This window comes from Nothobranchius furzeri, chromosome 2 (assembly GCF_043380555.1).
Source record: "Nothobranchius furzeri strain GRZ-AD chromosome 2, NfurGRZ-RIMD1, whole genome shotgun sequence".
Classification (NCBI taxonomy): Eukaryota; Metazoa; Chordata; class Actinopteri; order Cyprinodontiformes; family Nothobranchiidae; genus Nothobranchius; species Nothobranchius furzeri.
In genome coordinates, this window is record NC_091742.1 from 16,937,401 (window position 1) to 17,047,400 (window position 110,000).

Sequence of the window (110,000 nt, forward strand, 5' to 3'; positions counted from 1 at the left end):
TTCTCTCTCTCTCTCTCTCTCTGGGCTCAGCAGCAGTTGATGCCTTTTGTGGCTTGTGATAAGCTGGGGTTTTGTTTTGACAGCGCTCCTACGGTGTTCCAAAAGCTCTTTCTCCGCAGCTAGTCCATTTAAATGTCTTCATGATTCTGTCTCTCACTCACTTTCGCTGGCTTTGTTTCTGTTTATTTCTCTGGATGTCCCCCCACAGACACCATTCCTGTGTCATCTCACCTGTTGGCTCTTCAATTCAATTCAAAGATACTTTATTAATCCCAGAGGGAAATTAGAGAGGCTCAAAGAGGCGTCCTGTGTGCTTGGCTTCAGTTTCAAACTGTTTGCTCTTTGGTCTTGTTGCCCCGGTCACTTCTGAGCCGCAGAAATCGATGCTGCCTCCCACCAGTCTCCTTGCTGCCATTTATTCAGACGCCTCCCAGTGACTTTGGTTGCTCCTTGAGTCAAAGGCCAGACGACCACTGCATTCGTCTTACCGGCTTCCTGTGAAAGGCAGAGCTAAGTGTCAAACCAGTGGGGGCTCTTCCAAATGGAAATGTGTAAAACACAAAAAGGTACAGGTGATATTTTACCCCCCCCCCCCAACCCCCCTGCCCCCCATGCTGAGCCTCTCTCCCTCTGAAGGTCAGTCGTGTGAAACTTTTCCAGGACACTCCAAGTTGTAAAATGAGAGTAAATGAGTTATTGTGTGGAGTGTGTCTGCAGTAGAAGGAAACTTCTCTTTGCTCCATCAGACTGAAGGTCTTTACAGCTTCTGTTTCCAGGGTTTCATTCTGTGGATTTTTTATCGGGTCCTCCCTTAAACAAAGTCTCCATCTTGCTTTGGATGCTGCTGTTATTTCTTTCAGTGGTGTTAAGATGTGGGAGCAGAGAATAATGCTTTTAGCACACAACGACCTTTGTATAATATTCATACTTTTATTGTGACAATAATCTGTTGAGATAATTAAAAAGAAGCATCAGTTAGATTTTCTGCAAAAATCTGAAAATGAGGATTAGACGGTCCCTGAGGTTAGAGATTTTATCATGAATTATTATGAAACAGCAGAAACATCAGAATACTTATGAAAGTATTTCTAAATGCTGTGTTGGTTCATTAGGTTATTGTGAGTGATGTAGCCCGATGTTACTGATCCTTCAGAGGCGCGGTGCTGACACCTGAAGCTGGAGATGCGGGTTTATCTGGTCAACTTCTCTAATAAACCGCTGTTAGGGACTAAATGTCGTCTTAGTTCAGCACAAATAACACAATAAGAAGAAATGACCTTGTGTTTGTAATACAGCTGCTTAAAGCTCCTGATGCACCGCGCACACATCGATGTAAACGCTCGATGAAGCGCTCCTCAGGCAGCTGCTGCAGAGACCATCTCTGATGGATCAGTGGAAATCAGCACATATCAACAAACTGTCTCCATTTGTGGTTTTCAGGAAGGTTCTTTTCTTTTGGCGAGAAGAGGCACCGTGGTCATGTCTGATGATGCATTTTTCTCAACCACTGTAGTCAGAGAGCTCTGACAGGACTGATGTCAACTCAAACGGCACGTTCTTTTAAAAGACAAGAGTTTCATATTGAACAGAAATCTAAATGTATTTTCAATCCCACTCCCGTTGATCTTCCCGTTTTGTCCCTGTATAAATAACCTGACTCCCATTTCACGGGAATCCCGCAGTAATCACATGACCCACCTGTCTGCCCACCCACCCATCTATCCTTCTCCAACATGGCTGATGGGGTCCTTCTGATTATGTTGTTTTCTACCAATCATTAGTCATGAATGTGGACACTGTGATGTAGATGGCTCACGTGGGAGTCAGAGTGGTGAGAATCCTTGGTGGGAAGCTGTGAGAGATGAGCAGCATCCTCTCTGAACTTTAGGAGCCTCTTGAACTTAGAAAAGAGGCATCAAATGCTTTTATTGAATATTTTTGCTCTGGCTTCCTGGAACCAAAACTGCAATAAGGTTTAGTCGTTGGATCTGTTTTCAGACAGCCTAGTCTAGGAAAACAGGAAGTGTTAAGTCACCTGACCGTGACACATAATGACACAGGAATTCACCTGGAATAAATTGGGTTTAAAGGAGACATTTAGTCTTTTCTGAGGTGACGTTTGTCATGGATTCATTGATTGATGTTTAAACTGAACCGTAAACTAAGATTTGAGCCTGGACCATTAGAGCCTGAACCACTGACAGGTTGTGTAGCTTTGTGTTTTTCTCCAATTCACAAATCCTCTGCAGATTTCTCACATGAAGAAGCCCACAGAAAGTCAGAGGACTGAAGTGAAACGAGTGTGAATGGAGACAGTCACAGAACGCTGAGCTGGATGTGATCAGACCCCAACAACCTGTGGGTTTTTCCCTGTTTCATAATGATTCAAGGGTGTGTGTGTGTGTGTGTGTGTGTGTGTGTGTGTGTGTGTGTGTGTGTGTGTGTGTGTGTGGTGTGTGGTGTGTGGTGTGTGTGGTGTGTGGTGTGATTGTGTGTGAGCTGAGGTAAAGAAGTGTGTCGTAGCCTTCCAGTAACTTTTCACCTCCTAGCTAGTTTATTCAGAGTGAGAAAAACCCGGACCTCTACAGAACCAGTTTAGACCCGAAGCATCAGTAAGTCTCATCAGAAGGATGTGATGCTGAGGCCCTACCAGTCTGAAATAGAGAGAAAATAAAACATTCACACAACAAAGACAAGCTTGGGTGTCAGACTAAAGCAGAATGTGTTTAAATCACAAACAGCAACAACAAGTTTGGAAGTAGATTCATGGGTTCCTGTCCTGCCGAGGTGTCATGCTCAGCTCCAACTGTGCTGCCAGACAGACTCTGGGCTCTGCTGCAGGTTGGTTCGATTCTAAACGACGCTTCATTTAACTCGTTCGCTGCCAGTGTTTCTCACCGTTTTTACTGTTTTTTTTTTAAAGAGTGACAGAACGTTGCATGCTAGGATGATGTTGACACCAAAACAAAGAGGAGACTCACCTCTTACATCAGGAAGAATCCGCGCGTTTCGAGCGTTATCCGTTCTTTCATAATCCGTTGTTGAATTGTGATCGGCAGAAGCTTTTCCGGTTCGCGCCTCACTTTTTTTCCAGCAGCGGCCCAAAACGATCTCCTAACACATGGATTTTCTGCTTCCTGATCACGTGACGTGTGACATATGCGGATGAAGATCGGCTTTAGAGCTGAGATGTTTGTTCTCTCAGCGCTGGGGTTCGTTCCGACGCCCATAGAGTAAAAAAATGCAAATGACAACTTTAGTCGTCATTGGCAGTAAATGAGTTAAAGGTTTAGTGGAACAACAGCTCATATTTATGTACATTTCTGCATCCAGTTCTCTGAGATCAGAAGGGTTTGGTCAGCAGCTGTTTGAGTAGTGACTGTGGAGTGGGTGCTATATGTAAGTCAAGGGAAACAACTGGCTCTCTTGGTTTCGCAAAAACAATTCAGGAATATCAGAGAAGCATAATTCATCTGTTCCAGTCTGAGCTCTGCAGCATCTACAAAGAATGAGTCCAGAAAGTGAGTAAACCCTTTATAGTCAGAGTTAGTAGCTTGTTTAGTGATGGGGGACACTGGAGCAGATGGGAGCTTCACACCCAGAGGTTAATGAGCGTGACTCTTGAGTAATTAACTCAGTAAATATAACCTGTTCTCCTCACGTGGATTCAGCTACGGATGTTGGGAATGATCATGACATATGGTAGCAATATATATATATATATATATATATATATATATATATATATATATATATATAAAATAAGTTTCATTGCCAATTCATTTGATCTTTCTCAGAATTTAACAAAGCTGAATAGCAACAGCGTTAAATTCTAGTTACCGGTATGTAGATTAACAACGCTACTATATATATATATATAATGTGTGTATAGATATATGTGTGTGTGTGTGTATATATATATATATATATATATATAATGTGTGTATAGATATATATATGTGTGTGTGTATAGATATATATGTGTGTGTGTGTATATATATATATATATATATAATTTTGGGCCGATTTTGTATAGAATGAAATTTATTAAAGCTGAATTTACATTATTATGGACACACATCACACATTTAAGGTTCTGAGATGATTTCATTCACTGTTCACATGACTAAACAATTACACATCACCCCCTCACCTTCTGAAACAGGCTAACAAATGGAGAGGAGATGGAAAAAGTATTGGTTGTTAATACTTGCCCAGTTTTGTTTATCGAACTGATACCGATATGTTAACAATTAACTAACATTGGCCAATACTGATATTGATGTCGATATATTGTCCATCCCTAATATGTTTGTGTGTGTGTGTTTACTGTATAACAACAATAAAACCAGGTAGAAGACAGTGCCCCAACGGTAAAGAAGAACAATAATAAATAAAAGCAGAAACCTTTAAAGGTCAGAAGTGATAGAAGCAGAGATGAGTCTGCTGTTTAACCAGCTGGTTGTCCACAAACTATCAGATTTGTGTGTTCTCAGCGAGCTGTGAGCTCTCTGGATTGTTGCAGGTCAGTAGTACCGCCCTCAGCCAGCAGCTGGTCTGAAAACTATTTGATCGGCTCTCAGCGTTTGTTTCAGCTGGAGGTTTGGAGAGCAGATTTTCCCGTGTGTCCCGGGTTTGTCTGCTGACTCAGCTGTGGATGTTCCCATATCATCAGTCTTACTTCATCGGGTTGTGAAGGTGAACGCTTGGGGAAGGAGTAGTTCAACTCAACAGGATATTCAACTGCAAGTTAATAAAAGAAATGCTTAAAGCAGCTTCAGTTACTAAAACCTGAAAGAAATGAGTAAACATCTCAGTGAAATGTTATCATGAAGCAGAGAAAGTTACTTATTCATGGTCCTGAGCTGCGATATCAGGAAGTGATGCTAGTCAGGGGGTGGGGCTTACACTGGTCTAGGGTTAACGTTCCTTCCTGGAGGATCTTTTATTAAAAAGTTTAGATTAATGTTTGGGTTAAAAACTAAAATACTTAACCTGATAAACCAATCAGACGTTTGCACCTGTTCACGTTAACTTCCTGCTGCACAGAAATGGTTAAAATTATTCTTTCTGTTCTGGAAACGTGTTTCTATCTGTTGAAACACATTTAATAATGCTCTCATTTACTCAATAGCTGCACATAAAAATTATTATTAATCCTAATGTGAGTTAGATTAGATTAGATTGTTAAATGTTGAATTATGTTATATTATTACGTTATACGATATAATATGATATATCATGTCATATAATTTTATATTATAATATATAATGCTACATAATGTTATAATTTAATATTTTGGATTTTTAATATTGTATTATGCTCGTTTGTACATAAAACATAGCATATATCATATATTATATATGATTTATTATATTACATTATATTACTTTTATTTGAAGAAAAAATTAATATAATATAATATTGGATTGTATTATGTTATAGAATATAATATACTTTGTTGATCCCACAGTGGGGAAATCCTCATGTTACAGCAACAACAAGAATAATAATAACAAAGGTACATGTATATACACATAGGTAGTAAGCTATTATTGTTCGACCACACAAAAAAACACGAATAAAATAGAAATGTTGGTATCAAAACTATGCAGTATACTGTAAGGGACACAGACATGTTAAGTATTGAACACGTGCTGAGTGTTGCATTGGTGTTATTGTGTACCAGGATAATGCCAGTACCAGTTAAAGTGAGGAGTTCTACACTTACTGCAGAGGGGAAAAAATAATAATAATAATAATATATATATATATATATATATATATATATATATATATATATATATATATATATATATATATATATTATGAATATTATGTCATAATATAGTGTTAGACATGCTATTTCATAGAGGCTGCTAATGGAATGATGTTTTCTTTAATATTGATGCATTTAATCTTAACATATTATTCATTTTAATCCTAATCTGCTTGTTTTGTTGGTTTTAGTGGGAATTTACCTGTAAATTGGCCGACTTTTAGATTTTTGCTGGTTCATAAACGTTCCTGTGTGTCTGCGGCGCAGGTTAATGAACTATTTGCGTTGACAACGGGTGTTTAGGATGCTTGGTGTGAAGGACGGTGGCGGAGGGCGCTGAGGTCAGCGTTCCAGTGTGACATACACTTTCAGACCCGCCGCCGCTGTTCCCGGATCAGCGCCGCATACAGATGAGCCGAGCCGTTTGCGTTGATCTGTAGAGGGCAGGAGACTGGTGTGAAACCGCCACGGTGGGAAATCCTGCAGCAGCAGACGTTCGTTCCGTGGGTGGGTGGTCCATTGTCTAACTTTGATTTAGTGAAGAGACGCGTAGGTGGGTGGAGAACTAGCGACAGCTCTTTAATGGATCTTGTTGTTCAGCAATAATAAGTAAATAAGAACATAAAAATATGAAACAGTTGGAAGCAGCATCTTTCATCTCTGACCAAACGAAACATTTAGGTTTTACTCACGTGGCGTTACGAGGGTTCAGATTTCTTATACTAATAAAATGAAGAATGTGTATTTATACATGTCTGTAGTGTTCTCTAGGGCTGGGTTCGGATACTTTTGTCAGTACTTGTACTTACTTCTTACTTGATATTTACTTACCAGTACTTAAAACTAAAGAGAAAAATATATATTATTTTTGAGCAAAAATAGCAAAATTTCCATGCAGACGGTAAACCATACATAACCATACCAAGTAGAGCTTCAACACGAAACTAGACCACATGAGACAAAAGCCACAAAGAACACGTGCTTTTAACGGCCAGATTTGTGCACAGATCATTGTGGATCATTGGCGTTCTCTGTTGTTCAGCTGGCAAAAGTAAAGGAACGTGGTCGGGTTGTTGAACTGCATAAGCAGGGTTTCTGGTAGTACGCCATCGCTGCTGAGGTGGGACGCAGTAAGACAGTCCCATAAATCTGAGTGTAGGACTCAAGGGGCCAACCTGTCCCAGGTAGGACTTGTGTCTGGACTCTGATCTTGCTATAGAGTCAGGGGGGTCTGTTAGAAGATCTATCTAAGGGTTAGGGTTAGGGTCTCAAGGACCTTCACACAGTAAACATCCCAATACTACAGGTCAGGTCATTAAGCCAATCAGTAACAAGTTTCCTATAGAAGGAACCCCGCAGGTTGCATTGAGTCACTGACTAGTGTCAGAGCCTTTACAGCAATCCTCATACTAAGCAAGCATGCAGCGACAGTGGAGAGGAAAACTCCCTTTTAACAGGAAGAAACCTCCAGAGGATCTTGGCTCATTATGAGCAGCCATCCACCATGACTCACTGGGGATGGAGAAGACTGCCTGTAAAGGCCAGAGCTCGCTCTACAGCCTCCTGGTCTCACCGCTTATCTTTAAACATCAGCAGAACCCAGAAAACCTCTGGTCCAACATCCTTCTGCAGCTCCACTGAGCCAGATCTGATTGTTTGGTTTTCCTGGGAGGGGCTGTTTAGATGTGAAATGCAGCTTTGCAGATGGATCTCTAGGAATCTGGCTCCATCTGTATATTTCTTACAGCCTGAACTGTAATAAAAGTTTGTTCCAACACGACCCAGCTGGATGTATCAGCATCAGGCTTCAGTCATGTGCAGCTCATCTTGGGTCACAAAGGTCAAGTGTCGTCAGCTTTCATCACCTTCATAGCTGGCTGCTGATTTACAGCAGAGATGCTGAGGAGGTGAGTCCACCTGTGGGGAAACATCTCCTCAGCCTTTGGATGCATTCTGCTCAAATCTCTGGATAAATAACTACATTTTCAAGATGGCAGCCAGCACCATCACATGTGGAAAGCAGCCTGTTTGACAGATGACTAACACGTGTGCATTAACACGAGTGGTTATTGGCTGATGTGGAACCCGGAATTCCGTTTTACATCAATTTTTCTGGGTCCGTGAACGCACCGTCACTCAGCATTAATCTGTGATGGTTGGTGCAGCTTCTCCTTCATCCAGCCATCGGTCCTGATACTGGATCAGAGAACCACAGTGACCAGCAGCTCCGTCACGGCTGTAGCTGCCCCACGTTTAGAGCCTTTCACACTGGAGGACATGTGTTATCAGGTGTTTAGCTGAAATGGGTACCACTGATTGAAAAACGTCATGGTGGTTGGTAAACTAAGACCTAGCAGTGGTGTCATCAGGGTGCCAGTACCAGGTGTGAAGGGGATAAAACTTGCTGCCATAACAACTATTTCAGTAGTTTGTTTGAACACAACAAAGCTTCTCTTATCTCTGTGGTCTGTGTTCTTCCTTTAAACAGATGTTTCAGATTTCTCTGAGTCTTATTATGTTGAACCGACAAGCTGCTGGTGTTCCTGAGTTCCTCTGCAGGTTATGGGTCATCTCTGGAACAAACGACACATGTTTGTGTTTATTATTGTTATTTTAAATCTGCAGGAGCAGAGTCTGGATTCTTCTGGGCTACTGAACAAATAAGGAGACCGTGTTTAAAACTGTGTGTTACAACACTGCTGTTGAATTATGCATCTCAGTAAAGAGAGATGAATATTTTCTGCTCACACACGCAGTGCAGCAGCATGATTTATCAGGAGTTTCAGCTGTAGCCACCACCACGCCGTGGGAATACCAACGACCGCCGCTCTCAGCCCAGGCGGCTGCTTACTCGGTGCTTCTCTGTCTCTGGGTGTCCTTATGCTAGCCTTGTCCTCAGGGGACAAAAACCCAATAACACTTTCACAGAAATACTAATGATGACGTTAACCTCAGAAATGGGGGAGGAGGGGGATTTGAGTCAGAGTTGAAGCAGGAAGTGCAGATCCAGTGTAGACGGGAGGAGGAAGTTGTTCCTGACAGGGATTTAGCTTTTTCAACTAAAATCGTAATGATGGAGTTTCCGCTGTTGGGGTCAAACCTCTAATGATTCCCTCTCTCACACTCGCCAGGCTTTAGCTCCACTTTTTTGTTTGCTAGTGTTGATTAGCTGTAGCAGCCATCTTGAATCAGCTGTATGATCCAGTCAGTAATTATAAATTTATCCTGTTCTGTTCAGGTGAAACTGTTGTTTATTTTCCGGACAAAACTGAATGCTGTTGGTAGAAGAAGAAGAAGAAAATATCATTTCTATAGCGCCTCTCAAGATAAAAATCACGAGGCGCTTCACAAAAACAAAAGATGTAAAAATATAAAAAAGAATTTGGAAAATGGTTAAAAATAAATTTAAAATGAGCAAAAAATAGACAATCGTAATTAAATAATGTTAAGAAAGAGAGAGAGTGAATAAGAAAGAGGGAAATCAGTGGATCCCGAGGAAGGTGGAATAGGTGGAGAGAGCAGAATAAAGAGAGAGAGGTGAAGAAGGTCATACAAAAGCCAGCTTGAACAGGTGAGTCTTCAGCTGCTTTTTAAAGGAGACCACTGAGTCCACTGTTCTCAGGCTCAGGAGGAGAGAGGTCCAGAGTCCGCTCAGGAGATTGGTTTGTCACGATCGATCTCGCGGATGCCTATTTTCACATCTCTATTTATCCTCCACACAGGAAATTTCTCAGGTTTGCCTATCGGGGCACAGCCTACGAGTTTCAAACCATCCCGTTCGGGCTGTCTTTAGCACCGAGGGTGTTCACCAAGTGTGTGGAGGCAGCGTTGTCCTCACTGAGGACTCGTGAGAATTTTCTCTTACATAGACGATTATCTGATTTGCCCTCCCTCCCGAGAGCAAGCAGCCAGCGGCGCACTGGTGGTGTTGAACCATCTAACCGACCTGGGGTTCAAAATAAACTGGACAAAGAGCAGTTTATTCCACGTTTATTATCGCGTTTGGCTGTCAGAAGAGAGGATTGCGTCCTTCACACAGTGTGTCGCACGTTTTCAGTTAGGAATCCGTGCGTCGTACAGACTTTGCCTGCGCCTTCTCGGCCTCATGGCGTCGATTATTTCTGTGGTGCGACTGGGGCTTCTAATGATGAGAGATGTTCAGCGGTGGGTGAGGTCGTTAAGACTGTGCTCCCGCCGTAATCTCCACCGCAGAGTGAAGATAACTCCGACGTGCATGTCGGCTCTCCAGCCTTGGAGAGACCGAAAAGTTCTCACAGCTGGGGTTCCGCTGGGGGCGGTGGTGTCTAGAGTTACCATGACGACGGACGCGTCCCTTACAGGTTGGGGGGCCACCTTGATGGGGAGAGCAGTGAACGGCGTTTGGTCACGCAGTTTGAAACGGGCTCACATAAATGTGCTGGAACTCCTAGCGGTGTTTCTTGCTTTAAAGCACTTCCTGCCCCACTTAAGGGACCGTCATGTCTTGGTGAAGATGGACAACACCACAGTGGTAGCTTTTATCAACCGTCAGGGCGGGACACGCTCCCTACAGCTGCACTCACTAGCCAAGGAAATAATTGTGTGGTGCAGCTCCAGACTCCTCTCAGTCCGCGCAACACATGTGGCGGGCAGCTTGAACAGAGGGGCAGACCTCCTGTCCAGAGGAAATCCTCTGTACGGAGAATGGACACTCCACCCCCAGGTGGTGCACCAAATATGGCAGAGATTCGGTCAGGCTACCGTAGATCTCTTCGCCTCATGGGAAAGCGCCCACTGCCCACTCTTCTTCTCCCTGACAGACGCGGACGCGCCTCTGGGAGTCGACGCATTGGCTCACCAGTGGCCGAGAGTGCTGCTGTATGCGTTTCCTCCTCTCAGTCTGATTTCCCCCATTCTAATAAGAGTCAGAGAACAGGGTCTGTCTTTGATCTTGGTGGCTCCATTGTGGCCATCCAAGCCGTGGGTGGCAGAAATAATCCAGATGCTTTGGGACCAACCGTGGCCCCTGCCTGTCCGCAGGGATCTCCTGTCCCAAGCCAGGGGAGAGATTTATCACCCTCACCCAGACCGCTTGTCTCTGTGGGCCTGGCCCGTGAGAGGTGGAATCTGAGCGTGGCAGGCCTGCCCCCAAGTGTCATTGACACCATTCAAAACGCTAGAGCCCCCTCAACTCGCTCTCTTTACAGCTGTAAATGGAGGGTTTTTGAGGGGTGGTGTGGAAAAAAAAACATGTTATCCCATTTCAGTGTTCGGTGGGGGATGTACTCTGTTTTTTACAGAGTCTGGTGGACAAGGATAAAGCTTTCTCCACTATTAAAGTGTATCTGGCTGCAATTTCTGCATGCCGTGTGGGGTTTGGTGACAAACCAGTGGGGCAACACCCGTTAGTGAGTCACTTCATGAAGGGTGCTCGCCGTAAGCTACCAGTCTTTAGGCCACTGGTACCACTGTGGGACCTCTTTCTTGTTCTGGAGGCCCTCTGTCATCATCCTTTTGAGCTGGTAGATGGGGCTGGACTGAAATTTCTCTCTTTAAAAACTGCACTGCTCTTAGCTTTAACTACTGCAAAGAGAGTGAGTGACCTTCAGGCATGGTCAGTCAGTCCCTCTTGTTTACGGTGGGCCCCTGGTTACACTAAGGTGTGTCTGCGGCCCAATCCAGCTTTTGTGCCTAAAGTAATGGAGTCGTCTTATAGCTGCTCCCCTGTGGAGCTGCTGGCTTTTCACCCACCTCCTTTTTCCTCAGCAGAAGAGCAGAAGCTTAATTGTCTCTGTCCTGTTCGAGCATTAAGGGCTAATATGGGCAGGACTGCTGGTCTCAGAAAATCAGGCCAGTTGTTTGTTTCCTTGGCCATGGCCCATAAAGGCAAACCTGTGTCTCGCCAGAGACTGGCACACTGGATTGTAGAAGCAATCAGCCTTTCATGTAGGTGTAACCCCCAAATTCCACTACCTCCGCTCCGCTCCGACACGAACGCCGGAGCAAAATCGGTCCCGTTCTAGTCAATCAGAGCAATTCCACTACTGCGGCCGTGCTCCGGCAGTGCGGCGCTGTGCGCCGCCCTCTGTTCCGGCGTCCGGTAAAAATAGAATCAATCCTATTTTTGCCGGACGCCGGAGCACCTCCGCAGTAAATGGACAGAAATCACAAACGCCCAACAGGAAAAGGAGCGAGCACAACTTCTGTTTTTCACAATATATCGAGGCGTTTTTTTGTTTCATATGCACAGGTTTAAAAACTTTTAACAACTATCAGTGGCGGCTGAAGTTTAAATGCACAAAAGTAAGCCATACATACAGTTTCCACTATCAAAGTAGTCACACTTTGTTGATCCAAACACTGCTGATCTGTCAACACAAATGATGGGCAGATTAAACGGTTCATTTCGATGCTTCTCCCACACAATGGGTGTTTGGATCCAACTTCCGCGTTTATTGCTCGGACAGTATCGCAAGATCTCGAAAATCCTGCGCATGCTTGTTTGCCCACCTCAGGTCTCCGCACCGGAGCGGAGCCGTTGTAGAGCGGGTACCAGTAAAAATTGAGTTCGGAAGCGAGCGGCTGCGGAAAGCGGGGGCGGACCGGAGCGGAGGTAGTGGAATTTGGGGGTAAGGGTGCTGAACCCCCTCTGGGGGTGAGGGCTCATTCTACAAGGAGCATGGCCACATCTTGGGCCCTGTTTCGTGGGGTGTCAGTCCAGGATATCTGTGCAGCAGCTAGCTGGGCCATGCCGCTAACTTTGTGCGGTTTTACAGGCTGGATGTGTCTCAACCTTCGCTGGCGCATTCAGTGCTGGAGGCAGGATGCACAGCATCTGCTTAGTGGTTAAGCAGAATTTTTGCTGCAGCTCGCTTCGGGAGGGACATGCAATCCGGGAGTGGGCCATATCTCCCATAGTGAAACACCGAACGAAGTTAGAAAAAGAACGTAGGGTTACGTTATGTAAATCCCGGTTCTTTGATAACAGAGTGAGGTGTTTCACCAACAGTTCCCTTCTTGCGGTGACGGTAAGAAATCGTCCGAATGAGTAGGAGGGGTTGGTTGGCCGTGTATATACTGGGTGGGCGGAGCCTGGGCACGGCGCAACCAGTCTGTCAGGGACATACGTGATGTCATTGGAGCTTCCGTAGTTGGTCACGCCAGGGCGATTCCCATAGTGAAACACCTCACTCTGTTATCAAAGAACCGGGGTTTACATAACGTAACCCTACGGTCCGTGCGTATTCCCTGATATAAAATTCTGGATTATCTCAGATTTATTCTTCCCGTCAGGATTAATTTATGTTGAAGTTAGTTTTCCTTCTTCTGATCCAATGAAACATCTGTAGCCAGAAATATTGGGTTTGTGTTTCATCTCCACCTGCTCAGGATGCTCTCACATGTAGGAGCACACACCCAGGAAGAATTCTGGGAATGTGTGAATGTTTATTATTTAGGGGGTTATGTCCCAGCTGTACAGTCGTCCTCCACAAGGAGCACATTTAGAGGAGATCAGCATTACTTTTGATTGTCTAAGGACACACACACACACACGCACACACATTCTCACACACACACACACACACACACACACTCAAACACACACTCGCACAAACACACGCACACACACACACCGTAAAAATGTCAGCACATGGAGTGGGAGAGCGCAGATTGGGATGAGACAGGATTGATTTTCTGTCAGCTGAGCTGGTGGACTGGATGCTCACACCCGTCTGGAGAAGAACAGCACGCTGTTAGAGGACGTTAGCGTCGCACTGAAACCAAAAAAATAAAGAAAAATCAATTCCTGAGAGTTGTGAAGCGACTCAGAGCATCGGCCACGTGTTTGCTCTGAAGAAATCCAACCTGCCAGCACAGTGGGTGAGGCAGTTCTACACCACAGTCATCGAGTCAACCTGACCTGTGCGGTACGCTGGAGTCACCACCAGGGACCTGAAGAGGCTGCAGTGTGTTGTACGCTCTGCTGAGAATGTCACTGGCTGCAAACTCCCCCCATACAGGACCTGTACACCTCCAGGTCAATGAGACGTGCAGGTGGGATCACAGCTGACCCGTCTCACCCTGGACACGGTCTCTCTGACTCGCTCCCCTCTGGCAGGAGGCTCACATCCGTTCGGACCAGAACCTCTCGCTCCTCTGCGGTCGGACTCACCTTGGACTGCCCACTCCAGTGGCTTGGTTCCAGTCACCTGACCCGGTGTTGTTTGTACCCGAACTGACCCGCTCTGAGCAGTACCTACACTGTCTTCAATACAGCAGCTGCTTCTGTAATTATCTCCACGTATATTATTATTTTATCACCATTCTATTCTTCCTATATTTGCTTGTCTCTTATTTTAATCTTTCTTTTTGCACCACGTACCGTAGCAACTTCCTAATGTTGTGATTTCTCACACATAAGACAACCAGAATCCAACCGGATTATGACCAAGATCCCAGGGTGTGTGTTTGTGCATGCGTGCAAGGCTTGTTACGTTTCCTTCCATGATCAGACGTTCTGATGATGGCAACTGGGCCAACACACCCACTGCTGGTTCTGCTGCTGGAGGCTTGATCCGCTTGTTATTCTAGCATGTTTTGTTTGTTCAAGGTCAAAGGTTCTTCTGTTTATTTGTGTCTGACACACACACGCACACACACACCAGGGTTTCCCTTACATAGGCGTAGCCGTGGCGGCCCACCACGGCTGAAATCCCACCGCCACGCCTACAAGATCCCAAGTTCTGATTTTTTTTTTTGCGCTGTTTTCCAAAGAAGCAGCGGGAACTACTATGTTGTCGCTTGTGATCACAGCCGGCGGGCAGCAAGGAGGAGCAGGCAGGGCAGGGTGAAGTTACAGCATAAGTTACTGAGTTTAAAATTAGAAAGGTAGCAGTGGATATAATGCATTTTGGTTTACATGTTTCAATAGCATTAAGATAAACGAGTGTTGACGATCATGACAGGGTTTCCTCTAGTGCTTATTAGGCCAGGTTTCCTCCCCCCACCAGGCTAAGCATCACTTATTCATGTAAAATTTATTTATTTTTTTGTGTCTGACTTTAACCGCATCTAATACTGTATTACGGCGTGAGCGCAACAGCGACAACTTAAGATCGATGTGTGAGCAGCCTGAGAGGTCGGGTGTTTCATCTGAACCCTTAAAACCTCCAGCAGGCTACGTTGCACTGTTGACGTGTTAGCGCGCGGCGCTAACAACTTAGCGACGTGACATGTCTCGGAGAAAGCGTAAAAACACGTTGGACGCTTCTTCTGAAGCGGGAAAATAACGCCTCTTCTTAAGCAGAGCACGACGTCGCCTCGGCTCATTCACGGCCGAGCCGGACTGAGCTCGATAACATTGACCAAGCACAGCCACTGGGTCGTTGGAGCTGCCTCGTGACTGCCTGATGGAAAACCAGCGGGTTTCATCAGACTCATAGTTTCTTGTTTTTGCTGTGGACCCCCTGTATTTTACCGCTCCCTCCTGCAGTCTTCCCCTCTTAAAATTTAAAATGATTCTGTAAATTCGTGTATCAATAGAAAAAATCTCTGCCTCTGCCAGCTGCAGTAAATGTAGTCTCCAAATAATAAATAAGAGGTGCATTCATCTGTGTATCTCCTTCGAACCACATTAGTGATATTCTCAGCACCAGAACAGTGAAGCAACAGATTCCTGAGTTTGTTACTAATTTTATTTATTAGGTGCATCTAACCTGTTCTATTTTTCTCTGAAATGAGATCAAATCAGTGCTTCTATGGGTTGGCTCCTCTCTGCACTGGAAAATTTTACTTTATTTAGAGACGTGTCATAATCCACCCCCCCACCCCGGCCGGCCACACCGCCACAGCTGGAAAAATTCCTAGGGGAAACACTGCACACACACACACACACACACACAGATCATCTCATTTACCAGAGATAAAATAAAAATAATAAAAACTGGTATAATTTATAAGCTGTAATGTTGTGATGTAAACATATACGCGGAATCAACACACTAAATAGTGACATGAATATTTAGGCTGTGTGTGTGTGTGTGTGTGCGTGCGTGCGTGCGTGTGTGGTCTGTAAGAATGTATAGTTATTCATGTTTTCATGTTCTAGGCGCAACAAGGCTTTGGGCTGGACTTGTTCCCCCTGGACTGGTACCAGAACTCCTCTCACCTGTTCTGGATCCTGGAGGAGCTGCTGCAGGATTCAGAGGTAGTGGGACTCGGGTTGGAGGAGGAGCTGAGGGGTTTCCTGGGTTTCTTAGAGCAGAAACTCTTCGTTTTATCGGAGGAGTTTCCTCTGTTCTCCATCTGGATGTGGAGGGTCGGATCCCTCCTCACAGTTGAGCCTGGGCAGAGACGGCTCAGTGACGGCACTCCAGGTTCCCTCTGAAGGATTTTTGACTGACGGATGTAAATCGTTGTAAAAGCAGCAGACATCAGAACGTTATCCAGCATGAACCTGAACAAATGTGTTTTTCACTCATGAGACAGGACAGGAATAGAGATGCATTGAATTATTCCTACACTTCCTGTTTAGGATCAGCACCTGAAGAGGTGCTTTTACAGCTGGAGAAACATCTGTCCAACAGCTGGGAAGTGAGTAGGAAAGATTTTTAATCTGCTAATGATCAGCAAGTCTTCTCTTTTATTCATTTATGATCTCGCTTACCTGTCCAGAGATGCTGGAGTTGTATTTAGTTTTCATTTTTTGGACGATGTCACAGCTGTCCTTTAAAGGTGCTGCTGTTGCCGAGCAACTCCATCCCACCATTGTTTGCAGCGGGAATCAGCTGGTCGGCATGGCAACCAGAACAACAGCTCACATCCCTGCTCAAGTCAGAGGAATATTTATTTATTTAACAAAACACAGCAGCAGGTCAGAGGAGAGACTAAATCTGTAGAAGTTTGTTTTTATTGTGACACAAATCATTAAAACCTTTTAAGACTAAAGTCCGAGTGGTGTCTAGAGGAGAAAATAACTTATTATTGTTTCATTAAACCCAGTTAGCCTGTCGCAGTAGCAGCAGGAACGTCATTCCATCTGTTTTTAAATCCTGAGCAGGCATGGATCTACTGTAGCCCAGGAGGGACAAACGTAGAGTTTACCGCTGATGAGCTTCACCTGTTAATCTTAATGCTCGTCAGCAGTGATTGGTTCTTCAGCTTTCCCAGCATCACAGCGTTCAGGGAGGAAGTGCTGATGAGACAGGAAACAGGAAGTTCTCTCTGATCAGACCAGTCTGAACTTTGGTAACTGGGCTGATTTATTTCTGGTAGTTCCTCCAGGATCTGAGTGGTCCCAGCAGCAGCAACCGGTGTTGGTTTGGGTCTGAGCAGCTCAGCTGATTACCATCTCTGCTATTGTGTCTGCACTGGGCTGCTGCCCTCCCCGTCTGTCATCTATTCATCTTTCATATCCTGTTGAGGGCAAAGCGGGGACGGCGGGTTTTGGAGAATAAAAATGGGCAGCTGATACGTGCACGGACAGTTAATGTGGCTCGTGGAGAAGTGAAACGCTCTCATCATGCGTGGGATTGACAGCCGCGGGCGTGATGGGCTGCATCAGCTGAGGGTCTCATAAGCTCTGTCATCAGTGCAGGAGATTAACACGTTCAAAATAAAAATCTATCTGCAGGTTATTAAAGGCTCCTTCTCCACTGGGTCTGAGGGAAAGGTTAGAACCATCTTACTGTCGGGTCCGATTGCATCCTCACAGACAGAACTGAGGAATTAATGTCAAACATCTGAAATCTACACAGGGTAGCCGCGGGGCGTTAAAGCATTCAAAAAGCATTCAATTCATGATAAAAGTATTACTTATCAGAAAAAAGGTATGAAATTTCAGAGAGGGCATTTTTTTATTTTTAAATGTTGTATTTCATTTTAGAAACAGTTAAAACTTACATTTTGTCAGAAATACGCTATTAGACTTGGTGTTTATAAATAAAACAAATGTACCTTATGACAGCACACGGGATGCCATGGTTCCCAGCCATGATTTAAGACTGTCCCAATCCAGAACGGCACCTACAGGAGCGTGCGGCTGGTAATGTTTCCTCTCTTCCAGCAATAATGTCAGACAAGAAGCAGGATGACCCAGTAACATTTATACTGATAAACCTACAACCAGCTTCTGGAGTTAGCAGGCGTTGCTACTGCTAGCTACTTGTCCCGTCTGTGAGCAACAGATTCTCACCACAGTTGCCTCCAACAGTCAAGTTGTTTGCTAGATAAATAAAAATCACTTTGTTAATGTTCTGCCCTAAACTTTGCATTTGGCTTTATGGTTTTTGATTTTCGGGGCGTGTTCATCTGCGTTTCAGGGTTTCATTGCACCGAAGTGTGTTTTTTCTGTTTATGTGCCAAACCCCTCCCTGTGTAATGAGCGCTGTTCCACTAAGTTGAGGCTTATAAAAAAACTTCACTTAACCCTCCCACTGTCCTTATGGGTGACCCCGTGAGGAAAGTTGACCTTTGAGCAGGATTGATGGTTTATCCCTTGAGGTCCACGTGGCAGGAGTGAGGTGGTGCTCACTCCTCACTCCTGCCACGTGGACCCAAGGGATAAACCATCAATCCTGCTCAAAGGTCAACTTTCCTCACGGGGTCACCCATAAGGACAGTGGGAGGGTTAAGATAGTGCACCAGTTTACTGCAGGGCCTTTTGGTTCCACGAGCAAAGCTCAGGTGGATTCAATCCTCGCTAAATCAAACAAGGAGTGCGGAACAAGGCTCACGTCCATCACGCAGCCCCTGTTAATCGATGCCAGATAGATGAGAATAGAAGGAAAGGAAAGTGTTCTTCTCCCAGACTGAGCAGAAAGTATTCCTTCATGCCTACAAGGACTACAAAGATATCAGAACTAAAAAACACTTTTTAAAACACAGAAAAGTTTTTTATTTTTATTTTTTTTACCTTCTGACAGTTTTGTTTGCTGACTGCAAAACTTCCTCAGAGCTGACGCTGATGGTGGCATCACTTCCTTCTCCATTTATCCGCGGGCAGCAGAGGATATTGTCGCCCTCTGCTGCCCGCTCTCCACTCACTGATGACACAGTCCCATGCACGATCCAATGTGTAAAGAACCAAAAATGCAGTTAGAAGTCAGACACAGCAAGAACATACCAAAGACATGTCATTGAATGATCTCACCCAGTGAGGTGCTGAATATGGCAAAGAGAAGAGGTCCTAATACTAGAGGTGTGAATCTTCACTTGTCTCCCGATTCGATTACGATTATTGGGTCAACGATTCAATTCGATTCGATATCCCGATGCATCACGATTATTTCATATTGATTTGTTTTCATCGATAAATTGAAGATGTCAGATAATTGCTTCTTTTTTTTTTTTATCAAAAACGTAAGTGACACAACCTGCCATCCCTCAAAAGCTCTCCATTCACAACAGGTTAGGACAAAACATTTTAAACATTTAAGAAGATTTAACAAAGTAAAAAAAAAACGGTTCCTCGTTCAACAGCCACACCTCAGGCTGAGAAAAACACGATTTGCAAAAACTCACAAAATCTAAAACAGTACTGAAAACCTACAGGACACATAATGTAATAAAAGAATACATAATGGGTTCATATATGAGTGTTTAATGTCTCTGAGCAGCTAGTTATGCCAAAGTTCAAGGGTGTCAGAAATAACACCAAATGAAATGTTTGACTTAGTTTGTTATTTTATTTGAACCCAGTGGTTCATTTCTGAACACTTCCAATAATATTTAAGGTGTGCGTTTTATTCTTTCTGATAACACCAGCAGAAGGCTGTGGGCTGGATTAGGATTAAATTACCCAGTTGATGGATCTCTTTCACTAACCAGCTAACTACAAACCTTTCCACTAACCTGTCCTGCATAACCCTCATGTCCATGCTGTCTCTGGAGGAGCAGATAGGAGACAAGATCTCCTGTAACTTAAAATGAACCAAAGCTTCCTCCCACTTTCTCTTTAAGTTGAATTTAACATCAGTTTATCTTCATGAAACAAAAGAATAAAGTGGAACAAGAACTTCTATCTTCTATTTTTCTCTCCTTTTAACTTCGTGTCTCTAAATAAAAGAGACAAACGATCACGCTGCAGCCGCCGTCACTGACCCCGCCCCCTCCCCAAGACCGGATCTCCTGGCATCACAACACTCGGTCTGACTGAGCGCTTCCAGGAGAAATAATTAAATTATGAAAATAATAATGTGTGTTTGGAGCATCGGTTTGGAGGAGCGTCCTCCGATCCTCTCTCTCTCTCTCTCTCTCTCTCTCTCTCAGTTGCTGAGCGAGCGGAGCGCGCCGCGTGACAACCCGCTCAATTAACATAATTTGTGGCCCAAATCCAACAGAACCGGTCGGGCTGATTCGGTTCCGGTTCGGTCTCAGGTTACAACTCTAGCGCTCAGCCCTGCAGTACCACATTAAGGCGGAACCACTTGGTAAATGTGCAGGACGCTCACTCTGACAGATTTGGATTCTGCGCTGGTGCCGCCTTTACAAAAGCAAAACTACATTCCACTATAATCGATTATGGCGTACTCTTCTACGATGCAGAATCGTTTATGTCCGCATCCCGATGCATCGATTATTTGATTATTTTCCTCAGCTCTACCTAGTACAGAGCTTTGGGGGACTCCTGATGGTGAACAACAGAAGATTGTCCGAGCCAAGATACACTGAAAGATCGTCCTGTCAGGTACGATTCAAGCCAGGATCGTGCTTTCTCCCTGATGCCCATGCTAAAGGAAGCCATGGTTGACTGTGTCAGATGCAGCAGATAAGTCAGGATAAGTATTTAGGTGTTTCCAATAATTATTTTTATGGAAACAATTATAGAGCTTTATTGATCCAAAGTCTGAAATGTGAATTTTTCATATTTCTTTACAGTTTGAAGTAGCTGTAGTTTACATTTCCTTTACCCAAGTTCAAAATTATTGCATCAGTCGACTAAAACTGAAACAAATTGGATGACTAAATTCTGACTAAAATAAAAAAGAATTTTTGTCAAAAGACTAAAACAAATTTAAAATTCTTGTCTAAATGAACACTGCACTCTGCCCTTCTTACAGACTCCGGCGGTCTTTGGGGTTTCTTTAGCGAACACAGCTAGCCGGACTCTGGCTCTGTTGTTCCTGTTCTGATGCTCCGCCCACTGACTTTAAAGAGTTAAAATGGGAGAACAAGGTACATTTATAAAGGTTTTAATTTAATTTTCTTACCAAATGAATAAAAACAAATGTTTGAACTTGTTAAAGATGGAAGTTCATCTAAACTCTGTAGGTAAAAGGATGACACCTTTAGAAGCAGAGAGGATAAAACAGCGGTCGTTATGGTGACGACCAACTGAATTTTAGCTGTTAAGGCTGAATACAACGATGAGGATGAGTGCTAGAGTCTTCTTGACCTTGATTGATGTGGAGGCTAGTCTGTGTGTGTTGCTCCTCCAGGTGCTCCGCCAGTGGTTGTATTTGACAGATGATTCAGAAATCAGGTTGAACTGCAGTTAATGATTTTATTACCAGAAAGCAATTAGCACACCAAATTAGATCCTCCAAGGAACCTTCATTAGTGTTCAGAGACACGTTGGCTGAGATGGGAAGAAACTAATCGGTCTGTCTCAGGCGTAGATCTGTGTTACATCTATCTAGGTGACTCTGAGACCCTGGACACCTCGTCCAGTGGCTGTGTGAGCCTAAATGCCTCGTCCAGTGGCTGCGTGAGCCTAAATGCCTCGTTCTGTGACTGTGTGACCTTAAACACCTCGTCCAGTGGCTGTGTGAGCTTAAACGCCTCGTCCAGTGGCTGTGTGACCTTAAACGCCTCGTCCAGTGGCTGTGTGAGCCTAAACGCCTCATCCTGTGGCTGTGTGATCGTCCAGTGGCTGTGTGACCTTAAACGCCTCGTCCAGTGGCTGTGTGACCTTAAACGCCTCATCCTGTGGCTGTGTGATCGTCCAGTGGCTGTGTGACCTTAAACGCCTCGTCCAGTGGCTGTGCGACCTTAAACGCCTCGTCCAGTGGCTGTGTGAGCCTAAACGCCTCATCCTGTGGCTGTGTGATCGTCCAGTGGCTGTGTGACCTTAAACGTCTCGTCCAGTGGCTGTGTGAGCCTAAACGCCTCATCCTGTGGCTCTGTGATCGTCCAGTGGCTGTGTGAGCCTAAACGCCTCGTCCTGTGGCTGTGTGACCTCAAACCCCTCATCCACTGGCTGTGTGAGTCTAAACGCCTCGTCCTGTGGCTGTGTGACCTCAAACGCCTCATCCACTGGCTGTGTGAGCCTAAACGCCTCGTCCAGTGGCTGTGTGACCTCAAATGCGTCGTCCACTGGCTGTGTGAGCCTAAACGCCTCGTCCAGTGGCTGTGTGAGCCTAAACACCTCGTCCTGTGGCTGTGTGACCTTAAACACCTCGTCCTGTGACTGTGTGAGCCTAAATGCCTCGTCCAGTGGCTGTGTGAGCCTAAACGCCTCATCCTGTGGCTGTGTGACCTTAAACACCTTTATGGTGTCAGATGTCAGATCGGTGCCAAAACCCAATACGCGTGCACGGGTCCACATCGCGCGTGGAAGTTAGAACCTCTCGAGTCAAAATATACATGGCGAGAGGTCATTTGTACACTGAGAGGGAGCAAGCTGTGTCTGTGAGCGCACAAGGATGTGCACAACTGACAAACTTGCATGCGCGCATTGGTCAACGAGCACAAATGCCAGTAATTCTTGATTGCACTGAGCTGAGGTGTCAATGGGCATCTTCCCCTCTCTTCCAGAGTCATGTGCTTTCCTCAAGTTCAACTGCACTTCCAGCAAACATTAGGACATTTAATGACAGTTGAACGGTCATAACTGTAAAAGATATCACTGAAATAAAAAACAATAACCATATTATCTGTTGTCCTTGGCTGGATTCGAACCCGGATCCTCCAAGTGAAAGTCATCGGCTTTACCAGCTTAGCTATGACAGTTCTTACTAAAGATTGAATCAGATTTGTTCTTGTCCTACCCCCATTGTGCTCCGAGAGGAAGCCAATGGGCCAATGAGGTAGAGGGTAAGGAGCGGAAAAAAACTTACCAATCAGAGGACAGAAAAGATCAGCCACAGGCCACGCCTCCAGAGTGCCAAAACTCCCAACAGCAGAGCGAGCAGAATCAGAAACCAAGTCCGCAGAAAGGCTGCCGCGCGCATGTTTTCCTCTGCCGTGTGCTTGTTGGCCAACGTGCGCATGCAAGTTTGTCACTTGTGCACATCCTTGTGCGCTCACAGACACAGTTTGCTCCCTCTCAGTGTACAAATGACCTCTCGCCATGTATATTTTCACTCGAGAGGTTCTAACTTCCACACGCGAGTCCCGTTCGCACGCGCGATGTGGACCCGTGCACGCGTATTGGGTTTTGGCACCCATCTGACGCCATACACCTTGTCCAGTGGCTGTGTGACCATAAACGCCTCGTCCAGTGGCTGTGTGACCTTAAACGCCTCATCCTGTGGCTGTGTGACCTTGAAAGCCTTGATTCTCTGGTTCTGTCACCCTGAGCACATCGTTCCCTGGTTCTGTGGCTGTGTGAGCCTAAACGCCTCGTCCAGTGGCTGTGTGAGCCTGCTTTCAGGTACATGCCCTCCACCTAGAACCTTCTCTCATTTTTTATCTTCATTTGTTCTAAATTTTTCATCATTGGAATATTACATCTTTGTTGTCACTCTTTCAGTTGGGGTGTATTCATCCCATTTTAGAGGAGGAAAGGAGGAGGAGGAGGTGGAGGATGAAGATGAGCAGCAGATCTGGGGATGGTCTCGATTATCTACGCTCTGCTGCGCAGCACTGAAGTGGCTTTAAATCTGCTGATGAAAGCTGATAAAGATTCATCTTTCCCCTACTTGTGTTGGTCATGCTAGTCATTTGTACCACACACACACACACACACACACACACACACACTAACTGATGAAACCTATATTTCTGAGTAAAATCTCTCTGTTGATGGTGTCGTTAGAACCGAACCAGCCTGATAGTCCACAGCTCGGTGCCTCTTGAGTCTGATTAGCATGAATGAATGCATCCTCCCTGTGAACACATGATTTAATCTCTAATTCACACTAACTGGACAGCCATCGTCCGTCTCCCAGGGTTCGTGCTGCCTCACTCTGGGCTGCTCCAGGTCCCGTTCTGACCATCAGCACCTCCACATTAATGACACTCATATCTCAGGAACTGGAACTGTAATAGATGCATGTCTGCAGCAGCACAGCCAGCTGGGACCGGTCAGAGGCGTGAGACCCGTCAGAACCGCTGAGCTCCATGTTTGTTAAATGCTTCCCTGCTCAGAACCTCATCATCGGACCAGATGCTTTAAACAAGTAGCTGATAGGAAATTCTGACTGGCTGTTTCCAGCTGTGCTGAATTATTTGTGCAGCTGAACCTGATTCAGATCCTGATCAGTCCAGTTGGACAGGTTTGTTTATCAGGAGGTTCCTGAAGAAGTGAAATGACTCGAAGAGATCAGAACCATGGCCGTTTCCACCTGGCTTTCAGCCCAATAACTAGACCATCATCAGCGTAACTCTAGTCCATAACTAGAAGCTACCAGGTTCCACTGAACAGGGTTGGTGAGAATATTCCACAAGTGTTTCAGAGGAAAGTCAGACCTGGAAGAAAAACAGACCAGACCCCTCTTCAGGCTTCAGATCTGGTCCATAAAAAACCACAAACCATGTACTGCCCTAGAGGGGTCCAACTTTCTCTGAGTGGAACCTAGTCCAGAAAATGTGGACTTTGCATCTCATGAATACTAATGAGTAATCCTGTAGTTATGTCTGTTTGAAGCTGGAAGAACCAGAACCAGCTGCCTTCTTCAGGATCAGTGGAGTTGAGTGTTAAGCACCAGGACCAGAGTTCCCCTCAGCATAATTCAACTCAGTTCATTTCTAAAGAGCCAAATCAGGACCAGAGTCGTCTCAAGGACCTTCACACAGTAAACATCCCAACACAGGCCAGGGGCCTCATTCATCAAGCTTGCTTACGCACAAAAAGGGTCGGAAAACTGTGTAAGCAACTTTCCACGCACACTTTGGGATTTTTGAAAGAAACCTTAGCGGAAAAATGTGCGCAACTTTAAGTTGACTAAGGACCTGGCTTAAGCCTGATTTATGCTTCTGCGTCAGTGCGGAGACACGCAACGCCATTATCCGTCCTTGCGTAGGGCACGCAAGTACGTACGGAGTCGAGCCCACTTTTTTAAACATCCGTCGAACGAGACGGATTACGCAAGCTTGTGATTGGTCAGGACGCCGCTGTTGTTTACAGCGCCGCCATTGCAAAGAGAGCCGAGGAAAACTAGCGGTAGACACGGAGAAGTTTGAAGAATATCTCTCAAAAAAACTCTAAAAATATGAACGTTTCATCCTCCCGTGACTGGAGGAGTGAAAAGATGCGCAGCAAGCGTTTTATTTGTGGACGGAAATGACAGGAAACGTGGGTTTAGAGGTGGGGAGCGCATGAAGCGGTGGGAGAATGAGAGACAAATATGTCCGTGTTAAAAGTCTCTTATATACACAAAAAACACAATATAAACACACTGTCTTGGACCGATACATGACAGGATACCACAGAACAGCGCTACGCCCTCTGTTGTCCTGCCGGGCAATTGCTTTGCAACGCTCCCCAGGAGACGGAGAAGTAAAAGAGCAAAACGCTTCCGTCAATCCGTGCGTGTCTGTCCCTTGCGGAGCTGACGGAGAAGCATAAACCAGGCTTTACACACATGTTGGACATGGAGAGCACCTATAGTGCTGCTGCTGAGAAGATACAATTATGAAATCCTGCAGCATTGTCACTTGTACTGCTTCATTTTCACACAGGACAAGACCCCCCACACGCACACACTCGCACTCATACACACACACACACACACACACACACACACAGCCTGAAGCGCAGAATATCAGCAGGGGGACAGATTGAGACAGAATGACATGCGTCTCTGACAGTGTGTCCTGTCACTGTGACCCTAGTGATCATGTGCCCTGGCTACATGGACAAGGGAGATCTCTGTTTGGCTGACTGGTTAGTGCACGTGACTTTCACCCGGGAGTCTGGGGATCGAATCCTGATCGGATCATTTTTTATATCCGCCACAGATCTCTCTGAAGAACTCAGCATTGACGGCTTCAGCAACGCTGTGCCACTCTGTGGATTTTCTCTTATTTGTTTTGCAAAAGCACTTCCTTTCATTTCTCCACCTCACCCACAGGTACCTCAATTTCTGCTTGTGAAATCGCGCTTCCTTGATCTGCCTTAATCTACAGTCGCCATGTCATTGGCGGAGCGCACAGCCGGCTTATGTATATGCATGAGATCCACAAGGCACTTTGCATTGACCATTTATGGCAGTAAGTGGGCGTGGTGAGGGCGGGATGTGACTAAAAAGCAGCCGAGAACCTTTCTAGATAGTCTCGGATTTATGAAGCGGAGATTGCGTGCAGCTGTGCGTACTCCATGTTTGATAGATCACAAACCTACTTGCCGTAAGTACATATTTTTTGCTGAGCTTAAGTACGGTTTTAGTACGGATTTTACGCAATGTTTGATAAATGAGATCCCTGGTCATTAAGCCAATCAGTAACAAGTTTCCTGTATAAGGAACCCAGCAGGTTGCATTGAGTCACTGACTAGTGTCAGTCTTTACAGAAAGCCTCATACTAAGCAAGCATGCAGCGACAGCGAAGAGGAAAACTCCCTTTTAACAGGAAGAAACCTCCAGAGGATCTTGGCTCAGTATAAGCAGCCATCCACCATGACTCACTGGGGATGGAGAAGACAGAGCACACACGCACACACACACACACACCCCTAGTAATGTTTCTATGGTAACATTGTGATTTCTTAGTAAATATTCTATTTGGTGAGAGATCAACTTTATTGTATTTATCCTAGTGAATCTATAATTGGTTCAACAGGTAATAGCCCATAGGCAAGGCAGCTTTATTTCTATTGCACATGTCACACAGAGGCAGTTCAATGTGCTTTCCAATAGCAAGAACTTTAAAATCAACGTGACAGAAAATGCTATTTAAAAATGAAAAAGAAACAAAGTTAAAGGGTGAGCAGTTACAGCGCAGAAGGTGCAGCTTAAGAACATTTATTCAAAAGCTGATGAATGCATGAAGGTTTTCAATCTTGATTTAAAAGTTTCTAGAGCTGGGACACATCTGAGGTCATGAGGAAGCTGAATCCATCTGTGAGCAGCAAAGTAGCAAAAAGCAGCTTCACCCTGTTAGGTTCTGACCCGGTTCTACCAGCTAACTACTTCGAGGATCTCTGAGCCCTGCTTACCATAGATACCTGAAGGAGATCTGACATGTATTCTGGCCCCATGCCACTGAGTAATTTATAAACTAGTAGAAGTACTTTGAAATGGATTCTGTAGTTTACTGGTAACCAGTGTAGAGATCTAAGAACAGGAGTGATGTGTTCGGTTCTCTTGGTTCTTGTTAAGACTGTAGCAGTGCATTCTGAATAAGCTGCTGCTGCTTCACAGCTTGTGTGGGAAGACCAGTCAAAAGACCATTGCAATAGTCCAGCCTGCTGTAGATGAACACATGAATGAGTTTCTCTAGATCTTGTCTGGACATAAGACCTCTGACCCCCAAATTCCACTACCTCCGCTCCGCTCCGGTCCGCCCCCGCCTTCTGCAGCCGCTCGCTTCCGAACACAATTTTTACTGGTACCCGCTCTTCAACGGCTCCGCTCCGGTGCGGAGACCTGAGGGGGGCAAACAAGCATGCGCGGGATTTTCGAGATCTTGCGATACAGTCCGAGCAATAAACGCGGAAGTTATATCCAAACACCCGTTGTGTGGGAGAAGCATCGCAATGAACTGTTTAATCTGCCCATCATTTGTGTTGAGAGATCAGCAGAGTTTGGATCAACAAAGGGTGACTACTTTGATAGTGGAAACTGTATTTATGGCTTAATTTTGTGCATTTAAACTTCAGCCGCCATTGATAGTTGTTAAAAGTTGTTAAATCTGTGCATATGAAACAAAAAACGCCTTTTGTTTATCGATTTATTGTGAAAAACGGAAATTGTGCTCGCTCCTTTTCCTGTTGGGCCGTTGTGATTTCTGTCCATTTACTGCGGAGGTGCTCCGGCGTCCGGCGAAAATAGGATCGATTCTATTTTTGCCGGACGCCGGAACAGAGGGCGGCGCACTGCGCCGCACGGCCGCAGTAGTGGAATTGCTCTGATTGACTACAACGGGACCGATTTTGCTCCGGCGTTCATGTCGGAGCAGAGCGCAGCGGAGCGGAGGTAGTGGAATTTGGGGGTGAGTCGTGCTGTCTGATGCGGATGATAAAACGGTGATCTAGTTCTAGTCTTAAGCCGGGCGTACACTGTGCGACTTTTTCACTTTTTTGAGCCGATTTTCCAGTCGTGCGAGAAGCCACGACATCGGGGCGAGTTTTGCGCCGAGCGGTCGTGTAGTGTACAGGGGGTTACGAGAGGCGATTAACACCACGTGACCAGCCGCCGATCAGCAGTCGTGAGGTCGCAGGGACTTCTGGTGTGTTTAATATTTCGCTCGTCCCTCGTGAGGGTATTGCACTGTTGAAGCGCCGCTGCGAGCAGCTACGATCCAAAAAGTATCAGAACCGCTCACGGCGCATGCGCGCGCAATCCTGCATCAACGCCGGCCGGTCGCTCGCCATTTCCCTAATAACACACGCTGTTCGTTTTTGTTTCTACACGTTTTTTTTACTCACAAAGAATGTCAAGAAAGCGTGTTTGTCGTGTTCATGTCAAATTAAACTGATCACAAAACACAGATTCACTTTCTTTATTTCGTTTTCCTCATCCAATCCCCATAAATCCCTGTGTGTCCTCCTGCAGCACTCCCGAAGGACAACAGGCAAGACAAGAGAAAAAAGTCTGACGTGTTGAGTAAAAACTGCTATTTTTAGCTCATTTTTAGGGCCGACGTGTTGCTACCAGACGTACAGTGTGAGCAGTCAGGTGCATGCGAGAACTGGGTCGTGCAGTGTGAGCACACGACTCGTGAGATCTGCTCTGCGAGGAAGTCGTACAGTTTGAGCTGAAGCTGAACGCTGCGAGTGAAAAAGTCGCACAGTGTACACCCGGCTTTAATGTGACCAGTGAAGCTCAGGTCTGAATCAGTTATGACACCAACATTTCTAACCTGGGTCTTTGTCTTTATTCCTCTGGAGCCAAGCTGAGCAGTAACCTCCATCCTGTCCTCCCATCTCCAAAGACAAGAACTTCACTCTTGTCTTTGTTTTACTGGAGGACATTTGACTGCTTCGTCATTAACTTGCTCCAGGCACTAATAGAGTGAGTCTGAAGGACCACAGTCACTAGGTGATGGAGCTAGGTAGATGTGGGTGTCATCTGCATAACTGATAGGTCATGTTATTGTGTATGACCTGACCCAGGGGTGATACGGACCATATCTTTTAGCTGAATTCAGACATACAGCGGCTATTATTATTCAGACCCTCGTGAATTATATAGTGTCCCCGGTTGAAATTATGGTCTCTCTAACTGATGGTTCACAATCCTTTACTTGACCTTGCCTTGTGACCTCACCGTGAGAGCTATAAAGTGTACACAAAAATAAACACTCTTAGTATCTCAAACAACAAGTTGCCTTTAAAACCTTTCCTTATTCAATACATTTAAACGAATTATTTCCTTTAAGTTGTAACATCCTTTTGTTGGCATTTTCTACATAGATTACCCTTACATGTAAATTAAATTAAACCATTTTAACAATGCTTTTAAACCTCTTTGAAACATGAAATAAAATAAAGTAAATCATGTCCACTTGTCTGTGACCTTACATGACAAATAAAATAAAGCAGCTTATAAATCATTACCCTTTTAACATGCTTAATTTATCCGTGTTCTTTAGCACCTTCTAGTGGACAAAAGCAGAGTCCTTTTTACTCAGCAGAACACCTTACAACATAAATGTCCAAATATATACACATTTACAAATCAACATTCAAAGCCCACCTTGTTCCTCATCAACCAGCGGCTCAAACCTTCGCAGGTATTTAAGAAATAAACCTTATAAACCGTAATTTTCTTTAACACGGAGCACACCTTCCTTCTACCTCCATGGAGTTTTCCCGCTGCTGTGCGGTTTGCGACACTGATTTACAGCAGCTTGTTGCTTTGTTCTTTCAACAATAAAAGCCGTTCCTTCAAAATAAGAGCATCATCCGTGTTATACAGTAAAATAAGGAATAACACTTGTAACCCATAAAATGGAAATGAATGGAACATTAATATGGTCAGTTACAACTATATTTCTACAACCTTCTCCCTACTCCTGACTGCATCTCGAGCTCAGCCACCATGATCTTTGGGCTAATCTTTACCTCTCACACCAAGGCTCTTCTCACCCGGTAGCTCAGTTTGGCCGGACGGTCTGCTCCATGAAGGTAAAAGGCCTGTGTTTGATACAGCACCTTCTAGAGTCCTGGAACCCCCCAAGGCTCTTTACAACACAATCAGTCATTCACACCCTGGTGGGGGTGAGCTACAATGTAGCCACAGCTGTCCTGGGGCGCGCTGACAGAGGCGAGGCTGCTGTACTCAGGCGCCACCGGTCCCTCCGACCACCACCAGCAGGCAGGGGGGTTAAGTGTCTTGCCCAAGGTCACAACGACAGACTGAGCGGGGCTCCAACCTGCAACCTTCCGATTACGGGGCAAGCTCTTAACTCCTGTGCCACCGGTGATCCCAAACGTCTGCCATGGAGGCCACTGTGCTTTTAGGAACCTTACGTGCAGCAGAGATGCTGTAACCCTGAACAGATCTGTGCATTGTCACAAATCTGTCTCTGAGATCTTCACGCAGTTCCTTTGACCTCCTGATTCTCATCTGCTCTGAGTCGTTCATGATCAGCACAAGTTTTACTTCCTCAGTGGGGATCTGATGGTAAATTAACCAATATTCAGTTTAACCTGAGGTTAAAGATCATCTCAGAGTCTGAAGCTTGTTTGATCAGAACTATTTAATCCTGCAGATTCAGCTTCAGGCACCAGATTAGTTTTATTTGCTTATAATGTTTTTGCCTGCTCAGCAACACAGCATTATTAAAACAGAACAGAGTCAGGTCTTCAGATGCGTGTTTAGCTGTGGAACACAGAAGGCTCTGGTTCTGATCCAGTATCAGGACCTGGGTCGGCCCGTCTAGTCACCAGGTGATCTAAGCTTGGACCAGAGTTCATCGGAGGAAAGATTTAGATTCCTAAAGCGTTTGATGAAAGAAGAACACAGAGAAACATCAGAGGAATGTTTTGTGCAGTTTGCCTCATAAATCAGGTCGTTTCAACAGAAATGTTCTGACTGATGTTTTAACGGACTGCTGTTGGTCAGGCGAAGCTCGTGGCCGTTTAACGGTTCATCTGTTCGTCGGAGCAGACTGATGCATCTCCTCTCGTCACTAAATAAATCAACCTGAAGAAGGACTTTTGCCAGGGGAATGCTGAGGAGATGTGTCCCCATCAGCAGGAACATTGACAGGTGTCGGTGCAGCTCTGGGACTGGAGCAGCCTCTGAATATTCTCTCTTGGCTGTGGGTTGGTGGTCCTCAAGCATGCAGCTCAGCTCATTAAGGAAGGCCGTTTCATTTCTGTAAAACCACTAATGAGGGATGGAAGCGCTGACCATATTTCTGCCTCCCGAGGGGACAAACCTCCCTGAGCAGCACCACGTGAAAGTGAAGCAGGGACTCGTGAGGAGGGGTGGTCATTTAGGAAGGCTGGAAACTGAGCTCTAACTTCATCAGAGACCACTGAGTCCACTGATCTCAGGCTCACTGGGAGAGAGGTCCAGAGTCTGGGGGCTACAGCAGCAGATGATCTGTCAACTTTGACCTTTAGCCTGGTGCTGCACAACCAATAGGCTTTGGTCACTGGACCTCAGGGACCTGCTAGGGGTGTAGGGACTAAGAAGATCACCAATGTATGATGGTGCTTGTCCATGTAAGGCCCTATAGACCAGAACCAGGATCTTGAAATGAACCCTGAAGTTGACTGGCAGCCAATGAAGCTGGAGGAGAAGCGGGGTGATGTGGGTGTGTTTGGAGGACTTGGTCAGAAGCCGAGCACAGGCATTCTGAACCACCTGTAGACTGTTCAGGGAGGTTCTGCTCAGACACGTGAAAAGAGAGTTACAGTAGTCTAAGCGTGAGGAGATGAAGGTGTGGATAACTGTCTCAAGTTCCGAGCGGGACAGAATGGGACTCAGCTTAGCAACGTTCCTGAGATGGAAGAAGGAAGAGCGAACAAGAGAACTGACATAAGAATCCAGGGTGAGAGCTGGGTCAAAGGTCACACCAAGATTCCTGATGAAAGGTTTGGTGTGAGAAGCAAGCTGACCAAGAGAGTCTCTGACTTTAGGAACCAGCTTGTCTTGGGGTACAGATGAGGATCTCAGTTTGATCATCATTCAGCTGTAGAAAGCTCCCAGCCATCCAGGTTTTGATAGAGTCTAAGCAGGTGTGTAACAGCTGCAGCTTAGACATCTCATGGGGCTTAAAGGAGATGTACAGTTGGATGTCATCTGCATAAAGATGGTAGGAGATTCCTTTGAAGGAGCTCAGGATGTGCTGAAGAGGAAGCAGATAGAGGAGGAAGAGTAGAGGCCCCAGCACAGAACCTTGTGAGACACCATGGGTAAGAGGTGGTGGAGGACCTAAACTTGGAGACGGCCACAGAAAAGGAGCGCTCAGAGAGATAAGAGGAGAACCATTCCAGAGCAGTTCCTGATAGGCCTATCCAGTCTCTCAGCCTCTCCAGTAGCAGGTGATGGTCAACAGTGTCAAAGGCTGCAGTCAGGTCCAGCAGGACCAGAACAGAACAGTCCCCTGCATCACTGTGAGTCAGAAGGTCATTAGAGACCCTAAGAAGAGCTGTTTCAGTAGAATGAGCTCTACGAAAACCTGACTGGAAGCTATCATAGATGTTATGTTCATCAAGAGCAGCTGTGAGTTGTTTAGCCACAACCTTCTCCAAGATCTTGGAGATGAACGGAAGTTTAGAGATGGGTCTGAAGCTGCTATGGAGAGAGGCGTCAAGACTCGGTTTTTTAAGAAGCGGGTGGATTACAGCGTTCTTAAAGTAAGCAGGGACCTGACCAGAAACCAGAGAAGCATTAATTATAGAGAGCACGCTGGGACCGATGGACTGAAAAGCACTTTTAAACAAAGATGAGGGTAAGATGTGGAGGGGTCATGCAGAGGTCTTCATAGAGTTAACTAGTTTGGTTAACTCAGGCAAAGAAGCAGGAGCAAAGCTACCTAGGATGGCGGGCCTGGTTGGAGTCTCTCGATTTACCGGTCGATCTATGTTCCTACCCTCACCTATGGTCATGAGCTTTGGGTAGTGACCGAAAGAACGAGATCACGGATACAAGCGTCCGAAGTGAGTTTTCTCCGAAGAGTGGCTGGGCTCTCCCTTAGATATAGGGTGAGAAGGTCAGTCATCCGGGAGGGGCTCGAAGTAGACCCGCTGCTCCTCCACATCAAGAGGAGCCTTTTGAGGTGGCTCGGGCATCTGGTCAGGATGCCTCCTGGACGCCTCCTTGGTGAGGTTTTCTGGGCACGTCCAACCGGGAGGAGACCTAAAGGTAGACTCAGGACACTGTGGAGGGACTATGTCTCTCACCTGGCCAGGGAACGTCTTGGGATTTCCCCGGAGGAGCTGGCCCAAGTGGCTGGGGAGAGGGAAGTCTGGGCCTCTCACCTTAGGCTACTGCCCCCGCGACCCAACACCGGATAAGCGGATGAAAATGAATGAATGTATGTATGGATGTATGGATAGATGGATGGATGTCACCGGTGTGTGAGTGGGTGAGTGTAGTCTAAAGCATGACCCAAATGCGGCTCATTTATTATCGGTTAATCATCGTCAGACCTGGAGTGGCTTTAGCTCACAGGTGTGTTCAAGCTCACCTGGATCTTTGGGCAGAGTCTGGTCCAGTGGAGGATTAGAACAGAGTCAACCTTCCTCCCATCCCACTCCTCTTCCTGTGAGATGCTACGTGGTCCACCCCCTCCTGAGGCTTTGCCCCCTACAGACCGCTCGCGCCTCATCAGGCGTCTTCCTCGCCCGTTAGCGGTGGGAGGCCGATCGCTTCACCAGTGGGCGGTGTTGGTGGGGCTGGAACGCTCTGCTGGATTTTCAGCTCCCTGATTGGTTCTTGAGGAATAATTTGACGTTCAGGTTTTAGTTCTGTTCTAAAGAGTCAGAGTCTTTTTGATTCAACAGAACTTCTGACTAAAGGCTCAGAATTCCATGATGGAATCTGGATCCATACATGTCAGAGTTTACCTGTAAGGTGTAGACATGAGCTGTGAATATTTAATTATTCATTATTAATCATATATCCTTAAAAATGAACAGCTCTCATGCTTCCTGCTCCGATGGTGGCCGCATTAGCATCGGGATCATTGGAATGCCGGCGGTGGAAATGTTCCAAAACGCGTCGTCAGAGTCAGAACCACAGAGGTCAGAACCACAGAGAGTGGTCCTCGTTTTCCTCAGCAGCTCTACCCTAACATCACCATCATCATCATCATCATCATACACGGATGGGATGAGAGTCAGCTCCTCCAGGTATGAGGTTCTGGACCAGAAGATGTGGACTGTTCCCTCCAAGTTGTTAGAGATTCTCTGGGAGGAGTTCATTTTCCTGAGTGATGTAGGATAGAGGAGAGATGGACCTACAGATCAGGACCTGGTCTGATGAAGAAGGAGCTGGTCCTGGTCCATCTAAACCCTCATCTATGGTCCTTTCTGGACCAGAAGAACTAAACCCTGGATCCAAGAGTCTGAAAGGATTTTCCTCCGTAGGGTGGCAGAGATGAGGAGACGAGCTGCTGCTCCTCACCAGCAGCCAGCTGAGGTGGTTCTGATCAGGATCTTTCTGGAGGTTCTCTGGCTCTGGGAGGAGATCAGAACCAGACCTTCTATCAGGTGAGTCCCAGCTCCATCAGCTGGGAGAAAACATGCTGCTGTTTTACTCCTCTCAACCAGAACCAGCCGTCCAACGACACTCACACAGCTTCATGAGCAGGAAGTCACCAGGAGTCTACTGACACTTCATCAGTCTGGAGTATGTCCCTCTACTGCCCTCTGCTGGAGGCAGCAGCTCCAGGATCAGGGTTCTCCATCTGCTCCTCAACAAACGTACGTACGCGCGCGTGTGTGTGTGTGTGTGTGTGTGTGTGTGTGTGAGAGAGAGAGAGTGAGAGAGAGAGAGAGAGAGAGAGAGAGAGAGAGAGAGAGAGAGAGAGATCTTGTACATACTGAGGACCATTTTGACCATTTTACCTACAAATTGAGAACATTTTTTAGAAAGATACCAGAAGCTTGCTATAACAGTTAGAGGTCTGGTGTGAATCAAGTTTTAGTTAAGGTTAAGGTCAGGAATAGATCAGCGTTGGTTATGGTTAGGGTTGGTGTATGGGTTAGGCATGGTGAAATCACAACAATGAATGGAAGTCAATGGGTCCTCACTATGATAGAAAGACAGACGTGTGTACGTGTGAGTGTGAGAGAAAGTGTGTGTGTGTGTAATAACACACTTTAATGACTTCCAGCAGTGAAACAGTCTACTGATAATGAGAGGATGAATGTTTAAATATTAAGGTCAACATTAGGTCATTAAAGGTCTCCATGAGAGCTCAGATGTTCTTTAGGTTCTGGTTAACTCAGGAGCCATTGTTGCTGTTTCAGAAGAAGGAGTTTGATTTTATTTGTGTTAACAGAGAAACTTGACGTAATTAGTGACTGTACTCTGTTTCCCCCTGGTGGACATCCAGCATGTTGCATATTTCTTTCCTTAAACCAACATTCTTCATCTTCACAAATGAAACTTCTCTCCTCACAGCAGACCCAGGGTGTGGTGGAGTTGAAGCCTGTTGCTTCCTGTTCTGGTTCTGACTCATGTCCTGGAGGCAGAACCTCGACTGTGAGTTTTCACCAGTGGAACAACACATCTGCAGAGAACCTGGTTACAGTAACAACACGGCTCACTGAATGGATTTTATTTCTCTTCTTATCTTTTCCCATTCGTCGATAAATGATTAATGACCCACACTTGTATAGCGCCTCTCAGATTAAGGACTCCAAAGCGCTTTACACTACAGTGTATCATTCATCCATTCACACACACATTCACACACTGATGGTGATGAGCTACGATGTAGCCACAGCTGCCCTGGGGCGCACTGACAGAGGCGAGGCTAACTAAAGGGAATAACACTGTTGGTGTTCATTAAATTATTCTAATGCACTTTAACAGGTTGGTCAGACACTCCCCATCTAGGATTAGCCACTTAGACACTAGGATCGGCTCCGCCCCAGCACGGCCGCGTTCGGCCTTAGCAATGATGAAGCACATGGGTGGTCAGTGGCCTGTGATGTCAGACTGCCTTGGTCTGCGTGCGGGAAAATCCAAGGCTACCTAAATGAGGCCCCTCCCAGCCCGATCCAGGTGGAGTGGAGCCGATGCCGGCATGTAAGGGCCCTAACTGCAGAAGAAGATCTCCAGATAAAAGTTCTACAAAGCATCCTGTTGCTGGGGCTTTTGAGCACGGAAAGCTTTCACGTACTATTTAGAAATTCCAGAGGTGGAAAGAGTACTAAAATTTCCTACTTAAGTACGAGTACCAATACTTTGATAATGTTTTACTCAAGTACAAGTAAAAGTACTTGTCTAAATTTTTACTCAAGTTAAATTAAAAAGTATCATAAATAAAATGTACTCAAAGTTAAAGTTACTTAGTTACATTTTTGCCAGCGTAAGGATGGCTACGTCTAAGTAGCGCTAAGTTCACAACTCGCTAACGCCAGTTCACATTTCGCTCGTGTGTGCACGCACGCACACACACACACAGTTTGATGGAGGGATTTCTATCCAATCAGTGAGAACAGGACGTGCACATTGATTGGACGAGGTTTTTCTAGGATTGTAGGTTTTAAATGTGATTAAAATTGTTCTTTATTTTGAGAATTTTTTTAAATTTTTTTTAGATGCCATCAGTATGTGAGGTATCTCAATGTTTTCATGACAAACTCTAACATGAGACTGTGCTCTAACCTGTCACATAACAAGCCAAATGAAGTCAAACATTTCAGATGGACCGTATGACAGCTGCTAACGTTGGCCCTGCCCTACTTTACCTCTACTACAGTTCCTTTATCCATGTCCATCCTAGAGCTCCTCTCTGACCTTCATGCTTATTTAGAGCAGCTGATTTTTAAAGTTAGCAGAATTCATCCTTGGTAGTGGGTTCACTCACTCATTTAACCCTTCACTGAAATCAGTTTGTTCATTCCAGTCCTCCTAAATAATCCTCCAATCATCCAACTGGAATCCTTAAGGGTCCCGTAACGTCCATCCTGTCAGAATAGACCTTGGGAGCCCAAGTGTTACTAGAATTAATTCAATTCAAGTTTATTTATATAACGCCAAATCACGACAAGAGTCGTCTCAAGGCACTTCACATAATAAACATTCCAATTCAGGTCAGTTCATTAAGCCAATCAGAAATAATGTTTCCTATATAAGGAACCCAGCAAATTGCATCAAGTCACTGACTAGTGTCAGTGACTATACAGCAATCCTCATACTAAGCAAGCATATAGCGACAGTGGAGAGGAAAACTCCCTTTTAACAGGAAGAAACCTCCAGAGAATCCTGGCTCAGTATAAGCAGCCATCCACCATGACTCACTGGGGATCAAGAAGACAGAGCAGACACACACACACGCACACACAATAATGTGTCTATAGTTCTATTGTGATGTCTTAGTAAATATTCTATTTGGTGAGATAAACTTTATTGTATTTATCCTAGTGGATCTCTAATTAAATGGGTAAACTAGCAGTAACACGTCCAATGTCAAGGAAAGCAAAAAGTTATTATCAGGAGAGGGAGAATGTTTAAGTGGTTAGCAGCAGTGTGTTAGACGATGGCCCCCTCCATGAGGCCACCACAGCTCAGCAGAATGTCATTGTAGCTTCTTCTGGGGAGAAAAACACTTAGAGAGAAAATAAAGTTAACAGCTGAAATTGCAGAAAATAGTACAGTTAAAGAGCAGACTGTAGAAGAAAGCAGTAGAGTGTGAATAGTGGTCAGTGTATCCTCCAGCAGTCTAAGCCTATAGCAGCATGACTACAGAGATAACTCTGGATAATCTATCCTATTTAGATGGAGGCATGTTGGAGGCAGGGCAAGGGAGAGCCGTCTTTACCGACTGTACACTCCACCTCCCTGTAATCCCCCACTTGTCCAGATTTAGGCTAACATCAGATTTTAACCATAGGCCCTATCAAATGAAAATGTTTTAAGTCTATTCTTAAAAGTAGACAAAGTGTCTGCCTCACGGACTAAAGCTGGGAGCTGGTTCCACAGGAGAGGAGCCTGATAACTAAAAGATCTGCATCCCATCCTAATTTTAGATATTCTGGGAACCACCAGTAGACCTGCAGTCTGAGAGCGAAGTGCTCGGTTAGGAACTTATGGAACAATCAGATCACTGATGTATGATGGAGCTTGATTATTAAGAGCTTTATATGTGAGAAAAAGGATCTTAAAATCTATTCTGAATTCAACAGGTAGCCAATGTAGGGAAGCTAAGACAGGAGAGATATGATCTCTCTTTTTAATTCTCATCAGAACTCTAGCTGCAGCATTTTGGACAAGCTGAAGACTTTTAACTACATTCTGTGGACTTCCTGAGAGTAATGAATTACAGTAATCCAGTCTTGAGGTAATAAATGCATGAACTAGTTTTTCAGCATCACTCCTGGGAAGGATGCTTCTAATCTTAGCAATATTCCGAAGGTGGAAAAAGGAAATCCTACAAACTTGTGAAACCTGGGATTTGAATGACATGTCCTGGTCAAAGATAACACCAAGGTTTCTTACTTTGTTCTCGGAGATTAATGTAATGCCATTCAGGTCAGGCGATTGGCTAAGCAATTTCCTTTTCTGGATTTCTGGTCCAAAGATGAGAACTTCCGTCTTGTCTTGATTTAAAAGCAAAAAGTTTAGAGTCATCCAATTTTATATATATATATATATATATATATATATATATATATATATATATATATATATATATATATATATGTGTGTACATATATATATATTTATGTGTGTGTGTGTATATATATATACATACATACATACACACGTGTGTGCATGTATGTATGTGTGTGTATACAGTGGGGCAAAAAAGTATTTAGTCAGCCACCAATTGTGCAAGTTCTCCCACTTAAAATGATGACAGAGGTGAGTAATTTACATCATAGGTACACTTCAACTGTGGGAGACAGAATGTGAAAAAAAAAACCATGAATTCACATGGCAGGATTTTTAAAGAATTTATTTGTGAATCAGGGTGGAAAATAAGTATTTGGTCACTTCAAACAAGGAAAATCTCTGGCTCTCACAGACCTGTAACGTCTTCTTTAAGAAGCTTTTCTGTCCTCCACTCGTTACCTGTATTAATGGCACCTGTTTGAACTCATTATCTGTATAAAAGACACCTGTCCACAGCCTCAAACAGTCAGACTCCAAACTCCACTATGGCCAAGACCAAAGAGATTTTGAAGGACACCAGGAAAAGAATTGTAGACCTGCACCAGACTGGGAAGAGTGAATCTACAATAGGCAAGCAGCTTGGTGTGAAAAAAATCAACTGTGGGAGCAATTATCAGAAAATGGAAGACATACAAGACCACTGATAATCTCCCTCGATCTGGGGCTCCACGCAAGATCTCATCCCGTGGGGTCAAAATGATCATGAGAACAGTGAGCAAGAATCCCAGAACCACACGGGGGGACCTGGTGAATGACCTGCAGAGAGCTGGGACCACAGTAACAAAGGTCACCATCAGTAACACACTACAACGGCAGGGAATCAAATCCTGCAGTGCCAGACGTGTTCCGCTGCTGAAGCCAGTGCATGTCCAGGCCCGTCTGAAGTTTGCCAGAGAGCACATGGATGATACAGCAGAGGATTGGGAGAATGTCATGTGGTCAGATGAAACCAAAGTAGAACTTTTTGGTATAAACTCAACTCGTCGTGTTTGGAGGAAGAAGAATACTGAGTTGCATCCCAAGAACACCATACCTACTGTGAAGCATGGGGGTGGGAACATCATGCTTTGGGGCTGTTTTTCTGCTAAGGGGACAGGACGACTGATCCTTGTTAAGGACAGAATGAATGGGGCCATGTATCGTGAGATTCTGAGCCAAAACCTCCTTCCATCAGTGAGAGCTTTGAAGATGAAACGTGGCTGGGTCTTCCAACACGACAATGATCCCAAACACACCGCCCGGGCAACAAAGGAGTGGCTCCGTAAGAAGCATTTGAAAGTCCTGGAGTGGCCTAGCCAGTCTCCAGACATCAACCCCATAGAAAATCTGTGGAGGGAGTTGAAAGTCCGTGTTGCTCGGCGACAGCCCCAAAACATCACTGCTCTCGAGAAGATCTGCATGGAGGAATGGGCCAAAATACCAGCTACTGTGTGTGCAAACCTGGTAAAGACCTATAGTAATCGTTTGACCCCTGTTATTGCCAACAAAGGTTATGTTACAAAGTATTGAGTTGAATTTTTGTTATTGACCAAATACTTATTTTCCACCCTGATTTACAAATAAATTCTTTAAAAATCCTGTCATGTGAATTCATGGATTTTTTTTTCACATTCTGTCTCTCACAGTTGAAGTGTACCTATAATGAAAATTACTGACCTCTGTCATCATTTTAAGTGGGAGAACTTGCACAATCGGTGGCTGACTAAATACTTTTTTGCCCCACTGTATACACACACACACACACACACACACACATATATGTGTGTGTGTGTGTGTGTGTGTGTGTGTGTGTGTGTGTGTGTGTGTGTGTGTGTGTTACAGTACAGGCCAAAAGTTATTTTCATGACTTTTCAAAGGGGCCAACAAGAGATAAACACCTCTGGGAACTCCTTGAAGACTGGTGGAAAACATCTCAGATGACGTCATCTTGCAGCTCATCAACAGAAGACCGAGTGTGTGAAACAGTAATCAGAGCAAAGCATGGCTTTTAGAATAGAACAGAATATAAAACATGTTTTCAGTTTTTTCACCTGTTTTGGTTAAATTAAGAGAGGAACGAGGAGAATGCTGTTGGTTCTGGCTCTGATCCATCACTCCTTCAGGCAGCTGCTCCTTTTTGTTTTTATTCAGATCCTGACCTGTCAGAGCGCCTTCAGAGCTCAGGATCCTCCTGTGGGAGCTTGTGGGCCTGGCACACAGCCGGACCTGTTGTCACATGTCACAAACATCATCAGCAGAGTGACCCAGGAGCTGGAAGTGGATCCAAACCTGTTGAACGTAGTTTCTTTATCACGTTCCCTCTGCAGCCGGATTTCTGTGGGAACACAGGCTGCTGCGGTTTTCCAGCTCTGCAGGAATCTTTAGACCTGATTTCAGACGTTTCTCTGAAAATAGGAGAAAAAACCCAAACCGCTGCAGCTACAGCAGGAAGCTCCAGAATAAACACAAACCTGGTTTCTCTGCAGCTTCAAACAAGATTGACTCAAAAAGTTCCTCAACTCAGACGTTCTGGTGTTCGCTCCACAACTCCGAAGCTCTAATCTCAGATTATATTCCTCCAGTGGGGTGGCAGGAAGTTTTTGAGCCACGAGAAAAACCAGAACACCCGCCCCCCACCAGAGTCGGGAGGAGGAGGGTTCTGGTTCTGGTTCCATCAGTCCCACAGCGAAATGATGGACGCGAGGCGCCGCGGTCCCGTTCTCCTCGTGCTCCTGGTCTTGGTTCTGGTCGGACTTTGCGTGGCCCCCGTGGTCGCCTGGGATCTGGTTCTCCTGCACACCAACGACGTGCACGCGCGTGTGGAGGAGACGAGCAACATCTCCGGGAAGTGCGTCGGGAGCGGCGGCTGTTACGGCGGCGTTGGCCGGAGAGCCACGGTCATCAACCGGATCCGCCGAACCGAGCCCAACGTGCTGCTGCTGGACGCCGGGGACCAGTTTCAGGGCACGGTCTGGTTCAACTACTACAGGGGAGCCGAGGCGGCCCACTTCATGAACAAACTGGGTTACGACGCCATGGTAAGGACCAGAACCAGAACCGGTGACCCTGAAAGGTCTAGAACCAGGTTCTGCTGCTTTCTTCTCCAGCAACCAAAATGTTTCAAAAATCATTTAAATATGTTTTCATCCACATTATTATTATTATTATTATTACTATTATTATAATTGTTATTGTTATTACTGTTATTAATATGGTTGTTTTTATTATTATTAACAATTATTATTGTTATTGTTATCAATAATAACAACAATAATAAGGATTATTGTTATTAACAATATTGACCTTCCATAACCGAAGGGTTGCAGGTTCGAGTCCTGTTGTGCTGGGGGTGGTCGACTGGACCATCGGTGTGTGTTCTAGGGAAGTTGTGGCTAAGATGTAGCTCATCACCACCAGCATGTGAATGAATGATTGACTGGTTGTGTTGTAAAGCACCTTAGGGGGTCGCCGAACCCTGGAAGGTGCTACAGGTCATTTACCATTCTGTCTGCTCTTCAGGCTTTTGGGAACCATGAGTTTGATAACGGAGTGGATGGACTCCTGAGACCCTTCCTGGAGAAGATCAACTGCTCCATTGTCAGTGCCAACATCCGCCCGGACCAGACCCTGGCTTCCACCTTTGGACACACCTTCCTGCCCTATAAAATCTTCAGTGTTGGCGACCAGCGGGTGGGTGTGGTGGGGTACACCTCTCGGGAGACCGCGACCCTGTCTAAACCCGGTAAGAAGGTCCCAGCTGGTTCAGGTCCAAACCCTCCCAGATGTTTTCCTGCTTTATGAAGCCAGAAATGAACTCCTCCAGTGTGACCTCCTCTCCTTCCTGTCTGGGTCTGCTGCTGGATGGGAATTCTGAGGAGTTATCTAGTGGGTCAGCAGTTCTGGACTGGGTCAGGGGTCTTAGTCTGAACTTCTGGTTCTGGTCCAGAACAGATCCAGACCTCAGATCTGAACCAGAAACCATGAGGGAGGGTTGGTTCTGGTCCAGCTCAGGAAGAGTTGAACATTTCAGCAGCAGCTTCAGTGTGAGGGCGTTGACCCAGCTCACCCAGTAATCAGTCTGAACATAAACCAGTTCCCACTGGGATCTACAAACCTCCAGCAGAGGCAAACATGGAGGGTTCAGGGTTTAGTGGCTCCTTGTGCAGGTCTGAGTCTCACCTGTCTGTCCCCCATCAGGACCTCACCTGAAGTTTGAGGACGAGGTCGTTGCCCTGCAGCCACAGGTGGACAAACTCCAGACGCTCGGGGTCAACAAGGTCATTGCCCTGGGTCACTCAGGCTTCTCCGTGGATCAGCTGATTGCCAAGAAGGTCCGAGGGGTCGACGTGGTCATCGGAGGTCACACCAACACTTTCCTGTACACAGGTAGAGTCCAAATGTTCTGGTCCAGGTGGTCTGACCCAGTTGTTCTCCTGATCAGACAGAACTAAACATCTCAGTAAAACTTGTTCAGAACCTTTAGTCCAGTTCTGAACAACCAGGTTCTGCTCTCCAGGCTTGATCTAATCCCAGCATTCCCTTCTCACTGTCCCTGCTGATCCTGGCTGATTCCCAGCTGTTCCCAGTAGGAAGCAGATGTTAGCTCAGATTTTGGAACCAACAGGGAAGGATTTTATAAACACTTATAAATGTTTTCATAATCTGAGCCAGAGTTCTCTCTCCGTTAATCCAGTGTTTGAGTTCCTGGTGAGAATTTTCCTGAGCTGAGGGAATCGTCTGAGTCAGGAAGATTTAAATCTTCATCCTCCTCCTGCAGTAAACATGTTGTCAGCCACCTCGGCTTTCCATAAATACTTCTACATGCCCAGACAGTGGGTGGGAAAGGCAGGAAGTGTGTAGTTACGCTTACCGCAGACCACAGAGAAACGTTCCTGCTCCATGAGGATCCCACCCTGGCTCAGAGAAGACCTTCATTCCTTTGTATTCTTCAGACAAGAACCAGGTCCTCCTGAGTCAGCAAGGAGCTGATCGATGACGTCCTCAGTGGGTCATGTGGTTCTGAGACTTGGCCACTCTGATGTTGGTCTAAAGCAGGGTTTATCCTGGCTCAAACTGAGACAGAGGTGGTACCATCCTGACCATGCGCCAGCACATACGTACTCTGTGCATTCAACTGCCTCACTTTTTTAAAGGCTAAATTTTTTTTCGTTAAGTGTTCTAATCTAAGCTTCAGTGAGTCGTGGAGGATGGCTGCTTATACTGAGCCAGGATTCTCTGGAGGTTTCTTCCTGTTAAAAGGGAGTTTTCCTCTCCACTGTCGCTTTATGCTTGCTTTGTATGAGGATTGCTGTAAAGACTCTGACACTAGTCAGTGACTTGATGCAATTTGCTGGGTTCCTTATATAGGAAGCATTATTTCTGATTGGCTTAATGAACTGACCTGAATTGGAATGTTTATTATGTGAAGTGCCTTGAGACGACTCTTGTCGTGATTTGGCGCTATATAAATAAAATTGAATTGAATTGATTAATAGAATATTCCATTTGACAACGTGTCAAGTGAAACAAAACAGGTTTGCTGCTAAAAAGTATGAAATAAAACAACAAAATTATCAGGCTGAAATAACAGGCTCTTATTATGAAAGGCTCAATAATATGCATTAGACTGGTGTTTAGTTCCCTTTTTCCCATCTGATATTTATAGTTAAAATATTTTTAAATGTTTGACCTACATTTCAGTAACATTTTAGGTTTGTATTAATTACACTCATCTTAGTCAAAATAACACATAAATATATCCAGTAAATTATAATGCATTTCATTAACATGCATTTGTAATGGAAATGGTAACAACATTTAATATCTGCTGCTAACAGTGTAACGGTGGCATGTCTATTATGTACGGGTTAGCAATAATCCAGTTTAAATTATGTTCAAAGATAGAAGCGTTTGTGAATTATATGCTACAACGGCTTGCTGTACATCATGCTCCTGTGTGTGGAGCAGACTTGTAGCAGTAATGTGACTCGTGGATGCAGCAGTTCTGATTCTGCCGGATGCAGCAGGGACGAAATTTTGATTTCAGAAGTGGGGGGGACACAGCAGGCTTGTGCGGATTTGGGGTGGGGGGTGTTATGTAAAGACCCCTTGACACGTCACGTGCCCATCTCAATAATTTTTCCATCCTTATTGAAGTGCAGTTTTGGCTGTTGACAATGGATAGGCCATTGTATTTATTGTTTTGGGTCTTTTTTTATTGTTTTTGGTGCAACATTTTCTAACAGGGAGTGAGATTCCTTTTTTATTTAATTTTTGTTTGTTATTTTTATTCATTTAGAAGTTCTGGTTCTAGACATTTCAATGTTAAATGAAGGTTTCTTTGTTGCATTTTAAAGGGTGTACTTGCATTATTATGATATATTAACAGTGGTTATTTTGGTCTAGATAATGTTGACAATATCGTTTATCATCAACAATTTGTTGGACAAAATATCGTCCAGCAAAATTTGTTACTTTCCCAGGCCTAGTCAAAAGTATAAAAATTATTTATACATAAACGGTCCTCCTGAGATCTGGCCGTTTGTTCATTTGCTGTGTTAGAGGACATGCTGAACTAATGTTTTACACATGATCATCACCCTAACATTTGAGTGTATGAAAACATATTAAATATGTTTTTCCCTTAAAAGTGTTTAAACAGTTGTTGCATTTCAACACACAAAAAAATGGAAAAAATAAGATAAATCTAATGAAAAGTGTACATCTTTGACATTAAGCTTAAAAAAATCTGTTGACGATGATGATACTGTTCATTTTTCAGAGCTTTTTAATGTGAACATATACATTGCAATAGATAAGTTTACAATAAAGTTAAATGATTAAAGTTTTGAAGTTACACTTCTACTACTACTAGTAATAATAATTATGATGATAATAGTAATAAAAAAATAATAATTATAATAATACGAATAAATTGTGTCTGAGGAGTCAGTTATGTGGAGGAGATGAGTTTGTAAAAGTTAGTTTTGAGTATGTTTGTGAAGGAGGAGGTGAGTCTGAGCTTAATGCAGGGGTGTCACATGTTCCAACTTACATTTTGACTTTGAAAGAAGTCTCTTATATCCACTTTTCGTTTTCTTGACATGCTGCCTCCTGGCTGTGCCTAACTACCAAAGACTCACAAATGAACACTTATTCAAATGTTGTGTAATGGAAGCTGAGCTGAGCTCTGATATTACACAGCGTCTAGTTGACGATGTGATTCAGTACCGGTGTTCCCTAGCGGCTCCAAACTAGCAAAACAATGTGAGCACGTTCTGACTGTTTACAACTTGAGTGACAGCAGCAACAGCCAATAATACGTTAGCAAGTATCAGCAGAGCCAATAGATTAGCTTTTGGGCGGGTCTAATAGGAAACCGGTTTCCGTTTCGGTCCTAGTGCTCAACGAAATCCATTTAATGGAGCGTAACATTGTTTTTGGACGGAAAAAAGTGTAGGGGACCAAAACTGCCTTTTGAAAAAGTGGGGGGGACATGTCCCACCCGTCCCCCCCCAAAATTACGTCCCAGGGATGCAGAATAAGCGGGATGATGGGGACTTTTCATCCGCTTGTAGAGTTTAGTCTTTCTTAGCTTTACGATCATCATATATTTTTCTGTGCGCCACTTGATTATGAGACTGCTACCCGTTAGCTTTAGCATTAGCCAATCTGGGTGTAGCTGCTCTTTCGATCCCAAACTTTGGACCGTTTCTGCCTTTGCTGGTTCCTTTATTTTCCTCCACTGCATCCAGATGACCACACTGTGCACCAGTAAAAAGCAATTTTCTTACACGTAACTTACTTTTGTTCAATAAAGTTCTGGGGAAAATAGTACAGTAATTCAAAGATGTTGCACCAGTGCTACGTTTAAAAATAGACAGACACGCACAGACAGTTTTTTTTGTCGCACTGTACAGCCCTGCTCTGATATGGAAGAGTCTGGGGGAAAATCAGGACGTCAATAGCACCAACCATAGATATGTACCAACTAGCGAGAAAAGCTATTTTTGATCTTTTTTTTCCACAGCGCTTTTAGCGCTTTTCGGTGCACTGCAACTGATACAGCGCCCTAGTGGTGCAACGCTGCAACTGCAGTTAAAATCACATCCATATAGCTGGGGGCAGAATGAAATCAGAGTGGGGCGGCACAACATTAGCTGGAGGCAGCCGCCACGCACATTTGAATGCAGGAAAAACCCTGGTCTAAAGTCTGATGAAATGAGCTGTTACCAAGCAACAGGCTCGGTTCTGATCCAGTTGGGCTGAGCTGAACATCTGGGACCTGTTACCGACCCGGTCCAGATGTTCTGTGGTCCGGGACTGGTGGCGTCACTGCCCGGCAGCCTCGCCTCTGCCCCTGCGCCCCAGGGCAGTTGTGGCTACATGGTAGCTCATCATCAGCGTGTGAATGGATGAATGAATTGCTGTAGTGTAAAGTGCTTTGGGCTCCTCTGACTCTGAAGGTGCGCCTCAATTATCAGAGTTTTTTTTAAACTGATCTGACTTTCTTCTGTGGGAATCATTGGTTTTCCAGGACGTGCTCCCTCCAACGAGTTCCCAGAAGGTCCATACCCGTTCATGGTGACGTCGGAGGATGGGCGGGAGGTTCCAGTGGTGCAGGCCTACGCCTTTGGGAAGTATCTGGGTCATCTAAAGGTCACCTTTGATGAAGAAGGCAACGTGGTGAAGTCCTCAGGGAACCCCATCCTGCTGGACAGCAGCATCCCGCCCGGTACCAGTTCTGTTCAGTGTTCCTTCAGACGGCTAAAGCCTGAGTCATGCTTCTCCGTCAGCTCCAATAGGGAGAGACACGCACGGACGGAGACGTTTTGCCCTCATACTTCTCCGTCTCCTGGAGAGTGTTGCAAAGCAATTCCCCGCCAGGACACCAGAGGGCGTAGCGCTGTTCTGTGGTATCCTGTCATGTATCGGTCCAAGATCGCGTGTTTATATTATGTTTTTTTGTATATAAGAGATGTTTTAACACAGACAAATTTGTCTCTCATCCTCCTCCACCTCTTCCTGTGCTCCCCACCTCTAAACCCACATTTCCTGTCATTTCCGTCCACAAATAAAATGCTTGCTGCGTATCTTTTCACTCCTCCAGTCACGGGCAATTAAACGTTCATATTTTTAGAGTTTTTTCGCGAGGTATTCTGCAAGCTTCTCCGTGTCTGCCGCTAGTTATCCTCGGCTCTCTTTATGATTTTGAAGGCGCAATGGCGGCGGTGTAGACGACAGCTGTGCCCTGACCAATCACAAGCTCGCGTTCTCCGTCTCGACGGACGGATGTTTAGAAAAGAGAGCTCGACTCCGTCCGTCCTTGCGAGGCTCTCCAGCAGGCCCGCAAGGACAGATAATGGCGTTGTGTGTCTCCGCACTGACTCACACGCAGAAGCATGACTCAGGCTTAAGAGTCCCGGTTTACATCACTGTGTGATGTCATGCCGTATTTTCATTTGGCCACGCCCCCTGCTACGGCGGTTTTTTTAGCAGAAGAAATGGTAACGTTTGTGTTTTTCTGTTTCTTTCTTCTGAGGTTTAGAGGTTAAAACAAACTCCTAACTGCAGCATCATCCGCTCAGGAAGTTTCAGAACCGGGCCTGAAACTTCTCCTTTCCCTGATGGAAATGAGGACAGGAAGGAGCGTCCTGTCAGATAACCTCGGACTTCCTCTGCACTAGAGCAGTTTATCCCAGAACCAGCTGAGACGGGCTGCTGGTTCCAGTCCGTGGCTCATCTCTCGAGTCAGAATGTGTTCTGGTACCAGAACAGCTCTAACCCTGAACTCTGTTTTTGTCAGATCCAAAGGTTCTGGCTGATGTGGACAGCTGGAAGAAGAGTTTGTCCAACTACTCGTCCCAGGTGGTGGGACACACGCTGGTGTTCCTGAACGGCTCCAACTTTGCGTGTCGCTCTCAGGAGTGCAACCTGGGAAACCTGATCTGTGACGCCATGGTGAGGGTTTTATTCCCGGGTCCAAACGGACCAACCCGAGTTCTGATTAAATGTGGGCTTGGATTGAAAATCTCATCTGTGTTCTCAGATTTAATTACACCAAATTAGGATGAAAGATATTTGTGCTGGTTAAAGAAAAAGTCTGTTCGTTCGTTCGTTCATTCATTCATCCTGACCGTCTGAGACATGCAGCCTAGAACCTGACTGGAGGCCTCTCTCTCTCCAGCTGGATAACTTCATCAGGTTCTCCGACGGAGACCAGTGGAACCATGTGAGCGCTTGCATCATGAACGGAGGCGGAATTCGGAGCTCCATCAATGAACGCACCAGCAATGGTACTGGTTCTGGTCTAGATGGAGACATCTCAGACCCGACCCAGTGGTGAGGAGGTTCTTGTGTTTGTCTGCAGGTTCCATCACGATGGAGGACCTGCTAGCTGTTCTGCCATTCGGAGGAACCTTTGATTTGGTCCACCTGAAAGGGTCCACCCTGAAGAAAGCCTTCGAGCACTCGGTGAAACGGCACGGCAGTCGATCTGGAGAGTTCCTGCAGGTTGCAGGTATCTGTATGGGTCCAACCCGATGGTACCACAGCAGAACCCTGAGTCAGAGATTTAGGATGGCTCCATGAAGAGGAGCTTACCGGAGAAGTTTGTTTGTTCTTTGCGACGGATCAGAACCTCAAATCCGTTCTTCAGTTAGACCTCCAGCACCGATGGGAGAAGGAGGCCAAGAATCCAACAGAACTGACGTTAGAAACTCTTGTTCTGACCCAGAAGTCCTGGTTCACATTGGTTAGCTATCAGACTTCCTCTGTTCCCGCTGGTTTAACGAGGGTCTGGTAGGAACCAGAATCCGGACCAGGATCTGGGATCACGTTAGGACTTGGGGCTCAGTTACAGTACTAGAAGCGGTCTAGAGATGGAACAGGTTTGGACCAGATCTGGACCTATGATGGAGTTTAGAGACCTGGATGGTTTCAGTCCATGTTTGATGCGTGCATCATTCCTACCTGGCAGTTTTCCTAGAAGTGAGCAATTAGTTGGGACAGGAGGATGCGGACAGACTGGTGGGAGCGTTTATGGGGCTGAACATCACAAAGCTGCTGCTTAGTTCCAACAGAATCAGATGAATGAGGTTCTGACTCTCTCCAGGAGAACCAGACTGATGGTTCTGTGTCCTCCGACAGGATTCCGTGTGGAGTATGACCTTTCCAGACTCCCAGGACACCGAGTGAAGACCCTGAGCATCTTGTGCACCAAGTGCCGTGTTCCCCAGTACGAAGCAGTGAGAGACGAGATGGTCTACAAGGTGGTGATGCCATCCTACCTGGTGGATGGAGGGGACAACTTCCACATGATCAAAGAGGAGCAGCAGAAACACGACAGTGGTAAGACTTCCTGGTGAGAAGACGTCAGGAACGTTCCAGACCCGTTTACTGATTCTGGTTCTGTTCAATTTCAGGAGATTTGGACATTTCTGTTGTGTCCAACTACATCGCTCAGAGACAGAAAGTCTATCCTTCTGTTGAGGGACGCATCAGGTTCTACAGCTCAGCCTCTGGACTGGAGGGACCCGGTTCTTCACTGGTTCTCCTGGGTCTGCTGTGGCTGATCTGGAGTCAGTAACTTTACTCTGAACACAGGAAAGTATTTTAACAATTTTATGAAGGGAACCAGAACATTCACAGATCACAGAGCAGCATAAACAGACTGGACAAACCCGCTCAGACCTCTGTGAACTTTGACACTGCAGTTCCTCTACAGCCCACCAGGTGGGGGTGTACCACTGAAGGTGCCAACAAGTGGCTTTAATTATTTGAGTTTGAGCTTCTACAGATTAAAGTGTTTCAAATGTTCACGTAAGCAAATCAGATCCACTTCCTGTTTAGGATCTACTTTTTATTTAGATCCACTTCCTGTTTAGGATCTACTTCATATTTAGATCCACTTTTGTATTTAGACCCGCTTCCTGATTAGCATCCACTTCCTGTTTAGGATCTCCGTCCTATTTAGATCCACTTCCTGTTTAGATCTACCTCCTGGGTGTTTCTCAATGCCAAGGAACCTTGCCTTGATGTCTTGGCCCCGCCCCGGTTGCCTAGGAGATGCGTCATCGGGAGCCGCCAAGACGTGTTCCAATGTTCATGTTCTACCGAGGAGTGTGTTCTCCGTTTGTTAGCCGTTTAGCTAGCTGAGCAAGGATACACGGGAGGTGTCTTGTAGCCTAGCCTTGGTCAAAAATTACCCAGAATACACCGCAGTATTTTCAAAAGGATGGCGGATCAGAAGCCGGCAGCTACTTCGGGGACGATTTTCAAGTTTAAAAGTAAGTCAACTGATTTAAAATGTTGTTTTTTTTCAGATCCAAAGAAGTTATCTATGGTTGGTTAGTTGCTTAGTAGTTGCAGCTTCGGTGGCTAGCGGGTAGTAACTCACTTATATTTTTAATTTGATAAACATATACACAATTCAAAAAGTAAAAGGCTTGTTATATATTTATGTTGAAACTAATATGTATAAAATATAACGTTATCTCCCGTGTCACGTGACATTACGCTACTTCCTGTTTAGGATCTACATCCTGTTTAGATTCAACTTCCTGTTTAAGATCTATATCCTGTTTAGGATTGACTTCCTGTTTAGGATCTACGTCCCGTTTAGAATCTACGTCCTGTTTAGGATCCCTTATCTGTCTAAGATCTATGTCCTGTTTAGAATCTACATCCTGTTTAGGAGTTATGTCCTGTTTAGGATCTATGTCTTGTTTAGGATCTATATCCTGTTTAGGATCTGCGTCCTGTTTTGGATATACTTCCTGTTTAGAATCTATGTCCTGTTTAGGATCTATGTCCTGTTTAGGATCTACGTCCTGTTAAGGATCTTTGTCCTGTTTAGGATCTATGTCTTGTTTAGGATCTATGTCCTGTTTAGTAGCTACGTCCTGTTTAGGATCTATATCCTGTTTAGGATCTACGTCCTGTTAAGGATCTACGTCCTGTTTAGGATCTATGTCTTGTTTAGGATCTATGTCCTGTTTAGAATCTATGTCCTGTTAAGGATCTACTTCCTGTCTAGGATCTATGTCCTGTTTAGGATCTATGTCCTGTTTAGGATCTACGTCCTGTTTAGGATCTATGTCCTGTTTAGGATCTACGTCCTGTTTAGGATCTTTGTCCTGTTTAGGATCGTTGTCCTGTTTAGGATCTATGTCCTGTTTAGGATCTATGTCCTGGTTAGGATCTACTTCCTGTCTAGGATCTACGTCCTGTTTAGGATCTACCTGAGTCCTGTCTAGGATCTACGTCCTGTTTAGGATCTATGTCCTGTTTAGGATCTATGTCCTGTTTAGGATCTACTTCCTGTCTAGGATCTACATTCTGTTTAGGATCTATGTCCTGTTTAGAATATATGTCCTGTTTAGGATCTACGTCATGTTTAGGTTCTGCGTCCTGTTTAGGATCTACTTCCGTTCTAGGATCTATGTCCTGTTTTGGATCTATGTCCTGTTTAGGATCTACTTCCTGTCTAGGAGCTACATCCTGTTTAGGAGCTACGTCCTGTTTAGGATCTGTGTCCTGTTTAGGATCTATGTCCTGTTAAGGATCTTTGTCCTGTTTAGGATCTATGTCTTGTTTAGGATCTATGTCCTGTTTAGGAGCTACGTCCTGTTTAGGATCTATATCCTGTTTAGGATCTACTTCCTGTTAAGGATCTTTGTCCTGTTTAGGATCTATGTCCTGTTTAGGATCTATGTCCTGTTAAGGATCTACTTCCTGTCTAGGATCTATGTCCTGTTTAGGATCTATGTCCTGTTTAGGATCTACGTCCTGTTTAGGATCTGTGTCCTGTTTAGGATCTTCGTCCTGTTTAGGATCTACCTCCTGTCTAGGATCTACGTCCTGTCTAGGATCTACATTCTGTTTAGGATCTATGTCCTGTTTAGAATATATGTCCTGTTTAGGATCTACGTCATGTTTAGGATCTGCGTCCTGTTTAGGATCTGCGTCCTGTTTAGGATCTACTTCCTTTCTAGGATCTACGTCCTGTTTAGGATCTATGTCCTGTTTAGGATCTACGTCCTGTCTAGGATCTACTTCCTGTCTAGGATCTACGTCCTGTTTAGAATATACATCCTGTTTAGGATCTACGTCATGTTTAGGATCTGCGTCCTGTTTAGGATCTACGTCCTGTTTAGGATCTTTGTCCTGTTTAGGATCTTTGTCCTGTTTAGGATCTACTTCCTGTCTAGGATCTACGTCCTGTTTAGGATCTATGTCCTGTTTAGGATCTTTTTTTTTCTTTTTGTAATATTGAAGTTATTCACAAATACAAATATATGAGCTTTGGGAACAGTTACAATGTGAATCTTATATCTAGAAGAATGTCTAGAAGGAAAGAAAGGATGGGGGGGGGGGGGATTTATAAAAATAAATAAATAAATAAAAGGGGGTGGTGTTGGAGCGAATGTGGAAAAAGGACACACTGTTGTGCTCTCAACAACTCCTGGTTGACGCTCTTTTCCGCTACCAGAGAGCTGTGAGATCTGCTCGAAACACCCATTTTTCTAACATCATCTCACAACACCATGGAGACCAGTCGAAACTGTATAGCACAATTAATTCTGTACTATCTTTAACTGAGTCTGTTGGCCTTACTCCCACTGCTGAGTTATGCACTGACTTACAGAACTTTTTTTGAAATAAGATCTGCGATATTAGACTCAGCCTCCAGCATCTAGGACAAATTGTCCACGTAGATCCACCAAGTCCACCTAATTTCTCGGACTTTACTCCAGTTCAGCTTCCTGCCTTGGTGAAGTTAATCAGCTCCATGAAGCCAGCTGGCTCTCCGGTGGACTGCCTCCTGCCCAGATTGATACGTGATTCAGTGTTTACACAGAGCCCAGCTCTAATGAACATTTTTAATACTAGTCTCAGTACTGGAGTTTTTCCTACGGTTTTTAAAAATGCGGTTATAAAGCCGATATTGAAGAAACCAGGTTTGGATCACTCCATTTACGATAATTTCCGTCCCATCTCGAAAATCCCATTTCTTTCAAAGGTTTTGGAGAAAATTGTTCACATGCAAATCTTTGCTCACATGGACAATAAGTCATTATTTAATGTGTTTCAGTCTGCTTTCAGACCACACCATAGTACTGAATCAGCCCTGATCAGGGTGCTAAATGATATCCTGGTGGCATCAGGCTCTGGGTCTAAGGTATTACTGCTCTTGCCACACCTTTCAGCAGCTTTTGATACTGTGGACCACCACATTCTGCTGGACCGTCTTGAGTCTTGGGTTGGGGTAAAGGGGGTTGCACTTGAATGGTTTTGCTCCTATTTATCCAACAAATCTATTACTGTTCATATTGGCGATTGTTCCTCCTCCTCTCTCCCTCTGCCTTGGGGTGTACCGCAGGTCTCTGTTCTGGGTTCTTTTCTGTTCACTATATATCTCCTACCCAAGGGCGTCAGTTTGTTTTCAGAATTGCTGGGGACAATAACCATACACTTGAGTGGGGTTTAAAAATTGCTGGGGACAATATAGGCTAGCACAGGGGTCGGCGGCTCTGTAGCCGCATGCGGCTCTTCCATCCATCTGATGCTCTGTGCTTGTAAAATAATTAATGGATATTTAAATAAAAAGCTTAATATTTTACTGCATTAATTTTACATCTGTATGCTAATTCTAAATGTAAAGATTGTCTGCGTAAACCTGAACAGGTCCAACCCGGTCTTACTGTGAGACCGGGTTGACGCGTCACACTTGTGCGTAATCATATGCGCTTCCTGAGCTGGAGGATGTCAGATTCTGGGCTTCTCCTCAGACGGCTCCTGGATGTGTCGCCACATTGGAGACAGGAACAAGCACTATTCAGCCAAAGTTTCATAATCAGGGAACATTTTCTAAGTGACAAGTCTCTCTGAGAGACAGGGTTTGGAAAACACTCGCTTCAGTGGGAGGAACCTTCTCACATGCGCTCTGGTTCTGAGAGCCTGGATTTGTATTCTGAACAGTCTAAACATGTTTTTAAAAGAAACGTATGACAAAAGTGGCACCTGCTCAGTAAAACCACCAACAGGGTGAAAAATATCAAAATATTGTAGGCAGAGACGGGCTACAACTTCTGGATCCACTTTATATAAATCGTTTTATTGAATATCTTCTTATAAAAGATAACTTTGACGTACACGAGCGACCAGGGGCGTTGCAAGATTTTCAAAAGTGTGGGAGATGTTGTCTGTGCCTAAAATAATTTGATGTTATACACCTTGTTAGTTTAATTTCCATAATAGCGGAGCAGGTGCGAATTTTAGACGCGTCACGCATGTCTCCGTTTTAAACATGTTTAAACTGTTCAGAATACAAATCCAGGCTCTGTCTCGTTAGATTGGTGTAACTAAAGTTTGTACTGAATGAAACTTTACATTAAACCATGTTGAAAAGAAAAGGATCCGATTAAATCATTTCCCCTCATTCACAGTCACGACGCACAGCACAGTGCGCGTGGCTCTGGGGTTAATCAAGTTTAGTTGTTTCTCTTTGCAACAATCTTCACAAGAAGGCAAAACAGTTAAATGGCAGGTTACAGATATTTATATTAGACTTTTATTTTGACGGATAAACTCAAGGATGCTGGCTGTTTTGAAAGAATTACCCCGACGCACACTGATCCGCATGGATGAGCTTGGAAAAATGTTCTTTTTATGAAATTATTCAACTTTGGCTGAACAGCGCTTTTTCCCGTCTCTAATATGGAGACGCATGACGCATCCAGTCTGAGGCAGAATAGCAGCTCATAAAGCACCTGTAGAGACAATTGATCACGCACAAAGTTTATGTGGAGCAGAAGCGGTCGGGCCACGGCAGGTGAAACGTTCCTAGCCTACATGAAGTGAAACTGTTTAATTGTAACATTAATGTGTTACTGGACACGCTGGTCTGGTTGGTTAGACCAGTGTTGGAAGTGGAAAACACACACACACACACACACACACACACATCAATTAAAATAATGCTGATGGACTAGAAGACAGGTGATGGTTTTATTTAAATGATGATCAGGCTGCTGTAAAATGTAATCTCCATCCACATCCAGACGGAATGATCCTCTATTCTATTTGCTCGGCTCTTGTCTGGACTGATGTAGCTGACGGTGCGCACGGCGCGCCTAACGGCTGTGGTGCACATTTTACGCATTTGGAGAGATGGGCTGGAAGCTTTGCGTTTACTGGTAGATGGTCCACTTAACGCAGGGGTGTAGACTACATATTAATGACAAATGAATGAAAATTAAATTGGGAGTTTTTACTTCATATTTTATAAATAAAAAGGACGGGGAACACATTTATGACGTCTTTTTAAACTAAATTTTCTAGCGCGACCTGCCTGCTTCACTTAAGTCACTGCTTATTAAGGTCCGTCCAAAATTACCGTGGCCCACCCAAAAATGAAAACCTGGCACCGCGCCTGTTATAAACCTCTGCAAATTGTTGTTCTTCACGTTATCAAACTCAGACTTTGTACAGCTAATGTCAAGATGTAAAATTATGAATTCAGTCGAGCTCTTCCGTCCCTCCCTCTTCTGCTCTCTGGAAACCCGACATCAGCTGTCAGAAGCGGGAGGTGAAGAAGGAGATGAGGCAAACAGAGTTAGTGCGACGTAAAGAAACCAGACTGGTGTGGAGGTGAGCAAAACAGCTGGAAAAGTGTGGGTGTTGAATCCCCCACAGGTGCGATGTCCATGCGAGCGACCGATACCTGCTGCTGTCACTTGGTTGTGAGCAGCTCTCTGCTGTCTGAGGGTAGGCCCCGCCTGCAACGCCGCGGCTGCTGCGGTGTTTTCTTTACTGTGGGAAACGGGTAATAATGGCTCTTTGATGGGAACAGGTTGCCGACCCCTGGTATAAGATCTGAGCTGGTAAAACAAAAATCCTCATCAGCAGGCATTTTTTGAAAGTGGGGGGGACACAGCTGCCAATCACAAATTTTGCCGGGGACATGTCCCCGGCGTCCCCGGTTAAAATGACGCCTATGCTCCTACCACTGGGCAAAATCCTAAATCGGCACAGTCTTAACTATCACATCTATGCTGACAATTGTCAAATATATGTGGCACTAAAAAAATGGAAATGTGGACTCTCGTCTTGTGGCATGCCTGGCAGACGTAAAGGGCTGGCTAGCGGCCAATTCGCTCAGGCTGAATGATTTAAAGACTGTCTTTGATACCCGCAATCCTTCTGGCTCTCATTCTGCTTTTGATAGTTTAAACCCTAAGCAGCGTGTAATAAGCCTCGGGGTAAAAATGGATGCCAACCTCTCAATGACTCCTCAGATCAACTCAGTGGTGAGGTGTTGTTTTTATCAGTTATGCCGCCTAACTCGTTTAAGACCGATCTTAAAGAGGAAGCAATTGGAATCAGTCATCCACATTTTCATCACCTCTCGCTTGGACTACTTTAATGCATTATTAGTTAGAACTCCTGTCTCTACTCTGAACCGGCTGCAGGTTGTCCAAAATGCCGCTGCTAGGTTTTTAACAAGCACAAGTCGACATAGCCATATTACACCAGTCCTGAAACATCTTCACTGGCTCCCCATCACATTTCGTGTGCGTTTTAAGATATTGATGTTTGTTTTTAAAGCCCTACACGACCTAACTACTCCTTATCTGTCCGACCTGCTGACTCCCTATGTACCTACTTGTATGTTGAGGTCAGCTGACCGTCTACTGCTTTGCACTCCCCGGATGTCCTACAAATCACGAGGTGAACGTGCGTTTGTCCATGCTGCCCCCATGCTCTGGAACTCATTGCCCATTACAGTTAGGCTGGCGTCCTCTCTGCCTGTTTTTAAATGTTGTTTGAAAACCTACTTTTATGACTTGGCTTTTAGACAGTGATTTTATAGTTTTTATTGTTGTGTTTTATCTTCTTATTGCTTTTTTCTTTTTTGTTCCAATTGATCCTGCCTGTTCAGCACTTTGGTCAGCTCTCACGCTGTGTCTTAAATGGTGCTATAGACATGGTATGGTAAAATTATGTCACAAAGGGGGTTCTTCTTGTTTTTTCAAAGAACACATTTTGTGACATCATTTTACAATAAAACAACCGTCTTTGTGAAATCTTTAAAAAAAAAAGAAGAAGAACCCCCTTTGTAACATCATTTTACAAAAAAGAACCATCTTTGTGGCATCATTTGAAATGTAACATCCAGCAATAGTTAGTTTTCACCTAGAAACTGACCTACATGCCACCGGTCTCCAGCAGACATAAATTCCATTCTCTAAGGTGGATTTTACATTTTACCTTCCAACAAGCAACAAGGTTCTACAAACCTTGTTGACATTTCAGGAGGAACACGATGTCAGCCTGTGTTCCCAAACAAAGCCTTCTTCTGATAACACCGCAGGATTCCTCATGCCTCTGAATAAAGTGACTATTTTCAGCTCATATGAGTTAATCAATCGTGAAATGGGTGAACCAATGTTATATGAAATGATCAATAATGTTTTGATTAATCTGTGCTTACATTAATGAGGTTGATTAATCTGTGCTTAAATTACTGTGGTTGAAATGAAACATTGATATTATGATCAGTAATTGTAGATTTAACAAGTGAATCATTATCTACACTCAGACACAAGATTCATTAGAGATAAATTAAAGTTAAGTTAAACGTCATGACACATAGATATTTTCTTTGCCACAAATCAGAACATCCTGTATCTGAAAGAGGCATGACGTTCTGAGGTTTGCTTATTAACACCCCTTGACATGGCACATCCCGGTTGGCCAAGAAATCATAATATGAGAATATTAAAACAGAGCTCACTAGAAGGTGAGTCGGTTCTAGAGAAAGCTACGGACAGGCCATCCAGAGCGAACCCTCTTTAACTGAAAGCTTTCGACAAGCTAAAAGCTGCCTACAGCTGACACAGCCAAACAGCTCCTTCAGCTATTCAGAAACAGCTGTTCTAGACGCAAACGATTTCATCTATCTGTTGTGATCCGGGAGATGACTCTGGACCGACCTGGTCGTACTGCAGCCTTTTCTACTACTTGGGTACCTTGGGGTCACCCGACCCCCCCGACATCTCATCCGAAAGGGAGTCTCCTCAGGGGTACGTAGAACACAACATGATTGCGTCTGATGCCGTTTTGATAAGAACCAACTTCATAGTTTAAGGCAAACCAAATTCTTTTGACACCCAGAACTCATTTTCTTCTAGATACAAGGTTCTGATAAACACACACCATTAAATCACCACACATCCCATCCCATCCTCTTAGATTCATCCATCACAGTCGTCCTATTTAACTTGTCTTGTTTTTAATTTGTTTAGAAAATAAATTTCTTATCTTTTATAAACCTGACTCTGTCTGAGTTGAGATGAAGTGTGTTTGATCCCTGAAAAAGCAAAGAATCCTAGAATCTTCTTATTAAACATCCCAAGACCAAGCAGGCTGATATTCTATATTTATATAGAGTATCACAGCTCATTGGTCATAAGTAAAGTTAATATATTAAGCTTAAAAGCAACATTATTTACCACTCTACAGAAATAAAGAACAAAGGTGGTTTATTTATTTATTTTTCAAATAACGTAACTGTTTTTGTTTTGTTTTTTCTCAAATGACTGAGTTCTGTTTTTGTAAAATTATGTCAAAGGGGTTCTGACATGATTTAAAAAAGAAGAACCCCCTTTGTGATGTAATTTTACAAAAATAGAACACAGTGACATAATTTGAGAAAAAAGTTTTTGTTCAAACCAGTTTCAAAAAGACCAAACAGCACTTTCTCCCAAAATATAACAACATTAGTAACAATGTGGACATGAATAAAATCACAAAGCTCCTAAAAGGTTTGAACTGCCAGGCAGTGCCAAAACCAACGAACAGCAGTTTCAGGACATGCCTTGCAGACGCTACAGTTCAAGTCAATATCTTTATTGAATCTATATTTAATATAAGATTTAACTGGATAGAATATATGAAGAAGTTTAAAGGATATTTCTTTTACTTTGTTATTAATCATATATCTATTATGTAGTAGCCAGACCTTTTTCCACGGAATATCATTCACAAACATATTCCACTAAGACAAGGCACGGGGTAGTGATGTAATATTTCCCTGGAACAAAGCTCGGATAGATCTGTTGTTATTGGCAGGAAAACTGGAGAAACAGAATTTCCCTACGAGTGTGTCACTTGGAGATAATAGAGTAAGTTCACCAGCATCCACTCTTTGGATTTTTAAACAGCACACACACACACCAGATGGGATGGCACCAAAACCCTTAGCATAATCTCCAGGAGTTACAGGGATATTATATTTCTGAAGACACTCTTCATATGTAAATAGAAGTCCTTCAGGATTAAACAACTGATCTACCCATTAATGTTGTGTTGAAACCAATATTCTAAAAAATTGTTTTGTGTTTATACAAGATGTCTTTGTTGTTCCAGATGAAGTAGTTGTGGGGTGAGAAATTGTGTTTGTAAATGAGAGACCATGAAAGAAAGGCCTGGTGGTGAAAGGCAGACATTTTTACAGGATCTCATCAATGTTATAATTACAGATTAGAAATAAGTCAATGCCACCCAATTTTGAAAGAACATAAAATGGAATAATATTCCATAATGAAGTAGGATTTCTGAAGAGTTGTTTAATCCAACTGACCTTAAATGAGTTTGAAAATCAAGAAAATTGAGACCACCCTTATCATATGAGTTCATAACAACTGTCTTCTTCAAATAATGAATTCTGTTTTTCCACACAAAGTCAAACAGCATTTTGTCGATCTCTTTCAAGTCCTTGCTGTCAAGGTGCAAAGCCAAAGCTGCATATGTTAAGCACGAGATACGCTCATCTTTTGTTAGCAGGGTTCTCCCTTTCACAGATAAATCCCGCGCGAGCCATTGGTGTAGTTCATGTATAATTGGTTTAAAGTTCAAGGTGCTTCTTTTATTTGGATCTTTAGTAACTAAAATGTCTAGATCTGTTACTTCATTTTTAATGGGTATATCGAAAGGTTCAGTTTTACTCCTTTTAATATGAGATGCCAACAGTTGTGCCACAATCAAGAACAGATATGGAGAGGCCGGACATCCTTGTCTTATACCTCGGGATATGTTAAAGCTAGGTGACGTACCACCTGGTAGTTTAATGGAACTGTTGCTGTTTATGTAAAGGATTTTAATTGCAGAGGAAAAATAGTCACCAAAACCAAATTTATTTAATGATTGCAAAATAAAATTATGCTCCACAGTATCGAAGGCCTTATAAAAAATATAAGAATAAAATAAAGCTACTATCGTTTAAAAGTTCAGAATAATCCAAAATATCCTTTTTGTCAAAAAGCCTGACAGAGTTTCTTCAATAATTGTGTCCAATACCTTTTTCAATCTTCTCGCAAAAAAAAAAGCAGAAATTTTATAATCATTATTAAGTAATGATATTGGACGCCAATTATCAACAAACAATAGGTCTTTATTTGGTTTGGGGATGAAAACTGTTAAACCTTGAGTCATTGTTGTGAGGAGATGACCTTTAACTAAATAATTTTCTAAGGATTTATAAAATTCAGATACCAGGCCATCTATACCTGGTGACTTGTTATTTTTTAAAAGGTTGATTGCAGTTTTAATTTCCTGAAGTGTAATAGGTTTGTCACACCTCATTATGTCTGTGTCTGAAATAGTCTTAATGTTTGTAGAGTTTAAGAAAGTGTCAGCTTTAGCCTGACAAAATTTGGAGCTGTATACTTTTGAATAGAAGCGGCTACAGTAGTTGGATATTACGTTACGGTCCTCTGTGAGTACCCCATCAACATGCAGCTAGTTTATGTTATTTACATTAAAGTGGTGTATTTCTAAAGTAACCCGAGCCCGAGATCAGTGGACTCAGTGGTCTCCTTTAAAATCACCTGTTCAGGCTTTGGTGGGACCGTCATCACCCTCTCCTTATTCTGTTCTTATTCCGCCTTTCCCGGGATCACTGGTTTCCCTCTTTCCTGTTCATTTTCTCTCTCCCTTTCCTTACATTTTCTTTCTTCTCTTCTCCTCATTCCTCTGTGAATCGGATGTGGAGCTCTCTGCAGGTGGGATGTTGATTTGTGGATCTCCAAAGTTCTTCTCTGAGGACACGGCTGGTGAATTGTATGATGATTTGTGGGTGGTCAGAGTTTTGGGCCGATATGGTGAACAGAGTCCAGCATGATGTCAACTTTCTCCTTCCAGCTGGGTTGGACCTTCTGAATCATGTTCAATACACTTTGTTGCGTCTTCTTCTTTGTCCTCTTTTAACCTTTTGAGCCGTAGGTTTCTGTTGTATTGGTCAAGGTTTGAAGCTTTGTTTTCCAGTTTTCGACTTTTTGGGTTACAACTTCATTTGTGGTTTTGAGCCGAGTTATTCGCTTTTCCAACTGCTTATTTTTCTCTTTACAATCTTGAATTTTGGTGCTATTAAATTCAACCGCTTTGGTGATGTTAGAGATGGAGTGTGTTTTGTTTAAGGTCAGCGTCAAAGCTTTCCATCATTTTCTGTAGGCCTTCAATGGTGACGAGAAGTGCTCTGTTGGATACATTAGTGTTGGTTTGTCCTCCTTTTTGTTTCTTGCGTGGCGTTATGGGTTTGCTGAGTTTTTATGACCTCTTGAGATGGTGTCCATATTGTCCGAACCAAGGTAGTCATGAGTTAGTAGGGCTTGGTTGTTGGCTTTAGCCATTTTCTTATTTTATGCATCAACTCACCCACACTTGATATTCAGATGAGATTCACTCTTCCAGCTGTATTTAATGTTAATAGTTCTTAAATCCATCCTTTCTTTGTGGTTGCTACCGGAGAACCTTACAAAACGACTGCTCTTCCGCCATCTTGTCGGCGGAGGTGGAAAGTAACGAATTACATTTACTCACTTTACTGTAATTGAGTAGCTTTTATGTGTATTTATACTTTTTAAGTCATTTTTAAAATCTGTACTTTTACTTGAGTATGTTTTTAAAAAGAATGTAATTCGCTACATTTTAAATCATATTCGTTACTGAGTAAAAATAAATTGTAGGCTTAATACATTAAAATATTACGTGTAGCAGCATCGGAACAGAAAGAGACACCTGCATGAGCGCCACATCTAAACCGTGGGGGCGTGTGTGTACACTTGATAATGTGGACAAGCAGCCATTTTTACTGCAGTTTTGCTCAAAAACATCAGTTCAGTCCCTGTGATCCACTCACTGTTCACCTTCTCTCTCCCTCCTTTCCTGTGGATTGGAACCCTCACCTTCGAGCACTGGTGTGACGTCATCAGAATTCTGCTCGGTTCGGTAGCTGGACTCAGTTCCATGTTTGAAATGTATTTCCCACCGCTCCGCACGGCAGCGGCAAAATAACGTTTGGCACTCATAACAATTCTCAGCGCTCTGCTCATAAAATAGAAGACCTGCAGGCCTCTGTGAGTTAAAACATCCTGATACTGTTCAGGTGTAAACATTGTGCTCCATCCCAGTGTTTGAACTCAGAAGATGCTTCTTGATGCCACAGATATGTGATGATTTAGCTTGTTTCTTTATTTTACTCCAGAATAAGAGATTAAATTATTACAAAAGCAGTTCAATGTAGTTAAATAAGTCATGACGTGTGTGTGTGTGTGTGCGTGCGTGCGTGCGCACACGAGCGAATTGTGAACCTGAGTTGTGATTTAGCGCTACTTAGATGTAGCCATCCTTACGCTGACAAAAATGTAACTAAGTAACTTTTAGTTTGAGTACATTTTCTTTACGATACTTTTTACTTTTACTTGAGTAAAAATTTAGGCAAGTACTTTTACTTGAGTAAAAAATTGTCAAAGTATTGGTTCTCGTACTTAAGTAGGAAATTTTAGTACTCTTTCCACCTCCGCTTGACGGTCTCCATTTAAGATCTACGTCCTGTTGAGAATCTACTTCCTGTTTAGGATCTACTTCCTGTCCAGTTCTCTTGCAGCACTTGGAGTCAGATATTATGAATAAAAATAAAAATTACATTTTAAAAAGTTACAGTAACGTCTGACTGGTTCTGTTCCTGCTGGTCATCAGAACCCAAAAGATGATGTTCTGGAACTCAAACGGATCAGTTTGTTCTGTAGAGCCACCTCCTCTCTGCAGCCCGGTCAAATGGGTCACAGCCACAGAACAAGGCTGCCATTGTGATGTTGAACACAGCTCCCGCCAGCCAGAACAGTTTTTTAGGTCCCAGGACCGGCACTGGCCCAGCTGGCAGCAGCCGGGCTGGGACCAGCTGCCAAGCACATAAAACAGGAAGACTGAGTGGAAAACTGATCCAGTCAGAGGATCGGGAGAACCAGAAACATAAAACCGTACAGCTAGACCGACCCATTAACCCGCTTCTGATCTGTACTTCTGAAGGTCCCTTTTCCACTAACCTGATATAGATCCAAGTCCAAATACTTCAGAACAAACTAAAATGGTTTTCCAGCCATCTGAATCAAAGTTCCTATAAGAATTCCAAAGAACGCAGCTGATTGTCCAGAAAACAGGACTTTTGGACCAGAACCGTCTCAGCAGGCAGTTTTTCATCATCGCTGAACTCAAATAAACTCTAATGAACTCTAATAAACTCCAATAAACCCTAAATAAACTTAAACTAATTAACTAATGAATTCCAATAAACTCTAATGAACTCCAATACATTCTAATGAACTCTAATAAGCTTTAATTAACTCTAATAAGCTCTAATGAACTGTAATAAACTAATAACCTCTAATAAGCTCTAATAAACGTTAATAAGCTCTAATTAACTCTAATAAGCTCTAATGAACTGTAATAAACTAATAACCTCTAATAAGCTCTAATAACCGTTAATAAGCTCTAATGAACTCTAATAAGCGCTAATGAACTGTAATAAACTAATAACCTCTAATAAGCTCTTATGAACTCTAATAAACTCTAATGAACTTGTAATGTCCAGCAATGGTCAGTTTTCTGAAGATTTATTTTTAAGAAGATTTATTTCTAAACAAATTTAAACAAGACTAACTCTAGCTCTAAGTGATGAATGGATCTGGTGTGAGACGTGAGATGAATGGTGTATGTGTGAGTGATGTTGTGATCAGAACTCTCATATCCAGAGAAGCAAGTCTGAATGATGTTGTGATGTTTTGCTTTTAGCTATGATCGGAGTTTCATAAACACATGAGACACCATATTGTTGCTCCACACATACCCTTAGGATGAGACCTCCGTCCAGATCCAGAATGCCAGGTCCTCGAACCCACCTTTCGGTACTGGAGCCGATGAAACAGCGTCAGCAGTACGACAGACTAGTCTTTGAATTGTCTTCAGGTAAAAAGCAACAGTTGGTTCACAGTGTCAGATGGAACCCCCTTGGGGACAGTGAGTTCAGCTTTTATTCTGAAAGGAACCGTTGCTTAGTTGGTAAAATGCAACTGAATTTATCCAGCTTGTTGGTTCTTTGCTTAAAAAGGAAGTCCGGATGGCCAGTCCCATACTTCTCTTAGCATGCGGTGAACTGCAGAGACCTCCAGAGAACTCCAATGAACTCTTGAGAACTCAGAGAAGCATTGAGAACTGAACTTAAGATGGCGTGGGAACTGGTTTTATTAATCTGGATGTTTTGATTTCTGGTCGAATCAAAGTTAGCAGATTTATAAACACCACAGAGACTATGCCACGCTTCGGAAAGGAAGGTTCTGATTGGATGAGTAAACAGTGTGTCATGCATTTACATTATGTGTCATCAGAATGTCTAGTGCAGCTAGATTAAAGTCATATTACTTATTAAAGCATACTAATCATAACATTGCCATTTCACAGATTGGTCAACATTATTGACTAACACTTTGATTAGCTTGATTAAAAATAGAGTTCTTTGATTTATTAAAAGGAAAGAGTCCTTTATCTTCATTCTTCTCTTGAGCTGGAAAGAAGCAGTTTCGAAGCAAATGCATGACCTTGAGGAAGTCTCATGCAGATTAGTTCTGTGTCAGAGGCATCTGTGGAGAGAGGGTAAATAACCTTTGGTGGAATGGCACCTCCATCACGTTACATCACCTACAGATTGACCTACATGCCACCGGTCATCTGCAGACATAAATTCCATTCTCTAAAGTGGATTTTACATCCTAGCTCCCAACAAACCCAGGACACTGCAGCTTTGTTGACATTTCAGGAGGAACAAGATGTCAGGCTGTGTTCCCAAACAAAGCCTTCTTTTGATAGCACCGCAGGATTGCTCACTCTCTGAATAGACTATTTTCAGCTCATGAGTTAATCAATCGTGAAATGAAATGAACAATAATGGTTGATGAATAATAATGTTTTGATTAATCTGTGCTTAATCAGGTTGATTAATCTGTGTTTGAATTACTGAAGTTTGAAATGAATGTTATTATTACATTGAAAGATTTATATATAGTATGATCAGTAATGTTTGATATGACAAGTGAATCGTTATATACACTCAGACACAAGGTTCATTAGAGATAAGTTAAACGTCATGACACATAGATATTTTCTTAGCCACAAATCAGAACATCCTGTATCTGAAAGAAGGCATGATGCTCTGAGGTTTGCTTATTAACATCCCTTAACACGGCACGTCCCGGTTGGCCAAGAAATCATAATATGAGAATATTAAAACAGAGCTTACGTGACGGTGAGTCAATTCTAGACAAAGCTACGGACAGACCATCCGGAGCGAACCCTCTTTAACCCAGAGCATTTTTGACAAGCTGTCAAAAAACCTGCTACACGCTGAAGCTGACACAGCAAACGGTTCCTGCAGAACAAAACTGATACAGTTCCGACTCCCTAAGAGTCTTTCTAGACGCAAACGATTTAATCGATCTGTTGTGACTCGGAAACATCTCTGGACTGGAGAGTCGGTGCTGCGGTTAATCTACCAAACCTCGGTGCCCAGCGGTCATCCAACCTCCCTGGCCTCCGGATCCGCGAAGAGGGTCTCCAAAGAAAGGGTGAGGTAGACACACATGATTGCGTCAGATGCCGTTTTGATAAGAACCAACTTCATAGTTTAATGCAAACCAAATTCTTTTGACACCCAGAACTCTTCTAGATACAAGGTTCTGATAAACACACACCATTAAATCACCATACATCACATCACATCCTCTTAGATTCATCCATCAGTCATCCTATTTAACTTGTCTTGTTTTTAATTTGTTTAGAAAATAAATTTCTTGCTTTTTATAAACCTGACTGTCTGAATTGAGATGAAGTGTGTTTGATCCCTGAAAAAGCAAAGAATCCTAGAATCTTCTTATTAAACATCCCAAGACCAAGCAGGCTGATATTCTATATTTATATAGAGTATCACAGCTCATTGGTCAAAAGTAAAGGTAATATATTAAGCTTAAAAGCAACAATAATTACCACTCTACAAACTCTAATAAACTCTTAAAAACTTTAATAAACTCTAATAAACTTTAATAAGCTCTAATGAACTTTAATAAGACTGTTGGTAAATAAAATTAACCACAACTTTTATTGGGGTAATAAAGTGCTTTTATTTTCCTAACTTGAACTCTTCTGCAGCTTCCTGATTGGTCTGTGATGAATCTGATCTCACTGTGCAGGTGAGTGTTATTCCAACATGTTCTATGTTTTTGTCCGAGTGACCTTTGACCTCTGAGTTCTACATCCTGTCAGACATGCTTAAAGCAAAACGGGAAGAGCACAGAAACTAGATGAGATGAGATTCAGGAGGAAATCTTGGAATTTCAGATCAAGTGGACGTCCAACCAGGAAGTGGATGTCTTTCACACGATGAAGGTCTCCTTTCCTCCCTGCTGAGGAAACAGGAAACCTGAGTTAAGTCACATGTTAAAAGAACTGGGTTCTGTTTACCAACCAGATCAGGTTCTGGTCGGTTCTGGATCAGCTAGCTGTTACAGACGCTCTTTTCCAGATAATATCAGTAACAAAGGAATTCGAAAACGAATATTCCTATTACTGTTTTATGTTGAGTAAGACAAACTTTTCCTACGTATGCATCCACAGGGCTGGGAGAGACGGGGAAACCCCATAGATACTGCAGCTAGCGGTACGGCATATTGTTTGGGTGTGGCTGGAATTGTATGTGTTCGGGAGTTCTGAGTAAGACATAAGCTGTGTGTTAGTGTTAAACAACTGATTCAGAAAAATGATCCGTTTCTTAACCCAATTACTTTTATCACTGTTCCTGTGATTTACATCGTCTGTATGGGGAGTTTGTAGGTCAGAGCTAACCCTGACCCTGGTACTGCCGGCCTTACTCTACATTATTATATTATTATTATTAAGCTATTATATTATATTATATTATATTATATTATGTTAATATTATATTATAGTAATATTATATTATAGTAATATTATAATTATACTATTATATTATGTTATATTACATTATATATATATATTCGTCGTCGTCTTCCTCCGCTTATCCGGGTCCGGGTCGCGGGGGCAGCATCCCAACTAGGGAGCTCCAGACCGTCCTCTCCCCGGCCACCTCCACCAGCTCCTCCGGCAGGATCCCAAGGCGTTCCCGGACCAGATTGGAGATGTAACCTCTCCAACGTGTCCTGGGTTGACCCGGGGGCCTCCTGCCGGCAGGACATGCCCGAAACACCTCCCCGGGGAGGCGTCCAGGAGGCATCCTGACCAGATGCCCAAACCACCTTAACTGACTCCTTTCGATCCGGAGGAGCAGCGGTTCTACTCCGAGTCCCTCCCGAATGTCCGAGCTCCTCACCCTATCTCCAAGGCTGAGCCCGGCCACCCTATGGAGGAAACTCATTTCAGCCGCTTGTATCCGCAATCTTGTTCTTTCGGTCATTACCCAAAGCTCAGGACCATAGGTGAGGATTGGGACGTAGATCGACCGGTAAATCGAGAGCCTGGCTTTCTGGCTCAGCTCCCTCTTCACCACGACAGATCAGCTCAGCATCCGCATCACTGCAGACGCCGAACCAATCCGCCTGTCGATCTCCCGATCCCTCCTACCCTCACTCGTGAACAAGAACCTGAGATACTTAAACTCCTCCACTTGAGGTAGGACCTCTCCCCCGACCCAGAGTTGGCAAGGCACACTTTTCCGGTCGAGAACCATGGTCTCAGATTTGGAGGTGCTGATCCTCATCCCAGCCGCTTCACACTCGGCCGCGAACCTACCCAGCAAGAGCTTAAGGTCAGAGCTGGATGAAGCTAGGAGGACCACATCATCCGCAAAAAGCAGAGACGAGATTCTCCTGCCACCAAACTCGACACACTCCACACCACGGCTGCGCCTAGAAATTCTGTCCATAAAGGTAATGAACAGAACCGGTGACAAAGGACAGCCCTGGCGGAGTCCAACCCTCACTGGGAACAGGTCCGACTTACTACCGGCTATGCGGACCAAACTCATGCTCCTCTGGCAAAGGGACTGAATGGCAGAAAGCCGCCCACCCCATACTCCTGGAGCATCCCCCACAGGGTGCCCCTAAGGACACGGTCATAAGCCTTCTCCAAATCCACAAAGCACATGTGGATTGGTCGGGCAAACTCCCATGCCCCCTCCATCACCCTTGCAAGGGTATAGAGCTGGTCCACAGTTCCACAGCCAGGACGAAAACCACATTGCTCCTCCTCAATCTGAGATTTAACTATCGATCGGACCCTCCTCTCCAGTACCTTGGAGTAGACCTTTCCAGGGAGGCTGAGGAGTGTGATCCCCCTATAGTTGGAACACACCCTCAGGTCACCCTTCTTAAAGATGGGGACCACCACCCCGGTCTGCCACTCCACAGGAACTGCCCCCGATGACCACGCAATGTTGCAGAGACGTGTCAAACATGACAGCCCTACAACATCCATAGCCTTGAGATACCCAGGAGGAATCTCATCCGCCCCCGGGGCTCCGCTGCTGTGTAGTTGTTTGACTACCTCAGCAACTTCTGCCCCCGAGATTGGACAGTCCATCCCCAGGTCTCCCGGCTCTGGTTCCTCCTCGGAATGCGCGTAGGTGGGATTGAGGAGCTCCTCAAAGTATTCCTTCCACCGTCCGACTATAGCCCCAGTTGACGTCAGCAGCTCCCCATCCCCACTGTAAACACTTTGAGCGAGTTGCTGCCTTCCTCTCCTGAAGCGCCGGACAGTTTGCCAGAACCTCTTTGGAGCTGATCGATAGTCTTTCTCCATGGCCTCACCAAACTCCTCCCACGCCCGAGATTTTGCCTCGGCAACTGCCACTGCTGCACCCCGCTTGGCTGTCCGGTACCTGTCTGCTGCCTATATTGTATTATATTATATTATATATTTATTCTCTCTCCTAAGCTTTTATTTTGGAGCATCAGCTCCCTCCTTTTAGAATAGAATATGAAATTTTAATTTGATTAGCTGTGCAATTTTATTTTTAATGTCTACAGTAACTTCATTATTATTGTTGTTTTTTTATTGCACGTTTAAAAATGTTCAAAATAAAGATTTCATTCATTCATTCATAAAGCTAAAAATGGTCTAAACTAGTTTTATTTTCTAAGGAAACCCCATGAAGGTGAGAACTTCCTGTGTGGATTGTTTACCTTGTTGAGTTCAGGAAACAGCTGGAGTACAGCGATGTCCAGCAGGACGTAAGACAACTGAGGAGGACAAATGGCTGTTTTTATATCTAATCAGTACATCACCCAACCCAAGCCCGTACCATTACAGAACCGGGTCTCCGTGTGGTTCTGTCGAATGACCATGTCAGAGGCAGGTCCAGCTAAGCCCCGCCCCCCAGAGTCTCACCTGCTTGTTGAGCAGCGGCTGCTGCAGACCATCAAACAGGAGCTGGACTCCTTCGTTTACGGATTCTTCACCGATTAATTTCACCACAAAATCTGGAAAACAATATTTATGTATTGATCGGTGGACAACTTCCTTTTGTCTGACCTGGACTTCCATCAGCGTTCTGCTCATGCCTGAGGAGGAACCGACCTGGTAAATAGTTCTTCATCCCCTCAAACGTCTGCTTGGCCCGGACCAGCTTGTCCTCGGCGCTCCGCTGCTCGCTGCTCTCACGGAAAACCGAATCTGGAGGAACACAAAACCATTACAGACCCAGGTGGATCCAGGCTGCTGGAACCTTCTGGGTTCTGGTGTGGATCCGACCCACCTCGAAGCTGAGTGATGAGTGACACCAGCCGGTGTTCCTGCAGGACCGCCTCCAGTTTGGACTGCATGTACTGCTCCACATAAGCCTCCAACGAGTTCTTCAACAGGATCCTTCCAGCAGCCAGGATGTGATGCAGCCAGTCCGGAATGTGGAACACCATCCGACCTGAGGAGCAGAACCGTCACCAGAGACAACCAGGAGGTCTGGTGAGACTATCTGACCAGAACCTCCCTGCTTGTTAGCGCCCCCTGCTGCTGGACCAGTGAGACACAAGTTCACGACTGGTTCAGATCAGCTGATGTTGACATTAAAGCAGAACTAAGCCAACTCCAGTTACCGTCAACCAGTCGTGTCTGTATAAACCTGATTAGACCGACATGGTTGGATGGGTTGTGTTTGACCTTTGACCCCAGCCTGGACTAAGGGCCATGATTTACTTGCTGTTGGTGCAGACTTGCTGCTACACTGCATCCTACCACTAGGGGCGCACTAGAGAACTCAGAGCTGGGTTTGTGGAAACCAAAACGGTGAGACAGACCTGGAGTCACCATGGTGACGTGTCTCACTCGTTAACCTGCTGGTTACTCGTACATTGCAGCGTTTGGATGCATCGCGTTAATTTTGTGGGACGCTTAAAACCAACGCAAGTTATGGGCTTGACACACGGGAGGCGACATCGCCTCTCCTCCATTCATTTTCAATGAGACATGCGCGACAAAGCGATAATCGCGGGTCTCTCTCCTACTAAGTGAAACGCGAAAAACGTGCGTGTGAAAGTTTGCACTCGTGCACGTGTCGTGCACGTGTCGTGCACGGACGACCCAGCGACGCGATCCCAGAAAGTTGAAACATTTTCAACTTTTCCTCGCTGTCGCTCGGGCGAGGACCAATCAACGGAGGTTTCATTCACTGACCAATGAGCGGACAGGATGCTCCGCACATCTCCGAGCAAACATGAAGGAGAAGTTGATTATTATTATGTTTATATAGTAAAATCAGAAGTAAGATTTCACATAACTCTAGCAGCATCTTGTGAAACATCATATCTACCGCTTTATTAACTCTGAACCGCTTAAATAACCTTAATTCCCTCCAACCTGACACAGCCAAACAAAACAACGGAAGTTTCGATTTCGCCATGGAACAGAACGCGTAGACGGCTTTACCGCTGGCCGCTGCCGCAGATCGCCTCCCGTGTGACAGGTAATAAAAGCGACAGCGACAAATTTCGCTGATCGCGGTCGTTTGTCGCCTCCCGTGTGTCGAGCCCATTACGAGTGGCAGCCATTTTTAACACGCATGTGCATCGTTCAACAGCAAGTATATCACAGCCCTAATGGTGATGATTTGACCTTTGACCTCGGTCTGTGAGCAGACTAGTGTAGAAATCAGAAGTGTTTATTGGGTTAGGGTCGGCCGCTGCGACCAAACAGATGATCCAACTTCAAGAAACTTTCCTGGTTTTGTTTCATCTCCGTGTTAAAAACTGAATTACGTTGTTTTTTATTGCTCTCCATCGCAGATGGTCGGTTCTGATCCGTTTGGAACACCAGGAGATGAACTTTGGCACTCCTGGTCCAGAACCACCTCTGGACCAGAACCGGGCTGACTCACCAACACACATCATGTAGTCGTACGCGCCGTCCACACTCATAGTCTCTGTGAAGTAGTTGGCGTTCTGTTTGCGCTCCAGCCAATCGGACCTGCTGGCGTTGTTCCTGTAGAGGCTGTTGATGAGCTACAGGAGAGAAGGTGTTCATCAGGACCAGGACAACCCATCACTTACCTGCCCGTGGGCGTGGCCAACCCGGTGGATCTGACAGAGCCGGGTTGGCCACGCCCACCAGAAGAACAGCTGATAAAGACGAGTCACACAAACATCTGTGACATTTCTGAGGAAAACCGCAGACGACGGTCGTAACATGTCAAGGTAACTCGAAACACCTTCATGTCCAAAATGAAAAGAACCTCGTTTAATATTAGAGGATAGAGATTTTTGTTTTTTCCAGCAGCTGGAACCAGAACCATTCATCATACGTGAACAGGAGGAGACGGAAGTCCCCTTTAAAAATCAAAGAGAGAGGATTCCTCCTGGACCTGACGAGGATCCACAGAGTTCTGCTGGTACCTTCTTGTTCCCTGCAGTCGGACTGACGATGGTAAGTTCTGGTCGGTTTGGTTTGGGTCTGGGCGACTCACACGAGTTAAAGAAAGACTGGATGAACGGCTCCAGGTTCTGTCCTTTCTGCAAAAATAGAACCACAAATGAACTTCTGGACCTGCCTGGAACACCTGAACCTGTCTAGAACACCTACCATACCATACCATACCACCTTTATTTATATAGCACTTTAAAAACACAGCCATACGGCTGACCAAAGTGCTGAACAGTCGCACAATAATACAGATAAAAACATAAAACAGTACTATAAAATACAGCCAACAATAAAAAAAGACAAGCTGATAGAAAAGTACCATTAAAACCTTACAATGGATGATAAAATAAGAGTAGTTACAGCCAAACTAACAGCTAACTGTTAAAAGCAAGGGTAAAATCGTGTGTCTTTAGTCTAGACTTAAAATCTGCCAAGGTGGATGCCAGTCGAACTGTGTCTGGAAGTTCGTTCCACAGTTTAGGACCGGCAACAGAGAAAGCTCTTTGTCTGCATGATTTGTAACACGCTTTCGGGACCTCGAGGAGCAACAGGCTGGAGGACCTGAGTGTACGACTGGGAGTATAAATTGAAAGAAGGTCAGATAAGTACACGGGGGCAAGACCATGGAGGGATTTGAAAACAAAAAGTAGCATTTTATATTGGACCCTAAAAGTGATGGGCAACCAATGAAGGGATTTGAGAACTGGTGTTATGTGCTGGCGCCCGTCAGTACGTGTTAGGAATCTAGCAGCTGCGTTTTGAACGAGTTGAAGTCGGGCAAGGGTCGACTTGTTGACACCCAGCAAAACTGCATTTGAGTAGTCAAGCCTAGATGAGATGAAGGCATGAACAACAGATTCCTGACCTGCCTGGAACACCTGGACCTGTCTGGAACACCTGGACCTGTCTGGAACACCTGGACCTGTCTGGAACACCTGGGCCTGCCTGGAACACCTGGACCTGTCTGGAACACCTGGGCCTGCCTGGAACACCTGGGCCTGCCTGGAACACCTGGACCTGTCTGGAACACCTGGACCTGTCTGGAACACCTGGGCCTGCCTGGAACACCTGGGCCTGCCTGGAACACCTGGACCTGTCTGGAACACCTGGACCTGCCTGGAACATCTGGACCTGCCTGATCCAGCCCTGTCAAAGATCCTTGAAACTGGTTCTGGACTCCGTGTCTCCAGACGTTCTGAAGATGGTTTCTTCTGGACTGAGGCTGATTTCTGACCCGATTTCCTGGTCCTGGTACCAGAACATTTCTAACCAACTCACCTGCTGATATTAACTCACCTCTTTTATCAATTTCCCAGGAACAGATTTAAAGATTTTTCCTGAAAAACACAAAATTCATTAGAAACAGCTAAGCTGAGTTTAGCTTTTGGACCAGAACCCGACCCACCCAGGTTGTTAACATCTGGCAGCATCCGGTCCAGGAACTGGGACTCCATGCTGTTAGGAGACAGGAAGTCGGCCAACAGCTGACTGTTACGGAGCTCAGGAAGCTTCAGGAGCCTCTGCACACAAACACATCAGGTCATCCAAACCACTCTCGGACCAGAACCAGAATCTAAACTCAAGTCCAGCCAGTCACCAGTCAGCTGTTTCTAGAGGTCTTCTACAGCTGAAAGCTAACAGCTGTGGACCAGAACCTTCAGGTCCAGTACCTGCAAATATTCCTCAAACTCTTCCCGCTTGGATTCCAGGAACTCGTAATTCTTCGGTCCAATGATCCTCTTGGATGGAAGCTGAACGTCTGTAAACGTTCCTGCAGAAGAACAAAAACTAGATGATTCCAGAAAACCTCTGCTGGGCGATGATGTCATCTGGACATCCGTTACCATGGAACTCTGTCAGTTTGGATTCCAGGACATAGAACTCCAGGTATCTTCTGTCGACATTCCAGCTCTGCACTTCGTGTCCACCTGCAGGAGGAAGAAAAGAGATCTTCAGACTGACCTGCTGAGAACATCTAGAGGAGCTTCAGCCAGGAGACTGGGTTGTTCAGAACCAGCCCAAATGGACTCAAGTTAGCCAGACTGAGCTGTCAGACAGTGATAAGCAGCTCCGAGAGTTCCTCAGAATAATTCATCTTGGGGCTGATGTTTTCCTGCTAACTCAGGACTGATCTGGGAGGAGGCGGAGCTGAAGGTGGACCTGCTGCATCACGCCGTTATAACAAGCATACAAAAAGAATACTGACTGCTCTTGCTGTCGTCACGTTCCACCTGGATGCAGAACACGGGGATCTTCTCCTTCTTCATGACATCTTCACAGAAGTCGATGAAGGGAACGGAGACGCTCCAGGCCAACAGGTTCCGCTGGTGTACAGGTATGCTGGTGGGCTCAGTCAGGCAGAAGTCCTCCAGGACCATGGTGGCCTCCTCCACCTGCAGAGACGCAAGTCAGAACTGGATCAGAGGACGGGCTCGCCTCTGGTACCATGTCTCACCACGTCGTCGTGGATGTCTTCTGTGGCGCTGGGCGGCAGCAGGGCGCCCTCCATCGTCTGGCTCTTAAACACTCCTTTGATCCTGCTACCAATTCGGCTGATTCCAAAGGTCTCGCCTCGCTTGGACGGATTTCTGCGGTGATCACAGAAATTCATTATCATCACCACCCAATCTGGTTTCATCCAGATTGATGCTGCTTCTGAAGATCTGAGCAGAACCAACCTGCTGATCCTGGAGTTTCTGGTGGGAGATTCTGCTCCTCTCAGCAGGTGTCTGAAGTACTGGGGAAGAAGAAACGTGATGTCAATAAAGCCTCAGCTGGCTTCCAAACCGTCTGCAGATTATTTCCAGTGTAGCAGATAAAAATCCTGAACAGCTGAGGGAGGAAGGTCAGAAAAAGGGAAGCAACAAGGAAAATCTGGGAATTCTCTACGGAGATGTCACTGACAAAGAAACAGGAGAAGATCTGGAACAGGACTTGAGTGAAGACTCGTAGCTGGAGATTAAAGGTCCATTTAAGGGAAATCCAGATGTTGTTATTGGACATGTAGCTGTTTGCCTTGAATAGTAAAAATTACTTGGTTTTTTCAAATGGCACCATCTAGAGGTCGACAACTGTATCGCACCTGTATCTTCTCCCCTTGCCTCTGTGATTACCACCAGAAGCAATGTTTCTCCATGGTGAACGAGGAAGAGCCCAAGTCTAAATTGTCCGAAGCTCATGCCAAAGCCGTTTCAAATGAGCAGTCGCTATCTTTGTTTTTTCACTCAGTAGAGCGCTGTGATTGGCGAGAATGTTGGACAGAGGTAGCTCAGCCGTAGGGAGCGCTAGGGCGCCGCCTCACCAGTCTCACAGGGAGAAGCAATGAAAATGAAACTAAAGGATCTCTACATCCTACAGACCATAAGTGCTGTGTATAATCAGCATTTAAGTGTGGTTTAAAAACGTTATTGACACGTTTACCGCTACAGAATCGTCTGTGACGTACTTCCTGTTACTTTTGGGTGCAGCGAGCTCTACCATAGACCTGCGCTAACTGGTGCATGCATGCTGGACCACCCCATGATGGAATGTCACGCCAGAGGCTTCTGAACACACTCCTGCAGGTAATAAGTTTTACTATAACACAGATTATTACAACCTTAATCCAGCAAAGTAAGACTGAGTGAATGATTTTACCTTCCTGAACTCAGCTTTGTTTGTTTTACGCTGAATTTGCACATATTGGTGAGTTTTAAGCACGTTTTTGGAACAATGTTGCTGTTACCGTCTGTCGGTGTGACATAAGAATGGTGATTTGGCGTTCCCTAGTGGTGATATGTGGATAATGCATCTGAAGTCAGCCCAGTCGTCACAACCACAAATTTCACTTATTAGACTAATGAGCGATGAGACTATTTTAATACGTTCATAATGTCAACACTTTTCTAATCGGCCTTTCTCCTGAAAACCTTTTGTTTTTGACTAGAAATACGATGAAATAATGATTAAATATATACGTTTTAGACAACTTTTATTTAAAGAGCAAGTCACCCCCTACCAGAGTCTTACTCCACTCCCACTTCCTGTTTGAAAAATGCAACAAATGCTGTTGCCTGGCAGACCGAGAGGGCGGAGTTACTAACAAATGGTAAATGGCCTGTATTTGATATAGCGCCTTCTAGAGTCCTGGAACCCCCAAGGCGCTTTACAACACAACCAGTCATTCACCCATTCACACACACATTCACACACTGGTGGGGATGAGCTACGATGTAGCCACAGCTGCCCTGGGGCGCACTGGCAGAGGCGAGGCTGCCGAGCACTGGCGCCACCGGTCCCTCCGACCACCACCAGCAGGCAACGTGGGTTAAGTGTCTTGCCCAAGGACACAACGACAGCGACAGACTGAGCGGGGCTTGAACCTGCAACCTTCCGATTACGGGGCGAGCACTTAACTACACACACACAGGCTCACAACGGCATGATGACATCATAATGTACCAGCTAACGTCACTGTGTACCTCTTAGCCAATAGCAATGGCAGATTTCAATTTAAATGCAGTGCAGTTTTTACCTGAAGAGGGCGCAACCCGACAGTTTAGGCAGAATATTTAAATTTTAACTAAGACGCACTAAAGTGCCAAATTATAACTACACGTGTCCGCAGCATGATTAGACACTCATTCATCTGGTTTATCAGCAAGTGACTTGCTCTTTAAACACGTTAGAAACTAATGTTTAGTAAGTGGGTTTTTTTCTGCCTGCTTGAATTTTGCTGTTGTTTTAAAAAACCAGAAATGTGATTTGAAATTACAAATATTTTAAACATTTATTAGTTTGTTCTAATAAACTTGTTTTTATTTATCTGCCCATAAACCATCATTTTGTAAGGAAGCAAATGGATAAGAAACATGTTAATAGTACATATTTATTAAAATAACTCGTTATTCATACTCACTTCCCCATAACAGGTCACGCAAATCCCGCCCGGCACAACACCTGTTTAATTGCGCCCCACCCAAAGAAACCTTCACCAAATGCCACTGCTGCTACAGCCTGCTGAGGTTCCTGTGGGGCGTGGCTAAACTGACCTGCAGCTTGGACTACCTTGTTTCTAGCTTTCTAGGCTAGCGGATTGTAGCTTTAAGACACATTTAGCTGAAGATTGGAGCCCAGACAGCCCTGATGCAACATGGGGGGGCACATCAGAAACACCTCGGCTGTTCTCTCACCTCGTCGCTGTGGCAGAACATGGGAGTGAAAACCTTCTCCAGCAGAGACAGAACGTGTTCGTACGCCTCGAACAGGCAGCGCATCGTCTGCAGCTTCACCACATCAGAGTACGGACCTTCAGCAACTATCAGACAACAGCAGGACACACCGTCATTCTTTACAACATCAGGTCACACCCGCATGTGTAGCATCAGGCCACATCTGTAGCATCAGGCCACACACACATGTGTAACATCAGGCCACACCCACATGTGTAGCATTAGGCCACACCCACATGTGTAACATCATGCCAGACCTGTAGCATCAGGCCACACCCACATGTGTAGCATCAGGCCACACCCACACCTGTAACATCAGACCGCACCCACATGTGTAGCATTAGACCACACCTGTAGCATCAGGCCACATCCACATGTGTAGCATTAGACCACACCTGTAGCATCAGACCACACCCACATGTGTAGCATTAGACCACACCTGTAGCATCAGACCACACCCACTTGTGTAGCATCAGGCCGCACCCACATGTGTAGCATTAGACCACACCTGTAGCATCAGGCCATATCTGTAGCATTAGGCCACACCCACATGTGTAGCATCAGGCCACACCTGTAGCATCAGGCCATATCTGTAGCATTAGGCCACACCCACATGTGTAGCATCAGGCTGCACCCACATGAGTAGCATCAGGCCACACCTGTAGCATCAGGCCATATCTGTAGCATTAGGCCACACCCACATGTGTAGCATCAGGCTGCACCCACATGTGTAGCATCAGGCCACACCTGTAGCATCAGGCCACACCACATGTGTAACATATGGCCACACCCACATGCGTAGCATCAGGCCACACCCAACCTGTAACATCAGACCGCACCCAGATGTGTAGCATTAGACCACACCTGTAGCATCAGGCCACACCCACATGTGTAGCATTAGACCACACCTGCAGCATCAGACCACACCCACATGTGTAGCATCAGGCCGCACCCACATGTGTAGCATTAGACCACACCTGTAGCATCAGACCACACCCACATGTGTAGCATCAGGCTGCACCCACATGTGTAGCATTAGGCCACACCCACATGTGTAGCATCAGGCCAGACCTGTAGCATCAGGCCACACCCACATGTGTAGCATCAGGCCACACCCACACCTGTAACATAAGACCGCACCCACATGTGTAGCATTAGACCACACCTGTAGCATCAGGCCACACCTGTAGCATCAGACCACACCCACATGTGTAACATCAGGCCGCACCCACATGTGTAGCATTAGACCACACCTGAAGCATCAGGCCATATCTGTAGCATCAGGCCACACCCACATGTGTAGCATCAGGCTGCACCCACATGTGTAGCATTAGACCACACCTGAAGCATCAGGCCATATCTGTAGCATCAGGCCACACCCACATGTGTAGCATCAGGCTGCACCCACATGTGTAGCATTAGGCCACACCCACATGTGTAGCATCATGCCAGACCTGTAGCATCAGGCCACACCCACATGCGTAACATCAGGCCAGACCTGTAGCATCAGGCCACACCCACACCTGTAACATCAGACCGCACCCAGATGTGTAGCATTAGACCACACCTGTAGCATCAGGCCACACCCACATATGTAGCATTAGACCACACCTGTAGCATCAGACCACACCCACATGTGTAGCATCAGGCCACACCCACATGTGTAGCATTAGACCACACCTGTAGCATCAGGCCACACCCACATGTTTAGCATTAGGCCTCACCCACATGTGTAGCATCAGGCTGCACCCACATGTGTAGCATTAGGCCAAACCCACATGTGTAGCATCAGGCCAGACCTGTAGCATCAGGCCACACCCACATGTGTAGCATCAGGCCACACCCACACCTGTAACATAAGACCGCACCCACATGTGTAGCATTAGACCACACCTGTAGCATCAGACCACACCCACATGTGTAGCATCAGGCCGCACCCACATGTGTAGCATTAGACCACACCTGTAGCATCAGGCCATATCTGTAGCATCAGGCCACACCCACATGTGTAGCATCAGGCCACACCCACACCTGTAACATAAGACCGCACTCACTTGTGTAGCATTAGACCACACCTGTAGCATCAGGCCACACCCACACCTGTAGCACCAGGCCACACCCACACCTGTAGCATCAGGCCACACCCACACGTGTTAGCATCAGGCCACAACCACATCTGTAACATCGGGCCACATCCACATGTGTAGCATCAGGCCACACCCACACCTGTAACATTAAGCCACACCCACAACTGTAGCATCAGGCCACACCCACAACTGTAGCATCAGGCCACATCCACATGAAGGCAAGTACAATATGTAATTAGGTGGCTTGTGATTGGCCGCATCCACCGCATCCAGATGTTCTTACTGCTCCGGATGTCCTCCGTGATGAACGAGTCGAAGCGGATCTTGTCGAAGCTCTCGTCCAGGCAGTAGGTGTGGTAGATGTTGACCACCTCGCCGTGCAGACGCTGAAGCTCGGAGTCGCTCAGCTCTGGACTCAGGATCTTATCATTGAACTCCTCTGGAGGACAGGTTGAGGGTTTGACGCCGATGGCGGTTCTAGGATGTGACGATGCGGTTGGTTTTTGATCTTACCGGCGGCGAGGCAGAACTGCAGCACATGCACGGCTCCTTCCTGCTTCAGGAAGTTGATGAATCGAAAGAGAAGGTCCTGCTGCTCCCTGATGTCCTTCAGCTCCAGCTTCAGCACCTGCAGAAGCAGATCCTCTCTTACGGCACCTGCAGCTCAGGAAGCTGAACTGGGAAAACCGGAGAGGAACTCACAGATGGCTTCCTGGCGCTGGCATCAGCATACCTGTGCAGAAATGGAACCAGAGGAGATGGTGCTTCTGTGGCTTCTTCTGGCTGCAGAAGAACAATCAGAGTCAGACGCCCTTCACCAACAATAAAACCCATTCAGAACCAGAACCGGACCTGCAGACTTACTGGAGTCTGGTCCACAAAGATCAGAACCATGAGGTTCACTGTGTCCTGAAACCAGATTTAGGATCAGAATTATGAAACCAGAAATTCTCAGAACCAGGTCTGCTGGTCTCACCGGGTCAGCCATGAAGTCCATGGTCGGCAGGACAACGGATCCGGCCATCACCTCCCGTAGCAGCAGAGCCAGAGACCTGAACCAGAACCAGAGTCTGACAGGATGCTGGTACCAGAGACCAAAGTTCCAGTCTGAACTGGTTCTGTTCTGAGTCGACCCAGTGGGCCTGCTGGTTCTGGACCTACCTGCAGTCTGTGGCTTTAGGAGGCAGCAGGAAGGGGAACAGCATCTCCGTCAGCTTCCGGAGGTACAGCAGCTCGTCCTTCCGGCTCTGCAGCGCCACATGGAGGTCGGATCCGTACTCCTCCAGCGCAGCCTTCTCCAGACTCTCCCCGTTCCCCACTGGAACAACGGACCGAAACCAGGAGAGTCCAAGTGAGCCCAGATGGGTTTGATAATAAAAGTGTCGGGAGATGACCTCTGACCTTTAACCCGAGCTTTCGCCATGATCTCAATGTGCTTCATGACGGTCTTCATGACTTGGTCCATAAACACAGCCGGAACGTCCACCTGCAGAACAACTGGGTCACGACTAGAACCAGATCATCCAAAGCAGAGCTGTTAACCCGGATAAGGAGACCAGAAGATGAGACTAACTGGGCCGGGCCAGAACCCTGTTAAACCTGGAATGGTTTCTGGTTATTGATCATAAATGGATCATCTGTCAGAACCAGAACCGGTTTAACCGACACAATAACTAGTCAACAAGCAGCTGATAACGGAAGCTCCGACTGGGTTGAGGTGAAGAACCCGTCACCTTCTGGGCTCGGCGGATCAGGACCGATGCAAAGAAACGGAAGATCATCCTGACCTCATCCAGACACCCCTCGTCCTCCGTGATGTCCCTGAAGCCAGACAAGAAGGTTTTAACTGCTCATGGTGGGTCGGTTCTGAGCAGAACACGTCTGGGTCGGTCTCACCTGTACCAGGGGTACACAAACTTCTCCAGAACCAGCTTGAAGACCTGCAGGTAGAAATCAGAACCATGATGTGGATCTTTCACAGAGACAACAAAGCTGCTCCTGCTGTCAGGTACCTCGGCTACCAACGCGTCCACTTTGGACCGAACCTTCAGGTCCAACCAGGGCTGGAAGTTCTCCAAAAGCAGAGCGGTTCTGGAACAAATCAGTCAGCTGGTTTGTTTCATGCTAAAGGAAACCAGTTTGACCAGTTTAAAGGAGGTAACTCAGTAGCTCTTTAACCGCCTAGAAGATAAAATCACCAGAACCAGAACCAGGATCTTGAAATGAACCCTGAAGCTGACTGGGAGCCAGTGAAGCTGGAGGAGTAGCGGGGTGATGTGGGTGTGTTTGTAGGACTTGGTCAGAACCACCTGTAGATGGTTCAGGGAGGTTCTGCTCAGGCACGTGAAGAGAGAGTTGCAGTAGTCTAAGCGTGAGGAGATGAAGGTGTGGAGAACTGTCTCAGGACTCAGCTTAGCAGGCTCATCCCTTAAGTCATCAGAGGTCACTCTAAAGGTTCTGGTACCAGAACTAAAACTGCATCAAAGTCTGAACCTAAAATGTAAAGAAGCAGACCCGGGTGAGGACCAGATGGACCTACCGGTGGCGTCGACACTTGACCTTCCCACAGACAGTGCAGCTGTGGCCCAGAGGAAACAGCCCAGGCTCTCGTCTCTGTAGGACACAAAAACGTTCAGCCGTTCTGTCACCAGTGACCCGAGTCTGCACTGACGGACCATACTTTGTTTCTCTGCTTCACAGTGAAGATGAAGTTTGGAAGCAGCGACTCGGGTCCGAGCATGCAGTAGAAGGCCACAGCACCAGCCAGAAGCGACCAGAACGTCATCAGGATGTGGAGGTACCTGCAGGCAGGAAAACAGGGGAGGGTCAGAAGAACACCAAGGAGCAGGAACTCTGGACCTGAAGCTCCAGGTTCTGAAGCTGGTTACACTCCTGCCGGTGGTGGCTTGTCCACAGGGGGCACTAGGGCGCCGCCCCACTAGTCTCACAGGAAGAACAGTCACCACATAAGGACCTGTACATCATAGCCTGTAAGTCATCGTCGTCATCCTCCGCTTATACGGGTCCAGGTCGCGGGGGCAGCATCCCAACTAGGGAGCTCCAGAAAGTCCTCTCCTTGGCCACCTCCACCAGTTCCTCCGGCAGGACCCCAAGGCGTTCCCGGACCAGATTGGAGATGTAACCTCTCCAACGTGTCCTGGGTTGACCCGGGGGCCTCCTGCCGGCAGGACATGCCCGAAACACCTCCCCGGGGAGGCGTCCAGGAGGCATCCTGACCAGATGCCCAAACCACCTCAACGGACTCCTTTCGATCCGGAGGAGCAGCGGTTCTACTCCGAGTCCCTCCCGAATGTCCTAGCTCCTCACCCTATCTCTAAGGCTGAGCCCGGCCACCCTACGGAGGAAACTCATTTTGGCCGCTTGTATCCGCGATCTCGTTCTTTCGGTCATTACCCAAAGCTCATGACCATAGGTGAGGATTGGGACGTAGATCGACCGGTAAATCGAGAGCCTGGCTTTCTGGCTCAGCTCCCTCTTCCCCACGACAGATCGGCTCAGCGTCCACATCAATGCAGATGCTGAACTAATCCACCTGTCGATCTCCCGATCCCTCCTACCCTCACTCGTGAACAAGACCCCGAGATACTTAAACTCCTCCACTTGAGGTAGGACTTCTTTCCCCACCCGGAGTTGGCAAGTCACCCTTTTCCGGTCGAGAACCATTGTCTCAGATTTGGAGGTGCTGATCCTCATCCCAGCCGCTTCACACTCGGCTGCGAACCTACCCAACAAGAGCTGAAGGTCAGAGCTGGATGAAGCTAGGAGGACCACATCATCCGCAAAAAGCAGAGACGAGATTCTCCTGCCACCAAACTCGACACACTCCACACCACGGCTGCGCCTAGAAATTCTGTCCATAAAGGTAATGAACAGAACCGGTGACAAAGGACAGCCCTGGCAGAGTCCAACCCTCACTGGGAACAGGTCCGACTTACTACCGGCTATGCGGACCAAACTCACGCTCCTCTGGTAAAGGGACTGAATGGCCCTTAACAGAAAGCCACCCACCCCATACTCCTGGAGCGTCCCCCACAGGGTGCCCCTGGGGACACGGTCATAAGCCTTCTCCAAATCCACAAAACACATGTGGATTGGTTGGGCAAACTCCCATGCCCCCACCCTTGCAAGGGTATAGAGCTGGTCCACAGTTCCACGGCCAGGACGAAAACCACCTTGCTCCTCCTCAATCTGAGATTCAACTATCGATCGGACCCTCCTCTCCAGTACCTTGGAGTAGACCTTTCCAGGGAGGCTGAGGAGTGTGATCCCCCTATAGTTGGAACACACCCTCAGGTCACCCTTCTTAAAGATGGGGACCACCACCCCGGTCTGCCACTCCACAGGAACTGCCCCCGATGACCACGCAATGTTGCAGAGACGTGTCAACCACGACAGCCCTACAACATCCATAGCCTTGAGATACCCAGGACGAATCTCATCCGCCCCCGGTGCTCCGCTGCTGTGTAGTTGTTTGACTACCTCAGCAACTTCTGCCCCCGAGATAGGACCTGCCTGTAAGTGTGGTTTAAAACGTTCTTCACACCTTTACCGCTACACAGTCGACTGGTGATGTACTTCCTGTTACTCTGGGGGCAGCCATCTCTACCATAGACCTACGCCAGGTGGGTCCAAAGTCCGGCCCACGGGCCAATCATGGCCTAGCTTCAGTCTAGTTGTGTATTATTTATGACTCGCTTCATTGGTGTAATTCATTTTATCGCCACATGGTGGCAGCACTTTTCTGTCCTGCTACCTCATTAAAGACACCCAGCCGTAGACTAACGACTAACTTACTTGCAGTACGACCAGGTCAGTCCAGAGTCATCTCCAGGTAACGACAGTTGGAACTAGTTTGTGTCTCAGGAATAACTCTTAAGGAGTTGAACAAATCAGTTTGTTCTGCAGGAACTATCTTGTTGTATCAGCTTCGCAGGTGCGGAAAAAAAAAGGTTTTGACCATGTGTCAAAATATTTGGTGGGTTAAAGAGGTTTTTGCTTCAGGTGGCCAGCTTGAAGCTTCTCCAGAACTGAAGAATCACCAGCGTGATCTGGTTTTAATGTTATGATGTTATGATTGTGTAGCCAACCAGAGGTTGACAAGTTTGGATGTTACCAAGAATCTCAGAGACACATGCCTTCTTTGATCCGTAGGCTCTGATCTGGGTAAAAGATTAATTATGTGTCATGGACTTAACTTTACCTTACTTTGTACTTGTGTGAGTGCAAAACCTTGTCAAGTAAACATGTTGAAACAATCATTGAGCGCAGATGAATGAAACATTTCATTATTTATAATTATTATACGTAGCAATAAACAAACGTTTATTTAATGATTATCTAGCTTGTAAATTTCAGAAGTTCATATTTAATTTTAAAAATCTTCTTTCTTCTTTCAAGTGAGGAGTTTAGATAAAAGGGTTGCTCTGTGAGGGATCTTGGAAAGAACAGGATTGTCAATGTTATGATTTTGTTATCTCTGTCAGAGCGGCAGGCTCTGAGCTCCAGCTGGTGTGAGGAAAGCAGGCTGATTTAAAGGGGACACGTGCAGTCTCGTGTCTCCTTTTTGACCAGATGTTGAATGGTCAAACAGTACCTACACTGACCATTGCTGGACGTTACACCTAGGTTCCAGACATCACCTTTAGTTCCATGCACTCACACAGTAAATAGTTAACCACTTTGTCAAGTTTTAATTGTTTGTAAAATAAATTCTTACTTTTATAAACCTGACTGTTTCCTGAATCAAAACTAGGTGTACAATCCCCTAATAAAAAAGACTACTAGAATCTTCTGATTAAACACAATAAACACCAGGCAGTGTGATATTCTATAATTAGATAAGAGTACTTCAGCTTACTGGTCACAAGTAGAGTTAATATACTGAGCTTAAGTACCCAGTTTAGCTCACCCTACACCGGTGAGGGACATTTATATGTTTGGACTAAATAATGAATGATAGCAACCAGGTGACTTAATGGTTTTATGCTGTTACCATGCCCAGGTCACGTGAGAGCCGCCAGGTGACGCTCACCTGTTGAGCAGCACCGTAAGCGACGCCAGGCCCAGCAGCAGGCAGCAGGACACCGGATACTGCCGTCCGGTTTCCCGCACCGTGTCAATCTTCAGAGCCGCCCTCAGAACCTCCAGGTGGGTCCAAACTCCCGCCATGCCCGTGGCCTGGTCCTAATGGCAGCTCGAACCGGTAACGACCATGTTTGCGATAAAACCGAGTCAGCAGTTGGGCTTCAGGTTCCGGAGGTCCCGACTTCCAGCAGAACACCTCTACGTCCCGTTAACGACCCGGTCTCCGTTATTTAGCCTCCAGCTCACTTTGCTGTTCGTGTTTGAGACTTCTGCTGAAGTCCTGAGCGACTTCCTGCCAGAGCGGCAGCGCTAATCCAGGCAGGTTGCCAGGTCTGGTCAGAAAAACGGAACCGAGGCGCTTCACCCGGGTCACTAACGGGCTTACGTTCTGTGGTTATGGAAATCCATTATGATCCACAATACAGAAGCTCTGAGTGCTGCAAACAACCAGCAGGGGTCAGTGGGTGTTTAGATTAATGAGCAGCCTCAGCTCAGAGAAATAGTTTGTCCCCCAGTACTAGTGAGCTGACCCTGACTGTATCAGCGTCCCAGGACGGTTTACAGGCAGGCTCACCGTGGTCCAGTACACACCAGGAGAATCTCAGACATAGACCGGCTTACTCGCTGGACTCATGAGATCACAAGATCTCTCGAGACTTCAGAGGTTAGGGGTTGCTTATGCATCTGTGATAAACCAAAAAGGAGGAAATCAGGTTTGACGTCATACATGATTTCCGCTGCACTTGTGGAACGATGCTGAGCTGTTGGGTCACGTATGTAGACGTATGCTAACGCTGAGATTAACGCGTTCCACAGAAGGGCTCGCGGCTAAAGTAAAGCCTAGTTCTGTCTGTGGTGGTGTACCAGTGCTGTAATTTTGGTCACGGTGGCAGGCTAGTCAGATTTGGGCTAAGCCAAGTATCACAAAGTTTACGTTTCTCGTGCGGCGTACCAATGTGTGAGTCTCCGCCCACTCGTCTCAGTCGTGGTGCAGCGCTCCACTAGCCTGCAGCTGCTGTGTCTCACCTTTAACGTTCTTCAGTATTTTCTGTTCCCATTTAAGTGTCACATGTGTCACCAGTTAGTTAATCATAATTCATTATTTTTACTTAACATTTACAAAAACAAAGCATGCTGGGAAATCTGTCCATCCAATCAGCTTAATCAGAAACGTCATCGCTGACAAACCAACTAGTTACGCTAAGTTGACAGTGAGAGACGCTAACAAGACTTCAGGGTTAGGGTTGGGAGAGAAACCCAAAGAGGTGTTATCTTTTAAAACCAGGTTGTGCCGAAGTCGGTTACTGCAGCGGTTCTGAGCGGTTTGTCTATGCGAGCGGCGAGTTTCCCTGTGACTGAGAACGAGGACACTGGAGTTCCCGTCATCAGTAGGTTTGTGCGTAGAAGCACCGACCTGCTGCTGTGTGTGAAACCTGGTGTGTGTTTCTTTAATATTTATTTCAATGAAAAACCTGCAAAACTCCTACTCAGTAAGTGATCCTGCTGGATAATTAAAGAAAATTCTGATCCAAACCAATAAAACTCAAACATTACAATATGTCATAGTTGTGATCTCTGAGTTTAAATGTTGATTAATATTAAAAATAATAATGATTTAAACTCAGAGATCACAACTATAAAACACACTACCCTACTACTTAGTGTGTGTGTATAAATGAGCTTTAGGAGAGCTGGTGGGTCGTTGCCCGTGCTGCGGTGTACTGCAGCGAGCTGCTTCTGGACAGCTGAGCTTCTCTGCATGGCGGCTGCTTTTACTGACCCATAGCATAGCAGGCTCAACATGCAGTCTTGTCTTACATCAACGTTATTCCAGTAGGAATATTAGCTTCCTGCTGCTGACTTGGTAAAGAACCACAGAATTCCACTACAGGGAGAAACCTTCCAACATCCCATGATCTGCATTTCTCCTACCAGAGGCTGTTTACAAGTGAAACAGGAAGTGAAACATTAATACAGAAACACTTGATTGGTTGAAATGTCCCTTTAAGTGAGAACAAATGAAAAGCTAATGAGGTTTAATCAATTTCCCTCTGGGATTAATAATGTATTTTTGAATTGAATTAATTTGTTCTCACTGCTCTCTAAGTTACTTTTATAATCAGCTTTAACCCTTTGATGCATAACGGTCACTACAGTGGACAGGAACTCAAAATTGTTATTTATTTGTTTTTGCTATTAAGCACAGCTGTCGAAGACTTTATTGCATTTGAGCCCCTCCATTTGGACTTCAGTAAGCCAAGCCACCATATTTCATGTTCAGAATGCACGCTGTCCACTGAGGTGTACATGTAATAAATTATTTGTAAATTATACAATTTTACAAAAAATATGTTGAAATTTGTTTCATTCACACCTAAAGACGAACGAAAAAAATTGTTTAAAAAATCATGGTTGAAGATTTCATAATTCATGCACCAAAGGGTTAAAAGCACCAGAAGTGTATTTTTAATCTGACATGGCAACCCATAATCCAACCACCACCTCCTGTACATTAAGGACCTGTTTCTATTCCATGTTGTTTGAATCCAGTTTAGTTTGACTACGGTTAAACAGTTTATGGTTTTGTGGCCGTGCTCTAATAAATAATAAATACAGAAGGTTCAATAACTTTATTATAAAAATAGGTTCACGTCATGTCGCTGTACAGTATAAAACATCGCATTTAGAAAAACTGATTAAAAACTCACTTTTACAAACTGGGTTCAAAACCACCATCAAGCTTCTGACCGCTGGGATGAGACGAGGCTGAAGCACCAATGAAGCGACCGATTTCCTACAATTCCCAGAATTCCTCTGAGCTGTCAGTCAGCAGCGAGCTTTAGCTTTAGGGATTTAAAATTCCATAAAGGACTAAAATGAACATTAGTAGAATAAAGCTACAGATGGCCCCTTTACTGGTTATGTCACCACATGCAGACCTGTAGATGAACACATGATTAATCAGACTAAATATAACGTGTCTGAAGTGTCGGGTATGATCACCAGTTCACAGGTGAATACATATGTGGTGATGGGAGGAATCTGAAGTGCTGCAGTTCTAGGGATGGTTTAAGAAGCAGGAACATTTAAATAACTAAACAAAAACAAAAAAAGCCGATCCCGGCAGGAAAGGCCCAATCCCGGCAGGTAGGGGTCATTCCCGGCCGGCGAAGGCCTGATCCCGGCCGGTTATAAATGAAGCCTGATGGCATTCGGTTTACTTAAGTTTTGCTTGAAAAGGCAGAAAAAATTGTGACAATTAAAATCTCAGTTCTCAAGACTAAACTGGTTCTGGTTCCGTTTTGAACCTGAAAACGGGACCACCCTGGTTCTGGGACTGCTCTACATCTGGCCAGACAGTTTGAGTAACCTGTCAGCATCATCTTAAGTGTTTCTGGTTCAAGTTTCATTTACAACCGGATTGTGGAATCATTCCTGATGACATCACATCGGCGTTCCTTCATGGAAGACAGAGGCTGACTGCTTAGCAGGACATGGTTTATTTGACCATCTGGAGGCGTGGGCGTGTCTGCTCTGCTGTCTGTGCAGACCTCGGAGGAGGTCTGACAGAGACATCACGCTGAGGTAGTTCACGCTCCGTTCTGCTGGATTACCTGGTCACCAGGTGAGCACACCAACGTCACCAGTCAAGTCCGTCTAAATAAATCGAGTCCAATGAAAAGTGCAAAGCTTTATCCAGAAAGATCAGGAACTCCTCCTCAGCACGGCTCACATGGCTGATCTGGATCTGGGTGAAAGGGGCGGGGCTTGTTAACGCTTTACAACAAAATGATTCTCCTCAGATGTAGTGGGACACCTGCTCCTCTACAAGCAGGAGCAGTGGGTCAGCTGACCTTACCGTTGCCTCAGCGGACAGCCGGCGGTGAGCCACGCCTGCGCCGTCTTCATAGCAACGCATCAGGACCAGCCTCCACCCCTTCCTCCGGCTAGTCAAGTGACAAAAGAAGCAATTAGAGAACGGAAACAGCATGACACACACACACACACACCTCTGAGCATTAGCAGGGAAAGCATTCATTCACACATGTAGTAATGCTTTAAAGGACAAACAGCTGGCTCTGAGAAGAAACAGGTGAAAGGGACAGAAAGCAGGTGAGCAGCAGGTAAATCTAGAACAGGCGAGTCGTGCAGCACAGACTGAGGCATGCAGGGTTAGCATCCAGGCCTTCAAACAGCAAGAAGATCCTTCTGGGACAAGAAAAGCTTCACTTTGGGACTCAAATTGTGCTTTTTCTCCCATGGGTCGGTAAGGAACGTGGGCGGGGCTTACTCTTGATGCTGCCTTCACGCTGAATTTACGACACCAATTTGTCAGACGTTAATGTTTTTGGATGGATGGAGTATGCCACTCTACACATACAGAGCACTGGAGATGCCGACTCAGGAGTAGGTGACTCATGCATGGTGACACTGTAGCACGTGGCCAACTTTGGCAAACCTTTGGTCCTTTTCCTTCCACAAGGAGCCTTAAATTTGAAGGAAATTTGAAAAGAGAATTTGCCGAAACATGAATTTGAAACACAATTTGAAGTTTTGTACACGTGTGCGTGTATGTTTATTAATGCAGACAAACAGCAGAGTACAAGCCAAAATGTGAAGCCAGAACCAGGAGCGCCGCGGCCCCGTTTCCTTTCTGCTCCAGGACAACACACGCAGTACTTAGACAATACAAATCGTAAGTTCATTGGTTTAAACACATGTGCAGGAGACATTAGCGTTGTTGCTGTTAGCTACTGAAACATGGAAACCAGAATGTCTAAAAACACAGAGCCGGAGCCAGAATGCCGCTCCAGCACATTGGTCGTCTAAAAAAAGGGTTTAAAAGTTTGCTGTGAAAATCGTACAAACCAGGCAGGAGTAACACGTGGGAGTGTGGCTATGTTGGGAGTCCAAGTGTATTATTCAAATAAAGATCTGCTCATGTTACCAATTTGGAGGAAAACAGAAAAAAATGCAGGCAACTGTGAGGACTGAGGGCCAATCAGATCAAGTCTCTAAAAAGACAAAAACAAAGAGCTTATTTAATCGAAGCCCGTCGGCTCTACTTCCACTGTTGCCCAAAAGAATCCTGATAAAACTCCTGGTTGTCAGATTTGTAACCATAGTTACCAGAATGATCGCCACCATGGAGCGGCTGCTGAACAATGGGTTGCGAGCCCCAGTTCTGATTATTGGTCTGGCGCCGTTTGGAATCGGGCTGGTTGTACCCGTCAGCTTTGCGCTTTCCTCCTACATTTCCACCGCGACCACCCCGAGCACCACGTACCCCTCCTCGCCCTCTCGGCTGCATGCCTCCTCGTGCTCTGCGCCCGCCTCGGCCTGGTCCTGGCCCACCGCGCTGGGAGAAGTTGGCCCTGCCCCTGGGCGGCCCCACGCCGCCACGTCCTCTAGCTGGCGAGGCTCCGCCCCGGAGGCCTCGGCTGCCGCTCCGCCCTCTGCCCTGGTAGTCATCGTAGCCATAGTACGGGTCATCGTAGCCGCTGCGATAGTTGTGATAGTCGTAGCTGTAGTAGTCATAGTAGTCCTCGTAACTGTAGTAGTCAGGAGCGTAGGAGTAGCCGCCGCGATTGGCCCCTCGGCCCCGCCCCCTGCTGGAAGGAGATACGTGGGCAGGAGGGGGGAAGTGGTAATAGTCATTAAACCTGGTGGATAGAAAAAAAACACACATCAAAGCTCTGATTCTCCAGGTAAACCACTATTATAAAGCTGTTTGTTTCTTTAGGCTCACTGTGGGTAAATAGTGATGATGTCATCCTGCCACTTAAGGGGAGGGACTTACATCTGTGTCCTAGCGGCTTGTCTCTGGGCTTTACGCTCTTGTCTTTTCAGATCTGGCGGTTTGGCAAAAACAATCTCGATGGGCTCCCCTTCCAGCTCCTTCCCGTTCAGGTCTTGAAGGGCCTGACGAACACAAACCGGGTTTAGGACGCCGTCTGAAGCGGCTGTACGGTGTTGGAGTTCTGCCGTACCTTTGCTGCTCCGTCCCGCTCTGCAAAGTGAATAAAGGCGTAGTCTTTTAGTTTCTTCACTCGCTCTAAATTTCCAAACTGGCTGAAGGTCGTCTCCAGGAGCTCCTCCGTAACGCCGTTGGCGAGATTCCTGACAAATAAGACCTTCACCTGCAACAGGAAGCAGCAGCAGCTCAGCTTCGGGCCGCCTGTCCCGCCGCGCTACTTTAACTGAAATATACGTTATTAGTTCCTGACTTCCCCTCGAGCCTCTTCGGGCTCGGTAAGTCTCGGCTCACCTTGGCCATGACATCTGGGTCGGGGTCCTCGATGGGATCCGCCCACTCGACCGTCACCAGGTTGCCCCAGACCTTGACCTTACCGCTCATTAGTCGGCGGCGGGCCTGAGCAGCGGTTTTGTGGTCTTCGTACTCCAGGAAGCAGAAACCTCGGTTCTTCTTCTTGTCATCGGGTTGATGGTACAGTATGACATCACTGACACCTTCTGCTCAGACAGAAAACAGCGATCACAGAGGGCTTGTGGTCAGATGCGTTTCTACGGCAGCGCCTACCTGTGACTTTAGAGAACTCTTCCACGATCTGCTCCTTGTTTTTGTTCTTGGGGATGGAGCCAACAAACAGCCTGTTGTTGGCAACAGAGATGCAAACGCCGATGTGCTTCCCAGGGCGGATCTCGTAGTTGTTACACTACACAACACAACACAGAGCTTAGAGATGATGAGTTTACCTTCAACACCTGGGCTACTTCTGTTTAACTGACCAGCTTCACAGCCTCCTGGGCTCCTTCTTTAGCACAGAAGGTGATGAAGGCGTAGCCCCTGTTCAGGCTGCTCAGGGGGTCCATCATTAACCTGAGGTCCCAGATAGGCCCCGCCTTCTCAAAGAGAGGAACCAGCTCATCTTCAAACAGGTCACGAGGAATCTTTCCAACAAATATCTGGGGGTGGGAGTCCAACCGTGTCCGTTAGGCTGTCCGTGTTTCATTGGTGATAGCATTTACTGGCTGTGTGTTTGACCTTCATAAGCTGAAACATAAATGATTTTTCCCTCTCAGGTTTGATCTTCAGACCCGCAGACATCTCACCTCAGTCCCGATGGTTGGCTGGGGACCGGAGAACACAGACTCGGGTGGAGGTCCTCCGTACTTCCTCTGGCCTGTCGTTACGTCCAGGGTGTAGCTGGTTCTTTCTAGCAGCTCTTTTATCTTTGCCTCGTCTGGTCCTTTGGTGGAAGGTGAGACTTTAGTCCCTTGTTTCTCTCTCTGCCTGTAGGTCTTCATCACCCCACAAAGAAAGGCACTTTTGTTCTGGAAAACAACAATTCCTTTTCAAATGAAAAAAGTCAGTGTGAAAGCCTCCAGGTGAGGATGCTTACCTGTACGTGTGACAGATCACTCTCCTTAAACTGGACCAGCACCTGCAGAGCTCCATCTTCATTAAACTCCTTTAAAGCTTCGAGGGCTCGTTCATCCAGGTCACTGTGAGCCACCAGACCTGTGGCAGGAAATGCAGTAACTATTATTAGATGCACTTAATGATGTTCTGCTCTCACACCAACCAACACCACCATACAGGTAGGAAACACTGTTGTCAGGTAACTGCAGACCGTACCTTCTGCAAACAGCTCATCTAGCTTCTCCGCTACCTTCTGAGCTAAACCAGCTTCCAACAAGGCCGGGAAATGTTCCGTGTGGGCCACTGCTGATGTGTCCGTGGGCTCCTCTGTGTTCCCGTTAACGTGGTCTGTGGCCATGTCTCCAGACATCTGCAGACACAGAGCTCAGTTACCACCGGGGCTCATGGGAGACAGATCTATGTCTTTTAGAAACGCTGAGTAAACATGTACAAATTGTTCTGTAGCCAGTTTTAAACCGTTAGATCTTTAACTAGAAGTGCTCACGGCGCATGTGCACACATGCATCAGCGCAGCTCACCAGCTGTTTCCCTATTTGCTCATTTTTATTTGTACACTATTGCACACAATAACAAGGACTGTCAAGACGGCGTGTTTGTCAGATTAAACTGATAAGATGTTGATTCACTTTCATCGTCTTCCTCCTCCAACCTCCAGCGATCCCAACGGACAATAACAACTGGGGATGTATGCTTACCAAACTTTCTTTAACCGGCTAGCGACGCTCCGTAGCGGTCAATAGCCCCCCCCAAACATTTGCCTCGCTCTATGAATAACACTTTCTCCATCTACTCTTTAATACAATGACTCACGACTTAAGTCCCACACTCGTTATGTTTATGAACAAAAGTAAAGAGAGTGGGATGACAGCTGGATTGTCCGTCAGACTCAGCGGACCATCTGATCTCAGATACGCAGCGCTGCTTGTGATCACGTGCTGATAAGTGCAGTCTGGCCGCGGTTTTAACACCTAGTGTAATTATTTAGTTGAATGCAAGAAAACTTAATTTCTTTATTGTACTGGACAAATAAGGCATCAGGCATAAGGAGCGTCACGGCCGACGGACCTGCTGCTGGTCTCGGCTCGGCGCTCTGATGTGAGGCTTTTTGTGCTCCAAGAATGAAATAACGAAAGAACAAACAATAACCGCTAACTCTAATAACCGCTTGTGTTTCAGCACATTTGTTAGGTCTTGTGATGAGCTCATTTCTTCTTCTGCGGTCGCCCAGTAAACCATTTGACAGTGGCACTCTTGCGTCCTCTAGTGGCACAAAATATATTGCACCAAGCACAGCAGAAGGACTTGAAACAGTTAACTGGAAAAAACTAGTTTACCTGGTCACAACATTAAAGGCAATTAAGCAGTTAACTACGTGCATCCCTAATAATACGATAAGTCTGACGTGTTGTGTAAAAACAGCTGATTTTAGCATATTTGTGGGCCCAACATGTCGCTACCAGACATACAGTGTGAGCACGTAACTCGTGAGACTTGCTCTGCAAGGAAGTCGTACAGTTTGAGCTGAAACTCAACTCTACCAGTTAAAACACCGCCCAGTTAAAGGGCAAATTTTTATTTCCTGTGATGAAATGTAGATCCCTTTGCGTTGGTTGCACCAGCACATGTAACAGTTTGGACTGTTTACCATGATGCTTCTTTCATTTAAATTCAGTCTCGGAAATATTCCTCAGCTTTTAGTATCGCGATATTTTCTACTCTGTATCGCGATACGTATCGTATGAACATGCATCCCTAACTCTGAACACAAAGTTTTTACGACAGAATAAACCCCCTCAATGCTCTTGACTTACTAGTTTGATTATGAATCTTTTCTTATCCAGTCACATCTTATCAGTCTTACTCCACTCCCACTTCCTGTTTGAAAAATGCAACAAATGCTGTTGCCTAGCGCACGCACACACACACGAACACAGGTTCACAACAACATTGTGACATAATGTACCAGCTAACGTCATGGTGTACCTCTTAGCCAATAGCAATGTCAGATTTAAATTCAGCTGCAGTGCAGGGTGTTTACCTGAACACGGTGCGACACTGAGTTTTAGGAATATTATTTACATTTGAAGTATGATACACTAAAGGCCCAAATTATTGACTGCATGCGTCTACAGCCCGATTAGACACTAGTTTATATAATGTATCAGCAAAAGAAGTAGATTTGGGGGTGACTTGCTCTTTAAAGTTGATAACCCTGGTCCAATGGTCTAACCCTTGTCCTCCAGGGCCACCGTTCTGGTGTGTCTGCTCCAGTAATTGGTTTCTTAGGGAAGCGAACTGAACCAGGTGTGTTGGAGCAGGAAAACAACCAAAACATGCTACACGGTGGCCCGGGAAGACCAGCGTTAGATTGCCCTGGCCTAACTGTTGTGTTAGTGGGTAAATCTACCGATAACACCTGTTGTGATCCTAGACTGGTTTAAACACAGCTAACTGATCTGTTTCCGGGTGACTTCAGACAACAGCCGCCGGTATTTGGCGCCATCGAGCTGGACAGCGGACATCGTCTGACCACACTGATCCGGTTAGATCGTTACTAAACTGAAAACCCATCAGCGACAGATCGGAGTCGTTTAAAACAAACAAAAACATGGATAAGTAGCCCCAGAGCAGCGACCCGGTCTAATGGACCATAACTGCTGAAACCAACACTCACCACACCTGAGAGCGCGTGGGGCTCGAGTAATAATAATAATAATAATAATGCACTGAGTTTATATAGCGCTTTTCTAGACACCCAAAGACGCTTTCACACACTCTCACATTCACACACTTGTAGCCACAGCCGCCCTGGGGAGGTCTGACAGAGGCGAGGCTGCCATTTGGCGCCGTCGGCCCCTCTGACCACCACTAACACAGGCAAGTTGGGTGAAGTGTCTTGCCCAAGGACACAACAGCAGGATACCCCTGGCGGGAGCTGGAATCGAACCCATGACCCTCCGATCACGAGGCAATCCGCTCTACCACCTGAGCTACTGCTTCCCCCGTAGTAGGCCTCGGTAGTTACCGCGCCGACACCGGTGAATGGAGAACGTGTACCGTGATGTATTAAACACTGTTGGCTATGAGCCATAAGCTCTCCTTTCCCTGCATTACCCCAATAACGGCATCGATGGACGCGTGTCCGATTCTTTCCTCAAAAGACCGGTTAGCACAGCCGGTCGAGCAGCACGCTGTAGAGGCGCGTGCACGAGCCAAACTCGGGGCTACCATGTTTGTTGCTACCTACCACGCGAAGCTACCTGTGGGTGCACGATGCTGATCCGCCGTGTTGATGATAGTCCAAATTAAGAGAAACGTTAGCGCGGGTAATCTCTTGGTTGACACCCGGGATACAAAATGGCGTCTGTATAACGTCGCGAGCGCTGCTGCTTCATTTTAGCATAAACGGGGCTTCTGAGTGACCTTCGCAGGGGCTCCTCCGGTTTCACCACCGCCCGGTGAGCGATGCTATGGGATTAGATTTGTGCCAATAGGATCAAGAAAAACACTTTGAAGATCAAATATTAAGACATTGCGAGAGAAAAAAATTGTTTCAAAAGAAAAACTTATGATCTGAATCAACTTCTTAAAATGAGTAACAAAGTATGTTTCCTTTTTCTGTTTGCCTCTATGTGTTTTTGTTATCAGTTTCCTTAGTTTCGTTCTCGCTGCACACAGCTTAGCTCTCACTACCAGATTTGCACTTAAACTTTCTGGCTTTCTCTTTTGCAATCCCTGAGTTTTTGGTTGCAATTCTGACACAACCCTTTCGGGTGGGTGGGACTTCTGAGAAGTCCTCTCCTATAGGACAGTGGTTTCTCTTGAGTGACTGTTCAGTGACCCGGAAGTGATGTAGCCTCCAAGACATTCTTTTCCCACCTCGGTCAACAACATGAATTTTGAGCCCCAAACACATTATTTCTGCTGTCTGTGGTGTCTACTGAGGATCTAAAGTGACAATTGATGATATATTTGATCTTTTCTTAGTTAATCTGTAAATTAAGCCACTTTTTAAGTTGGTTTTAACCAGACGTTAGCTCACTAGCTAGCTGCTAAGCAAGCATTGTGCTAGCCTAAGGACAATGGTCTATTGTTCCAGAGAGACGTATTAAAAATTCATCTTAACATATTCATTACTGGTTTCATGGAATTAATTATTGCAGTTTATGTTAATAAGTTTGCTAATTTTTCAGGAACCTGTGGAACATCAGAGACTTTGCAGCTACTGGAGCTAACCTGTGTACTGCTAACTTGCTACAGAGGAAGCAGCAGAAAGCTGAGCTAACAGGCTAGTTTGCAGGTAAATACTCTTTTAGTGGAACTGTAGGATTTTTATGGTATAACTCAGACAGAATCTACATGAGCTATTGTGGGAAGACATTTTAACTACATTTACATACAGATACATGTATTTTTTCTTCCATGTTACTTGGACGGGCTAAACAAGTTCATAGTTCTGCCTGCTCCTTTTTCAGTGAAACGAATGGATTATATGATGTAACTCTGACTGAATAATAATCTAAGTGAGCATGTTTGATAATACATTTCTTACTAGTATACAGATCTGACATTTGTTTGTCAGAACAGGACAAATCAGATTCAACCGCTCAGATTGGTCACTTCAAACAAGGAAAATCTCTGGCTCTCACAGACCTGTAACGTCTTCTTTAAGAAGCTTTTCTGTCCTCCAGTCGTTACTTGTATTAATGGCACCTGTTTGAACTCATTATAAGACACCTGTCCACAGCCTCAAACAGTCACACTCCAAACTCCACTATGGCCAAGACCAAAGAGCTTTCGAAGGACACCAGGAAAAGAATTGTAGACCTGCACCAGGCTGGGAAGAGTGAATCTACAATAGGCAAGCAGCTTGGTGTGAAAAAATCAACTATGGGAGCAATTATCAGAAAATGGAAGACATACAAGACCACTGATAATCTCCCTCGATCTGGGGCTCCACGCAAGCTCTCATCCCGTGGGGTCAAAATGATCATGAGAACGGTGAGCAAGAATCCCAGAACCACACGGGGGGACCTGGTGAATGACCTGCAGAGAGCTGGGACCACAGTAACAAAGGTCACCATCAGTAACACACTACAACGGCAGAGAATCAAATCCTGCAGTGCCAGACGTGTTCCGCTGCTGAAGCCAGTGCATGTCCAGGCCCGTCTGAAGTTTGCCAGAGAGCACATGGATGATACAGTAGAGGATTGGGAGAATGTCATGTGGTCAGATGAAACCAAAGAAGAACTTTTTGGTATAAACTCAACTCGTCGTGTTTGGAGGAAGAAGAATACTGAGTTGCATCCCAAGAACACCATACCTACTGTGAAGCATGGGGGTGGGAACATCATGCTTTGGGGCTGTTTTTCTGCTAAGAGGACAGGACGACTGATCCGTGTTAAGGAAATAATGAATGGGGCCATGTATCGTGAGATTCTGAGCCAAAACCTTCTTCCATCAGTGAGAGCTTTGAAGATGAAACGTGGCTGGGTCTTCCAACACGACAATGATCCCAAACACACTGCCCGGACAACAAAGGAGTGGCATTTGAAAGTCCTGTAGTGGCCTAGCCAGTCTCCAGACCTCAACCCCATAGAAAATCTGTGGAGGGAGTTGAAAGTCTGTGTTGCTCGGCGACAGCCCCAAAACATCACTGCTCTCGAGAAGATCTGCATGGAGGAATGGGCCAAAATACCAGCTACTGTGTGTGCAAACCTGGTAAAGACCTATAGTAATCGTTTGATCTCTGTTATTGCCAACAAAGGTTATGTTACAAAGTATTGAGTTGAATTTTTGTTATTGACCAAATACTTATTTTCCACCCTGATTTACAAATAAAATTTTAAAAAATCCTGCCATGTGAATTCATGGATTTTTTTTCACATTCTGTCTCTCACAGTTGAAGTGTTCCTATGTTGTAAATTACTGACCTCTGTCATCATTTTAAGTGGGAGAACTTGCACAATCGGTGGCTGACTAAATACTTTTTTGCCCCACTGTAATACATATATATATATATATATATATATATATATATATATATATATATATATATATATATATATATATATATATATATATATACATAATGTCTAGATGGATAGTTTATCCAGCTTATTTTGAAATTCAAATAGTTTCTTTTTCTTCAGGGGATAACTTATCTGGACAAATAGATGACAACTGTGTTTTTTTAGAAATCACATTTTCTTCTTCATAATGTTTGCATTTTGCTAGCTCACTACAGTATTTTCTAAAAAAAATTTCCAGCTTTAAACTTTAGAAGTTCCCATTTACTCCCATATACTTTTTCAGCCTGGGCCTCATTCCAAAAAGCTTGTATTAGTTCCTTAACCTTGGCTTTTACTATGCCATGACACAAGATGGAGCTGTTGAGTTTCCAGTATGCACTATGTTGGTGTGTGGTGGAAGAAGGAAGTACAGAAATGTTCATTTGGATGGCCTTGTGGTCAGTCAAATGAGTCGAGAGAATGTCAACCTTGACATATTCATCGAGAATATTTGAAATTAACCAAAAATCTATTCTTGATTGTCTGGTTCTTGTTTATTACCCCAGGTAAAAATTCTGTCATGTGGGTATTTTTTCCTCCAAATATCTATTAGATCAAATCTTTGCATTATTGATTTTAGGTGTATATTAGCATTAGATTGAGGACCTGGTGGCCACCTATCCATGGTGTTGTCCAAAGTGACATTAAAATCATCTCCTATAACTAGATAAGCATGAGGGAATTTAGCCAACCAATAACAAATTGTCTTTTCCATGATTGTAAGCAAATTGTTATTCTCACATGTCGAGTTTAATCCATATATGTTAATTAGAATGAAGTTGTAAGTATATATTTCCAGAATCTGACATATATAGTGACCATTATCATCACAGTCAGTATGTATTATTTTATCAGTAAAAGTGTTTAAGAGTACAAACTCCAGCAGACCTTTGTGTAGCATGTGAGAAAAAGGTCTCATTTCCCCACTGAGATTTCCAAAAGCAGACATCATCATCACCTGTATGAGTTTCCTGAACAAAACAAAAATCAGTTTTGCATTGTTTCCCAAACACAAATAAAGCTTTTCGTTTCAAGTTATCCCTTAGACCCCTGGCGTTGAGAGAAACTATGGATAACAACAAATCTGTGATATTAAGATGAACTTTAACTTGTCGATCACACAGTTCTTACCCTGCGAGCTAAATGAAGGGTTGATACGAGAACAGCATCAAAATAAGGTATAAGAACATGTAAATACAACATAAATGCACGGCAAATGAGCCAACAGTCACTTGCAGAACTTAAGGCAAATTGTCTGGGGGAACATGGTGCAAGTGTGGAGTTGCTCCTCAACTCAGGCTGGAGGAAAAATCTTTTTCTCAATAAAAGCACAGCCTCCTACAAAGTATGCGATTTTCCCCGCCTTGCGTGCTTCACTCACAAGCGGCCAGAGATTCAGCCTTGCTTCTCTATCAGCTTTGCAGGGATCTTCCGCAAAGCGTAGACCATTCCCTCGAAGGTAGGTTGAGTTTTCGCTGCAGCCCACACCGCAGCTCTTTGCACCCGTAAGGAGAACTGTATGATGATGCCTCTGGTGGCGCTCGGTTTCTTCACCCCGACCCGGTGGACTGTGTCGATAACATCTGGGAGTTGTTCAGCATCTGATGGCAGCAGCTCCTGGCAGATACGGGTCACGTCTTTCCACACATCTTTGTCTTCCACCCTCTCAGACACTCCGTGTAACTTTAAATTCCAGTGCCTCGAATATCTATTTCAGTTATGCGCGATTCAAGCGTGAGAAGCTGCTTCTTTTCTTCTGTAACAGTGACTTCGAGTTGAGAGACCTTACCCTTTACCTCAATCACTTGCTTGCAGAGGACATCCAAATCTCCCCTCAGGCTCGAGATTTGAGCTGTATTATCCTTAACCACAGTCTTCAGTTCATCCGATCTGGCGTTGATCAACATTGATAAAGAGGTGACAGTATCGTTGTTTGCCATTTCAGATTTACCTTTCTTACTGGGCAGTTTCTCTGGGGTAATGGGGAGAGGCGGAGATTCCACTGCATTCATTACAGAAAATTTTGGGGCGACATCGACGGCAGAATAGTCATGGCAGTTGTCGATAAGAGCGTTGGAAGCACCTGCAACCGCCTGTTCCTCCAGCTTCTTCATCACACTTTTTCTCTTCCCGCTAGAGTTTGCCATAACTTGAAAAAGAAGAGTTTGCTAATTTAGCCAAATAAGGTAAAAGGCTCAGTTCTGAGTCACAATAGGAAGTTTCAAGCCGTATTATAACATATATTTGCAAAATAAAGTTCAGTTTGATAGCTGCCCTCGAAACAACGCGTTCGTTCACAGCGCCATCTTGGCTCCCCCTCGTCTCTAGTAGAAGTGGGGTCTCCAGCTCTGCAGCTGTACCTTTGCCTTCTGCCCGCCGAAAATGGTGTATGATTGGTCAGTCCTCGTGCACATGTGCAGATTATCGTTCTCTTTCTTTACTCCTGGAAGAACGGTTCAGAGTGCAAATGGTTTGTTGCTAATCTGTAGGGAATAACTACAAGAAAGTTCTACAGAAAGTAGCAAAGAATCCTGAGAAATGTCGTTAGGTTTGTCGCTAGGCGCTTTTTGGAAAAAAAGTCGTTGAGGGGGGTCAAAGAGTCTTTAGGAACAACGACAAAGTCGCTGAGTTGGCAACACTGGACTCTCCAGTGTTCCACAAAAGCTACTGTGTTGTCCTCAATGTTAAAAGTTTTTTTGAGGGATAAACAGCATTCAAAATTTTTATTTCTTTAACTTTTGGTTGTAAAGGGAGTTTAAACGGACTTTACGGAGTTTTGAATTTTTATGCTCGCGATTGCCCCCTCAGGCCAAAAGTGTAACGGCAGCTCCAATAGTAGGCTCGTAAGTGCAAACTCCTTAACGAAAACAAATATAACAGCTGAGACAGTCAGCTCTGTGTTTGTGTGTGTGTGTGGCCCGGAGGACAGAGGACAGGAGAAGGCACAGCTAATTAATTAATTTGGTTCTGTACCTTTCTCTTCAGCACAGCCGAAAATGTTTAAGATGGGTCAGTCCTCCTGCATGCTCTTGAAAAATTGTTCCAAAAGGAAAGTTGAACCCACAACTTTTTAATCTGTGAATTCAATGCCGTTCGGTGAGTCTCAAATAAAAATTTGGGCATCTTACTGTAAAAAAATATACCATTAATGTAAAAAAGAAACTCTAAATAACCTATGTTCACATCTAGAATCGAACCCGGGTCTTCTGCACAAAAGTTTGACATCTTACTAGGCGAGCTAACACACCAGTGACATCACTCGTATCTGTACCATTTAAGAACGGTTCGGAGGGCTATGCCTGAGCGTGAACACGCATGAAGCAGCCTGCTCGACCCGAGCAGCTCTCTTTTTCTGTGATTTTACAGAAAAATAGGCAATCGCAGTAAAAATGCCTGGGCTCATTTTACAGCACCAGGGCATTGCAGGAGAATGTATGAAGAAGAAATTTATTATTTCTATACATGTTTTGGCTGTCAAACTTCCATAATGCCCCTTTAAGCTATTGTGTTCTTAGTTTTTCGATCAATTTCTTTTCAAACTTGTAAACTATGTTTTTCCTGTAAATTTTACAAGGGAATTGATTTCCTGTTAAACATAGTCTGATAAACTGGTTTGTACATTTTTTGTCAATAAGAAATATAACCCTGTATAGAAATGATGCCTTTCTGTTGATTTATGTGTTGGTGTTCCATAATATTCCTGGTTTGGAAAAATAAACTCTTTGGGTAATGCTCTTAGCAATCTGGTCAAATCGGGTTCAGGAGGATTGAAGTTATATCTTAAACAGAAGTCTTTATAGCTGTTATAATCAGACTTTCAGGCCAATTTAAAACGCTTCTAAAAGATGGATGACACAACACTCTGGGCAAATGTGGCTGATCCCAAAAAGGACGAGCCGAACAATCAAACCTCTTCATTAATTTCGATATTGTATAGCAATAATACAGTTTATCCTACTACTACTTCTTATTAGTCAAAATTGCAAATTACGACAACTATGATGTTACTAGTAGAACTTATAATCTTGTAGCATCTTAGTTCAAATTTAAATATTCTACCTAAAACTGTCAGTGTTGTGCCCCCTTCAGGTAAAAACTTTGCACTGCATTTAATTAAAATCTGCCATTTCTATTGGGTAAGAGGTACACTATGATGTTAGTTGGTATATTATGATGTCACAATGTTGTTGTGAACCTGTGTGTGTATTTGTCTGCTAGGCAACAGCATTTGTTGCATTTTTCAAAAAGGAAGTGGGAGTGGAGTAAGAGTCTGGTAGGGGGTGACTTGCTCTTTAAGAAAACAATCTTTTAAATAGCGCCTCTGTGGGGAAAAATGTAGGTTCACTTTTAGAAATGTTATTAATCAACACTCTAGGGTAAAAGTTTTCCCTTCTAAAGCTACACCTTGTCTTTCTATTTATTTTCTTATTCATTCCCATCAGATCCTCTTAAATTTACCTTGAAAGTCAGAGTGTGGCAGTGTGAGGGTCCTGTCACAGTGTCCCGATGGATCATGCGCCCTGGCTACGTGGCCAAAGGGATGTCCCTTTGGCTGACTGGTAAGCGCGCGTGACTCACCCGGGAGTCTGGGGATCGAATTCCGCCCGGCCCCTCGTTTCTCCACCTTGCCACATTAGCAACGATCAGCGCATCGCATTTAATGCATTTATTTGTGACCCAACAAGTGGCAGTCCCTAGATGAATAAATTAATCAAGCAAAGCTTCGGCTCGCAAGCCCTGTGCAACTAACTGCGTGAGGAACAATCGGTCGTATCCACTTACGTTATCACTCACTAAGGATAGATTGATTATATCTAGAACAGGGTATCTGTAGGTTTAAGGGAGCTAAATTTAAGACTTTATAAGACCTTTTTTAAGGCCACTTTGACCAAATTTAAGCAATTTTTTTAAATTTAATTTAAGCTGTAATTTCCAGCTATTTCCTGGAACCGGTGCTAACCACGTCGCAAACATGGGATTAGCCATCCAGCTACCATTAAACTTGCACTTCCCCAAGGCGCAAGCTCCCGCTAGCTTAACCAGCTAATGTGCTCATCTAAAAATAGCCCCCTTTCACAACCAACTGAATGTGTACGGTTCCGCTTGCACCAATATCATACACAAAAAATGCTGAACACTAACTAGAAATTCATGAAAATTTTATAGAAATAAAAGAATCTTGTTTATTGGGCCTTTGGTTATTTAAGACCTTCGGAAACTATCTAAGGATTGTCATTTTTAAGGCCTTAAATTTGGAAAAGCTAATTTAAGACTTTTTAAGGACCCGCGGATACCCTGTAGAATGGGGGCAGTAACCAAAGGAAATGCATCTTTAAATAATTTGGTTGGGACTGGATCTAAAATGCAAGTTGAGGGTTTAGATGAAGCTAATATTTTTGATAACTCTGAAAGCTCAACTGGATCAAAACGGTTCGAACACAGATGAGGTTCTACAGTTACCTCAGATGCTGCCTCACTTACTGAGGAAGAAGAGATCGCATTAGGGAGGATGCTAATAATTTTGTTTCTAATAGAATTAATTTTACTTGTGAAAAATCTCATAAAGTTGTTGCTGCTGAGGGCTAAGAGAATAGATGGTTCAGACTACCATCATCCATCCACCAATCCATTTATCCACCCACCCATCATCCATCATCAGGAGTAGTCAAGCCAGGATTTAATGAAGGCGTGGATCCCGGATTCTACAAGACGGTTACTCAGGACAGGTTTGAATATTTGCCTATAGTAGTAGAACCAGGACTTATCCCAATGATCTACTTGTGTCTACGAAAGCTCAGAGCAGACAAACCTACCAGAGGATACAGGAGCTAATCGCTGTACTACACCTGATGGGCCACTCCTTTAATAGGACCAGATGAGGGGCGGAGCTTAGCCAATGTTAGCATCATTTACCTCCTCCTGGGTCCCATAAAGAGCTAGTTCAGAAGCTACCTGGTGAAGAGGAGCAGGTCAAGTTCAGGTACAAAAGGTGGAAGAGCCATGGAGCCATTTTAGTCCAAACCAGAAACAAGTTTTTATTTTCCTCTTACTTTTTACCTAATGGGTAAGAATCTGGAGACTAACATGCTGCTTCTTGTTAGCTGAAGCTTAGCGTTTATCAAGCCCAGTCTGCTTGTTTCTGGATCTTCTGGCCTTCTCTTGGAAAGCTCTAGAGTTTGTCTTGTTCAGGAGAAGCTGAGGTCGGTGAACCCAGCCACTGGCAGCAACACCGGGCTCCTCTTCTCCAGCTTCAGGCCGTGGGGTTTGGTGGGTGCAGCAAGGCGGCTGGGGTGCAGCAGGCTGAAGAAGAGGAAGCGTTCACCCATCTTGGTGGGATTGGTTAGCATGTCGTAGCTGTTGATCAGCTGCTTCCTGGTTGATGGATCATGGCAGTTTCTCAGTAGAACCTGCAGAGAACCACAAGAGTTTCAGCACCTAGAGCAGCAGGGCTCTCCAACCTGTTTTGGCCCATGAGCTACTTTTACACAACGAAAGTACAGAAAGTCTAGCACCATATGATTTATTCACATTGATCCAGAACATGCTTACTAGAAAATCAACCTAAACAAAACCTTTTGTTTATTAACTAATCAGACACTTTTAGGTTATGAAACATACACTGCTGCTAACCACTTAACACTCTCCCTCTCCTGATAATATTTTACTTTCTTTGACATTGAATGTGCTACTGCTAGTTTACCCGTTTAGTTATAGATTCACTAGGATAAATACAATTAAGTTTATCTCTCACCAAATAGAATATTTACCAAGAAATCACAATGTAACCATAGAAACACTACTTGGTGTGTGTGTGTGTCCCTGTGTGTGTGTGTCCGTGTATCCGTGTGTGTGTCCGTGTGCGCGCGCGCACTCTGTCTTCTCCATCCCCAGTGAGTCATGGTGGATGGCTGCTTATACTGAGCCAGGATCCTCTGGAGGTTTCTTCCTGTTAAAAGGGAGTTTTCCTCTCCACCGTCGCTGCATGCTTGCTTAGTATGAGGATTGCTGTAAAGACTCTGACACTAGTCAGTGACTCGATGCAACCTGCTGGGTTCCTTATATAGGAAACTTGTCACTGAATGACCTGACCTGTATTGGAATGTTTACTGTGTGAAGGTCCTTGAGACGACTCTGGTCCTGATTTGGGGCTTTAGAAATGAACTGAACTGAATGTTTTCTTTCTTTCTTATAACATACAACTGTTAGCTAGCAGGCTAGCACAGAGCTAACACGTCTTAACCTGGACAGAGAAGGCTGACAAACGCAGTTTCTTACTCTGCTGCACCTGAGCTGACCGCGCCGGTACTACGAGTGTTACGAGTGCAGATAAAAGTTAGCCTGCTGGCCATGACGCCACATGCCTCCGTGTCACGTGAACAGAAAGATGAGAAGGTAACATCCCCATCTGCAACCATGTCCTGAATGTCTGCAAGTGTTATGAAGCCTTCTGACAAGCAGCATGTGAAGGTTCCAGAAACATCTGCTGATGATGGAGCAGCACAAGCAGAGGAACCTGAAGGTCACTGATGTGAGAAGACAAGGCCAACATGGAGGTTCAATGGTCCTGGTGTACACAAGGGCTGGACCCAGACTCACCTGCATGCGTGTGTCGATGCCCATGTTCTTCAGGAACAACCCCTGAGTGACAGGTCCCAAACAGGCCACACCCCCTCCAGCCATCCTCCGCAGGAAACTGAAGTCCACGTCAGCAGTGAGGTCAGCAGAACCAGGAGACAACAGGACATCGTGAAGCTGATGATCCTTGAAACCCTGACCAACAAACCCAGAGTGAAAAAAGGGAAAATAGGTGATCTTTTTCCTGCTGCAGATGGAAGTCACTTCCTGTTGGGCTGAGGGTTCGCCTCCTTTCTAAAGAGAACATCTCAGATGTTCCACACCACTATTCTGATGCTTTACTGGCTTCGTGTCCAAAGCTTGGTTTTTAAAGCCTAAACTGAAAGCTGTGGGTGTGTTAAAAGGAGGAGTGGCACATCCATCCTCCACCAGGAGACCGCCAGATCCTGATCTGGGTTCAGAACCAGAAGGGTTTACTGGCATGTGTGAGCAGGTTCTTATAGCTGTGCACTAAATCACATAATAAAGCATGAAAAAATAGAGTTATGTGGAGCAAGAAGAATTAGGCTAACTGAGATAAACAAGACAGTGTGGGTGCTGGTCAGCTGCAAAGCCACACTGGGTCACTAACAAGATAAGAGACTAGAGTGAGCCACCCTAGGACCGTGTCCAGGGTCAGACGGGTCTGCTGTGATCCGACCTGCACGCCTCCTGCAGGTGTACAGGTCCTGTGTGGAGGGGAGTTAGCAACCAGTGACCTTCTCAGCAGAGCGTACAACATGCTGCAGTCTCGTCTGGTCCCTGAAGGTAGCTCCAGCGTACCGCACAGTGATGAAGGAGGTGAGGATGACTCAATGACTGCGGTGTAGAACCGCCTCGTCAACTGCTGTAAGTTTTTCCCAAAATCCTTCAAATTTTCATTTTCAATCAATCAATCAAAGCTTTATTTATAAAGCTCCTCCTTTTGATTTCTAGTTTCAACTCCCAGAATGCCGATTGGAAGAAGTTTCTGCGTCCCATCTCCAAGAAAAAACACCTTTCAGAGCTGATCATCTCTGTCGGTCTGACCCTGCAGCCCGTAGAGACGCTAGAGCAGCATCGCACCACCCCACCCCACACTACACAGGCGTCTGCCGAACTTTACCCCGTGATGAAAACTTTAACTCCTGCAGCGAAAAACAGGGCGTGGAGGAAGCTCGCTAAAATGCATCGACACGGCGGATCTGATACACAAACTGTGTAAGGTGAATTTGTCTCACTGCAGAATTAAAAACACACGGAGCACCAACAGCCTCTCCCGCTGAGGTCACATCCCATCCTGGGGTCTCTTATGGAGTGTGCATGTTCTCTCTGTGCATGCGTGGGTTCTCTCCGGGTACTCGGGCTTCCTCCCACATGACTGTCAGGGTTTGGTTTTGGTGTCTGGTTGAGTTAGGGTTAGAAGATCAGGTTGTGTCTCTAAGTTGTCCCGTGTGTCCGGGTCTACCCCACCTTTTTGCCCACAGAATGCTGGAGATGAGCACCAGCCTCCTGCAACCCCTTCTGCACAAGTGGTTACAGACAATGGATGGATGGACATTATTATTATTATTTATTTATTAAAATTTTTATATGATTATTTTTTATTGTTATTATTACATTATTATTATTATATTATTATTTATTAATATAATTGATTGTTGCTATTATTTTATAATTATCTTTTATTATTATTATTATTATAGTTATTATTATTACATTATTTTATTATTATTATTATTATTGTTATTATCATTATTATTATTATCGTTATTATAATAATTATTTATAATAATATCAACTATTATTGTTATTATTATATTATTTTTTATTATAAATATTTTTATTGTTATTTTTATTGTTATCATTATTCTAATATTATTGTTTTTATTATTATTATTATATAATAATATTATTATTTAATTGTTATTATTTATTGTTATTATATACCTAGTTTGAAGTCTGTTTCATTTGGAAACGTTGCCTGAGAGTGCAGTCATTCAGCCCGGTTACCATGGCAACACGGCGTGTATGGTCAGGAAGCGGAAGAGGTTCTAGGGGTTTTGTAGTTGTGGATCAGATGTGAGCGGTTTGTCGCTCCACAAAAGGTCCCAATCACAGCACAGCTTCAGAAGCATCTCCTTCAGGGAAACCAGAGCCCTCTTGGAGGACACGCTCTGCCAAGACCTCCAACAACACAGACCAGCCATGCTGCAGTGCCAGACTCCTGTGGGCCACAGGTGTCTTTTACCGGTTTCAGCACCAGCTTATCTACCGGAACAAATGTTTAACGGCTATAGGAACATGTGTGGACGACTGAGACCTTCAGTGTTCTCCCGTTCTATCACTAGATGCTGTTCCTACGCATGGTCTGAGGTTTGCTTGTGT

The 110,000-nt window shown here is 45.0% G+C and overlaps 6 protein-coding genes across 17 annotated transcripts in view; 3 read left to right on the plus strand and 3 right to left on the minus strand.

Annotated features, from left to right (window-relative positions):
* mei4 (meiosis-specific, MEI4 homolog (S. cerevisiae)) overlaps window positions 1-16,706 on the plus strand; it is a 44,816-nt gene extending 28,110 nt beyond the window's left edge. For 2 of the 3 annotated variants that reach the window (XM_070548849.1, XM_070548851.1), the window contains exon 4: window positions 15,868-16,706. In XM_070548849.1, coding sequence (XP_070404950.1) covers window positions 15,868-16,146 — 279 coding nt within the window. In that variant the 3' untranslated portion in view covers window positions 16,147-16,706. The remainder of the gene's footprint in view (window positions 1-15,867) is intronic. The other variant, XM_070548850.1, reaches the window with a different exon arrangement.
* Window positions 16,707-41,341: 24,635 nt separating this feature from the next.
* On the plus strand, window positions 41,342-50,683 carry nt5e (5'-nucleotidase, ecto (CD73)). The gene is made up of 9 exons (XM_070544572.1): window positions 41,342-41,904; window positions 42,386-42,608; window positions 43,064-43,252; window positions 47,403-47,600; window positions 48,672-48,826; window positions 49,053-49,161; window positions 49,236-49,385; window positions 50,015-50,215; window positions 50,290-50,683. Exons 1-9 carry the CDS (start codon window positions 41,557-41,559, stop codon window positions 50,451-50,453), a joined length of 1,737 nt encoding a protein of 578 aa, XP_070400673.1. The 5' UTR covers window positions 41,342-41,556; the 3' UTR covers window positions 50,454-50,683.
* A 1,575-nt stretch (window positions 50,684-52,258) lies between these two features.
* LOC139061925 (NADH-ubiquinone oxidoreductase chain 5-like) lies at window positions 52,259-53,710 on the plus strand. Its single transcript, XM_070541859.1, has 2 exons — window positions 52,259-53,106; window positions 53,623-53,710. The coding sequence occupies exons 1-2, from the start codon at window positions 52,259-52,261 to the stop codon at window positions 53,708-53,710; spliced, it is 936 nt and encodes a 311-aa protein (XP_070397960.1).
* Window positions 53,711-67,352: 13,642 nt separating this feature from the next.
* Window positions 67,353-86,832, minus strand: snx14 (sorting nexin 14). 5 transcript variants are annotated; one of them, XM_070544559.1, is made up of 28 exons: window positions 86,491-86,832; window positions 83,119-83,239; window positions 82,978-83,051; window positions 82,451-82,529; window positions 82,335-82,378; window positions 82,172-82,259; window positions 81,840-81,924; window positions 81,600-81,756; window positions 81,415-81,490; window positions 81,303-81,347; window positions 81,141-81,221; window positions 80,952-81,066; window positions 80,722-80,877; window positions 78,313-78,437; window positions 75,820-75,878; window positions 75,600-75,729; window positions 75,348-75,534; window positions 74,986-75,069; window positions 74,812-74,912; window positions 74,547-74,661; window positions 74,438-74,478; window positions 73,114-73,230; window positions 72,600-72,723; window positions 70,986-71,150; window positions 70,808-70,903; window positions 70,619-70,710; window positions 70,414-70,470; window positions 67,353-67,659 (listed from the first exon to the last, which is right to left on the minus strand). In XM_070544559.1, the coding sequence occupies exons 1-28, from the start codon at window positions 86,625-86,627 to the stop codon at window positions 67,630-67,632; spliced, it is 2,781 nt and encodes a 926-aa protein (XP_070400660.1). In that variant the 5' UTR covers window positions 86,628-86,832; the 3' UTR covers window positions 67,353-67,629. The 5 variants fall into 5 exon arrangements, with proteins under 5 accessions (XP_070400660.1, XP_070400659.1, XP_070400658.1 ...); XM_070544558.1 differs by having other exon boundaries at window positions 75,597-75,729; XM_070544557.1 differs by having other exon boundaries at window positions 67,353-67,656; window positions 75,597-75,878.
* A 3,195-nt stretch (window positions 86,833-90,027) lies between these two features.
* LOC139063256 (heterogeneous nuclear ribonucleoprotein Q-like) lies at window positions 90,028-97,348 on the minus strand. 5 transcript variants are annotated; one of them, XR_011516626.1, is made up of 12 exons: window positions 97,196-97,335; window positions 94,144-94,297; window positions 93,908-94,026; window positions 93,618-93,839; window positions 93,294-93,470; window positions 93,085-93,220; window positions 92,812-93,017; window positions 92,534-92,683; window positions 92,344-92,465; window positions 91,674-92,206; window positions 90,403-90,490; window positions 90,028-90,291 (listed from the first exon to the last, which is right to left on the minus strand). XR_011516626.1 is itself a non-coding variant. In XM_070544571.1 (12 exons), the coding sequence occupies exons 2-11, from the start codon at window positions 94,295-94,297 to the stop codon at window positions 90,449-90,451; spliced, it is 1,704 nt and encodes a 567-aa protein (XP_070400672.1). In that variant the 5' UTR covers window positions 97,196-97,335; the 3' UTR covers window positions 90,028-90,291; window positions 90,403-90,448. The 5 variants fall into 5 exon arrangements, 4 of the variants coding, with proteins under 4 accessions (XP_070400672.1, XP_070400670.1, XP_070400669.1 ...); XM_070544571.1 differs by having other exon boundaries at window positions 91,831-92,206; XM_070544570.1 differs by lacking the exons at window positions 90,028-90,291; window positions 90,403-90,490 and adding an exon at window positions 91,424-91,558.
* An 8,680-nt stretch (window positions 97,349-106,028) lies between these two features.
* The window catches only part of ndufaf7 (NADH:ubiquinone oxidoreductase complex assembly factor 7), a 14,378-nt gene continuing 10,406 nt past the window's right edge, over window positions 106,029-110,000 (minus strand). For both annotated transcript variants that reach the window (XM_070544574.1, XM_070544573.1), the window contains 2 exons: window positions 107,616-107,789; window positions 106,029-106,426 (listed from right to left, as the gene is read on the minus strand). In XM_070544574.1, the coding sequence (XP_070400675.1) occupies window positions 106,205-106,426; window positions 107,616-107,789 (396 nt within the window). In that variant the 3' untranslated portion in view covers window positions 106,029-106,204. The remainder of the gene's footprint in view (window positions 106,427-107,615; window positions 107,790-110,000) is intronic.

Bases quoted from the DNA above. Each gene is read 5' to 3' on its own strand.
- LOC139063256 (XM_070544569.1), bottom strand. From the start codon at position 94,297: ATGTCTGGAGACATGGCCACAGACCACGTTAACGGGAACACAGAGGAG. The intron at 93,471-93,617 runs GTGAGATGTCTG...TCCCACCCCCAG, and splicing joins AGCCAACCATCGGGACTGAG to ATATTTGTTGGAAAGATTCC. The intron at 92,207-92,343 runs GTAAGTCCCTCC...TCTATCCACCAG, and splicing joins CAAGCCGCTAGGACACAGAT to GTTTAATGACTATTACCACT.
- LOC139061925 (XM_070541859.1), top strand. From the start codon at position 52,259: ATGTTTAGGTTCTGCGTCCTGTTTAGGATCTACTTCCGTTCTAGGATC. The intron at 53,107-53,622 runs GTTTAGGATCTT...ACTTTACTCCAG, and splicing joins CTGTTTAGGATCTATGTCCT to TTCAGCTTCCTGCCTTGGTG.
- nt5e (XM_070544572.1), top strand. From the start codon at position 41,557: ATGATGGACGCGAGGCGCCGCGGTCCCGTTCTCCTCGTGCTCCTGGTC. The intron at 43,253-47,402 runs GTAGAGTCCAAA...TTGGTTTTCCAG, and splicing joins CAACACTTTCCTGTACACAG to GACGTGCTCCCTCCAACGAG. The intron at 49,386-50,014 runs GTATCTGTATGG...GTCCTCCGACAG, and splicing joins AGAGTTCCTGCAGGTTGCAG to GATTCCGTGTGGAGTATGAC.
- snx14 (XM_070544556.1), bottom strand. From the start codon at position 86,627: ATGGCGGGAGTTTGGACCCACCTGGAGGTTCTGAGGGCGGCTCTGAAG. The intron at 81,222-81,302 runs GTAAGTCTGCAG...GTTCTTCTGCAG, and splicing joins TCTTTGTGGACCAGACTCCA to CCAGAAGAAGCCACAGAAGC. The intron at 81,067-81,140 runs GTGAGTTCCTCT...CTGCTTCTGCAG, and splicing joins CCAGCGCCAGGAAGCCATCT to GTGCTGAAGCTGGAGCTGAA.